Raw genomic sequence first — 141,468 nt, 5'->3', positions numbered from 1 at the left:
CAGCCAGGAGCGGGATCTTTGCTACGGATGATAGCTGCTGGGCTGTGACCTGTAGTAACCACGGCACCTTTGATTTTTATTTTGTTATTTTTTTGAGACATGATCTCACTACGAAGCTCTGACTGCTCTGGAACTCTCTCTGTAGACCAGGCTGACCTCAGACTCACAGAGATCTGTCTGCTTCTACCTCCCAAGTGTTGGGATTGAAGGTATACACCAATGAGCACAGCTGTCATGGCATCTTTTAAAAGGCGATATTATTTTAAGGTACAAACCTGGGGTGGTTTGAATGAGGATGCCTGACCCCTAGGCTCATATATTTAAATAGTTTTTCACTGGTTGGTTGAACTGTTTGGGAAGGATTGAGAGGTGTGGCCTTTTCCAGGAGGTGTGTCACAGGCAGGGCCTTGTGGTTTCAAACGATTTCTATAATTCTCAGTTCTCTCTCTGCCTGGGAGCTGTGGATCAAGATGTCAGCTCTCAACTGGTCCTTCAATCTGCCATCATGGATTCTAGCCCTCTGATACCATAAGCACATTACACATTTTCTTTTATAAGCTGCCGTGGTTGTGGTGTTTTATCACAGCAATAGAAAAGTAACTAAGACAAAACCCATCCTTAAAAACAAAAACCAAAAAAAGTCACCTTGTGTAAATGAGTCAATGTGACACACATATTCAGCGCACTGGATAGTCAATAGAATTAAATAGAGTCCAACTTTTGCAATCCCCCCTTCTGTTTAAAACAATATAAAATTATTCTATTATACTATTTTAAATGTGTAAACGGTATTGCCCCATGTAGAGTATGGTTTTAAAAGTAAAAATAAGCATATAAAATTAAAGGGTGATGTCAGGAGTGTTGGCACGAACTGTAACCCCAGCACTGAATCACTGAAGCAGAAGAATCGAATTTGAGTCCAGCCTGGACTATACAACAAGACTGTTTCAAAACATTTAAAAGCCATGTGATTGACAATTATGATTTCATATATTGAATCCATTGATACTATAATGGGTATTTCAGGAGAATCTTTACTACTTAATTTAAAACGATTTTTAAGTTGTGTCCTTTATAAACCGGGTGGAGTGGTGGCCATACAGCCAGTAGATTCACATATGAATAGGACCAAAGGCATGCACGCGTGAGCACCACACACACACACACACACACACACACACACACACACACACACACACACAATGAAACTTACAGAGACATCAAGTTCACGTGTTGTATCAAAAATGAAAACAGAATAAAACATGTATCAGATAATTCACTTCTGTTTAGATAGTAGATACAAGGCTAGGCACTGAAAAATCCACTTTCTGGCTTGGAGATGATTTTTCTTTTTTATAGAGAATGAAGGGTAGGTTCGGGGAACTCTTTGAATAACATCATTGTCTTCCTTCCTTCATCCTTTCTTTCCTTCCTTCCTTTCATTTGTTTGTTTTGTTTTTTCAAGTCAGGGTTTCCCTGTGTAGCCCTAGCTGTCCTGGATCTCACTCTGTAGACCAGGTTGACCTCGAACTCACAGAGATCTGCCTGCCTCTGTCTCCAGTTCTGGGATAAAAGGCACACACTGTCGTGCCTGGCTCATTAACACCATTTTCAACTGGTCTTCAGAAAGTCTCGCTGCATTAGTCCTGACAGCAAGTAACAGAGAAATGTGGAGAAGCAGTGTCTCAAGCACACCATGCGGCTGCTTCCTCCTCTGCGCAGGGAGTTTGGAAGCGATCTGCTCAAGGCTGGTGCAGCTGCCCGCTGGCCAGAAGCCACAACTATCTTGTTACACTGTGGTTTCCATTTCTGAGGTTCAAAACAGCTACTGATGCTCCATCCATCGTGTCTGTGGTCTAGGAAGCAGAAAGGACAAACACAGAGAGAGAGCCTGTCTCTTGGTGAGGCCTCCTAGATGGAACAGTCATTTCTATCCACCCATGTGTGTCGGAAGGGCCTGGGAACTCTGATCTCCATTTGACACCGATGTCCCCAGCTTCCCTTTCTCAAGAGTAAAGTTCTGAAATGAATAAAGTGTACAAGACTGCAAGGCAACCAAATTGTATTGAAATATTGCCAGTCTGGTTGTGCTGGCAAAGCAAGGCCTTGAGGTTTGTATACCCAAAGCTAAGAATTCCTTGGATTGTCTAGAAGCTTGGCATAGCAAAACCTCTCAGGAGCTAGGGAGAGGGTTCATCAGAAAATCACATGCCATACCAGCAGGGAGACCTGAGTTTGGGTTCCCAGGACCCACATAAAAAATTGGGCAGGGGAATTCATGGAGCACTTTGGTCATCTCTAACTAAAACAATGACCTCCAGATTCAGCAAGAGACCCTGCCTTAGAATATAAGGTGGAAAGAGGCTGAGGAAGACATCCAATGTTGACCTTTGACCTGTGTGCACAAGCATACAAACACAAACAGGAACACACACACACACACACACACACACACACACACACACACGAGAATGGTTTTATTCACTCAGTAAACTGAAAGCCTGTTTGAGCCTGTGGTATAGGTTATGGCAGATACAGGAAGATACAATTCTGCCTCTTTTTTTGAACAAGTCTCTAGTTTGTCTGATAAAACAGGGCCTTAACGCCCACCACTTAAAATAGAGGCTATTCAGCTCAAGGAGTGAGCAGCTGCCATGGCCTATGATGTTCCCCAAAGCACATGTGTTGAAGGCTAGACTTCCACCATGACACTCCTGGAAGGTGGCAGGATCTGTTGGAGGTCAGGTCCCCGAAGGAGGAAGCTGGGCTGTTGGAAAAGGAGCCTCTGTGGAGTTGTTAGTGTGCCTCCCCATTAGTATTCTCCTTGGATGTGAATGCACATTTTTAAAACCCACAATATATTTTTAATATAAAAGGTTGCTCTTTGTATCACCAACACCCTGGAGGGGGGCGCTTCCTGGCCACCAGGAGGTAAGCAGTTTCCTCCGTCACATTCTGTCACAATCGTATGCTACCTCACCACAGGCCCGCCCTAAACCAATAGGACTGACTAACCGTGAACTGAAAGGTCCTAAACAATGACCTCAATACACCTTTCTTCTTTTTAATTTGACAATCTCAGGCATCCTGTTACTGCACCACAGAGCAGACTAACAGCAATCACACAGGCCTGGTCCAACATGCCAGAACTTGGAGGAGTTCAAAATAAGAGCAATAACTTGAAGGAAGAAAAAAAAAAACTGGGGATGGGGGAGAGGAGAAGCATAAGATTACTCTGAAAGAAAGGAGACAGGGTGACTTTGGTGAGGAAGGTGGGGGGCTCGTGGGTGTGTGGTGAGTAGGGGGCATCCCAAGGGCCTGGAAAGAAGGTGGCTGACGTGGCAAGTGAGGAGATGTTATGGGTTTGAGCTCTGGAAAATGAAGAAATAAAAAACAGCCCAAAAGTGTCTCTGTATACCCAGGTTGGCAGGCGACAACACTGAACATGAACTTGGAGGATAAACTTCAAACATCTGGCGGTATTTATTCCTGAGGAAAGAATCAGAGTGTTGTCTACAGGGACTCAATGCTATCAACCATGTTTGTTTCTTTGAAAGCAAGGAGGGCCAGCATGGAGGTGACTGGGGCTCTGGATTTATTGGTAGAGTGCCTGCCTAGCCTGCGATCCCAGCACTTAGGGTGAAACTCAAGGTCCATAGTCCCACCGCAGGCAGCCAGGGTCTGTGTTGATGTCCATGACCATGTTACCACCAAAGGCCATGAGGATATCCGTGGTCTGGGCTGCCACATGAGACCACGGTGATGTACAGGCCTGAGCTGTGTCTAGGGGCCATGTCTGGGTCCATGGCCTGTGTTACCACCAAAGGTCACACTGATGACCATGATCTGGACTGCTGCCTAAAGCCAAGTGGATGTCCTAGGGCCTTGCTGGGCTAATCCTGCCCATTGATGTCCCTGGGAGAACAGGCTCCACCCCTCATGGGAAAACTGGCCCCAATGGCATGAATGCAACAGAGCTCACCCTGGTGGTGTGGGCATGTGCCAGCTGGTCCTGCCTTTCGCCTGAGGTGGGGGTTCCTGGTAGAGGCCCAGGCTGACCAACTCAGCTACCACCCACATTCAGGGTTTGAGGTGGCCTACCCCAGCTATGACCAGAGAAAGGACCAGTCCTGCAGAACCACAGAACTTATAGTTAATTGTGAAATCTCTGTTGATAGCTTAGGCTCTTATAACTTAAATTAACCCATTTCTATAAATGTATATGTAACCACATGCAGCAGGCCCTGTGCATAGATGATAGATAGATAGATAGATAGATAGATAGATAGATAGATAGATAGATAGATAGAGTTGTATACACAAAGCCAATGTAGGGTCTCCCATTTTTTTTTAACCTCAGCATTCAGGAGGAGGGAGGTCTGTCATAAGCAAACTGCCTGTCAGTTTACATAGTGAGTTCCTGGACACCAGAGCTACATAATGAGATTTTGTCTCAAAAACCACAAAATAAATAGATCTACCTAAAGAGCTTGTTCACAGAATATGTGCTGTGCATGCATGAGGCCTTGGGTTCATCATCAAAATTAAAATCATATGAAAATCACATTTATTGTGGAATGGTTTTAAAACACCAGACAAACATTTACAAAGAAAGTAAGTCATCATCACCAATGCCAGAATCCAAAAGTCCCAACATTTCAGTCTGTGACTTCATAGTGACACATATAAGTGCTGTGCTTCTGAGTCTTGAAAACCTGTATTTAAAGTTGGTTATGGTGGCACATGCCTTAATCCAGTGGTTCTCGACCTGTGGGTCACAGCCCCATTGGGGATCGAATGACTCTTTCATAGGAGTCATTTAAGACCATAGAAAAACACATATATCTACATAACAATTCATAACAGTAGCAAAATTTATAGCTATGAAGTAGTAGTGAAAATAATTTTATGGTTGGGGTCACCACAACATGAGGAGGAACTCTATTAAAGGGTTCAACATTGGGAAGGTTGAGGGCCATGGCTTTAATCCCAGCACTTGGGAGGCAGAGGAAGGTAGATCTCTGTGAGTTCAAAGCCAGCCTGGTCTACAGAGTGAGTTCCGGGACAGTCAGGGCTACACCGAGAAACCCTGTTTTAAAAGTAGGAGGCAGTGTGTGTGTGTGTGTGTGTGTGTAATATACATGCATGTAAGTGTACATACACACACCTGTATTTCATTGTTGGGACTTGGAAGCTGAGGCAGGCACCTGTGGGTAACATTGGCGGAGTCCTGTATGGATAGCAGTGATGACGGCCACAAGAGCAGTTAGTACTTCACGTGGAGTTGTCGAGTCCTGAGAGGGAGAGGGAGATGGCTTCCCGGCAGCCACACCTGAAGGGTACTTAAGACCACAGTGTTTAGTTGACTCCCTTTATTTTTATCTAGTCACATTGTATCCCTTGTGTGTGTGGCAGACAGAGACAACGTGGGGATGAAAGTCAGATAGCAACCCTCAGGAATCTGTTCTCTTTTCCACAGTGGTCCTGGGCATGGAACTCAGGTCATCAGCTTGGCAGCGAGTGACTTTGTGCGCTGAGTCGTCTTGAGCATCCCAGCTTTCTTTATTTTAAAGAAGAACAATTGAGGTGAAATTCACCTAACATAAAATTATTATTTTCATTTCACCTTATTTTTACTTTATTTCATTCTGTGGGGTTGAGGACCAGGCCCTTGCACATAGGCAAGCAAGCCCTTCCCCTTGGTCTACATGCACAGCCCCAAACGACCATTTTGGAGTGAACGACTCAGTGGTGTCTAGTAGCTGTGCAAACATCAGCTATACCTAGTTCCTGAATTCATTGACCATTTCACAGCAGCCCTCGGTCCCTATTAATGAGAGTCTTAACTCCCTGAGTCGGCAGCCTCTGGCATCCCCCACCCCATCTGAGCTATGCCTCGACGAATTTAATCTCTAAATATTCCATGTAAATGCTCTCAAAACAAGATCTGGCCTTTGTGTCTGACTTCATTTCTATGCTCGTTTTCAAGATCATTCCATGTTATAGCATGCACCATCTTCCGTTTTAAGACTAGTATGTGAAGCAGACTCCTGGTGTGTCTGCGACATCAGATCTGCGGAGCTAATCAATGGTCTCAGCTACTGACAGGTTCAGAATTTGATAGACGGTTGGTAGGAGCTAGAACTGTGAAGGTAGGGAGTGGGCCACAGGGTCTTTGAAGAGCATTAATTTGCCTGGCCCCGTCCTCTTCGCTCACCTGGAGGACAGCAGCTCTACTCTGGGATACTTGTTTCCCATGATCCTCTGTTTTACGCAGGTCCCCCAATAATGGTGGCAGCTGCCACAGACTGAGGCTTATATGTTTGGTCCCTTGTTAGTGGGACTGTTTGTGAAGAATTAGGAGGTGTGTCCTTGTTGGAGGAGGTGTGTCACTGGTTATAGGTTTTGAGGTTTCAAAGACCTATGCCCAGTCTCTCTCTCTCTCTCTCTCTCTCTCTCTCTCTCTCTCTCTCTCTCTCTCTCTCTCTCACACACATCCATCATGCCCAGTGGATGTTTGGGCTGGCCTCTGTCCTTCTAGTAAGATCTCTGTAAAGGAAATATGTGAAGATCTAGAATTTCATGGACCAAGTCTCATGGTTAGAGGCAGAGGTTTCCCTGAGCTTACACTCTTAGGCTACATAGACCTCAGTTAGGTAATCTAGTACCTTCCAGTGCCCTACATTATAAAAGTTGTAACCAGGAAAGGCTGGTTATAATTACACCCCAGAGAGTCAGGCATAGGGGTGCAACCTATGATCTCAGCACTTAGGAGGCAGAGGCAGGAAGATCACCCACAAGCTCAAGGTCAGCCTGGACTATACAGTGAGTTCCAAGTCAGCCAGAACTACATAGTAAGACCCTGTTTCAAAAACAAAACAATCACACCCCACCTCTGCTTCCCAGTGTTCCTATGTAAGACAGAGTTGGGCTGCAGCTCAGTGGGAGAGCATGCGCCTTGTGTGTATCACACCCTAAGTTCAATTCTTGGGCAGGGAAAAAACAAAAATAAACAAATTATATAGACAGTTAGGAAAGGAGACATGCACTTGTTTCTGAATTGTTCTGAATGCCACTGACCAGAAGTCACATACTCCAGGCAGGAGGACAGACGAGTCTGGAAACACACCCCACACATTACAAATCTAGCAATACCTCTTTTAGACTGCTGTCACTGACAAGACCTCAGGGAAAGATGGGCTGTGGTAAACAGCTGGAAATCTGTGTCCACGGGAATGAGCCTGGTCGGAGGGGCGTGGGGCACTGCTTTACCCCCAAACTCCGCTGTTACTGTTCTCAGCCACTGCCTACACTACAAAGCGTTTGACTAACCACCACCATGTCTTCTTTGGGGATCCTGTGTCCTGCAACGTGGCTTCCCTGGCCGTGGTGGGCATGGAATGGGCAGGGAATGTTTGATGGTGGCGACAGGCAGCATAGACTTCTGCTCCATAGAGATGCTTTGGCAAGAAATAAATGAGAATGTAACAAGAACACTTCTACTCACACCCAAAGCCCAGCAAAGGCTCCCTGCTGTGCATTCTCTTTGCAATGGAAACAGTAGGAAAACTGTCTAACAGTGGCCATCCAGAGCTGCGTGTCTTTGCTGTCCCTGCTCCAGGGGAGGAAGAGGAGGCTTACTTCCTGCCTTCCTCACACCCAGAAGTCAGACAACCACATCTCTCAGCCATGCCCATAGCTCCAGTAACTCTAAAGACCAACCCTAGAGATCAGAGCCCCTTCCAGACTTTGAAGTCTCACAAAGGTGACTCCTGACTTCTCCATTTCACCCCAGCAGCTCAGCAGCCCAGCCAGCAGGGATTTTGACAGTGTTCCCTGAAGTTACCTGTTCATCTCATCCCTAAGAAGGTGGTGGCTTATCTCAACATCGATGAGATGGGAAATATGCTTTGTTTTTTTGTTTTGTTTTTTTGTGAAAGCCAAGACCAAGAGCTCAGGGGCTGGGGCTGGGGCTGGGGCTGGGGCTAAGGAGAGGAGGGGGAAACAGGAAGTCCAAAGCTGACACACTGCAGGCCGGAGAAACAGCGTTTGCTCTTTTCCGGCCCTAAGAATAAAAACTCCCTGATAGGGCTGCGTTCTTCTTCCCTATTATGGACATGTGGTTTGGACCCAGAGAACAATTGTTCCCTATAAACAGAGGTGGGCAGCCCAGCTTTCCCTTCCTTTTCCTTTGAGAGTCATACAGGCCGACGTGGCCCTAGACACCCTCCAACTGCAGATTACACTTTGTTTGAATTAATAAAACCTTGTTGGGTTTATTGCTGGTTTTAGGGCTCAGCCCCTTATTTGGCTTTGGTAAAGGACTTGTCTCTGCTGATTCATAGCTCCCTTATTGTACTGGACACATGGAGGAGATAAGGACACCCGGAGGCTGGGAACAAGGGGACAAAAGACTCAAACAGCAAAGTGAAGAGCCGCTTGGCACTGCCCTACCCCTGTCCCTGTGTGCCTAAGCACAGATGCCTGTTGGTTGACACTTTCTTTGACAAGTAGGGGCTCCCGGGGATGAGCTTATCCAGGCAGATATTGCTAACATACAGAGAGGTCGGGAATGTGGGACTTTGTGGTCACACAAGGCTCAGCAGCTGGCTCTGTACCCCAGGGCATGACTGTCCCCTCTGAAGCTCAGTTTTGTCACTTGCGAAGCCAGGTGAAGAACACAGAGGAAGGGGACAGCCAGTGGAACGCAGCAGTGCAAAGAGGGGACCCAGAGGGAGGGTGGCTGGCCAACCAGCAAGGGGTCCTTCAGGGTCACAGTTGACCTGGCAGACACCACGGGTTCGATTCGGTCGTACAGGCTTTGTAATCTGATTTCACACTCTACCAGGACACCTAGTTTTTTGAAAGGTCAATTCACATTAAACCAACTCACAGATATGAGCGTGTCCTGTCACTGATGCAAAATGAGAAGTCCCAGCCACTTGAGGACCACGGGCTTCGAACACTCTTAGTTGAAGGGTGAGCGTGTGTACAATGGGGATAGATGGCACTAATTCAATTAAACAATCTAGAGCTGCTTACCTCCTCCGTTCTCTTCGATCATACCAAAGAGCTTTGCTTTCCTGTTGCTTACACTTGTAGAGTCCCCACTCACTCCTCCCTTCTAACCAAGCTTCTTAACAATGCTCTCTTTTTCTCCAAGAATCTTGGAGTGCCTGTGAGGCTGATCCTGCTTGCAAGTTCTGTTCTACTCCAATCATAATTGACCACACACACACACACACACACACACACACACACACACACACACACACACACACACTCCAGTCATAATTGACCACACACACACACACACACACACACACACACTCAGTCATAATTGACCACACACACATACACACAATAATTATAAGGGCAGATATGTGACTTCATCTGGCCCAGTTGGATCTCAGAGATATTGTTGGAAGTATACAGGCAGCATCTTCTCCTTTTGTCAGGCCTCTATCTGAACCTGATATATAGTTAGCAGTCAACTTGCCTCACTGAGGATGGAGTTGATACTCTGAAGAAGGCAGAACTCAGAAAACCATGGGCAATGGGTCTGGAGTCCTGATCAAAGTGTCTCTGAAAGCCAGCTTCCTCTAGCCCAGTGGTTCTCAACCTTCCTAATGCTTCAACAATACAGTTCTTCATGCTGTGTTGGCCCCCAACCATAAGATTGTTTTCTCTGCTACATCGTAACTGCAATTGCCGTTATGAATCATAATGTAAATATCTGATGTGTAGGATATTGCCTCCAAAGATGTCGCAACCCACAGGTTGAAAAGCACTGACAAATGGCTCCCAAAGGGGGAGGGGAGGGAGAACTTGCCACCTACCCCTGTCTTCAAGTCTGTGACTAAGGCTGGGGTAGAGCTCAAACCCTGCTTCTTCAATTGATTGAATTTACCTGCTCTTTTCTCCCAGGACTCTAGGTGGTTCACTTCAGGTCTTAGGACTTCTTAACCTTTGTGGTCATGGGAGCTAACCCCTGATAATAAGTCTGTATCTTCCTGAAGGTCTGCCGTCTGTTCACTGAGCTTATATGCAGTCATCCTTTGAAGAACTCTGACCCACACAGGATGGGGCAGGGAAGGAGAAAGGCTGCTAGCTGTTGGGACTCTGTCCCCTGGAGATAAGAGGCAGTGACATTTCTCCATAGCTCCGGTGGGCTGTGTGTGTGCTGGTCAGTGAGCACCATGGACTTCTAGACTAGGAGAAGCCCAGGACTAGTAACCAAGGTACCTGGGCTGTGCTTGGAAGGGCAGAGGGAGTTGGAATCACTTTGCATCAAGAGCTGGACAGTAGAGTCTAGTAGACAGAAAAGTATAGCCTGGAGGGTATCCATGACCTTGTCCCCAGCCTCCAGGGTATCCATGGCATTATCCCCAGTTTCCAGGGTATCCATGACCTTGTCCCCAGCCTCCAGGGCATCCATGGCCTTGTCCCCAGCCTCCAGGGGCATCCATGGCCTTGTTCCCAGCCTCCAGGGCATCCATGACCTTGTCCCCAGCCTCCAGGGCATCCATGGCCTTGTCCCCAGAGCCTGGCTGTCTTTGTCAGCTTTCTGTTGCTGTGACAAAATACCTGAGAAGATCAATTTAGAGGAATATGTGTAGGCTGACTTTTCTGCAGTCAAATGCTCTACCCCTGAGCTATACCCCCAAGGCTGACTTTTCTGTATCAGCTCTGATCTGCCAGCCTGCTCCCAAATAACCACACAAAGACTTATTACTAATTATAAATGCTCAGTCAATAGTTTAAGCTTATTACTAACTAGCTTTTACAACTTCAATTAACCAACATTTCTTATCTATGCTCTGCCACGTGGCAGTACCATTTTTCAGCATGACATGTTCATCTCCTGCTTCCTCTGCCTCTTGCTGTCCACTCCTTGTGACGTTGCCCTTCTTCCCAGCATGCTCTTAGTTTGGCTCTCCACCTAATGTCTTCCTGTCTAGCTACTGGACAGTTGGCCTTTTATTAAACCAATCAGAAGGTGCCTTGGCAAAGACACATCTTCACAGTGCATAGAAAGATCATCCCATCACAAAGAAGGGATTATTTAGACTCGTGGTTTCAAAGGTTTTAGTTCATGGTCTCTGAACCTCTTTGCTTTGGGTCTATTGTGAGGGAGAATATTACAGAAAAATCCAGCAATTGAAGTACCCTGCTCACCTCAGGATAGCCAAGGAGAACCAAAGAGTGTCATTTTATACTAAAAACATACTTTAGGCCTAAAAAAAAAAGTACACTAGGCAACTGAGGAGATCTGTCTTTGGTGAAAGGGGACAAGTACCTCAAGAGATGCTCCTTGTAGTGGCCCAACTTCTTCCCACTGAGTACTAGTTTTCACTACTTCCCCAGAGCGTTATAGGCTAAACACAAAACCCTCACCAAGAGAGCTTGGTGAGATCCAAACCACAGCAACAGCAGGAGGGACTTTGCAGACATACTTAAGGGGTTCGAGACCCAGCTGGTCCCAGATTATTTACGTGGGCCAGATAGAATCACGAGTCTTATAAAAGGGACCAGAGTCAGGGTCAGGGAAGAAGACAGTAAGATGGAAGTGGGGGAGCACAGAAGAGGCCACAGGTCAAGGGTCACTGAGGTTGCTGGAAGCTGACCGAAGTCAGGAAGTGGATCGTCCCCTCCCAGCCTGTGTAAAGAGTCTGCCTTGAAACCACTAGGCATAGAATCAGAGCGCTCAGAAACATGCTTGCATTGTCTTAAGCTGCTCGATGTGTGGAAATCTGTAAGGAATTCGAGGCAGCTGAGACACAGGACCTTCGTTAATTGGGGCTGGACCCTAACCCCATCACACATACAGGCCCACAGCATTTTCCCCTAAGAAATCATGCTTTCCAGGAAACCTGGGCCTCCTTAGAAGTCCTTCCCACTTTGCTCTCCCAGACTGTGGCAGAACTTAATGAACCTCGAGTCTCCATCAACATGTCTGTGCTAGCCTGTGCTTGTCACCGCCATGTTTTGAAGGGATTCTTCATATGGATGGCACTGTTCACTGGTTAAGACGTCTCCTAGGGCAGTCATGCCCAGGGATTACATAGTGGTCAGTCAGCTCTCACAAAGCACTTAGGATGGTCAGCCTAAGGGAGGGAACATTTGTTTGGGCTCCTGGTTCCAAGGGTCTGAGCCCAGGGTCACTTGGCCCTGTTACCCCGGTCTATGACAGCATGGGGACATCTTGGCAGGAACACCTGTTGGGAAGCTGGACTACTCACTTCATGTAAGCCAGGAAGTGAAAGAAAGAGAGACGGGCAGGTGTTTCACAAGCCCCTTCAAGGACACCCTTCCAGTCCCCTAATTGCCACTAGGTTCTGCTACCTCTCCTAATGTACAGGCTGGCCACATGAGGCCTCTATCTGACCTCTATCAACTTAGTTAGCCCTTTATATTGCTCTTCTGGGGGTGAGATCTATGTGCATATGGGTTATATTATGCACTAAGTTGCAGGAAACAAACCATTTGTTAGAGAAAGGAACCTTAGATCCACAGCTCTGAGCACTGTCCTCATGAGTCAGTGTTATCTAACCATGGGGCTGCATCTTCCCTGAAGATCATCACTCCTGCCTCTAGGATGGGCATGGTGGGCAGACACAGCCTAACCAACCATCCCACCCCTCTCCTATTACAGACATTGTGAGTTCCGTGTGGTTCAGTTGCAGTCTGTGCCATGACTCAGTTTAAAAAGTCCTCTGCGGAGTACGATAGCCACAGACTGGAATCGGTGTGTCGAGCCAGAGGGCCAGGTCTTTATCTGCAGCGTCCTCGTCCTCCCCAGGCCAGGAGGCACCTTAGACTTCTCCTTGTGCGTCGCAAGGGTAGCAGATTCCCACACCCTTTTTCTGCAGCAGCCGCCCCAGCCTCTGTCTAATTTTATTTGTGGTTTGTTTTGCTTTTGTTGAGACAGGGCCTCTCTCTATGTAGTCCTGGCTGTCCTGGAGTTCAATATGTAGACCAGGTTGGCCATGAACTCAGAGATCTGCTGGCTTCTGCCTCCTGAGTGCTGGGATTGAAGGCATGGGCCGCCACCAGCATCTGGTTAGTTTTTCAATGCCTGTTTGCTTCTCCCCCTGCGATGCTTCTCTGTGAGCATAGAAACAGAAGCTGGTGAGGCTCCGGGGCTCCACATGGAGTCTAGAAGGTGGTGGGAGCACAGCCAATCTTTTATAGAAGTCAGCAGGCAGAGAGACACCACTGATACTTGCCTCCTTCACCGTTCAGGTGTGTTAACGAGGGTGTCCATCTGCAGTGGTGGAGTCTGGCAGTGAACATACATTCCTTTGGCAGCCATACTGCCGGAGGAGTCCTAGGACGGAGGGAGGAGGGAAAAGATACACTAGGCCTCTAAGAACCTAGGGAAAGCTCTCATCCAGGATTTTGGATCTAGAGGAAAAGACCCACAAATATCCTAAGAACATAAGAAGGTGTCAGAGGACAGTGTGGCAGTCATGAATGTGCAGGGTGACCTCACAGATATCCCCAGAGAAGTCCAACGTCTTCTCTGGGCTAGTCTGAGTCTGGTTCTTCAGTTCCCAGTCACCTGAGAACCCACGCCCCTTTCCAAGTACTCTCACCCTGCCAACTACCTCAATTCTGCCCCTTGCTGGGCTCTCACAGCCTCCTGCTTTGTTCTTTCCTAATCGTGCCCTCCCTACCCAGCATCCTCCTCCTCCCTGGCACTTTACAGACCTCCTCCATTACAGTCCCTGGCTCCCCACACAACCTTTAGACTTCCGAGCCCCCGCTGTGACCCTGCACCTTCACTCCACTGACAACAGTGCTCAGACCCCAGAGAACTGTTGATCCACTTCTCTTATGTTGTCAAAACAAAAAGGGACTGCATCTGATTATCATGAAATTTGCAAGTGGTATCAATGCCAGCATTGGGAACTACATGGTTTTTGGAGTGTTGGAAGATTTGCTCAGTGGAAGAACAAAGATTAAAACAAGAAAACCCAAGGGAGGCCTGGGTCGCAGAGTGAGTTCAAGGCTAGTCTGGATGGTTTAGTGACATTGTGTCTCAAAGTCAAAAAGAAAGAAAAGGCTTAGATGTACAGCTCGGTGCTAGAGTGCTTGCCTTTGGTGCAGAAGGCCCTGAGTTTCAGACCCATTATGGTGTGAGAACAAGTACATTAACTTGCTAAGTCCCACTTAGCACAGATGTAGCAGACAGTAGCAGAACAAATCACTGTTCCCATTTCTCTCTGGACTCCCACCGGCATCCTGGAAGCCCTCACCAGCACAGCCACAGTGCCAACCTTGGACTAGCTTGCAATATTACAATTAAGTTCTTATATACAGCAACTCTCATTCTTTCCAATAGTTAGGTTCTATAGAAGCTGCCAGAGGCCATGCATGAGTGACTACTGAACTGTTGTTCCCTGGGTGTGTGTGTGTGTGTGTGTGTGTGTGTGTGTGTGTGTGGTATGGGCCTTCCTGTGAACCACAGCTCACATTCCATCAGCTGTGTGGATCTGCTTAGTCACCTTTAAAATATGTGTTATTGGTTTCTCACTATAACCCAGGTCTGAATGAAGTTGACCAAAAGCTCATCATTTCTCTAGGAAACATCTCTAGGAAATATTAGCTTCAGCTGTGGACCTTTTAAATAAGAAAAAGGAGGAAAGCAAGAGAAAACATGCCACTAAATATGTTGCCAATAGAGGAAAGGACTCTGTGTGGGGCATGAGTTGAGACAGGAAAGCCAGTTTCCTCCCAGCTGGGCACGGTGAGGATGACGGCCCACAGTTTTCACTGCATCAGATACCCTGAGGTTGCAAAGAAAGAGCAGTGAGCAGCCAGACTCTCCGCTGTCTCTGAATAATGAAGTTCAGTGGCACACGGATCTGGACGCAGCCTGTGCGAGGTGTAATACTTATTTTTTATGTGATATTAACTATTGTGAGTGAAATGCTGAAATTGCCAGTGGTTTGATATTTTTGGAGATGCAATAAGTTTCAACTATCTCTTCAATAAAGTAGACAATTTTGATCTAAAATGTTCACATTCTTTAAATGTATGTAACTTATATAGTTGAGCTTTTAGGTTTTTGTTTTTGTTTTTTTTTTGGTTTTTCGAGACAGGGTTTCTCTGTGGCTTTGGAGGCTGTCCTGGAACTCGCTCGGTAGACCAGGCTGGTCTCAAACTCACAGTGATCCGCCTCTGCCTCTGCCTCCCGAGTGCTGGGATTAAAGGCGTGCGCCACCAACCCCTGGCTGAGCTTTTAGTTTTGACACACAGATCTAGGAGCTGGGAGCAGAATTTTGCTAGCTTCCACGTTCAATTCCTCAGTACCACAGCAACTGAATAACGAATTTGTTAGAAGAAATTATTTTTTTAAAAATATGATTTAAAATTTTACCATTTTATTTATCAGTTCCATAAAAACATATTATTAGGTTCTTTGCATATTGCAGCTTTGGGTATTTAATTACTTAGATTATTACTATTAATGGGAAACGTGACCGTTTTTACTATAATCACATAATAGGTAAAGTTGCTAAAGTGAAGTCAGAAAAATTAGCTTTAATGATATGACAATGCATGAATTATTAATGCCTGTTTAACATTTGTATCTGTTTGAATTAATATTTAACTGGTAAGTAAAATGTAGAAATTGTACATACCAGTGGGATACTACACAAATATTTCAAAACATATGTAAATTCTAAATCTGAGTATGGAAGCACATGCCTGTCAGGCCAGTATTTGGGAGGCAGAGGAAGGAGGATCTCTGTGAGTTCAAGGCCAGCCTGGTCTACATAGCGAGCTCCAGGTCATCCACGAACACATAGCAAGATTCTGCCTCAAAAATAATGTAAAGCAAAACAAACCCAGAACGTATAGGTTGCATAATGTTTGAAGCCATTAAATATATTTGCTTCCTCACTTTCAAAGACCTGTTCATGAGCCAGTGAGATGGTTCAGCAGGTTTAGGCCCTTGGCACCAAGATGAACACTTGAATTTGGTCCCCAGTGTTGTCCACGGTAGAAGAAGAGGGTGGACTACTGTAAACTGTTCTCTGACCTCCACTGGCACTAACAGTAAATAAGTAAATAAATAAATGGAGTTTAACATGTAAAAAATCCTTCCCTCTCATTGCTTCCATGCACATCTATTCGTTACTGATTCACACACCTGTGCCCATCAACAGAAGACCAGCTGTGCCTCTAAGATTAAAACTCATGTCTTTGATAGCTTATTGACTCAAAGTCATATAAAAGCCACTTTCTTACACCACATATTGACGTTTTCTTAGTCACAGAGATGTTTCTCAAGATGGAGAACAAAACATATGTTATTTAACAAAGGGGCTTGGCTGATTATTTTTGGGGGGGTGGTATAGGGAGAGATCTTAGGCATCTGTACCGCTGACCACACCCAAACAGCGGTACAGGTGCCTAAGATCTCTCCCTACAATGGTGAGGTTGGGAGAGTTCCTGTTGAGACTGAACTCGTGGTGCACAGTTCCAGCAGGCCTCAGGCTTAGGATTCTCCAGCCTCAAGTGCATGTATTATAGATGCGGTCCACCCCATTCAGCATCCCTTAGCCCATCTTAATGCGTATCGAACGCCATACACATCACTACAGGCCTGTCACTGTAGGGATAGAGGACAGGGCACTAAGAGACTGTATTCCAGCTCCTCTGCAGCTTAGTTCTGCAGATACTCTGATATCCTGATCAGGTCTAGCCCCATCTGGTTGGTAAGTAACACTCCAGTAATAGGGCTAACTGTTATCCCAGGGCTGACAGGCTGACAGCAGAGTGGTGTCGCCAAGCTGATAAGGTCAAGTCATTTGCTCGCTGAACAGAACTCACTCTCAGAATGCTTTACTCCCCACTCTGGGGGAAATGCAAGGAGCCTCTCTAACCAGAACCCATCCGGACCAGGGTGCTACACTCTACGGTCACCATTTTGAGCATGGAACGTTTTAGAAAAGACAGCACATGTCCACTCTGAAGCTCTTACCTTTGACTGACCACAAACCAAGGCTTATAATCAAGAAGCTAAAGGCAAACTTTGGACCTCACCTGCTAGAGTCAAGCACTCCCACCTTCAGAGGCTGGAGAGGGAAACTGTGCTAAGCAGATGGGAAGCCTCGGGGATGCGAGCAGGGACCCGGGTGTGCGTCTGTAGGATTTGTCGGCCTGTGTACCATCAGCTAGCCACCCTGTGACCTTGCTGGCCTGTGTCACCTCCAAGGCCTCTGTTTCCTCCTGCCGGAGACAAAGGCCATCTCAGGTGATGCTTTCAGGTCCCTCTTGCTCTGCAACTCTGTGACGATTCATCAACCAGAGGGATTCCTTCTGTGTGTTTTGGAAGACATCCAGTTCAGGATTACTTACTCTGAAAGGCAGCCATTCCTTTGTTTGCTGGCCTGGAGGAACCCAGACGTTTTATGATGTTATGGGAGGGGGTGGCAGGGAGTGCCTAGCAGGGGTGTCCTCTGCCTCTGGCTGCATCACTGGCACTAGTTCAGCCTCTTCAGTGGAGGTCAACCCACCCTTGCTGTGTGGCCAGATCTGCTACCGTCAGGGAAGTACACACAATACAAAAGCTCCCTCTGACAGGGAAAGGGCCTTTCTGTCGTGATAGGCAGCCCCCCCCCAGCTCTGTAATGGGGTTCTACTGCTGGTTGCTTTAAACCACAGCTTATTTCCACTAACTCAATCCACACATGTTTAAGTGGAGGGTGTGTTAGCCTTTTTGTTACTGTAACAAATACCCAAAGTAGTCAGTTTATGAAGAGAGAAAGCTTATTGTTTTAGAGATTCCAGTTTACCATCCAGCACATCCATGCCTCTTAGATTTTTGTGAGAGAGTCAGGTAACAACAGCAGAGGGTCACAGTTTAGCAAAACTGCACACTTCATGGTTGGGAAGTGACACAAAGAGGAAAGGGGTCCCACAGTCTCCTCCTAGGGCTACTTCCAATGACACAAAAGCCTCTCACTTAGCCCCGCCTCTTAAAGATTCCACAGCCTCCCAGTCCTTGAGAACACAGGTCTTTGTGGGGTATTCCAGATCCAAACGACAGCAGGAACACTACCAACCTCATTGTGTCGCTGTGAAGAATAAACTAGTTCAGCTGGTCATGGTGATATGTGCCTATAAGCCCAGCACCAGGAAGGAGGTACAGGCAGGAAGGTTAGGTGTTCATGGCTAGGCTAGGCTGCATGTGAGTTTCAGGCTAGCCTGAGCTACAGGAGACCCTACTTAAAAAAAAAAAAAAAGGAAAGTAGCTCATATAGAATTTTGAAAGATGTCTGATATTAAACAAGTCCTGAGAAATGCCTTCTCTCAAGCACTATACTGGTTGCTTTTTTCATTGCTATAGCAACACCTTACAGCAGAACCAAAGGCAGGCAGGGTCTATCTCGGTGCAGTTTGAGGGTACGGCTCATCGTGATGGGGACGTCATGGCAGCAGGAGCTTGAGGTGGCTGGTCACACTCTACCCACAACCAGGAAGCTGAGCGGTGGACGCGGGCACTCCCCTCGCTGTGTTGTAGTCTTGGACCCCAGGCGGTGGGGTGGCATTGCCTAATCCATCCAGGGTGAGTCTTCCCTGCTCTCTCCCTTCCTTCCTGGGAACACCCAGAGGTGATTCACGGTGATACTAAACCTCAAGTTGACAATGTAGAGTCGCCACCCCAAGACAAGTGCAGTGAGCCCCAATGGCTCCTTCTACCTGACATCTCCCCCTTCCTTCTCCAGCCAGGCCCCGTCTGTCCCTGAGCTGAAGGGTTAAGGTCTTAGAAAGTGAGTCAAACCTATTTCATTCATTAGTTATCAGCTGCTCAGACAGGCTGGTGTGGAGAAATCCCACCACCTGGTTTTCCCCAGACAATTATTGTTACACTGGGGCAAATTCATATCGCATCTGTTGTGACGGTAATTCTATTCCCCCCAAAAGAATAATTCTCTATAAAAATGAATGTCACATTCTCTGAAAATTGTATAATGTGTTCTCTCCACCCTTGAGTTACTCCTTGATTACTTCCTTTGATTGACTCTCCTGTAGGGTAAGGTTTTGTAATGAGCAGGATATTTATTTATTGCAATGTTTTCTGAGAAGGGTGCACGGGCCTTAGAGTCTTAGCAGTTTCTAATTTGAGACTGTTTCTGCTAATGAGGCAGTCACTCTGTGGCAGAGTGCTTGCCTAGCATGAACAAGACTGCAGGTGCCACAGAGAGAGAGAGGGAGAGAGGGGGGGGGGAACAGAGAGAGAGACTTGTCTGGTTATCATTTGCGAAGTCACATTTGTCTTTATTATAGACCATACTCTGTTGTCTCCTTAATTATTTTCCTAGCGGCAGAAATATTTTAGAGATGTTTAGAACCATTTATTTCTTATCAAGCATCAGTACCTACAAAAGAACACACAGACTTACACTCATGAGTTGTCATAATAAGATGGCTGGATGCAGGGACGCATGCCTGCAATGCCAGGACTTGGGAGCTGGAGGCCAGCCTGGGATAATGAACAAAGCAAACAGGAAGTGGACTGCAAGCCACCATCCTTCTCAAGAACTAGCCCTGGGTGCTATGTGACCGTCTCTGAGCTCCAGTCTCAACCAAGCGCCCAGCTGAATTCTTCCCAGGAACCACCATCCTAACTGCCCTTCATTGATTCTGCATGCCCCTCCCCTTGAATAATATACTTAGGTTTTTAGGGAGCGGGGCATGTTTACTTTCCTTTTTTGAGACAAGATCTCACTTCATAGGCCAGGCAGGTCACAAACATGGTATCCACCTGCTTCAACCTTCCAGGTACTGGGCTTATAGGGGTGTACCACCTTACCTTGGCTATGTTTCGTTTGGTTTGTTTGTCTACCATGTGATGTTTCCCCTTGGTTCAGTCACACTGGGGACCAGAGTGCTCATGACCACTGCCATCAAGGACTCAGTCTCCTTGTGTACCTATCACTCAGCCCTTCAAGTGATTCTTTTTCTATAAACAGAAGTGAGGCTGTCTCACAAGCACATTCTTGTGTTGTCTGCTGGTTGTGTTACAAGACTGGAATTGGTGGCATTGTAGGGTGCGTGCATAATTAGCTTGATGGACTAATGCCAAGTATTTTTTTTTGAGTGGTTGGATGCCTGTAGCCAGGTTCCTGGGCTCTGCTTGGTCCTGACTGTGAAGAAAGCTGGGCCCTGTCTGCTCTGGCTCCCCTGGTATGGTGTGCCTTTTCGGTTAGGATGCTTGAAGAACTTCTCTTTGAAAGATTTGTCTTCATTCATTTCAATTATGTCTAGGCATTTGTGTCTGCATGTGGGTATGGGCAGATGAGTACAGGTACTTGTGGGAGTCAGAAGCATCAGATCCCCTGGAGCTGGAATTATAGATGGATGTGAGCCACCTGCCATGCATGCAGGGAGGAGAACCCAGGTCCTCTGGAAGAACAGGTAGAGCTCTTAACCACTGAGCCGTCGTCATTCCACTATAAAGAATCTCTTCATCATCAAAGCTTGCATTAATTTTTACTCTGAACTACAACATACTTCTTTCAACACTTAACATTCTGCAGTACAATTTCTTATGCCACCATAATCTAGTTCTATAATTCAGTCCCGCACCTCAGGGAAATACACTTAATCACACTTCACAATATTTTTTAAAAAATTATACTTATTTGTGTGTGCATGTGCGCCATGATGTACAGGAGGAGGCCAGAGGACAAACACCGGAGTTGGTTCTGTCCTTCTGCCATGTGAGCCTCTGGCTGTCGGGCTTGGTGGCAGGTGGCTTTAACTGCTGAGCCATCTCCGAAGCCCTGATTGTGCTTCTGAATGCATCTTTTATTCCCTGTGCTGGGCTGCCTCGCCGCAGGGCATCTGGCTGTCCTTGTATTAATTTCTCCTTTTCTTGCCCATGCCTTTGCTGTCTGTACTCACCGACTCTCTTTGGCCTCTCTTGGAAGGTTGTAGCTCAGATTCCAATAGTATTGTTCCTTCCTGCTTCTATTTTATATTTTAATTCTATAATGATGGGACTTCGTGTTTTCTTAAATCCAAAATCACTTTTTTCCCTTTTGGTTTCCATTGTTTTACCACCTGTATTTTTTTTTTAATGGCTTTCGCAAAATACCTGACAGAAACAACCTAAGGAAGGAAGGGCTTATTCCTGTTTACGTTGGGGGGTACAGTACGTCAGAGAACAGGACTGCAGAAGAAGAACCAGCCTGCATGGCAGAGGGAGCCTGGGATGTGGAGCAGGAGGTGGGGAGCCCAGGCAGGGAAGGAGGGGCCCACTACAGCCCAAAGCCTCTCCTCGGGGCTCATTTCCCCACCTAGGTCCTCCCTCTTAAGGGTTCCTCAGCCTCCTCAGACAGCACCACCATCTATCGGGGAATCAAGAATCCAAACACACAGGCCTATGGGGACGCCTTGCTTTCAACTCTGACTGACAACACCGTCTACACCTCCGGGTTCTCATTTGTCTGACCGGCTCAAGCTCTATTGAGCTGTGCAGCACTGAGAACCGGAGCCGAGTTCCAGGTCCCTCCCACGCGGCCCCAACCGTTTCTCGGCAGGCTGCATTCATTCCCCCTTTCTCCTCACGCTCTGGGTTCACGCGTGCCATGCTTTATCTTCTCATTTTGCTCATGTTTGGGCAACTTTTACCCGCTCTAAGTGTTCGAGTCTTCCTTCCTCTTGTACTCAGCTCCCTCCTTTGGTTTCCTGAGGAGAATGGCGAGGCAGGGGAGGCTGCAGGGCAGAGCAACAGCGCTCTGTGTGCCGTGACTCTGGAGTCAGGCCTCCAGCTTGGACAGCACACACAGTTCCTGTGGGGAGGCAGAACCTTCACATCGTTGACCAAATTTAGCTTGTTGCCCTGGAGCCTCCACTTTGGCCAAAATCATCCAGTTATTCACTTCCCCCATTTTAGCCCTTTTCTCTACAATAGCTGTTTCTATGACTTTTCAGTCACGGTGGGAAACGCTCAAAAACAAAACAAGACAAAACCCACAGCAAGACTCAAAAACAAAACCACCTGCATTTAGGCCGGGGAGAGATCAGACACAGAGTCTGACTCCATTAAACTCCAAGTTTCAGAAAACGTCTCTAGGAATAAGGAAAGCAATGCAGATGTATATCACATCTGTCACATGGCTTTCTCCATGTCCCAGCACCTCAACTCTCATCAAGCGTTTCCAGGGTGCAAAAGGAAAATCAAGATCTACAGACAGTTGCCTCTTAAAGTGCAGCAGCTGCTACCTTTAGCCAAGGGAATGGTATGGTTCTTTTTGCATCCGCTCAAGCGCACAGTGTGAGTCATCTGAAGTTCAAAAGCCCAGCAGGACCCAGGTACATTCATGCCCCAACTAGTGCTGCGAAGCGGGGTAGGGCGCAGACATGCCCCAGTGTGCGAGTCAGACAGAACGGCTGGGGGGAAGCCTGCGAAGGTTTACCTTGGGCGGTGACTCAGAGTCTGGAAACGGTGACTTCAGCACAAACCGTGACCTGGGAATCAATCTAGTCAGCTGTCTGGCTTGGAACAGGGATCCCGATCCGGGAAGCGGCCCAGGAGCCCCCGTCCCGCCCCTCCTCCAACACACTGGGACTCGGGTTGAGGGCTGGAGTGATGATTCCATTCCGAGGCCGAGTTCAGTCTCAGGGGCCGCTGCGGTGCCCACATCTCTGGGTGAATAATGGGGAAACCAAGCCGACATGGAGTCGACTTGGACCTCAAGGGACTTTAATGAGTAAATCGACACGCAAGTCTGAGGCAGAACAGATTGTCTCCAAGGGGCAGTCTGTGTTTTATGAGTTTCCTTTCTTCATTTAACTAGCAGAGAAGTCAAAGTAAGGTCCATTGCCAATTGTCACAAGCATACAATTGTAATTATTAGTGACGCAAGTGGCTCTCTATTGCTAAATAAGCACTAATGTTACTATAGCTAATCTGTCTCATTCACCCTCACTATCTCATTCACTCTTCCTAATGGCCCCCGAGGTACATATTACCATTTTCATTTTGTCACTGAGTAAATGTGTCTGTCCGAGGTGGGGTATGTCACGTGAACTTGTGGAGTCTCCTTATGTCCTCCAGCTCAGATCCCCTCATGAGGTAGGTGACCTCATCTCCCAGTGGCTATGATCTTGGCTGCCAATGCTTTGTACCTAGCCCTCTTCAGAAGTGCTCCCAGCTAAATGGGAATGCCTTTGCCCTGGAGGTAATCCTCTCTCCTCCCTGAAATGCACAGAGGCAGAAGAATCTAAACCCATGAGGCTGAGGAGATGGTTGTGGAGTAAAGTGCCTGCTGCAGTTGGTGTTTGAGTTCCTAGAACCCACGAGAAGTCAGTGTGCTAATGAACAGGTCTGTAATCCCGTGCTCCAATAGAAAGATGAGAAGCAGAGACTGGAGAATCCCTGGAAGCTGATTGGCCAGCTACCTTGGCATCTACAACAGAGAACCAGAGACACACAAGAATGAGGCTCCTTCCTGCCTCCAGGTCGTATAGACAGGTAGAGAAATTCACACTCCAGATAGCCCTCTTCACACCTTCTCTAGTTTCATCTGCGCCCTCACATCGTCGTCGTATCTCTCAGAAGTCCTTGTTTACAAGTTCTACTTCCTGTGAACTCTGCCCACAACCCTCGAGGAGTGGCGTGAACCCAGGCTTTAATTCCAGGCCAATTAAACAATTCTCCATAGCTGTGTGTCAGTTAATCGCTCTGAGTCTAACCGTTCTCACCCATTCAAAACACTGAAATAATATTACCCAATAATTTCCATCCCTTCTTTTCAATAAACTTTAGCATTTGACTCTGTTGGGACTAGAGACTATGAAAACAACGTGTTTGCTTTCAGAGTATCACATTTCTCAGGCCAAGGTCAGAAGGTGGCAAGATGGGAGGATTGGGGTTGCCTTTGGGGGAAGGATGAATTACAGAGGAATGGCAAGGCACTATTGTTGGAGTGCATCACACTTAATACTTGTCACTTGAGTGTTGTGTCGACATCTGACGGAAACAACATAAGAGGAGAGCCTTACTTTGGCTCAGGGTTTCAGTTGTGGAGGAAGATATGGGAAACCGCTCAGGGTATGATAACAGCATGTCTGCTGCAATCTATTTATGTCAAGGCAGACCAGGATTGGAGAGGGGGAGGATCTGGACCAAGCATCACCTTCAAGTGACCCTCATCCACCAGATAGACCCTACCTCCAAAAAGCTTCCAGAACCTCTCAGAATAGTACCATCAGCTGAGGGCCAGTCATCCAAACATGAACCTGTGATGGACATTTCAGATTTTCCCTTCCCTCCCTCCCTCCCTCCCACCTTCCTTCCTCCCCTCCTTCCATATTAGAAATGAAGCCCAGGGCCCCATGCATGATAGACCAGAGTTCTCCCACTGAACTATACCTCAGCCCCAAGCCTTCATTTCTGTACAGAGAACCTGCTTCATGTCTGTCTTTGCAGAGACTTGATAGGAAATGCTGAGTGATGGTGTAAAAATATCCCTTGGACTAGCTGCCAATTAAAAAGGGTTAGGGTATTTATTTGTCTGTGGGAGTGGAGGGGGTCTTCTTTTCTAATTTATTTTGTTTTTACTTGCAGAAGACTTCTGACAATACGGAATTTATCTAGAATTCTGTTTGTATTCATTTAAGAAACTTTATAATAAAAGTGAGTTTATTAGTGCTAGGACACCCTTAAGAATAATAAAAGTGAGTTTGTTAGTGCTAGGATGCCTTGAGAATACTTTTCCTTTAAAGGTGGGATAAGGAGTTGGTGAACCTTGTGTTCTAGTTATAAAACTACCTCAAGATTCAGAATTAAATCTCAGAAAAGTTAAAAAGCTTTGCCCCAAATTATACACCAGCTGTATTTCGCTGCCAGGATTTACAGCCTGGGATACCTGACTCTTAAGGCCAAGATCAAGGACATTGCTATCTTGTAACATCTTAACTTGCCATGAGTAAGTCAGCCATGGTAGGAAGGTAAGTCCTGTATGAACGGGTAGATGAAAAGATGGCTGAATGGGTGGGTGTTGGGCAAATGGACAGTTAGGTGGATGGGTGTGTAGATGGGTAGGTGTTGGGTAGGTGGATGGGGATGTAGATGGGTGGGTGTTGGGTAGGTGGACAGATAGGTGGATGGGTGTGTAAATGGGTAGGTGTTGGGTAGGTGGACAGATAGGTGGGTGTGTAGATGGGTGGGTGTTGGGTAGGTGGATGGGGATGTAGATGGGTGGGTGTTGGGTAGGTGGATGGGGGTGTAGATGGGTGGGTGTTGGGTAGGTGGGTGGGTGTGTAGATGGGTGGGTGTTGGGTAGGTGGACGGATAGGTGGGTGGGTGTGTAGGGTCATTTGGGGGCCGCCAGCATCTGTTCATTGGTCTACAACATTCTGCTGACATTTTTATCCCTGTTAGGGGAACTTGGCTCTGTATATGTGAAAGAGGGCTCTCCTTTTCTAAATGAAAGAATCAAACTTCTCTTTGCTGGCAATGAAGGATGCACAGACATTTATAGCTGTCAGACTTCAGCAATCATCTCTTCTAATGCCCTTTTACGGTTAGTGTTTAGATGACTATTTAACGATTATTTTTTTAAACAACAGGCCAAACTTCACATTTATTATTTATGTGTGTATGTTTTACTCTGCTGAGGATGGAACCCACAGCATTAGGCACTTTAGGCAAACTTTTTACCATGAAGATGCACCCATCCCTGTAAACCAGCCCCATCTAGCTTGCTTAACCTTTTCATCCTTACAGTTTCATGGCCTATAAAATGGAGATTGGTGGTATTGCCTACCTCTTGGGTTAGCATTATAACTAAATCTTAATACATGACATAAAGTGTTGAGAATAGCAATTGGCATTTTGTACACATTTAAATAACTATCAATGAGATTATGACTACTTAATGAAAGAATTGGAATTGAGTTGCAAATAAATTTCTTAAAATGGAGCAAAATCTCCTTTCTTCCTTATCTTCATTTTGCTGTGAGCATTAGTTTAAATTGCTCTCTGCCTAGAATTAGTTCTCTTTTTCTTCCTTCCCCGCCTCTTTCTTTCTGACACAAGCCATCAGGTAGCCCAGGTTACCCTTGTATTTGCAATGTAGGCAAGGTTAATCTTAACTCTTTATCTTCCTGCCTCGTCTTCCCAAGTGAGGACTACAGTTTTCTTGATTTTGCCTAAAGGAGGGCTCTACTCTGATCTACCCCAGAATCCACAGGATGGAGCCATATAGTGGTTGCTGACACAGGAGGGGTCCCTGGAGAAATGGCCCCCAGGCCTCCCTCCCCTTACCATCTGTCATGAATGGTCCATTCATCCTACGCTGTTTATTGGTCTGCTTTCATTGGAAGAAATGTTTGTTTCTAAGGTCAGTGTGTGGGTGTCCAGGTGTCCTTGGGATGGGTTTCCATTCTCCGTGACACATGAGCAGCTTGGGTTTGTGGTGGTATCACCTCTCACCCCACCCCCCAAGTGATGAAAGGATTTGGGTGGGTAGGGGGCTTTAGGCAGAGTCTGGGTGTTCCTGGAGGGAATGCTGTTCTAAAGCTGCATCCTCAGGATGCTTTCCTGGGGTCTTGTAAAAAGTCACCGGGCCCTGGACCAGGCGAAGAGGAACACCAGCATCAGGCTCCATCTTCTGAATTCTTCCTTAGCAGGGGCATGTGGCCTCTCAGCAGCAGGGGAGGCCACGCTGGGAGGAGCTCTGTCCCTCCTCCCTGGCTCTCTCATACATGTTTTAGCTTAACATACCATAGTGCACAACATAGATACTTTAAAGTTTATTTACTTTGTTTTCTCTCCTCTCTTTCTCTCTGGGACAGGGTCTGATAACCCAAACAAGTCTCCCACTCACAGTTCTCCTGCCTCCTCCTTGTAAGTTCTGGGATTCCAGGCCTGTGCCACTAAACCAGACACAGAAAAGATAGCTTAAGCAGCAACCCAAGACCTTCTCTCCTGATGCCTGAGGAAAGAGGTCTGGGTAGGTAATAAGTAAGCCAGTTCACCTCAGTACTCAAAAGGCAGGGGCAGGTGGATTTCTGTGAGTTCTGGGCCAGTCAGGGCTACATAGTGAGTGAGATCCTGATGAAAAAGGAGGAGCAGGAGGAGGAGGAAGAGGAGGAAAGGGGGAGGAAGAAGAGGATGAGGAGGGAGAGGAAGAGGAGGAGGAGGACATCTATATAGAAGTCAGGCCCAGTTGGCTTTGGTTGTGGCAACAAAAAGCAAACTGGAACACAAAGTAATCAGTGAACTTCCCCACATGCAGGAGAATGTTGTTGTACTCTCTCCTCCCTACCTTCTGAGCCCCTCAGATCTGCTCTTCCCTGTGTAAATACCCGTGCACGAAATGCACCCTCGCTTGGAAGACTTCCTTTGTTGCCTGCCAAATATCTATTCATGCTTTATGGCCCAGCGAAACACTACCCTCCCATGATGGATTTTTTTGTTTTGTTTTGTTTTATGAGACAGGGTTTCTCTATATTATTTTGGAGGCTGTCGGTCCAGCCTAGCCTCGAACTCACAGAGATCGCCTGCCTCTGCCTCCTGAGTGCTGCGATTAAAGGCGTGTGCCACCAATGCCCGGCTCCATGATGTATTTTTTACCCCTTATCTTAGTCCAAGGTCAGCCCACACCTGTGATTCCCTGGCACTTAGACAGCTATGAGACCACGCGGCACACTGAATGGTAATTCTTTTTAAGCTCAACTCCCTTTTGAGTCTGTGAGTTCTCTGAGGACAAATACCATCCCTCTCCATTGCCTTCCCTTTTCTTTCTTTTCTGCCTGGAAAATCCAGTAATGGTTTGATGGATAAGTGAACGACATCAATAAATAATGCCCAGAGCAAAAAATAAGACATTCATAAATTGGGAAGCAGCTACTTAGGCTGTGTTGGTGGAAGCCCTGTGGGCACCTGCAGCATTGTTGGAGGACAGTTTGCAAGCAATAGAGATATAATCTCTGCCTTCCTTCACGTATGGGAAAGGAGAAATGGCAGCGTAAGAAACTTCCTCTTTCTGTCAGAGCTAGCTTCTGTATTGTGTTAGAATGTTGCAAGGTGACATACTTCAAACTTCTGTCCTTAAACACCACCCCCCATTCCTAAAGCCTTAAAGGACCTGGGTGAAGTGGCGCCCACTGCTAACCCCAACACTTGGGAGGTAGAAGCCAGGAGGATGTGGAGCTGAAGATCTGCAGCTGTCTTGGAGCACATGAAAGCCTGCCTCAAACAACACCAACAAAACCCTGAAATGAGCCAGGCATTGGTGGCACACGCCTTTAATCCCAGCACTTAGAAGGCAGAGGCAGGAGGATCTCTGTGAGTTCGAGGCCAGCCTGGTCTACAAAGTGAGGCCTGCTATATCAAAACCTCAAGGAAAACGCTGAGCAGAAACTTCATAGAAATCACACACTCAGGATCTTGTTCTCACCATTTTTGTTCCCCAGGGTTCCCAGATGTCACACACACACAGCTATGCAGAGAAAGATGCCAAGGCTGTTTCTCGCACCACCACCGTTTAAGATTTCTGTCAATGGCAGGTGTCTTAGGGTTTCTACTGCAGTGACCAAAGCAGCTTAGGGAGGAGAGGGTTTACTCAGCTCACATGCCACAGCACTGCTCATCAGTGAAGGAAGTCAGGGAAGGAACTCACACAGGGCAGGAACCTGGAAGCAGGAGCTGATACAGAGGCCATGGAGGAGAGCTGCTTACTGGCTTGTTCCTCACAGCCTGCTTTCATAAAGAAACCAGGACCAGCACACCCACAATAGCCTGGGCCCTCCCCGATAATCACTGATTAGAAAATTCCCTATAGGCTTGCCTACAGCCTGATTTTATAGAGGCATTTTTTTTTCAATTGCAGCTCCTCCTCTCTGATGACTCTAACCTGGGTCCAGTTGACATAAAGCCAGTCAGTGAACAGAGGATGGGGGCTATCAGTGGAAGGATGCCTGCCTATCTTGTGTGCACAAAGTACTGGGTTTAATCTCTAGCTGCCCTCCCCAACCCCCTCACCCCACAAAAAACAAAAACACAACAGAAAAAACAAAAACAAAGACAATCCTTTCAGTCACAGATCCTATTACGGTTTTAACCTCAAATGTCTTCCACAGGCTTGTGTCTTGAATCTGTGTTCTCTAGCTGGTGCTGCTATGGAGGGAGGCTGGCGATCCTTGGAGAAGTTGGCACTTGCTGGAGGAAGTGGGTTACTGGGGGAGTTACCCTAGTCTGACCTGTTTGATTCCAGGTCTGACATAAGAACAGCCTCAGCCACAGGCTCCTGCTGTCCTGAGTCGGGCTGTTCCACCACGCCTCACTATGGAGGACCGAATGCTCGGCGGCAGATCCCAGGCAGATCTTTCTTCTCATAGGTTGTTTTTGTTAGGTCTTGTCCTAGTGATGTAAAAGTAATATATGGATCGAGAGGTCAGGAGCTGCACATGACAGCAGATGATGTGGATTTAACTAAAATACACACACTCTGTGTGTGTGTGTGTGTGTGTGTGCGCACATCTTTATGTGTGTTCAGCTATGGAAGTCAGGGGATAGTTTTGGATTTCAGGTGCTTTCCACCTTTTTTTAAATTTGTTTTGAGCCAGAGAAAGTCTCTCTCTGGCCTGGAGCTCACAAAGTCAGTTGGCTAGCCAACAAGCCTGGGAGATCTGCCTGTCCCTGCCTTCCCAGTGCTGGGATCACAAGTGAGAACCATTGTGTCTGTCAGTTTTGTTTTACATGATTTTTGGGATCAAACTGGCATCCTCACCCCTGTGGGGTGAGCATCTAATGGACTGTGATATCTCTCTAGGTCTACAGTGCAGTCCTGACTCGACCTTCCAGTGGTGTTTACATGGACAAGTTCACGTTTGGATCTACAGAGTGGGATCTCATTGTCTCAGTCCATCCATCTCTGCATAGCTGTTTTCTAGACAATGAAGAAGTATTATATTCATTACCACTGATTCGAGGATGGTTGTCCCCAGGCTTTAGATCTCTGTCAACCCGCCTATGTAATCTGCTGTTCAGTTGTTTGAGAAAGACAGTTGGAAATGAGATAATTATCAATGTCTACATAGAAATGGAGCATTCCTATAGTCACCCTCGGCCTCACTGCAAAAACATTTCCAATCGGCTTGAGTTTCTCTTTTCAGCGCCACAGACCCCTCCTTGATTCCCAGGTCATTCTACATAGTGCCAAGTCCACAGTCAAAATTACCATCACACTTGGGTACCAGCTGCTGTTACTGGGACACAGTTGAACTTTTAGGGGGAAGGGTGGAGTCTGAGGAAGTTAGGTCCTTGGAATCCTAGCCCCTTCCTTAATCCTTTGCTCCCTGGCTACCATGGGTGAGCAGCCTGTCTCACATCCATGTAACCTGTCACAATGAGCTGCATCACATTTGACTCAGAGCCACGGGGCCAAGAGACCACAGACTGAAACTTTGAACCAAACAAACCTTCCTTTTTATATGTTGATTAATTTAGGTATCTTGTCACAGTGAAGGGAACCTGACAATACGACCATAAAATACCCTTTGAAGAAGGAGTTCATAGGAAACCCATTTGCTATGGCCCTTTAGTTGGTAAGGCAGACATTGGTCCTTCAGCAGGTACTGTAGCACCTTCTCTAGCAAAGGCATTGCAGATGCAAATGGCATAGGCATCAAAAAGGAGGAGACAAAGGGCCACAGCATGCCAGGGATGTGTTTAGTAAATATTGAATGAGTGAATGAATAAAGAATGAGCTATTATAATGTAGGGTGTGCTCAGAAAGGCATCTAACTAGGAATGGGAGCAGGGCAGGACATTTACTGTTTGCATTTGCTCTCCTGTGTTCTGTCTCCTGCACAGCAAAGGGCAGCAAGACTGTTTGCATAGCATGTTTGGTTAAATAAATGTTTTTCTGTGTTTGTATGCATGTGTGTGTGTGTGTGTGTGTGTGTCTGTGCATGTGTGGGAGTATGTGTGTGTACATGTGGCATTGCATGCACATGTGTACATGTACACGTGGAGGCCAAAGTAGACCCTTTTTATAGGAATCCTCCTTGGACTGGAAGGAACAGAACTGTTTTCAGCCAGCACAAATAGGTGCAGGTGTGTGGGTGGGAATCCCTGAACTCATGTACCTAAGGATGGACACAGACCTATGCGAGGCCTCACAGGTCCAGGATCTAGGATGACACCAGTTTGTGGGTGACTTCGTTTTTCTTTCTCCATAGTTTGCACCAGGCATGTTTTTTCCACTCAACACATCTGTCCCACATTCTCTTCTCCTGCTGTAGAATATTATTTTAACTGACAAAGATGTGTTGCATTTGTTTATGCTACAGAATATTGCTTTAACTGTGTGAAGGTCTGTTACTTTTGTTAATGTTGCAGAATATGACTTTAACTGTGTGAAGGTCTGTTATTTTAGTTTCTGTTGCAGAATATGACTTTAACTGTGTAAAGGTGTGTTACTTTTGTTTCTGTTGCAGAATATGACTTTAACTGTGTGAAGGTGTGTTACTTTCATTTATGCTACACTTGTTTAGTTATGTATAGATGTGTTGCATTTGTTTCACTTTGCCTGCCTAAGGCACCGAATTGGTCTAATACAGAGCTGAGCGGTCAATAGCCAGACAAAGGATAGGTGGAACTGGCAGGCAGAGAGAATTAATAGGAGAGATCTAGGTTCCAGAGAAGAGAAGAACAAGAAAAGGAGAGAAGAGAACGAGGAGAAAGAAGGGGACGCACCCTGGGGCAAGAAGCCAGACAGCTGCCAGCCAAACTTGAGAAGCAGGGAAAGTAAGATATACAGAAGGAGATCCAGCACTCATCTGCGGCCATCAGAGCCTTGGCCCTGCCCCCACCAGGAGAGGCAAGTGGATGGAACAAAAAGAAACCATCCTGAGTGAGGCAACCCAGACACAGAAAGACAAACATGGTGTGTACTCACTCATAAGTGGATATTAGACATAGAGCAAAGGATAACCAGGCTACAATTCGCAACCCCAGAGAAGCTAGAAAACAAGGAGGACTCTAAGAGAGACATGCATCGTCCCCCAGAGAAGAGGAAAGGGACAAGATCTCCTGAGTAAATTGGGATCATAGGAGGAGGGGTGAGTGAGGTAGAGGGGAGAAGGGGAGGGGGGAGGAGAACATGAGGGATCAGGAAGGTTGAGTTGGGAGTAGGACAGAGAAGGAGAGTGAGGAAAGAGACACCTTGATAGAGGGAGCCATTATGGGGTTAATGAGGAACCTGTAACTAAGGAAATTCCCAGGAATCTGCAAAGATGACCCCAATGAAGAATCTAAGCAATAGTGGAGAAGCTACCTTAAATGCCCTTCCCCTATAATGAGATTGATGGCTACCTTAAATGCCACCCTAGAGCCTTTATCTAGTAGCTGATGGAAGCAGAAACAGAGACGTATAACTAAGCACTGAGCTGAACTCCTGGAACCCAGTAGTAGAGAGGGAGGAGTGATGAGCAAAGGGGTCAAGACCATGCTGGGGAAACTCACACAAACAGCTGATCTAAGCAAGTGGGAGCTCACCGACTCCAGACTGACAGCAGGGGTACCTGCATAAGACTCCCTGAATGTGGGTGTCAGTTGGGGGGCTTGGGCAACCTATGGGCCACTGGCAGTGGAACCAGTTTTTATCCCTAGTGCATGAACTAGCTTTTTGGAGCCCATTCCCTATGGAGAGATAATCTCTCAGTCTAGATAAATCGGGGAGGGCCTAGGTACTGCCCCAAATGATGTGACAGACTTTGATGATCCCCCATGGGAGGACTCACCCTCTCTGAGGAGTAGGATGGGGAGATGGTGGGAAGAGTGGGAGGACAGGAGGAAGAGGGAACTGGGATTGGTATGTAAAACAAGATTGTTTTTAATTAAAATCAAATTTTAATTTAAAAAAGATATACAGAAGGAAAGAAAAATAAAAAGCCCTGACGCAAAAGGCATAGAGAAACACATGTATTTAAATTAAAAGAACTAGTCAGAAATGAGCCTCAGCTAGGCTGAGCATTCATAACTATTAAGAAGTCTCCCTGTCATGATTTGGGAGCTGGTTGGTACCCCCAAAAATAAAGCCTGATATGTCTCTCTCCATGTATCCTTGGTTCATTCTTGGCTTCTCAATTAGAGTTCTCAGGCCTCTTGGGCCACACGTTTTCCTTACTAGGTTTCTATGACAAAGATTCTGAAGTCCCAGTGGTAGAATCCAAGTGTCCTCCTTGTGTGTTCATGTTGGGGCGCCACCACGGTCTGGTTAACTATGGTCTCAGCATCCCCATGCCAGGAGCCTGGCCCACAGATTCCCGTGGCAGGGCTTGGGGGCTGCTGACTAGCATCTATGGTGTATCTGTGTGCACCTGCATATGTGTACAACCGTGTGGGGCTGTTATGCTTTGGAGTTTCTGAAGATAAAACAGAGAGGAATGGCTGGAAGGTCACCTCCCTCAACTAGTGTTGACCACCTGGAGGTAAAGCAGCTGCAGCCTGTGTCGAGTTCTCATGAGCACCAGAAGTTTATCCCGGAAGCAACCTCAAACTGAGTGCTATAGGCAGGTCTCGTGCCAGCAATACTTCTTAAATCTTTTCTGGAGCTAGGTGATGGGGGGGGGCGACTTCTTAAGAAAGCACAACCTTTGGAGTGTTTAACATGCCCTGTCTAACAGCTCCTCATAAGAATGCCCGGAAGCAGGGTTTTAATGTGTGTGGTCTGACAGACCTAACGCTGAATTCCAGTTACTTGCTCAGGGATACACATCTAGACCAAGTAGGAGAACCCATGGCATCCTGTGTGTAAGTTATGTCCCCTTCTACCTGCTCCACGCTCGCTCAAAAGTGGGACCCGAGGTTCTGGATGTGCTGGTGTCCCCATTAGGCGGGAGGGCAGAGACTGCCCTGTCACGGTCACCATCATCGTCATGGCTTATCTCTGTATCAGCCATGGGCCAGACACACGGTTCACACTCGACAGCGTGTCACTCAGATGAATGCTTTCTTCACACGGTTCACATGCGACAGCGTGTCACCAAAATGAATGTTTTCATACAATCACCAGATCAAGGGGGGGAAGGTGAGTCAAAACAAGAGAAGGGACCTGGGAGCAGGACCAAGACAATGCTTTTCTGGTCTAGGCCTGGGAGATGATAGGTGACCTCTCTTAGAGACAAAACTTGGTTTCAGTCATGCCAGGGCCCATTGGGTTTTGGAAAGTGACGAGTGTGGAGTGAGGGAAAAGACTGAGGAGACCTTTGCCCCAGTGAAGCTCGATAGTGGAACATTCTTCCTGTTCTCCCTGGAGGCAGCTCCTTTCCTGGTGCGATGGTTCCTTGGTTCTTTTGCATAGCCACTGATGGCCTGATTCAGTTCTTAAGTATCTCAATTCAACCAGTGAGTGTCAGTCTAGACAGTGTGAAGCTAAAAGTCTAAGGGTAGGAAGGTGATTAACCCAGGGTCCTAGCCTTTGAAAAGCCCCTGCAGAGATGCAGCCACTAAGAGCACCCTCTGTGCACACATCCCTTTTAGAAGGGCCCTGCCCACCTCCCATCTCTCTCTCCCTGCTTTTCTACCTTTCTGCATCTCCTCTCTCCCTCCCTCTCTCTCTCTCTTCCTCTCTCTTCTGCTGCTCCTGTCCCCAGAGGCCGGCTCCCCTCTCCCCTCCCCCATTTTCCCATTTACTTCCCCCAGTAAAAAAAAAAACCCTCCCCCCAAGCTCTGTCGTATGGGGTCTTTCCCTCTCTGCTTTTTAAAATCACAACACATGCAAGATGGAATAGTGACATGGTGCTAATCCATGGAGTGCACTGTGACTGTATCAGAAAATGGTTCAACATCTGTGATGGCTGATCTTGACTGTATCAGAAAATGGTTCAACATCTGTGATGGCTGACCTTGATTGCCAACTTGATCCAACACTGGGAAGAAAAACTTTGCCTCTATCAGATAGGCCCGTGGGCCTGTATGTGAGGCATTTTCTTGATTGCTAATCAATATGGGAGGATCCAACCCACTATGGGTCTGCTCTGTGTAAGAAAGGTCGTAGACTGGGAGCCTGAGAGCGAACCAGTAATCTGAGTTCCTCTGTGGTTTCCACTCCTGCCTTGAGTTCCTACCTTGCCTTCCCTGGATGATGAACTGTTACCTTGCAAGGAAAATAAATAGTTTCCTCCCACAGCAACAGAAAGCAAACTAACATGACATTTTACCAAGAAGGTCAACAAAAATGTCAGGTGTGGAGCCAATAGCAACCTCTTAAATGCTGTGTGAGGGTTTGGTTGTTTTTTAGTTTTTCCAGTCAGGGTTTCTCCAAGTAACAGCCCTGACTGTCCTGGAACTCTGTAGACCAGGCTGGCCTCGAACTCACAGAGATCTGCTTGCCTTTGCCTCCTAAGTGCAAGGATTAAAGGTGTGTGCCACCACTACCCAGTTTGCTCTGTGTGATTTTTAACTGCTTGTTTTGGGGGTTGTTTTTTAGACAGGGTCTTGCTATATTGCTCCAGCTGGTTTTGAACCCATTCTTCCTGCCTCAGTTTCCCGAGTGCCAGGATTATAGGTATGTATCACCATGCCTAGTTTTTCTAAAGGATCTCTTGTTATGATTGATATTAAGTAAGTGTTCACATTTAGCAGCTTATTCACTAAATGAACTCATTAAATAGAATGAAATTATTGCTCATTTTCCATTCGGTAAGTTTTCACATGTGTAGATCCTCATGCAGCTATCTCTGTAACAGGAGAGTGGACTTGAGGTTGAAGAGATGGCCGTTGAAGTCGCTCTACTCTCCCAGAGGACGTGGGTCCCAGCATCTGTGCCAGGGGCTCACGACCACGTGTACCGTCAGCAGTACGGTATCTGACACACTCTTCTGGCCTTCCCATGTACCCACACACGTGTGGTATACATTCACACAGCGCATAGACATAAAATAGAAGTAAATACTTTTGTCAAGATAGTGAAGTGTGGTCCCGGCGTTGGTGGCACACACCTTTAATGCCAGCACTCAAGAGGCAGAGAGAGGCAGGCAGATCTCTGAGTTCGAGGCCAGCCTGGTCTATAGAGCGAGTTCCAGGACAGCCAGGACTGTTACACAGAGAACCCCTGTCTGGAAAAACAAAAGCAGACAGTGAAGGGCTCATCACTTTAGAAACGTCCCTGTGTCTCCTTTCTTTCCCAGTCCCTGCTACCACAGACAGATATTTCCCGACAATTACCCATCTGCCTTCTGTCGCTATCGTTTGTGGGTTTCAAAAAGGATCTTCTATCAATAAAACCACACAGGGAATTCTCTTAGTCTTCTTTCTGTCACTCAGCTTAGTTCTTTGCAACGTGTCCCATGCTGTGATGGACAAGAGCCCACTCTTCTTCCTCCATGGGCAGTGTGTAGCCAGCATCACCTGGCACTTACACATTCGCTTCTATGTGGAAGGGTTTTGTTTTATTTTCCCTCAATTCAAATAAAGCTGCTAAGCATATTTTTGCATTTTTTTACCAGTCCTGGCTAGTGAGCCCAGATCCTTTCATGTGCTAAGCAAGCACTCTTACACTGAGTTATATTCCCCAGACACTTTTCATTTTTTTCAGTAACACTTAAAAATTGTTGTTCTTTTTTGTGTGTGTTTTATTTTGTTTAAGACAGTGGCTTGCTATGTAGCCCAGGTTGGCCTTGAACTTGAGATCCTCTTGCCTCTGCCTTCTGAGTACTGAGATGATACCTATGCAACACCGTGGCTACTTCTGTGTTTTGAACTTTGATAGTCTGGTGTAGTGCAATTTGTATGTAGTTAAGAAGCATTTGTTTGGGCTGGGGAGACGGCTTAGTTGTCAAGGTGCTTGCCACACGAGCTAGACTGAGGACCTGAGTTCAGATCCCCGGCACTCACAGAAAAACCAGGAGTGGTGGCATGAACCTGCAGTCCTAGTCCTGGAGGTAGGGGCAACGGAGATAGTTAGATCCAGCCAGCCTAGCCATACTGGCTTATCGAGAGAGAGCATATCAGAAAAAATAGAGTGGACTATATTGACCTTTGACCTCTACATGCACATTTGTACATGCACACATCCACAAAAGACATGCACATACTACATACACATACACACACACACACACACTCACACACTCACACTATTTGTTTATCCCTAAGTTTCAGAGATTGAGATAAGGCCTCATATATAAGAGGCTGGCCTTAAACTTGCTGTGTAGTAGAGTGTGACCTTGAACTTCCAATCCTACTCCTCCATGTCCAGTACACTGGGATCACAGCCAGATGCCACCACACCTAGTTGATATGGTGTTAGGGCTCGAACCCAGGCCTTTGTGCATGGGAGGCAAGCACTTTACCAACTGAACAACACCCCAGGCCTCCCACGTGTTCTTATAAAAGTTTTGATTTTACATGTAAAAATGTTTCCTTTTCATCTTATTCCATGTATGTGTATGTGTGCATTCGGTGCCCATGGAGGCCAGAAGAGGGTTCAGATACCTTGGGATTGGAGTTATAGGCAGTTGTGAACTGCCATGTGGGGGCGGGGAATTGAACTCGGATCCTCTGGAAGAGCAATGAGTGTTCTTAACCCCTGAGCCACAGCTCTAGCTGAGTTTTATGGTCACTCTGGACAACAGGTGATGTTAGTTTTTCTATTTTCTTCTTTGTCAAACCTGTTTTGTCTTCTAAACCCCCTTTTTAGAAGATGCTTATGAAATAAAGACAAAACAAAAATCTAACGAGATATTGTGCTTGCAGTATATGTATAGATAAATTCGAGGAGAATTAGCCTCAAGAATATTGAGTCCTCTAGTCTGTGAATATGGTATCTCTCCATTTTTTAGGTCTTATTTTTTTCTTAGCAGTGTTTTGTGGTTGTTTTTCCCCCTATAGGTCTTATATGTGTTTTGTTGGGTTTATCCCTAAGTATTTTACAGTCTTTGACATTATTACAGAGGCATTATAATTTTTAACATTCTAAAATTTCTGAGAGGCATACAATTGGCAAAGTATATTCATCTTACGTCATTCAACCTTGCTGTTATGGGGTAACTAATTACATGGTCAAGTCCCAATCCCAGTGCCTCAGAATGAGATTACAATTGGAAATTTGATCTTTTAAATGGCAATTAGGGTTGCACTAGGCATGGCGGGCTCTAATCCAATATGACAGGGGTCCTTAGAAGGAGAAGAAATTGTAACATTGGCACACACAGAGGAAGATCATGGGAAGAGCCAGGGAGAGAGGCCTCCCAAGAAACCAACCCTGCTAATAACTTAATCTCATACTTCTGGCCTCAGGAACTATGAGAAAATAAATCTCTGTTTAAACTAACCAGGCTGTGGCTCTTTCTTAGTACTAATAGAAATATGACATATTTTCTAAAATATTTCAAGTACCTTCTGACAAATTCTATTGTTTTTATCAGAAGACAAGCATGGAGCCTTTAAAAATAATAATTTTACTTTTTTTGACTTAAATGCCTTTTGTTTCTTTTTCTTGTGTGACTACACTGACTAGGACATCAAGTACAAAGATTATGTGTTTTCAGACATGTTCTTATAGACGGAAGTTTCTGTCCTGAAACTGCTCTCAAATACTCACTCAGAGGCTTAGTTTTAATTACAAATGTTAGGCCAGTAGCTCAGGCTTATTACTAACTAGCTCTTATTTACACTCTGTCACATGGCGGTACTTTATTAGCATGACACAATCATCTCCTGCTCCCCCTGCATCTGGCTGGTGACTCCAGACTCTTGACCTTCTTCTTCCGGCATTCTCCTAGTCTGGCTCTCCTGTTGTGATTAAAAAAAAAAGTGGCTTGAGAAAGAAAGACACCACACGACAGAGTTCAAGTGGAGGAACTTTTTTTTATTAGGGGAAAGGGGGCAGTAGTAGCAATAGCTGAGGGGGAGTCCTGTCAGAACCCCAAAGGCAGGCCAGTACAGATGCCTGAACACTAACATCTCCTGCCTAACCTTATTCTGTCCAGCTACCGGCAGCCATCTTCTTTAGTAAACCAATCACAGAGACATGCATCCACACAGCGTATAAAGGGATTATTCCACATCAGGTTCTCACATGGCTCAAACTGTTGTTGGATTTGCAATGAAGCTGGAGTGCTGGGATTAGAGGCACGTGCCAACTCCCTCAGCCTTTCAAGTGCAATGCTGGAAAGTAGTAAGAGTAGACGCCCTAACCTCCTCAAGATAGTCAAGCACATCCAGTCCTTCGTTGCTGAGTATGATGTGAGCTACGGAGTTTATACAGCTGCTCTCTTTTTTCATATTAAGTTTAGAGCGTTGGTCTTTAAAATTACATCCCAAAGGTGAGCAAATGGGGCCTCTGAAAAGTTAGGCAGTAACTAGTTGTAACTGGTGTAAGAAGTATCCGCAAGCATGGACTCTGTGACCAGTCTGCACTGGCATTGATGGAGCCTTACCAGCTGTGGTACAGGAGGTGGTATCAGAGGTGTTCAAATGTCTTGGCTCTAATTTCTTGTGTAAATGGGCTTGTATCAACACCTACCTGACAGGGTTGTTAAAAGGTTGAAAATATGTAAATTGTGTTTCTCATTTATGTGTATTAGGGACAGGGACGGGCTACTGAGACATGATCTCAGGTAGCCCAAGCCGACTTCAAACTCTATGTATGTTGTCCTAATTGTACTGGAACTTGTTCTGTAGACCAGGCTGGCCTCACCTGCCTCTGTCTCCCAAGTGCTGGGATTAAAGGTATGCACCACTGTCGGGGACTGACTCCTCCCCCCCTCTGGAGCGCTGGGATTATAGGTGTATGTCACTATGCCAACATGCCTGTTCTATGTGGTGCTGAGGCTCAAACAGAACACTGTGCATGCTAGCAAGCACTCTGTCTCCTATATTACATCCCCAGTCCTCTGTAATTCGTAATGTGCCTAAAACGGTGTCTGGCAAATAGCAAATATGACACGTTACATTTTTTAAATTGTGGAAAACAGCAAGATTCTATGGTAGGATGTAAAACCTACCACATTGACTTCCAAATTTGGAACTTTCACCCAACCAAACCTACTCAGTGTCACAGTTTGAATTATCACCTGGTCTTCCTTGCACACAAGCAAGAAGTCTTGTCTACGTATTTGACAGCTGCTGATTGGTGGGAGATTTCTCAGGAAGCCTTCATTTCTCAGCTAGGGAAGGCTGATGGAACCCCTGTGTGAGGTGATAGCAGCTGGGAACAGCTTCTCCGGGTTGGGAAGGTTACTCCTATGATTTGTGTGTGGTTTGCTAGGCACCTCAGTGGCTTCTACTGTGACACTTGTCACGGCTCTTGGCATCCCCTAGGACGATCACCTCTCAGATTAGATTTTAGGGCACGAGTCTTCTGGGTTGGGCAACTCCTCTTCTGGCCACTAGGGACCAAACAAGGAGCATAGAGGTGGCTTCTTTGTCTGAGGAACCACCTAGAGCCTGAGTTAGCAGTTGAATAAACACTGGGCTCTTTTTATTCAGCCCCATGGGGGTGGGAGGTTCAATCCCTTCATGGCATTTTTTTTTTAATTCAGAAAGGATGTGTCTGATTCCAGGAATTCTTGGCTGGAAGAGCTCTTGGTTTCGGATTTGCTTGAGTCTTTTCCTGACCAAGCAGCAGGTTGCTTTGCTCACTTCAACGGTATTGTTACATAAACAAGTAAGCCGTCTGTTTGCTACAGGCAAAGTCAGAGTTTCCATCTGAATTTTGGCTAATCAGGATATAAGGGCGGATTCAAGCTTTGGATTCTTAACCCTCCTAAGCCTCACAGCTGTGTTTCCCCATTTCCACTAAATGCTAGGGTTAAGATTTAGGGAATTATGCAAAACACACTGGCAGTGCCCAGGCTTAAGTGTGTGTGTGTGTGTGTGTGTGTGTGTGTGTGTGTGTGTGTGTGTATGTGTGTAAGGGCTCCCCTGCCTTGTAATGTTGACTGGTGGCCCCCCATTTTTTTGAGGGTGGTGTGAATGCTTGAAAGCACAGGAGAGTAAGTTTACAGGAGATCCAGCAAGTGGTTTCAGGCCTGAGCTCCAGGACTTGCTTTCTCTTAAAATAACTTTAAGGATTGAGTGCAAAAATCTGGGAATGGCACAGTTGTGTGTGCCTTTGCAGATAGATGCACAGCACCAAGCTTCTTCACACATCTAGCAATCACACTGCACACCCTTAAGCAGCTCCCAGCTCAATCAGCCTTCCAGAACGCTACCCTGATGCATTTAAAATCTGCAACTGTGCAAGGAAATGCTCTCCATATAACTTTTAACATTTGCCTATTGTGTACAAGCACACAAGCTGTTTATGCAGAATTTTAGATGCTAAAAGATCCCCCACTAGCGGCTTTGTTTAGCACAAACACTCAAAACTTTATTAAAAAACAGTTTTCAAAAGTAGCTTCATAAAACTAAACACCAGAAAACCTTGGTCGAGGGGTGGAAAATAAATGGTATATCTTTAACCCGCAGAAGTTAAAAGCCTCCTTTTTTTTTCTTTTTTGTTAGCTAACAATGGAAACTTTAAAAAAAAAAAAGTGTTTCCCTCCCTCGGTCTTGCCAAGCAATAGAAAAAAAAAAAAAAAAAAGAAGAAAAGAAAAACTTGTTCCGCTGAGTTCAACCCCAGACAGGCTCACAACTTCCTTCCTGCCTTCCTCCCCCAAGCCCCCGCCTTTCTGCCTCCTCCCCCAACCCCCAACTTTTTTTTTTAATCTTACATTGAACAAACACTGAAGTAGCCGGTAGCAGACGCTGACAGCGGTAGTGTCTCCTACCAAGCAAGGAGCTGCTCAGGGTCGGCCTGGCGTTGCCCCCACCCCCACCCCCTGGATCGCCTGGCCCCTGCGCCGGTACATTCACCCTCTTTGTACCCAAGTTTTTTGTCTTCCATAAGTTGTTGCGGAAATCCTTTAGGGGCGTTTTCTACTTTAAACCACCTGGTCTGTCCAAGACCCGAGTCCACGGGGCATGTCGCCTGCACGGGACCTGGGAGTTTGAGCAAATTGCAGGTAAGCGTGGCGGCTCCTTCCTGGCCCTCGCCTCTGAACCCTCTTTCCGCTCCGTCTGGGCTGGGGCTCCTTCGGGTGTTCCGGGGTCGGAACACAGCGCAGAGGGGAAAGGCTGATTCGGGAGGGTGGCGTGGAGTGGCGCTGGGGATAGCGGAGGCGATTCGGCTTTTCCGCCGCCTCCCCGGCGCGCTGCGGGCGCCTGGGGCTCCGACTATGGGGCGGCTCTGTTGGCGCCGGGAGAGGCTGCCCGCCCGGGATGCGCGAGGCCCTGTCCTCCGCCGCTCCGCTCCGGGTTTAGTATGCCGTCCTCCGGAGGGCTGCAAATTCTCAGGCCTGCACACTTAGAAGGCTTCCGGGCTGCAGCCGTGCAAGCAAGCCAGAGTTCCTGCGATGGATGCATGGGTGCGGGTCCCGGAGCCTACAGGGACACCTGGGTCCTTGCTAACAGGATGAGCTCAGGACTGAGTGACTGCGGACACACAGAACCCCCCCCCACACACACACACGCTGCAGGGTATGAGGGGACAGTAGGGGGCCTCCACTATTGATTCCAGTACTGGATACTGCCGAGTTTTGGTCCCAGGCGCGCACGCGTGCCCACATTCACAAAACACACTAGTGCTGCAAAGTGCTTTGCCTGCTCCCCACCCCCCCCACCCCGCCCCGCACTGTCCCAGGCCTTTCACAGGCGGAGGGAGACAGCCCCATGTCCAGGATCGGGAAAGAAAAAGGCCCAGGTCCCGGTTCAGGCAGCGGTTTGGGGAAGGCAAGTCCGGGTCAGGTTCCCTGTGACTTGGTCTCTGATGTCCTGAGAGGGTGGAGCAGGGCTGCCTGTCATCCTCGACAGCCGGTGTTTGCTCTGGCCAAGGGAAGTTGAGCAGCCTTGCCTAGGGACCCAGCAGCTGTACCTCCTTCCTCGGCCATCCGCGTGGCTACCGAGACTAATCTTAGAATTTGAGATTCTAGGTGTTCTTAGAGCGTGTCGCAAGCTGGGGGGGGGGGGGGGTGGACCACCGCCGGAAACCGGGAACAGAGGCCATCGAGGCAGCCCGGCATGCCTCCGCACGGAGCATCACAGCCCCAGTAGGCCAAGCATCCAGGGGGCACCCTGCCCCCAGCATATTGGGGTCCCGGGACTCCCTCTGGCCTCTGCGGGTGGGCTCTCTCCACCCTCCCTCTACGCCTTCTGGAATTCTGACTTTTCTCCCTGTGTCTCGACAGCCGCGGGATCGTTTATGGAGCTTGGGGCGGGGGCCGAGCCCGCGATCGTGCCCCGTGCCTGCCGCCTAGGCCATGCTGCTCCAACGGCGTGCGGAGCGGTGGCCGCCGGGCCTCCAGGACTAAGCCGGGAGCCGCGGGAGGAGGAGGCGCCGGCGGTGGAGCGGGACCGAGAGCCGCGGCGGCGGGCGGCGCGGCAGACCCAGTACTATGGCTGTGTACTGCTATGCCCTCAATAGCCTGGTGATCATGAACAGCACCAACGAGCTGAAGAGTGGCGGCCCCCGGCCCAGCGGCAGCGAGACACCTCAGCCCTCGGGGAGGGCCGCTCTGAGCCCCGGCAGCGTCTTCAGCCCCGGGAGAGGCGCCTCCTTCCTCTTCCCCCCAGCGGAGTCACTGTCGCTGGAGGAGCCCCCGAGCCCTGGGGGTTGGCGCAGCGGCCGGCGTAGGCTGAATAGTGGCAGCGGCAGCGGTGGCGGCGGCAGCAGCGGCAGCAGCAGCAGCAGCAGTGGCGTGGGAAGTCCGAGTTGGGCTGGTCGCCTGCGAGGGGACGCGCAGCAGGTGGTGGCGGCCCGTACCCTATCACCACCTGGGCCAGAGGAGGCCCAGAGGAAGCTGCGGATTCTGCAGCGCGAACTGCAAAATGTGCAGGTGAACCAGAAAGTGGGCATGTTCGAGGCGCAAATCCAGGCACAGAGTACTGCCATCCAAACGCCCCGAAGCCCGCGTTTGGGCAGGGCTCGTTCGCCCTCCCCATGTCCCTTCCGAAGCAGCAGCCAGCCCCCTGGAAGGGTCTTGACCCAGTGCGCCCCAAGTGAGGAGCGGAGGACAAAGTCCTGGGGAGATCCATGTACAGAGACTCCAGACCCCAACTCCGGGAGGAGAAGCAGGCTCGGCCCACACCCCTCGAAGGACAAGGAGGGAGTGGCCCCTGTGTTACGGCCTGCCAGCCCGATCAGGTTAGGAACTCAGAGTCCATCTGCTTCAGTGAGGTTGGAGGGAGGCACCCCGGCCAGTCCCCGCTGTGGCTCACCCACAGCCATGGAAATTGACAAGAGGGTTGCTCCCTCTCCGGAGCACTTTGGAACTAGATTAGCATTGGCCACTAAAGTGGTAGCTTCGGCCTCATCCGTTGGACCGCACCCTGGACATGATTCTGCCCTCATGGAGGCAGCCTGCAAGCTTGGGGGCGTGCGCCCCTGGGAGGCCCAGATGGAGAGACAGGGGCAGTTTCTGGACAGGGAGACAGGCTCAGCCTCAGAGTCTGGCCGGATCCACATTAGAGAACCTCCTGGGAGGGTGGGAAGAGGTATTCATCCTGCTGGTGGGCAGGGTTCCTGGGCACTTGAAATCATCGAAAGGCCAGAAGAGAGAACTGTGAATGCCCAAAGCTCAGAGGCCTCTGACGACTCGAGATGGTCTAGACTGCCAGGAGACCTGAACTCCGTAGGTCCTGAGGAGGCAGGAAGTAGGACCCCGGGGATCCAAGGGCCCGAGCAGACCCTGGGCATGGGGGAAGGGTCTCCAGCACTGGGCTTGCTTGGGGGCAGCCAGGCAGCACAGGCAGGGACCAGGGATGTGGAGGCAGGAGCTCTTTGTGTCACAATGCTGGGACCTTTACCACCTGGGAAAGTGGCAACAGATTTGAAAGAACCCCAGTGCCTCCCTGGGGACAGGATGGGTGTGAGACCTGAGAGTTCCAGGGCTTGGCAAAGTGCTGTGGAAGGTTCCTTGATCTGGACGTGTGACACAGGGGTGCAGCGGATGGAAACTTGGGGGGGCCAGCTGCATGACAGAGATGCTCATCGTGGCTGCCAAGAGATCCCCCCAGATCAGGAGGGGGAGGCCTCCTTCAAAGAGGCCTGCAGCCCCAGCGGTAGCGTCCCCACCATCCCTGCTGTCATCATCACAGACATGGGTGCTCAGGAGGATGGGGGCTTAGACGAGATCCAAGGAAGCCCTCGGGGTCCCCTGCCTCTGAGGAAGCTGTCATCCTCCTCGGCCTCCTCCACTGGCTTCTCCTCTTCTTACGAGGACTCAGAAGAGGACATCTCCAGTGACCCTGAGCGGACGCTGGACCCCAACTCAGCCTTTTTGCATACCCTCGACCAGCAGAAGCCCAGAGTGGTGAGTGTTACTGTGCATTTACTTAGAATTCATGTTTTCAGCAGGCCTTGGATGCGCTGCGTACTCGCCTGGTTTCCTTACTTTCTGCTGAGCAGTAAGGGCTCCGAGCAGGGCTCTGCTGAAATCACGACCATTATTTTTCTACAGGTGGGTTAGCTGTGGGTCACAGAGGTACTACCCCGAGCACTTTGTAGGCTGACCAGTTGAATTGGAGTCATTCCTACCGTTACACATCTTTAAAAAAAATGGGTTAGAAGGAACATAATATTCATGAATGTCAACAATAACAAGCCTTCCTGATTTCCAAAGATAGTGAACGGAGCTGCTGAATGTGGCTTTCGCTTGATGAAGCGAAACACTTAATGGTCGTGATTCATTCAGGCTGACAAGTTCTGTTGGCTTCATGCAGTCTCTACTCCCAGGCAGAAACGTGAGCGAGGTGATTTGTGACAGGACCCTGACCTCTGCAGATGTGGTTGTGAGGTTGATCTAGGGCAGGAACAACGACTAAGCCTCACTCAGTAAGTCAGGCAGGACGTGGTGATACCAGTGTAGTCCACGTATGGCGTGTGGACTGAACTGTAAACTGTCCTTTGAGACAAGCAGACATTTTCTTAAGTTGTTTGAGTTAGGCACACTGTGTCACTGAAGTTGTGACAGGTCCTTTCCAGGCACATTTGTACTTGTGCGCTTGGGCTCATTATACTGACTCATTTCTACTACATGGTTGATTCCAGCTTGAGGTCAGCCTCTTTTAGAATATGTAAGTGTTAAGGCTACTCTTCTACAGTGGGCTGGCCTTTCTCTTGCCTCTCCAGGAAGGATGGGGGAATTTCCTAACCTGGCATGTAAGAAAGAGGTCGTGGGCTCCGTGTGGGGAAAGCTGCATGGCATTTTAGTGGGTAGCCTTCTGGTTTCATCTTGAATGTGAGATTCCCCCATTTGCACGCCAATAACTTTCTCCATCCCTAGTGGATGCAACATGCTTTATTAAGAAATTTTGGATTCTGAGACACGATGATTCTTTTCAGCTTCTACTTCAGAAATCACGGCCTAGTTTTGAAGATCAGCAATTGCTTTCCCTGAAACCTGTCTGCTGGTGATCTAGAGGCAAATTTGTATGCAAAGTTGAGTCCTGATCAGCCTGGCATTTTGTGGCTGGGACAGGGATCCCGGGCATCTTGTACCTGCTCCCAGGCACCAGCATACCCCCTTAGGGAAGGAGTGGGCAGTCTGCCTGGAGCAGGTAGCCACCACAGGCCAGACTGAAAGTGCTTCTCTTGGCAGGCGAAGCCCAATTCCTCTGCCCTCTGCTCAGCAGTTAGAGGCCCAGTAAGTGAGAGAGGGTCTTCTGCCCACTCCCCGCATTTGTCCCAAAACCCTGAAGTACCCCACACACCCAAATAGCGTCAGCTTGGTACCCAGCTTCCATTTGCTTTCTTGTGGTGGCTGAGCAGCTCTTACCTACTGCTTGTCAAAGAGGTCCACACACCCATGTTTGAAAGGAAGTCTTGTCTGAGAAGGGGTGAAAGGGTATATAAATATTAACAGGTAAACAACAACTTCTTTTTTTCCTTCATTTGTCAGAGTAAAACCAGATGTGTAAGCAGGGAGGGAACTGCTATTTTCCAGTTAGGTAGGAGGCCCAGAGGTGGAAGTGAGCTGCTGTCCTGTCTGCCCACTTCCCAGCTTTGGACAGGTTTTCTTGAACACCCGGAGGGGAGTCAGGAAAAGAAATTCCTGGCTGTCTTTGCTCTCTGAAGCATGAGAGAGAGAGAGAGAGAGAGAGGGAGGGAGGGAGGGAGGGAGAGAGAGAGAGAGAGAGAGAGAGAAAGAGAATGTGTTGGGGTCAGAGACGTGTGAGTAACCAACTGGAAATTATGGGATCCTAGGGACTTTTTCTCTCTGGTTGAAAGCTTGCACTGTGAGCAGAGTTCTCCTCTTAGACTAATGGTGGTGCTAGAGCTTATCTGGAACACCAAACCATCTGCTCATTGGGTCAAGAATCGCTCAATACCCAAGACTGCTATTTTGTCTGCAGGAGGCCAGACATCTTGACTGACCTGGGAGGCCTGTGGGCTGTGCTTTTGATATTTGGCAAATGAAGCTGCTGTGGCCCTGCCTGCGCCTCTTGGACTTGCTTCCGTGTGTACGGCACTACTGTAGTACATCTGGGCACGTTCACGCTTACTCACTGTCGCTCGCACATGCTCATCCTCGCCTTCACATTGCTCACGCACGCTAACACGCGCCCACACGTGTTCACACTCACACCCGTTCACTCATGCACATAGGCTTAAAACGGCATGTTCACATGACCAACCCTGGCTCCCAGACCCAAGTAGACCCTGAGGATTTTTACCACTGCCTCTCTTTCCCACATGCCCTCTGTTGCACCTTGACACATGTGTAGTTGGATGTGCAGGCAGGGTGTTATAGCATATCTGCATCTTAAGGAGCAGACACTTGGGTTTTGCTTGGCAGTAACTATCGTGAATCTGTCTGCAGTGGCTTAAATTCAGGTCCTTTCATGCTTGCTTTTCCCTGAGATCAGAACCAAATGGCATCGAGCAAGGATGGTGCTCTCTTTTTTGTTTCCCATAGTGGGAACCATTAATTTTTTAACCCTCCTATTCAAGAGTGTCTGGGGCATTAAAAGTTCAGGCAGAGAGTGTGACATTATAATACAGAAGCATCTTAGCTTAGAAAATAGATTGAATCCAAAATTCTACTGTCAATAATGTGTACGTACAAAAGCAGAGCAAGGAGCAGGCTCAGCAGGTAAAAGTGCTTACGAACAGGCTGACGACCCGAATGTGAGCCCCAGAACCTGCCCGGCAGCAGGAGATAACTGCCTTCTGTAAGTTGTCCATGGTGGAGCAGGCTCGCGAATGCATGCACACACGCACACGCGCACGCACAAAGGCACACATGCAAACATTCATAACTCAAACTGTAAAAAAGTATTTTAAAAATTTGAAACTATGGCCTAGCACCTGTAGGCTGTGTAAGGAACTAAAACACCTTTGCCTTCTCGGTGTTTACTACTTTTAAGGGTCATTGGAATTTTGTTTCTTTGGTCTTTCTTGGGGGAGGAGTAGGTATTGAGTATTTGTGCTTTTTTTTTTAGTGAAAAATGAACTTGTACACTTTTAACCTGTTTGAGATGGTTGTGTGTGGTTTTAAGAAGCGTGTAGCAATTTTATGTTTGATTATCTAGTGGTGAGCACTTTTGAGTAGAGACTTAAAAGAGGTTTATTTTCTTTCTTTGTGTGTGTGTGTATAAACACAAGTTGTGGAAGTGCTTCTAGAGGTCAGAGGAGTGTGCAGGGTCCCTGGAGCTGGGGTTACAGGCAGTTGTGAGTTGCCTGGTGTGGGTGTTGAGAACAGAACTCCAGTCCTACAGGAGCAGCAAATGTTCACAAGTGCTGAGGCATCTCTCTAGCTCACTGGAAACTTCAGATGAGGGTGTCGAAGGCCCATATTATGGGAATATGAGTTCAGATGGCTCTGTTTTCTGAAGATAGGTGGCCCTTCTCTCTCTCAGGGACCGGGGCCTCTAGATCTAGGGTCCCTGAAGTCATTTATCTGAGATTCCGGGGGTTACTCTGATTAAAAACAAAACAAAGACAAAATTTAAAAGCAACAGGACTGCTGGGCATTGGTGGTGCATGCCTTTAATCCCAGCACTTGGGAGGCAGAGAGGCAGGTGGATCTCTATGAGTTCGAGACCAGCCTGGTCTACAGAGAAAGTTCTAGGACAGTCTCCAAAACAATACAGAGAAACCCTGTCTTGAAAAAAAAAACAAAAACAAAAAGACAAAAAAAAAAAAAAAAAAAAAAAAAGCAACAGGGCCTGGGGCACACACTGAGGGGCCCTGGGTCTCTGGTAGCATTTTCTCTTTCTTCATTGTGCATAATTCAAGGGCAACTCAAGGGAGTCTATCAACTTTCTGCAAATACTTAATTCTAGACATTCAGCTCCAAACTTGGTGGGTATGAAGCATGCGTCAGGATGTCTGGAAGTGTGACAAAGATCCTTTGGCATGGCCCTTGGCACTGAGGTCCAAACCAGGCCCCTTTAAATGTGTGCTTTTATTGGAGCCAGTTGACTGATCAGCCTGCCTGTCTTCTACCTATCCCTTTACCAAAATGTAATTTCCCATTGAAAAATAACAACAACAAAGACACAACAAGAAACCTACAACAGAGCAAAGCATTAGCATTAGTGTCTTAACTGAGGCTTTTCTTTTTGGGGGTGGGGGGTGGTTTTTGAGACAGGGTTTCTCTGTGTAGCCCTGCCTATGCTAGAACTGGCTCTGTAGACCATGCTGGCCTCGAACTCACAGAGGTCTGCCTGCGTCTGCTTCCCAAGTGCTAGGATTAAAGATATGGGCCACCATCTACCTCCCAGAGGTTTTCATTAGTAACCACACATATCTTAGCAAGTGTGCTGATAGGATGCCCATAGCATGCATTCTGGCTGCAGATAAAAAGAAACTTTGCCCCTCAGATGGGAAGTTTCAAAACCGATGCTTTGCTGACACAGAGCCAAGATGTCTCTTCAAAGCACTGTCTTATCAGAGACTGGAAGCATTCAGCTAGTTTTTAAAACATCAGTAAGAAAGGTAGAGACTCAACACTACCTTTGCTGAGAACATTTAAGGCCTGCAAACATGCACCACAAGACATACCTTGCCTTTAGGCTTTAATAAGGAAATAGCAAGCCTGTCAGCCTTTGATTGAAGAGAACTGGATTTCCAGGATGACATAAATCATCGTCAGAGCTCTGCTTGCAAGAGCTGAATTGCTACCAAGTCACTTTTCTGGCTTTGTCAGCACATGCTTGCTGAATGTAGTTACAGATTAGATTCATTTTGTATAGTTTATTTAAATTCCTAGGAGTATTGATAACATTGTTTAGGCTTGTTCTATTTTGTCTGGTTCCAGCTTAGTTACCTAAAGGTAGATTTATTTTTGTTTTTTTCTTTAGAATTTAATGGAAAGAATTTTATCTAGTAGAAAAATCTCTGTAGATTTCAGATAATCAACTCAGGAATTCTTTTAAATTACTTTGTGGTGTGTGCTCATAATCTCAATACACCCCCACCAGGCTAATGCAGAAGGATTTCCAGTGTGAAGCCAGCCTGGACTGTGTGTGTGTGTGTGTGTGTGTGTGTGTGTGTGTGTGTATCAATCCCCTATCTCAAAAACAAGCAAATACACTAATTGTACTGTGGTTACATTATCAGTGTGGAGGATCTATGTGTTTGTATAGGAGAGGTCAGTGTGGCATTGAAGCTATGTGCTCTCTCCAGTTCCATGACAGGTATGGTTTGTTGTGATGTGCATGTGTGCAAGCGTGCATGTGTCCATGCCTGCATGTGTGCATATGTGCATGCATGCATATCTCCTTTATTTTCTCATGAACCAGGAGAAGGCATTGCGTCCTACCAACTGTAAACTCTTTGGTTTTATGAAAAGTTCTCTAGAGTGTCACCTGCCCTTTTGGAATTTTACAGGACCTTAAGAGTATCATATGGTCATATACTCTCAACTCAATGAATCAACTAATGATGGGGCTTCAGGTGGTTTCAACAGATGAGCAGAACACTCAGCCTTTCTTTAAGAACAACAATGGGGCACCCTTTTCACTCTGGACAGCCACCTTGGGGGTGTGGGAGAATCAGCTACCTTGGTCTCATGGTCCCATCCATCAGCTTGACTGGTACCGTTCTGTCACAGGCCTCAAGCTGAGACCCTCCCATTACCTTGTCATTTTCTCTCTGAGCCTCCCTTTTCCATCTTACCTTTGTGCTGGGCACAGTAGCGCCAAACCCGCTTTCCAGGCGAACTGCTAACCTCGACTATTAATGTGACGGCGTAAGTCTCTTTGGCTGGAAGACAAGACACATAAGCATGTGTGAGCTCATTTTATATTATTATATTAAAAGTTTCAAAATGTTTTCTCCTGGTTCCATAGTTCATGGCACGGTTGGAGAGGTTATAGAGTTTATTTTCTTCAGCGGTCACATGGAGAAGCATGGACGGCACAAGTTCAGTATTGTCGTAGGACCCGTGCTCACATTCTTCTCACAGAGCTTCTTGAGTGGGTAGGTTCCTTACTCATCTTCAAAGACCCAGCCTAGCTTTTAAAAGATGTGCTAAGGGCGGTTGAGATGGCTCAGTGGTGAAGACAGTTGCTGTGAGTTCAATCTCTAGAGCCTTCACAAGGGTAGAAGGAAAGAACCCGGATGTACACAGTTGTCATCTGGCCTCTGCATACATGCTGTGCCCCAGACGAATACTCATGCACACCGTGCCCATGCATACAACAATAATGATAAAATAACATGAAAAATAAAACATTTGTTAAATGGGCAAGAGAGGGAGGAAAAAGGTGTCTATCTATCCATAGAAGTGTTGAACTGTCTTAAAAATGCATGAAGGGAGAATAACACAAGTTCATTGCTGATCTCCTTGGCCTTGATGCCTCAGAGATAAGCAAGCTAGACTTGGGTTTAGGAGGCCTGGATCGAAGTCGCAGCCCATCCATGGTCTGTAAACCACTGGAGAACTAGTGAGAGTCAGTGTGCTTCCTGGAGTGGTGAGTCTCACGCTACAGTGTTGATATGAGTGCCCTGTGTGGTGTCACAGAGTAGTGGCTCGGTAAATAAGTGACAGCATTGTTGGAAGGCACCGAGTTCTGTGGAAGAAAATCTCTGCAGCATCTGCAAGTCCACTGTCACCCAACACAGTCCCACAGAATGATTTGCTGATACCCAAAAAGCTGCGATCAAATTTGTTTTCCAAAGACTGGAATTCCCCAACTGCTGTGCAATTGGTGTCCCTATGTGTTGTTTTGCTGACTACTTAGAAAAGGGCTGGTCTTAGCTTCCACTTCAGTCTAGTGTCCGTGAGTAGGCTTGGGAATTTCTTTTAAGGTGTGGATTCAAAGAGAAGAGCCATGTAGGGCTTGGTCCACAGAAGTGCCTGCTCTGCATGGGTGAGGAATGTGACTGGCTTGACACATTTATGCAGAGGACTGTTAGGGGAGATTCCTCTGTCATTTCCTTCATAAAGGCAGAAACTTCCAAGGCCTGCACAGCGAGGACTGGTTTAGGATACACATTTCCTTAGTCAGCAACACTCAGAAACGTTTTCACAGTAATTCTAAGAAGGATTCAGCAGCGGAAACCATATCTTTACCCCCATTGAGATCTGTTGGGACAGTTCATTAATTTGCCATCAAGTGATAGAAACCCACTCTACAAAAGGTATCCCTTCAGGACACTAGCCAACACAGTTTCATTTTTTTCCTTGGAATTTTTATTTCTCTCTCATTTTAGAAAAGCTGTTAAGTTTTCTAAGTAACTGCGGCAGGGGATGTAATTCACTGAGAATGCTTGCCTAACATGCTACAAGTCCTGGGTTCCATTCCCAATATTGCAGGAGAAGAAAGGAAGAAAAGAGGAGCTGGTGAGATGGTTCAGGGGTAAAGGTGTTTGCCTTCCAGCGATGCAAACCTGCCTCCCCAGGTTTAGTCCCTGGGACCTGTGGAAATGTCTGAGAGAGGACTGACTCCACAGAGTTGTCCTCTGACCTCCACATGGGTGCCACGACACATGTGCAGATATATACAAGAGAATGAAAATAAGAAAAGAAAGTTTTATAAATAACCAAAAAGTAGGATTTATGTAGGAGATTAGCAGCAGAAGCAATCCCTGTGACATCCCTACTCGGTGGTCTGGGAAGGGAACTTAGGACTTCAAGCATGCTAACCAAGCACTCAACTGCTGGGCTAGGCAGGCAGACCTTCAAATTATTAAAAAAAAAAAAAAAAAGGAGGCAAAGTCTTACTAAGTTGCTCAGACTGACTTTGGACTCACTGTATAGTCGAGGTAGGTCTTGAATTTGAGATCCCCATAGCTCAGTTTCTGGAGTAGCTGGGATTATAGGCCTGAACCATTATATTATATATGGTCATTGCTGGTGAGACCTGGCTACTATTCATCCCTGTGTGTGATGTCACCGGGGGTGGGAGGAGGATGTGTTTTTATTTCCCCATCTCTGAATGAGCAGCAACTGGTTCAGGCATGCTGGGTGGTAGAGGTTAACTGTCATCACCCTTCTCATGAAGCTCGCTGTTAGCCTGTTAATCTTTCATTTTACTTTTGTGGTAAGATCTGGATAGAAAGGGAAAATGACATGATACAGAATGACAAGCACAGGCGTGGAGATTATTTCCGCTGACCTCTGACCAAGATCAGGGCTGGCCTAACCCAGAGACGATACGTGTTGGTGCAGTGCAGGGAGCTGGTCCTCCTCTGAAGGGTATTTGCCCTGCTTCCTTTATAAAGTTGGTCCTGAGGCATCATGGAGGGCATACATGGGTGCCTTTGCCCTTGGCTTTGGGCTTTCAGTGTAATGCCTTCTCATTCTCTATTTTAAAGGTTCCCTGTTCCCTCTTCCTCCACCCCTTTGATCAGAATAAGTAAATGACTGTGCCGCTTCCCAACAAGCCACGCTACGTTATATACGGCTAGTGCTTAACATTTTCCTGCACCAGTGGGGAGTGTTCAGCCTGCTTCAGTGGGGGGGGGGGATGTTGTGGGGGTGTGGCTGCGTGGGTGTGGGTATGGAGGGGTGTGAGCGACTCTCTGGTGCCTGGCCATCTGCCCAACTGCATTTACAGTCCTTCTTGGTATACTGTGAGCTAGTTAGTGGGACGAGAGCATTTACAAGGGAGGTCCTGCACCCCCAGGAGGTTCTCAGCAAAGGTTTTTTCAATTTCTGCTCACATACTTTCCAAGCTCAGTTCAATTTGTTTTCCTCCTCGCTATGGCAATTGATGACAGGGGTTGTGAAATGTGTAATTGGGCAGGATCGCCTCTAAGGGTTTCTTACCCGGTTCTGTGGGAGCTGGTGTTTGTCTAATCCCCTGCTGATGCACGCGTGGGCACTCTCTCCTCATGAGCTAGACGTCCAAGTGGCTGATTTAGTAACACAGGCCTCCCCAGCGCCTCCCCAGCTGTGGAGACAGGGTGCTGGCCCACTGGGGAGGGACATGGGAGGATCACTTTTGTAACCCTTATCTCACCTGAATCTGGCAGCAGGAAGCTGGAGAAAGGCCCGTATGCAACTGTGACTTACACAGCTTAATCTCCTAACAATGCCCAATGGAAAATCCAACTGCCTGCCAGCGGTTTAAGAAATGGTCCGGAGATTGTGTCAGGGCCAAATAACCATGAGCCGCAGATCACCGAGGGTAGGGAAAGCACACTGGGCTTGTGTGTGACTGGACTGGAGGGCACTGTTGAGGTTTGAAAAGCTACCCCAAGTCCTTTATAGGTAGTGGTTCAGTGTGACTATGAGAAATGGAAACATTTCCCCTCTTGTTTTTTTTTTTTTTTCTTTTGTAGATCAGGGCTGGTCTCGAACTCCCAGAGAGCCACCTGTCTCTGTCTCTGTTTCCCAAGTGCTGGGATTAAAGGCGCGCACCACCACCGCCCCGGCTCCCCTCTTGTTGTTTTTGTTTGGTTGTTTTTGAGATGTTGTTATATAGCCCAGGCTGTCCTCCTTCCTCCACCTCCTAAATCCTGGGATTACAGGTGTGAACCATGGTGCTCCTCCTCCTCCTCCTCCTCCTCCTCCTCCTCCTCCTCTTCTCCCTTTTCATTTGTCACCTTAGTCATCACAGCAGGAACCACTTCCTAGTGTCTTGCTGATTCCAAGCAATTTGGAGGAGCCCTGTCAGTGGTCTTCTGAGACCTCTTCTGAGCATGCCCCGGGACTGGTTTGGTAAACTGGAAACATTAGTGACTCCTGGCTTCAAGGAGAGTATTTTCTTTCCTTCCTAAATTAATTTTAGTTTTGAGTACTATGACACTACTTTTAAAGTGGTCTCAAAAGAGGGATGGACCAAATTGAGTGTGGTTGTGGTGCATGCCTTTAATGCCAGCGTTTGGGAAGCAGAGGCAGGTGGATCTTTGTGAGTTCCAGGACAGCCAGGACTGTTACACAGAGAAACCCTGTCTCAAATACAAAACAAACAAACAAACAAAAGAGGGCTGGACCAGGGCAAGCACTAAGCCAGTGTGATCCACGCTTGCCTCTGTGCTGCTTAATAAGAATTTGCAAGACTGTGACAGAGACAGTCCTGTCCACAGCAGGGCTGATTCTGACATGGGCATAGTAGGGACCGAGGAATATGGAATGAGCAGATGTTTGGGTGATGCCCTGTCTCCTCTTCAGCCTTCTGTCTGAGTGGCCATCTGGCCAGAATCACCAGGCTGCACTGCCTCCTCGGGCTAGGGTTTGCTCATCAGTGGGCCATGAACACCGCAGACACGGCAGAAGGCTGTAGCAAGTGAGGCGTCCCAAAGCCAGGGGTCTACCATTCCCAGGACGGGACTGAATGGATGAGGTGGGACTGCACTCTGTTTAGGGTTGGAGGGTGCTTAAGGTAGCACCAGAGTTTCAGCCTTGCCCTGGTTGGCTTGGTGGTGGTCTGAAAACTGAAAGAGAGAAATCCAGGCTTGAGTTTTAATTTTGGTTTTTCAAGACAAGCTTTCTCGGTGTAACAGCCCTGGCTGTCCTGGAACTCGCTTCGTAGACCAGGCTGGCCTCCATCTCAGAGAGATCTGCTTGCTCCTGCCTTCCAAGTGCTGGAATTTAAAGTGTGGTTTGGGTTTTCACAGTGGTTATTTGGTGCTGTGCTGGGTGCCTCTTCTGTATGGCCCAGTCTTAGGATGTATCTGGCAACTCCTGCCTCTCTTCTCATGGAACTGGGCCTCCTGTCCAGTGGCTGCCCAAACGGTTGGCATTTCTGTGGTGTTCCCGCCTACCAGTGCCCATGCTGAAGAGAATGGCTTGATTGATGCTGCCTCTGTCCTTGGGGATCTGCCCTCTGATACACAGTGATGCCAACACACATGCCTGCGATTTGCAAAACTCAAGAACAAGTTGTATTGCCATTGGCCAAGCACGTTCATTAAGTATGAGTTAACAAATAATGAATTGGTGTGGGCGTGTGAAACTCAGGAAGTTTGGTATGTGGTGTGGAACGGGAGTCAAGGAGCTGGATTTGGGCAGCTGCCATTGGATAGAGCGTGGGGTAAAGGGCTGATGAATTTGCTGCCTCTGTTGGAAGTCTCAAGTAGATACTGTCTAGGATTCAGGCTCTGTGAGGCCCGAGTGAAAGATAGCCACCATCCCCAGGCCAGGACCGGCTGAGTGTGTCACTCCACAGAAATTGGCCCTCAGTGGATGGAATATGAGAACTTGGACAATTATCTTATACCCTGGGAGGTTAAGGTGGGGTCCTGGACTTTCCACACCTTATCTCAGTTGATCAGAGGGACACAGTCTGCAAGGGTAGAGGGGACTTCAGCTCCACAAATACTACAAAGCTTCAATCTATGAAGAAACCTGAAGGAGGTGGCCGGGGCTGAGTGACACCACGTAGGAAGCCTGCGTATGGAGACAGGCTGTTCTCTGGGTTGAGGTTAACTAAACTCTGTCACTTCCTTATTGTGTGATCTCGGAGAAATGGCTTAACTTTTCAATATCTGTTTCATCATCCGTAAAATGGGATGGACAATTCCCAAGTAATGTTCTTGAGTCTTCTGTGAGGGTCTGTTTGAAGTGCCTCACAGACCATCGGGACACGGAATGCTCAGCAGATGGTGACTGCATGCCTTAGTGGCAGCCTCTTACCCTGGTCTTGCAACCTCCACTGTCCTCTTTCCTTTGAAAGTGAAGCAGGATGCCCAGTGATTATTTCTAATTTGGGTGCCTTCTCCCCCTCCAAAAAATAAAGGGGTTCGGGAGCTCTGATGCTGAGATTTTTCAAATGTCTGAGCTGGAGCAGGCAGGCTCTGTGACCCAGAGAAGTAGACTGGTCTCTTGGAGAGTGCACAGCTTGAGCCAGCCAGACCTGAATTTACACTTGCTCTGTCTTAGCCTTTGCTGAGACTTTGGGGGTCTGATTGTTTCCTTAACGCTAACGTGAGGGGAATGGCCTTCTTGTGGGTTATAAAGTGAGATAATGTGACTCAGTCTGGATGCAGAATGGAGAGAGAGGGACTCGCCTGTCACCCCCACCACTAAACAGTGCCGTCTCCAAGTGTCCTGCACCACAGCCACTCATCTCAAGTGCAGGACAAAATAGACAACAGGATTTATGTTGTCAAGGAGGTCCCTGACTCCTGGGAGAGGCCTCGTGTTGTTACTAGGACTGGGAAGGTGGAGTTTCACAAACAATCGTCTGTATTCAGCTGCTGGCACAGGGGATCTGGTTACCGGCCCTGGGAACTAACCTCTTTATTCTGTCTTGGAGAAGCCACCCTGCCACAGAAAGCCCAGCGTTTGGGGGTGTGGGAGGCCCCCCTTATTTCCTTTCCCTTCAGTCCTCTGTTTTCTTCCATGTCTTTTAGAGTCTCCATAGCCCATGAACACAAGTGACTGGGATATGTGAGTGGTGGTGGTGGTGTGTGTGTGTGTGTGTTTGTGTGTGTGTGTGTGTCTGCACAAACATCTCTGTGTGTTACAGATTGACTGGCTTTCTCACATATGTGTTAAAAAAGGCCCTTCTGAGTTCTGATGCTTTCTTTGATTAACCAGTGATGCCCAGTGCCTACGCATTCACAAGGACTTGGGACCAGAAAGCTACGGTCTGTGTAGCCTGCTTTGCACTCCTCTGGCCTCTTGCCTTTCCCAGGACTCCCTAAATTCCAGGGCTTCTCTTTTCCATCAGCTACAGACTGGGATGGTGGAGTGGGATCAAAACCTAGCTGGGTGAGTTCACAGGTAGGTCTTCGGGGACTCTTGAAGACACTACAGGAGCCTGGGTTGTGTGGTGGCAAGCTCTATTAGCACAGGATAATGACGCACAGTTGTGGGTGCCTCTGCTACATTCCTGCTCTACCTGTGATGCACTGCATGGAGTGGTAGTTCCCTTTCCTCTTGGCTGTGACGTGGGACAGACACTTGTGATGTTAACTCTTAGGAGGTCAATAGAACCTTGTAAAGGCTTACTGAACCCTGTCTTCTCAGAAGGCACTGAATTCATCGTGTGGGCACAGCGTGTCTCAGACCTACCTTGCACACACGTCTCTGCAGTCTCCATGCTCCTTCTGTCATGGGCAGGATGGACGGACTGACGTCCTGGAGGAAGGGGACCATGAAAGAGCTGGCTAGCATTACAGGAAGATAATCAGTTTTAATTTCAAGTGAAAGCCTTGTGGAGCAGCATCTGGGATACTGTTTACCTTGCGGTATTACACAGTAACGTTAACAGTCAGCTCTCTGCCTCCTGCAGGTTGGCTGGTTTCTATGAGGACTGGGGTTGGAATGTGTCTCAGTAGCAAAGGGCTTGCTTCTTGCTGATGTGTCCTAGCCCGATCTGCGTTTGCTGGTCTGTAACTGTTAACCTCAAATGCCAAGGTGCTTTGGAATGACAGGAGGGTCTTCTGAAAGTTTAGGTGATGATGAACCTTAAGGACCCACAGGTTAGCTTGAAGGGGCAGGTTCAGGTGGTGGATTGCTGGAGACACGCTGACTGTAATTTGGGAACATGTGACACTGATTTTGGAAAGATTTTAGGAACCTTAGAAAATAGTCACTGTGACCTTGGAATGTGAGCCCTGAATAAAGGTTTAAAAAGCCGACTGTGGGCTGGGGAAATGGCTGCAATGCTCGGATGCCTTCCTCATGAGTGTAAGTACAATCATTTGATCCCTAGCACTCAGTCAAGAAGCCAGGCATGATGATGCGTGCCTGGACTCCCAGTGCTAGGGAGGAAGACAGGTAGATCTCTGGGGATTGTTGGCCAGCCAGTCTAGTAAATGGATGAGCACCAAGCCAAGTGGCAGACCCTGCCTCAAGCAACAAGGTGTGTGGCATCTGGGTATGACACCCAAGGTTTTCTGCTGGCCTTCACATGTGTGTATGCCGTGCAGGCACACGCACACACGCACGCACGCACGCACGCACACTGACACAGAGATGGGATGGGGGTAACTTGGATTTGTAGTATTTCTTGTGAGAGTAATCGGGAGTCATAATTTTTCTGCAAATTTAATGTGAAATCACCATGCCATGGGCTACTGAAAGTGCTGAGCAGCCCTAATTAGTATGCACACTGACAATAAAGATGACAGCAACTGTGGTTTTAGGAAAGGTTTTGTATGCTGGCCCATTGCATAAATTGCTTTGCATGATTTTTTTGCAAGATATGTTTTCCCATTCCTCCTTTTGGGTGAGGAGACTGAGGAACAGACAGATGCAACTGTCAGTTCCAAGCTCATAGCTAGGGTTTGAACTCACCTGTATCTCCTGAATATTTTCTGTCTTCTCTGTTGTCTGCAGGCAGTCACCTGGAGATTGGGGGGAGGGGGCAGGGCTCTGTGCAGGAGAGCTTTGGGGGGACCCAGTCTCAAGTGTATGGGTACAGGGGGAGATGAGCCAAGTGCTGGGAGCCGGTTGCTTAGGTAATACTACATCTAAGGAAAGAAACTGTTTTCATGGCTGTTCCCAGCAGTGTTTGAGTCTGGTTCAGGATCAGTTTTCTATTCCTGGAGGTGGAACTGAGGAGGACTTTTCCTTCCAAATGAATGTGTCTTTGTTTAATAAGAAGACCTTAGTGGATGCAATGTATCAAAGGTGAACTAGTGAGGCCGCCTTGCAGCCCCCAGGTGATGGGTGGCAGGAACAGGTCTTAGCTCCTGGCTGCTCAGACAAAGCCAGACTAGAGTGGTTTACAGTGGCACCCCAGGTACTCACTCTGTAACTCCATCTCCAGGGACTCTGCCCGTTGCAAAGAGAGAGCACAGAGGATGGCAGATTTGTCTTCAGGATGTACGTGTGTGTGTGTGTGTGTGTGTGTGTGTGTGTGTGTGTGTGTGATGGAGTTTCCCCGCATCCTCACCAGCATTTGGCATTGCTACTCTTTTAAATATTAGCCACTCCAACAGGAGGCATAAAGGCCACCCTTTTGTGTGTAAATATTTATTCATGGGTGTTGGGGATGGAACTTGGGATCCATGCATGGTAGGTAGCTGCTCTAACCATTGAACTACCACACCCATAGCCCTTTATTGTTCTTGTTAACCCTAATGGCTCATGGTGGTAAAATATCCTTTTAAGCATCCTTTAATGCATCCTTCTATTAAAGGATCTGGCTTTCTAAAAAATTGCTCAGTGGTCGAGCACTGGGAAAAAATGGCCAGGAGTGAGTGCTGTGGAAACGGGGCAATGTGTCCAAAGTCTCCAGCCCCAGTGTGAGCTCTGCCTTTTGGAGATGTAGCTGAGAGTGCCTTGCCGCTCTTACCATCTTCTAACTCCAAAATAGAGCAGTGCTGATTGGTGGGCACCCTTGGCGGTAGCTGGATGCGTGGGCAGCCAGGGTGGCAGTCCAGCCCTCGAATCCATCCTGCCCCACCCTGTCTCCACAGGACCCCTCCCAGGCTGACTCAGGTACCCTATTTAAGGAAAGCTGTGGATTGTTGGTTCTGAAAACAAAGAAGCAGATGCCGGATTGTCTCCTCACAGCAGCCACCATTGTCTTGGGCTCCTTCTGGGTCTCTCTGGAAAAACAAAGCCCCTATCCCCCTGCCTCCCACCCCTGCCTACTCCCCCTGCAGGAAAACAGCAAAGGAAAGGGAAACGCAGGACCTAGAACAGAACCCTGGTGTGTGTTCCCCAACCATCCGGGTCCGCGTGCCTTCATGTTGCGTATATGAGCCCTTCTTTTCTACAACTCTTTCCTTCGCTCTGACAGGGCTAGCACCTTCCAAGCCCGGCTCACATGTGTGGAGGAGCAGGCCCCACTCTGGGTGAAGCCCATTTCTGCCATCGGCTCTTCCCTTTGGGTCTCTACAGCCTAGGCCTGCTCTTTGGATTCAGTTTGGTGACTTAACTGTGCTAAAGGCTCTAGAAATGCTTTTCCTCTGTTTTAATGTCATGAAGAAAAATATGGGTGTGTAATTTGGAAGTATTAATTCTGAGTGTTTTTCTGATTTGATACATTTGGAGAAGCTGGAGATGGTTTGAAGTTGACCAACAGACCTTTTTCTTTAATTAAAAATTTTTTCTTGATTTATTTGTGATTCAAATTAAAATTCGATGTTTGTGCTGTCGCAATCCTAAGGCTGCAGCACAGTAATCTTGCAAGCCCTCTAACTCAAATCCCCTCTTCTGGATGGCCTTGGTATTTGCACAACTTGAATTCTTCTAGATGGATGAGTGTGTTTATCTTCTACTGTCCCCAGGGATCCAACCCAGGATCCCATGAGTGCCAGATGGGCACTCTACCGACTGAGCTGTACCTGCCTTATATGCTGGGTCTTAAAACCTCTGGCTCAGAGGTTCAGTGCTCTGCTTTGTACCAGTAAGAAATGTATCAAAAGCAGAGATTATGTTAACTACAATGTGCTCTCTGTCTCTCTCTCTCTCTCTCTGTCTCTCTCTCTCTCTGTCTCTCTTTCTCTCTCTCTCTCTCTCTCTCTCTCTCTCCCCATCTCTGAGTGTGTGTGTCTGTCTGTCTGTCTCTCATATCTGTGTCTGTCTCCCTCTCCTTCTCTGTCTCCCTCTCCCTCTCTGTCTCTCTCTCCTGACGGCGTTGTCTACGTGTTACAGTGAACTAGCTGTCACAAGGTGGTGAAGTAGTTGAAGTAACGCTTGATCTGCACAAGCCCAGACCTAAGATGTACTGGGAGTTAGGACTAGTTACACGGGAATGTGCATGTCGGCGGCAGAGGACACTCTACAGTACTTGACACCTATTATGCATCCTCGTGTGGTGCATGAGAAGTTAAGTGACATACCTAAAGTTACAGCGATACGAGAGTCAAGACAAGACTTCAAACACTATTGTTCTAGAACTGAGTTTCTCATCCTTGCCACTATTGGCGTTTGGGGCCAGTTAATTTGTTGTTGTTTTTGTTGTTGTGGGAGACACCTTAGGTTATTTAGCAGCATTCTTGGCAGAGAACATTTTTGTCAACCAAAAAGATCCCTATGGCTGGGTGCTGTGGCACTCACCTGTCATCCAAGCAACTCAGGAGGCTGAAGCAGGAGGGCCCACGAGTTCGGTGTGGATGGTGCAGTGAGACCTTGTCTCTACAGCCTAAGGCTCAGATATTTCTAGGTATCTCTGAAGGGATGGTACCCTTGTCCAGAGACACAATTATACAGCTTCCTCATACGGACATCACTTTGTCCAGTTTTCCCAGCGAAAGGGAGCATTCATTCCTTAAGTGTGTTTGTAGAGATATGACCAGATTTTGGATGTTAACAGAGGACGGTTGCCAGTACTCTCTAAGGCCATGAGAAGGAGAAATATTCTCAGAGATGGTGCTGATTGATTTAAATTTTGAAGGCACCAACCTGGTCATCGACAAGGGGGTGGTGGTCAGAATAGAAGAACTCGCATGCATGAAAACATCACAGACATGAGAAGGCGAGGCAGGCTTGTGTGTGGGTTCTCGTGTGTGATGGGGAATTTTCTCTATTGCTGCTCTCTTGTTTTCTCTTCTCAGCAACGTGGTTCCTACTTAAGACCAGCATGGACTAAGTATGCAGTAACAGAGGACTCCCCATTAAGCTGCAGGAAGCAGGAAAGCCTTCTTCCTTGCTGGTGTTACAGACCCAATCCATGTATGGTTTCTGCTGCCTTCTTCCTTGCCTAGGCTTGGGTTGGCAATGCTGATCACTGTGGCAAAGGGACAGAGAATGGCAGATGAACCATCGAGGTGTGACGCTGCAGCCCAGAGATGTGACACAACACTTCTGCTCACATTCAGTTGGCCAGACAGGTCTCATGTCGTCACCAAACTGAGGAGCCAGGGAATAGAGCCCTATTGTGTGCCCAGAAGAACTGGAAATGTCTGAGAGTTAAAGTGAATGCCCAGAGCTTTGGAGGCGGTGTGTGTTTGTTTTTGTAAATACAGCCTATCTGTGGTGGATTAGTGGATGAGGTAGGTGGTTGTTCAGGATGTTAGCAGTTAGCACATCTTTTGACTAGTCATGTGGTAGGAAGGCAGCTGGAAAGCCGAACCCAGTGTCATGGGAATGACTCCCCCCTAAAGTGTGGCTTTATGGTGCTGTGTCTCAGAAGACATGCCCCAGCAGTCACTGAGATGAGTCTGGAAAAGCCAGGCACACTCCTCTCTCCTTGCTAGAAGCTCCTCCAGGCCACAACTTTGCCCCAAGCCCCGGGGTGGGGAGAGAGGAAACTGGCTGCCATAGATCTAAAATGGATGGGACCGGAAACCTATGACCAGGGCAAAGTCCTTGTCGCGCCTGACAGAGGGCATGGAGGTCTTGAAAAAACAGATAAAAATAGCGGTTGATTGCCACTTCCTTCCCCTGAAGCATTTTCTCCAAACCCGATTCCTCTGTTTCTGAACCGTGAAGTGGACATTAAGTGTGCGGTTGGGGTGGGCACTGGCGTCCACAAACCAGACAAAAGCAGTCTGAAGATGGGGCAGGGGCAAGACAGAGGTGGGAAGACGGCTCCAGAGAGCTGGCTGGGTCAGGACCCGCTCGCTTCGCTTGTCCAAGCCTCTGCGTATGAGTTGTTGTGTGTGTGCACACGCAGCTTATAAATATATGAGGCACATATGAATATATGTTCCTGTATGCATACATGTGCTATATATGTTCTCGGGTGTGTGTATATATGAATGTGGGCATATGTATGTATGTCCACATACGTATAGTATGTCGTTTGTATGTGTCTATGTGAGGGTATACATGTCTGTATACATACGTGGATATATATATGTATATATATATAGTGGGTATGTTGTATGTACGAAGTAACTTTTTTCTTTGGGTATGGCGTGATGAGCATGCAGTTTACAAATATATGCAGCAATACAATATGAATGTATCAAACGTAGGCGGTGCTGCGGCGAAACACAAACTGCTTGGTCTGTGACCCGTGGCCATGGCAGTGGACATTGATAGTGGGGCTGTCAGCTTTCACTAGTGAAAGGAGGGGAGAGAGCGCCCCCAGACTCACTGCGGATGTTAGTCCTCCCTCCCTCCTGTCACACTGCCACACACGTCTCGGGAGGAGGTGTGAGATTAACAGTGAAGTTGTCGCCTACCTATGCTGAGATGAGACTTTTCTGTGAGGTGGCTCCTTTAGTCACCCGTGATCCCGTAAGTAACCTCTCATCTATGCCCCTGAAAAGAAGCCTGGGAAGCTCACTAGTTCACAGCAGCTTGGATGGCCTTGTTACTTTGGTCTGTTGTTGGTTCCATGTCTGGGGTAATGCTCACTTTCACCCCGGTGTGTACGGTGGCATGCCAGTGTGTACCATGTTATAGCTGTGTCGACATTTACGTGTGTGTGCCGCTTCGTATGTGTGTGTGCCTGTGCTTGTGTGCATATGTTGGTGTGTGTGAGTGTGTGTGTACATTTAGCTGTGTGGAGGTGTGCGGTATGTTCACTGCTGGGTGCTGAGCTAGGTGAGCATCACTGTCCTGAGTGACAGCTGCCTGGCATGGGTCACCTGCAGCTTCCTCTTCCTCTGGCAGATGCTCCTGGGCACTCAGTGACAGCTCTGGCACCCTGACATTTTCATACTTTGACCCAAATTGCTCTTTTCTCACTCCTGAGCAGGCACCCATGGCCTCGTTATTCCAGGGCTGGCAGGAGCCCAAGAGCTCAGAGCCCACAAGGGACAGGTGGGCTTGAGTAAGGCACAGTCTGAGGAGTATAGGGCCAGGCCAAGCCCGGCTCCCCTCCTCCTGCTGGGTGCTCCCCGCCCCATGACCGCCATGCCTTCTGCGCTTCGGTTTTCTCAGTGTGAGGTGTGCGCGCTGCTCAGCAGTGTTTGCAAATGTCTGGGCTCTGGAGAATTGAGCATCGGCAGCCCGGCAGGAAGACGCATGCAGCCTGGGCTTTCTTTGCCTTTTTCGGTTGCCTGCCTTTGGGAGTGGTTGCCAACACCTGCTCCCCCTTCCCTCTGCTTCAGACGAAGGTTGAATATGACGAGAAAGGCACGAGCCAGGAGGCTGTGGGCCTCGATGCGGCCTGGAAGCCCCGGAGAAGGCTCTAGCTGGCTGGGGGCTGTGGCAGCAGGTTTTAAGAAGGGCTTGTCTTCTGAACAGAGTCTTCCTGTGATGGGAGGGAGCTGGTTAAGCCTGTTGCCCATGCCCTGAGGTTTCCGGAAGACACAGGTGCTATGTATAAAACCACACAGTTACCTCTGCCTTGCGAAGTTTCCATTTCCACCCTCTGGCCTGCTGCACAGTACCGGGGAGGAGACTTCCTGAGTGTCTCCTAGAGCTTGGGGGCCAGACCGGGGATGCATTCTGTGGGGAGAAAACCTTTCCCCACGGGGACCCCTGTGGCTGCTGGAGAAGAGGAAGAACACAGGGTGCAAGAAAATCACACCTCTCTCCTGCCACACAGCTCAGGGCTGGAGCAGTAGACCCCGAAAAGGGTGTGGGCAGCACTCCTAAGGAATTCAGCCCAGCCTTTGGCATCTCCGTGACAAAATGATGGGAGGGCCAGATGGGTAGGTTAATAGTTAAGCTTCCTTTACCTCAGGTTTCCTTGGGTGGTTTTGCTAAAAGGAGCTTGACTGACATTTTGGGTGGGCTAAGGTCTCATTGTATGGTCACTTAGTGTCTTTGACCCTTAAGTTACCCTTTCAAGTCATTCGATTCTCCCCCCCCCATATACACCTACACATCTCTCTCTCACACACACCCCAAGGCTAAGGACTGGTTAGTATCCATTGACAGGAAAAACTCAAGCGGGTAGAAGCTGGGGTGGCGGGACCTGGGGAAGGACACGGGCAGACGATGAATTGTCTTGAGCAGGCATCGGGCAGGCCTTCGGCCTCATGTTTTGCAGTGATAAAGCTGTTGTTTTATCCTCACTGAATTGGAGAACCTCCATGTTTGTTTCATTTTCTTCTGTTCTTCCCTCATCCTAACAGGCACTATTCCCCCGGTAGGGCTCTCCTGGCTGTGCGATGATGGAGTGGTCCAGGCCCCATACTCTCAGGAGCCTCACTCACCTTTAGGGCTGAGTGCACTGTGTTCGTCATCTTCTTAATAATATCAATAAGTGGTCTTTAAATTTGTGCTTCATCAATGAAGCATGAGCCCCTTCAGATGGGAACCTGTCTTCCCTCCCACTTCTGCTGGTAATTGCTGGCACCTTGAATTCAAAAGGGGCCTGGGCAAGGGGTCAAGGAGGGACATGACCAGCGCCCCTGGCATACCATGGTAGGGTTTAGTGGCCATCTCCACCCTGGGAGAGCCACAAAGAAGGCAATGCAATGGGGTCGAGCCTCCAGATACCAAGTGTGTGAAGGTACAGTGGCTTTGGGTAGCAAGGCCCTGGCCCTGGCTGGTGCTTGGTGAGAAAGGAATTGTGTGGAGGCTTTGCGTTGGGGGGCTTTCTCTGCTTGGGGTGCAGTGAGGATCTGCACTGTTGGAGAACATCTCATGGTGATGATTAGCAAATAAGAAACTGTATGCTAACTAGATAGAGCCCATGAGAGAAAGGAGACACTTGACATTTTGGAACATCTTGTAGCACTTTCTCCTGCTTCTGAGTTAAGAGGTACTTTCTCTTTGCACAGGGCCCTGAAAATTATATAGACACCCAGCTTGAGTCCTGGCCAGCAGCTTCCGTCTAGACTCCCCTCCCATTTCTAGAAAGAAAACAAGAAGTCCTTTAAAGACATTGCTGAGATCAAGGACACTCCATTTCTTGTCTCTTTTCTCTCCTTCTCAAGGTCCCTGGGACCAGATCCACCCCAAACTTTAGAAGTTATCCAATCTGAGGAGAGGACACAGATTCATCTGTCACTGGGTTGTGAGTCAGTTTTGTGACTCGTTGGTCATGAATCCCCCTGTCAGGGAGCTCTTTCTTTGCAGACACTTACATCCCCAGTTCTGAGCTAGTGTTGGCTCTGGGCAGGACCAATTAGAGATGCAAGACAGGAACCATAAAGCCAAGTTCCAGGAAATGAGGCTCCAGGCTCATGGTTAGCTTTATTTAAGAGCTTGTTTGCAAGCACAGGGACAGGGCTGCCCCAGGCAAGTTAAACATTGTCCCTGGCCCCAAGGGGATCATGCTGTAGGCCATGGCCCTGTGTAGAAAGACTCTGAGGACAACATGACCACAGATAAGGTAAGTCTATAGTCAGTTGTCACAATCATGACACCCTGTTCACTGCTGCTTTCCACCCTTGGTCTGGAATCATGGGTGTTTCCCACTAGACGCTCAGGCTAGTGGGGGTATTACATTGTATCTTGTTCATTGCAAGCTCTCACTGAAGGAGAATGAAGTCGGGAGCCACTGTGCCCTTCCCCCACCCCACCCTCAGGTCTCTTCCAGAGCCTACCTCATAGTTTCCAAACCTCTCAAAACCATGGTAACGCTTTCCCTACCCATACATTTTAAACCCTGCCACTTTTTGTTTGTTCCTATAAAATTCAAATCAGACATTCCCAGACCGATGAGAGACCCCAAGAGGCCAGACAGACTCCTACAGCTCAGGCTCAACAAACCCAGAACAACCCAGACAGTCACTGGACCAGGGAGACCATTTCTGTGTCTGATGTGTGGCAGAGGTCTTTGTCCCAGCCTGGCAGATGGAGGAAGTATCCTGTATGGGACATATCTGTTTTTCATCAGTTACCTGAAACTCAAGTGTAGCTGGACATCCTGTGCGTTCTTGGCAGTGAATCCAGAAAGGACAGTGCTGGTGGCCCAGAGGCCCCTGGGAAAGGGTCAGCTGTGGGGACTCTGTTACTGGGGCTGCTAACTGCTAGCTGCAGTGTCTGGTGATATACCCTGGCCTGGGCGTAGCTCCTGTGCACACTGGGACGGATATGCCATGGCCTTTTCCTCCTCTCCTACACTTGGCTCGCCCCAGGATGGGACATAGTGAGGGTCCTGTCATAACCTGGCCCAAGGCTGAATAGGCCTATCAGGCCTCCATCAGAAGACCTTTTCCTGTTTCCTGACTGACTAGTGGCAAATTCTAACTCTCTTGGCTCAAACAATACAGAAAATGTCTCACCTCATCTTAGTCAGTCCCAACATAGGCAGCTCTGGTATCGGCTAATTCATTATTGAAGTTCATTATTCAGACCTGTATCCTTTGCAACTTTTTCTTGTACCCATGGTGTGTTGTCCTATGCCCTTCTGTGGTCACAGGGTGGCTGCTGCTAGCCTAGATGTCTGATTGGGGACATGGTAGCATCCCACCGAGAAAGAAGAAAGGGTGGCTCACGCTGATGTTTGCCCAGGATGTCGTTATCAGGAACTCCGGCAGATAGGTCCTGTGTGTGCCCTTGAGCTGAACATGTCGCATGCTGTGTGTAAGTCAGCCTGTGTCATGGTGGTGGCCTACAACAGTCAGTGTTTATTGCTACAGTGTTTCTCGGACGCTGAGGAGACATACACACCTGAACTGCACCAGCCCCTCCCACACTCCCTACCTCATTCTACAAAGATTTAGAGATGGTTGTTGTTATCAAATTAAAAACTAAACATTACAGAGAGCCACGTCTAAAACAATTTAACTCATCCTAACCATACTGGAGTCTATGATAAACTGCCTAATTTTGTTTTTAAAATTTCTATTTTCCTTATTTGGGGATTTTGAGATGGGGGGGGTCTCATGATGTAGCCCTGTCTGGTCTGGAACTCAACACATAGACCAGGCTGGACTCAAACTGTTGTGACCTTCCTGTCTCTGCCTTCTGAATATTGAGGTTACATATGGACAGCTTATCTCTTATTTCATCATTTTAATACCATTTCACACTTTCCTTTTCACATACTGGCATAGGCCATCTGCTTGCCATTTTGAATGCATATGTAACAGCAAGCTTGTATAACTTTGGTCAACTTGTTGGGTGGCAGGTAGCAACCTAAATGTCTTCCATGGATGTGTCATTTAACCCTCAAGGCGACTCATTTTCTCAAGAGAACTGCACATTCCTATGTTTATCAAACTGCAGTGAGTATATGGTGATGTACCACAAACTGGTGTGTGTGTGTTGTGCATGTGTGTGCACATATATAAGCACGCACATGCCATGGTGTACACATGCAGCTCAGAGGACAACTTTGGGGAGCTGCTTCTCATCTTTGAGGTGGGGTCTCTGGTTGCTTCTGTTGCTAAACTGTGTCCATCAGGCTAGCTGGCTCATGAGCTTCTGGTTGATTCCTTTGTCCATGACTCTCACCTTGCAATTGCAGACATGGAAGTTGGATTACAGATGCAAGCTACTGCCATCAGGCTTTTCATGTAACATCTGGGGATCTCAAGGTGTCATGCTGTGTAGAAATCGCTTTTCCCTAGTGAGCCAACTCCCGCTCCAAGTCACAGCTTGAACCCCTGACATCATCTTTCTTTTCCTAAGGAAAGCTGCCATTCATGGTGGCAGTGCTCGCCACATGTGTAGGAGCATATTCATGAAGTGTGTCCTTTCCCCTCTCACTTTCGTTACTTCATTGGGCAGTGTTCCTCTGGGAATAACATTGGGTCAAAGGGCAAGAGAAAGTACAGCTTTTCCCAAACTTCTATCTGGAACAACTGAAAATGAATCAATTATAGCATTACCTGCAAGGTCTAAATACTGCCTTTTCCCCATCACAAGTTTTTGTTGTTGTTGTTGGTTTGGTTTGGTTTTTTGAGACAGGGTTTCTCTGTGGCTTTGGAGTCTGTCCTGGAACTAGCTCTGTAGACCAGGCTTGTCTCAAACTCACAGAGATCCGCCTGCCTCTGCCTCCCGAGTGCTGGGATTAAAGGCGTGGGCCACCATCACCCGGCTTTGTTGTTGTTTTTAAGACAGTCTTATACCACAGCCTCCTTGAATGCTGGGATTATAGATAAATTCCTTTACATTTGTTTCTGACGGTTATTTTTTAGATTTATTTTATTTTAAATTATGTGTATTAGGGAGAGGTATGTGCACGTGGGTACAGGAGGCCTCAGAGGCCAGAGGGCATTGGATCCCCTGGACCTGAAGTTATTGCTGCTTATAAGCTACCTGACATGGGTGCTGGGAGCCAAATTCTAGTCCCTACAAGAGCAGTCAACGCTCCTGACAGCTGAGTCTTCTCCCCAGTCCCTCTGCTGCTGAGTTTTACTTGTAGTTTGAATTATCTGCTTGTCTCATATATTTTTAATTCAAAATCCTTTGGTTTTCAAGAGGGACTCTGTGTTTCCTTGTCCTGGTGGCCTTTAGTTCCCCACATATACACATTATTTATGACTGTGAAGCAGCCACTGACCACAGTTCAGTGTGCTTATGTCTTGCACATTTACAAATGGTTTCTATCCAATGGCAGTCTCTGAAAATTGTACTTCATTTGGCAACATGGTTTTTATTCTGAATTAGACTGCTCTCTCTCTCTCTCTCTCTCTCTTTCTCTCTCTCTCTCTCGAAATTGTTGTTAAATAGTCTGGAAATGGAGACCCTCTTACTGATTCTTTTTTCATATGTATCCAGCTTTTGTGCCCGTCTTTGGAGCCTGAAGATGCGCCTAACCCTGTAAAGACTAGGTTTTGGGTATCCTTTTCTAAGCCAATGGTGTTAGTTTAGTTGAGAGCTGGTGCCCGGGTGTGCTAGTTGGCTGTTCGTGACCGTATCCAGTCACCCTAGTCCTCTGGCCATCTGTCCACCTCAGCAACAAAGTGGAAACTGACACGCCCAGATCCAGAAAGCCAGACAGAGTGGCGGCTGGAGACTTCACAGAACCCTTGTAATTTGAAATGGAAAAGGTCTGTTGGCTTGTGTGGCATCTTCCTCCCACAGGGCCCCAACCAGCTTTAGAAGGTGATATATAATTTGCCCTGTCACCCAAAGCACTCAATTGACTTTTCTGGACCTTACCCATACACTCAAGAGCTGGTCCAGCTTGGAGAGTTCACTGTGGGTCTAGCACCATTTTGGGATGTCACTGAAGGCCAGACAACGCTCTTTTGGAGAAAGGTGCTCTTCATAGGTCATTCTGCCTTCCAGGATGTCTACAACCAAAAATTGCCTCCAGGCTAGTCTGTTAGTTTGAAATCCAAAGGCTTCATGGTCTGTGACAACCCTCCAGACTTTCTAAAAGGTTTCTTGTCAGAAAACCCAGGGATGGACGTGTGTAAAAGGGCATCTCTTGCACTGAAGTTGGAGGGAACCATTACCCAGTCCAACTCATTTCACTGTGTTTTTAATCTATTGTTGTCTTTATTATTTTTATTACAGTTTTATGTTTATCTTGTGTGTTGAGTTCAGCTCTATGATGCTGTGCTCTTTTGCTTAAAGTTACTCCTTTAAAATGTTGTTCTGTTTTTTGACGTGAAACCCTGAAATCTGCTACTTTTTTGGGAATGGGATGGACCTGGTGAGCTCTCTGACCTTCGCTGCATGGAAGGGAGAACCACTTCCAAAAAGCCAGAGACAGGCTCTGCCTGATAACTGTTAGCCTTCTCCTCAAAGCCCCCCAGCAGCTTGGGACAGAGGGAACAGGCTGGAGGAGTGGATGTGTTGTGTGCAGATGAGCACTTGGGAGTTGGAGGGCAGGAGAGGAATTGATCCATCATTGTGCTCCCAGCGCTCTGGGGGAGCGGCTTAAAACGCTTCAGTGCTCCAATATGTGGAGATGTCATCCCCCAAGTGACCTGTCTGGCAGGTGACAGAGGGATGTCCTCATATGTGACTCCAGTGGCAGAGATTTGCCCTCAGAGATGGGGAAGAAACCCCCAGTATTCATACCTAAAACAATAAATTGGCAGTCACAAACAGGAATCTGTCTCATGGGAAGTTGAGGGAACGTGTGCCTGGAAGTGTAAACTGGTGTTTTGCATATCTGGGGTTGACTCAGGAAGTTGGTTGGTGTGGGCCAAAGAGAATCAGAATTTAACTCCAATTTTGTGTTTCTGGACTCTCTTCCCTCCCTCTACCCACCAGAAGGTTTCTGGAAAATGTGAGCTTTGTGATAAGGGAAATTAGCTCCTAAATATTTAACAAAATTCTAGGATGTGTTGGCCATATCAGAGAGTAGCCTCAAGGATGAATCGTTCAGCTACGAACCTTAATTTTTTTTAGGTTCTCTGGTTGACCATGGTTTCCAAATGTTGCCCTTATTTGCTACCTATTTGGGAATTCATCTCCAAACAACACCTTGGCCAAGCAACAGTGCAATTGTTTTTTAATTACTGAAGTACTTGTTTGGGAACTCTCGAAGTCTGAGGTTGGAGAGGAAACTCCACAATGGGAAAAAAAAAACGTCTCTAAGAAAGGTCACTCTAGTTCAAGATTTAGATTAACCTGAAGCCAGGTGACATTTACATAAAAGGTTCTTAGTAGTACCCTGGGTACAGCTGTGTGGAGTGCCCGTCACTTACCGTGTAAGTAGTTGGTGATCTCGGAAAGGGCCTGGCTGTCAGCCTGCCAAAATGGTGTGCTGCTTATTCTCAAGCCACATAAACCTCCTTTCCCTGCCGTTTTTATCTCCAGAGCTTTTGTCACGTCAGTTTGCTCATTTCCCTAGTGAGAAAATGTGACGCTCTCCAGAAAGGCAATGTCCACTGTTGCTCTTCCTTTTTTCATAGTGATCCAGGAAATGAAGGTGAGTTGAGTTCTTGCCTAGTCCTGCTCATCTTCACCAGCAGCATTCAAAGTACAGCATATACAAGAAACTGTCAGTGACCAGCTGTATTGGTAGTGGCTGGCCTAGATTATATAATGTTTTCAAAGATAAGTCACGTTAGTACTTTTGTGGTCCTGTATAATGACACTGGAGACCTAATTTAATAAGTTAATGATTTGTAATAGGATTTTATGGCATGCTAACATTCTGAAGGGCTTGTATGGTTAACATTTATAACTAATTAGTATGGTGGCCCCATTTTTGTGCTGAGAAGGAAAACTGATTTTAGTTTAAGACTTATTAAATTATCAAAATGCAATCAAACAATACTTAGACACAGGCCCTGTGATATCTGGGAGTTTCAGGGCTGAGATGCAGAACCCCATATCCTTTGCAAGCTGCCAGTGGTGTTGGACATTAAGAACTTACCGTGTCCCCTGCAGTTCTCCCAGAAGCCTATGGTGATGCACATCTGTAATGCAGTCCAGCCCTTGGGTAAAAGCAGAAGGCTGGCTAGTTTGAGACTAGCCTGGATTACACAGTAGAACCACACTGTTTCCTAAAATCCAAGGAGTGGGTGTAGCTCAGTGACAGAACACTTGCCTAATACATATGCACAAGGCCCCCTGGTTCAATCCCCAGCCCCTCAAAAGCAATACAAAGTACAGTACCTATTCTTTAAATAGGGACATCCAAACATAACATAAGCACACCCATTCTCCCAACACCAACGGAAGTGGCAGCGATGGGACAGTTGGTTCCCACAACATGGTGCAAGGGCTATGCTCTGTTCCTCCTACAGATACACCCAGAGTGCCTTGGAGCGGGTCAGGCCCCTGTTGCCTAGGTAACAGGCCATCTCCGCGTCACGTGACCGCTTCCAACTGTTGCGCATGCGAAGCGGCGACACTTCTCCTCTCCCTCCCTTCCCCTCCCCTCCCGGGCTGGCTAGTTTGCCACCGCTCTGATGGCAGATGGCGTCTGCGGCGTCAAACCTGGAGGAGGATATCTCGGGCTTGACTGTTTTGGCCCGAGCTCTGCAGCTCAAACCGGCCTGGGCTGGGGTGGAAGGACCGCGGTAGATCGGTTAAAGTACCGATGGCTGTAAATATGGAGAGAGAAATGTGGGCTGGGCTCGAGGGCCCGTGTGCAGAGCGCCTTTGGTTTTGCAAAGCTCTGCACTTCACCCCAGGATGCTGGCACTCCGCCCTTCTCGTGAGTGGGCACCAGGACTATGAGTGCCGTCAGATTTTCTAGCAGTATCTCTACTTTTTTTTTTTTTTTTTTGGTCCACCCACTCAGACGTTCCCGCTTTCCGTCGCAATCACTTTCTCTCACTTAAACATAGACACTTAGCCTTTGGCAAGCAAAGGAATCTGTAGTCCCTGTTAGACCTCAGTGTTTAAGCTGTTGAAACGGGGCACATTTGGTGTAGATATTTTACTGTTGCATAAATAAATCACCACCTGCAGTTATACCAGCTCAGAGTTTTCCCCCATAGGTCAGTGTAGGTTATCTTTTGCAGGGAAGATGTAGTATTAGGAAGGAATAAAATCCTAACTTCTAGTTCCTTGGGGTTGGGTGCAAGAAACAGAGGAAAGTACCAGAAAGGGAGGGGAGAGGCAGAGAAATTACTGATGGGATGTAGCCTCAGCTGGGGGACATTCTTTAATTTTTTGAGTCTTGGCACACACCCATCAGGTTTTCTAGTTCCATCTAGTGGTGGAGGGGGTGTTCTAGACTGTTGTATCGAGGCAGGCACATGTGAATGGGCCCTTGTTGCTCACCTGTCAATGGTTCCTGGCGCTGAACGATTGAATTGTGTGATTAAGTGACTGAGTTAAGTCTAGGTTTTTACTATGCTGGTGTGGTCAACCCCAGTCCTCTCTGAAGGCATAGTGCCAGCGCTTTGTGACAGCCATAGTGAGGTCCCTTAAGGAGTGTGGACAGCCCGGTAGAAAGGTATTTTCTGTGCCTTGCAGCCATGCAGGAGCAGCCATCAAGCTGACCCTTCTCTTCAGAGAGAGGTACACTGCTCAACGTGGAGCAAATGTTGCCTCCCCGTCTCTGTCCCCTTCCAGCCCAGCATTTCCTGCCTTTGCCTTCCGCTCTCCACGGGAGCATGGGGCTTAGAAGCAGAAGGGAAGAGGACTTGTCCTTCCGATCAGGGAGCCACTGGTGAGCAGGAGATGGCTGTTGCTTCTGACTTCTGCAGAATTAGGGTACCCTGATGTGTGAGGAGGCAGGAGGTTTCAGCCGTGACTTTTTTAAAGCCTGCTCAGTGGTGGGCTTTAGGCACACGTTCGCTGAGTGCTATGGATCTTCAGAGTGTAGTTGTTGAGGAGGTCCTCGGAGAAAAGGACAGTCAAGTTTTGAATTAGGTCTGTTAGCAAGAAGCTTAAACACTCAGAGCCTGGCAGGTGTTGTCCTGTTGGGGTTTGGGAGATGTGATGACACACCTCCTAGGAGGATCTGACCTTACACGGCAGGGAGTCTCCCTGGAGGTGCACAGCCCAGCTAGCTTTTGATGGTGGTACCCAAAGCATTTGACATTCCTGGGCGTGGAGTAACGTGAGCATTCATCATCGTGAGATGACATCTGGGACACAGGGAGTTTTGTCTGTGCTTAGATCCACATGGACCATTTTGAACTCCCTGCTGTCTGTTTTTCTCATTGCAGGGTTGCTTGTAGTGCCTTTAGTTAGAGTCCGAAGGAAAGCTACAAGGACCAGAAGCCCACAGGCAAGCCCCCCCCCTCTCTCTCTCTCGCATTATCTGTCTCTCTCATTTTGGTTCTGGGTTACTGCTCCGTCTTGCAGGAGCCCAAGCTGGTGTTCCTCAGGCAACAATGCATTTATGGGAAAAAGGAGGCTGAGGTCACAGGCCAAGTTTCCATCCCAGCCTAGGCAGTCAGCAATAGCATTTTTAGGCAAGAGAATTATCTTCCGTGAAAGTTCCTCCCATGAGGACTGGGTGATACATGTGGCCTTGCATTTGCAGTCCAAGTCTCTAGAGATTTTCCCAGGAAGGCCTATAAGCAAAAGGCTGGCAGGAAACATAATGATGACTAACAAATATGGTGGTGTTTTAAATGCCGTGGATAGTTTAGTTTATTTAAGTCTCAAAATGGTCCCATGACGTAAGTGCTTATTAACATATCTCTCTTGCTTGCAGACAAGGAAAGGGAGACACAGAGAGGCTGTCAGAGAAAACTCTGGTTTGAACACAGGCTGCCTGGAGGCAAGCCCATCTCTTAGCCATTCCACATGCTTTTGGTATAGGTGATTGGGTAAAGGTGTCAATGTTCCCAGCAACCTGGGGTTGAGAGAGTGTGCCGCAGCAAACACCCCCAGAGATGATCTCTGAGCCACACGCCTGAGCAGTCCCTGCCCTAGCTCGTACCCTTCCTTTCTCTGTCACAGTGCTGTGGCAGGGGGCTGCTGCTTCTGCCGTCCTGCCAACTAAGCAAATGGCCACTAAGTACTTTCCTCTTGGCTGACACCGTCTCCTCCTCCTTGGCCTAACAGGCACTTATTATCAGCTTGTTAAAAAGCCAGCCCTGTTTCCTTATGGGAGGTGGTGGGGGTAGGAGGAGGCCAGAGGGCCACAGAGAGTTCAAGGCACCGGGAGAAAAGCTTATAGCATTGTGCTTCCCTGGCAGCTCATTTCTGGGCCTTCCCAGCAGTCCCCAGTGTCCAAGGAAACTCATTTGATTCTCTGTCCTGAGATGCCAAGCTCAGCTCTCTTCGTTTTCAGTGTATAGAAACAGAGGGTTGGAGAAGGTCCAGCCTGGGAGATGAGCAGAGTGACACCATGACCCTGCCTGGGGCCCTTCCCGGATCCCCAACACACCTGTGAGTATGCCAGGTGGGAGCAGGTCAGGTGGGAGGAGCAGCCAATGGAGGGCGGGCAGAGACCTCTCTAGGGTCATCTTGGAGGCCAGGGCCTATCCTCTTCAGACTTTGAGTCCAGGCAGCAGGCTTCCTTTGCAACCCCATACTGCTCCCTAAACACAACTTCCACTTTCCTCCAGCCTCCCTGGACTTGGTACTGAGCCGCTCATGTGTGAGAGAGCCTGACACCTGGCCTCTGTCTAGAGAAGGGTTAATGGAACCTGGGATACGAAATGAAGTGAAATGTGGGTCCCATTCCCTCCTCCTTCTGGGATAGTACAGGTTCCCAGAGGTATGTATCCGTCTTAGTCAGCATCCTGCCCCGCCCCCTAACTCCAGAGGGCAGCCCTGCTCCATCTGGGAACGAGCTGTGGGCTTAGGGATTTTCAGGAGTCAGGGAGCACATTCTCATCTTTCACAGCAACAGAAATTTCCCCAGCAGCCGATCCATGCCAGGCATTGTGCTGAGCGATGTAGAAACAGATTAAACCAGGCAGATCTTGTGCCCCTAAGGAACCATCCAGTTTGGGTGATTCCTCTTGGCCTCTTGACAAGCTAAACCCATGACATTTAGGGAACAAAAAACAAGACTGAACGGGTTGAGTTGATGCAGGCCGAGCTGTCCTTGCACCCGACAATGCTGTTCATCTCTGGCACAGTGTCCCTCTAGCTGTCTGGACAGCAGCACAGCTGGGGAGCCCTTAATTCTGGCTGATGACTCTGGGCCTGAAGGAAGCCAGTTGTGACTGTGACCAAGACCGTGCTAGGAGGGCGTGACTTCTCTTAGGGACTCTTGTGAAGTCAGAGAACTGTGGTGTTCAGGGCAATCCTTACAAACACCCTTTTGAATTCTGGCCCAAAATACTGGAAGCTCTCTCTCCTGCATTGGTGCTGTGTGGAGCAGGTAGTGCCTTGTCCCCTGACATCTGCCTTCTCTGGCTCCTGCAGTTGAGGGGTGGGAAGTGGCCTCAGAGTTTCATCTGAGGGCCGGGAAAAGCATACAACCCAGGTCACATGTGAGGAGGCCTCAGATTCAGATGGTTCGTGAGTGGAAGTCGTCGGTCATCACTGGTGGTTAGAACACCAGGGCCAGAGAGACACCTCTCCTGACTCCCAGGCACTCCCTCATGGCTCCAGGAGCGGTAGTAAGAGGCCCAGGTCATTGGTTGAGGATGCAGAGCCACGCCCACTCCAGAGTGTCCCTCCCCCTGGAGGGGAGTTTTGGAACATAGAACCCCTGTGGTTGCAAGCCTCCAAAATACTAGAACTAACTGGGCAGTGGTGCCACACACCTTTAATCCCAGCACTTGGGAGGCAGAGGCAGGTGGATCTCTGATGCCAGGCTGATTTACAGAGTGAGTTCCAGGACATCCAGGGCTATGTAGAGAGACCCTGTCTCAGGGGGGAAAAAGGATTTTGGGGGAAGTGATAGGAAATTAGGAGACATTAAGAACTCTTGAGTGAATGAAAAGGGGACATACTTTTTCCCCATCACAAATGTCAGGTCTGAATTCTCTCGGGGCTGGGGGATGTCAGACATCCTTAGTGGTCACTTTGTCCCTAAATGGACCCTGGGAAATGGCGCCAACTAATAACTGGTAAGTGGTGTTTCAGGCAGAAAACTTAAGAGACTGGTGTGGTCAGGCCTGATACATCCTCTCTAAACCTGGCATTTTTTGTTTTGTTTTGTTTTTTTGAGACAGGGTTTCTCTGCGTAGCTCTGGCTTCCTGGAACTCAACTCTGTAGACCAGGCTGACCTCAGACTCACAGATCCAACTGCCTCTACCTCCTGAATGCCAGGATTTAAAGGTGTGCATCACCACTGCCCCCTTGAACCTTGGCTTTATATGAGGTGGAAACCTGTATTCTACATAGTAAATTATGATCACTGTCTGCCTGCCAAGACTATATGTCATAACCAATATTAGACACCAGTGAGCACATTCCACGTGACAAGTCCTGCTGGTTCCTTTTTATGTGTATGTCACAGCCCAGTAATTATGTATATACTTGCAATTTAACTTTAATTCAATCGCAGGCTCAAAACACAAAGCATCATTACCCCAGTCTTCCAGATGTGGAAACAAAGGCCTAGAAAGATTAGAACACGGATCCAAAGTTACACCGCTAGCAATTGGTCAGGTCGGGGTTTTAACCCAGGGTATTGAATCCCCGAGACTGGCAGGTAAGGGCGTCAGTGACTAGGCAAGGAACAGGAAGGGCATGATAGAGAAAGGAAAGAGAGGAGAATTCTGGGAAGCTGAATGCGATTAACCTTTCCCTCCTGCTCCGCCTGTATCTCTGCCTGCCTCTCTTGCCCCTGTGTCCCATCTTCTCTTCTCCCCTCTTCCTGACCTCCATCTCCTGCTGTTTTGAAGAGGACCTCATAGTGGTAGGTGGCCCTGCTGTGTCCTTTCATTTCCTGTCCCTTTCCCATGCCCTCTATCACCTCCTCTGTCTTTTCTCTTTGTGCTATCCATGACTGCTGCCACCGCTGCCTCCACCACCACGGCCACCCACCACCACTGCCACCACCGCCTCCAGCACCAGCAGGGCTAGAGCTTGCATGAAGGAGGTGGAGGTTCCTGGTGAAAGGGACCTGCCTCAGGGGCAAGATGCCTGGACACCTCCTGCATCAGGCTGGCTCAGGGACATACGGGCATCTTCTGAGTCTCACAAGACTGTTCTTCACGGGGTGGGCTCCTCCCCACCCCTGGTAATTGGTACGCTGACTACCGTCAACCCAATGCCAGCCTCACTTTGCGCCGTCACATTTCCAGAATATGGACCTTGATATCCTTTTGCTATCGGCATTGGCCTAGCATTTCATCTGATACAAGTTTGACTCTGTCCTCTGTGATTTATTGCATCTACTGTTCCTCCCAGCTGTTTGAAAGGGTAGGAAGCATAAAGGAATCTATAGTGAAATATTGCACTGGCAGCCTCTTAACCCTGACCTTGAATAAACCAGATCAAAGGCTAGATTAACTCAGTGGCCTCACTCGATTAAAGCGATGATTAGCCCTAGTGGTTTTCCACATGCGCGCGCGTGCGTGCGTGTATGTCTAGAGACGTTTTTTTGTTGTCATACTGTCAAGGTGGTACTGCTGGCCTTTAGCAGGTAAAGGCCAGGAGGAATACCACTCACTACCCACCACACAGGACAGCAGAGATGACCGATTCCTAAGTGTAAAGATGGCTCACATTCACATGCTGGTGGCCGAGCCCGAGTGTCCTCAGTCGTGACATAAGTGTAGTGACACTCGTCTTCTTGGCTCTGGAGGGTTAAATGGCCCAGGATGTAAAAGACTGGAGAGGGCTGTGTGGTCACCTACTGTTGGCTGTTGCCCCTCACAGATGAGAGGAGCTGTAAGGAGTGTGCTACGATTGAACTTGGGAGGGGTCCCCGTGAGGCACCAGGAGGGACAGTCCTTCAGGCCCCACCCCAGCACTCTGTCACGTGATCATCTGAGCCCCAGACTACCCAGCCCTTCGTCAGTGCGGGGATATTCCCTGTGCTTTCTGCGTCTGAACACCTTTCCCACAACGTCCTTCCTGCAACGTCTGGTGGTTGCATTAGAAGAGGAAGGACTTTAGCGCTCGGACTTCATCTTAGCGAGGGCATGCCACCTTTTCCCTGCAAATGTCACAGGTCGCTTGTGTGACCTTGCCCTCACTTTGACTGCTTCCCTACCTTAGTTCATGTTCTCTGGGGTGTCCAAACCTGAAGACTGGGAGCAGTGATTCCCTAAGCACACAGTAGGTTCTTTAGGGCTCTCCTTGGTGGGTCCCACTCTGCCTAGGGCCATTGGATAATTTGAATTTTCCTAAGAGCACTGGCATGGGGCATTTTGGGTGTACTAGAGCTATCCAGGTTGGGAAAATGGAAGTTAGTGTTCCGTCTGGACTTTAACTCAGAAAGGCGGGACTGGCTCCTGTTAACCACAGACATCCCAGTTATGACCTTCAGATGGAGCTGACTAGGGTGGTTACCTTAGTCCATTTTCTGTTGCTGTAACAGGGTACCTGAGGCTGGGTAACTAAGAAAGAAGAGTATGTCATTTGCTTTGTGCTTCTGGAGAGCAGGGAACTCTAGAGCATTCTGTTGAGGATTTCTTGCCTCATCAGGCAATGGATTCCATAGACCCACACATGAAGTGATGCTCAAGTCTAGAGAGCATCCCATGGTGCAAAGACCAGAGACACTAGCGACGGTGTCCTCCGGGCACCATCACTGGGACCATACCTTCCTCATACAATCCTAACTCCTCCCATCTGTGAGCTTATCAACTTAAGGATTCTCTCTCCAACTCGTTAACTTCGGAGGGGCACATTCAGACCGTAGCGCCACTGACATGTTTTCAGGAGAGAAGATGGACAAGGATGGGCCAGAGAACAACAGAGTCCAGCGCACAAAGCAATCGTTCGTGCACTCTGCTTTGGGTTGCATGTCTGTGGAGGAGAAGGGTGTGCTGGAAGCGCTGGGATTAGACGCGTACAAAGGAGCAGAGCTTAAAACTATCAGAGAGGGGCAGGTCAGTGTCTCCTCAGACCACACAGGAAGCAGTTCTAAAGTCTGGAAGTCAGATATTAGAACATCACTGTTTTATCTAATGCCCATGTAGGAAGGGGGTACTCGGCACAGCTCAACAGTCGGTCAAATGAGGGAGGCAGCAGCGATGGAGGATCTGACTACTTCCAGGAGGCTGAGGTGGCCTTGGACCAGTCATGAGTTCTGTCCTGACTCCTGGCCTTCCCCTTGTCCACAGGAGCCACAACTCTGCTTTTGAGAAAGCAGCGCTCTGCCCTGTCTGTTCATAAGAGGTGACCAGAAGTGACTCTTGTGTTGGTGCTTGTAACGGCTGGTTTATGTCAGCTTGACACAAGCTGGAGTCATCAGAGAGGAGGAAGCCTCAATTGAGAAAATGCCTCCATATGACCAGGCTGTAGACAAGCCTATAGAGCATTTTCTTAATTAGTGATTGATGGGGGAGGGTCCAGCCCATTGTGGGTGGTGCCATCCTTGGGCTGCTGGCCCTGGGTTATATATGAAAGCAGGCTGAGCAAGCCAGGAGGAGCAAGCCAGTAAGCAGCACCCCTCCATGGCCTCTGTGTCAGCTTCTGCCTCCAGGTTCCTGCCCTGACTCCCTTCAGTGATGGACTATGATGTGGACATGTGAGCCAAACAATCTCTCTCCTCCCCAGCGTGCTTTTGGTCTTGGTGTTTGATCACAGCAGTAGAAACCTTGACTAGGGCAGTGCTGCCTCTGGAACCTCTGGATCCCTGGAGGAAAGCAGCTCCCTAACCAGGGCTCATGCCTGCTAATTCCTTGGTCAACACAACCCTCAGCATGAGGCTTATTGCACTGTGTCTGGGATTTCAGCTGAAGCCAGAACCCTGTCCCAGGAGACTGACAGCCACCGACTTAGCTGCCAGGTGAGAGTCTGTGGCTGCCCTTAGGGCTTGTTACATGTATCAGATACTTGCACAAAGCAGCGTCATTATATGGGACAGCTCTCCTCTCCTTCTCCCCTCTGCTCCACAATCCTGAGCACATTTCTGAAATTAAGGATTCTACATTTGGAGATTGAATCCCTTGAATGACATGATACCGAAAGCATTCGCTCCTGGGAGTGAGCAGGCAGGGGTGGCTTGTGTGACTCTAACTTGCAGAAATAGCCAGCACACTTGCTGCCTAGGCCATGAGGCTGTGAGGAGTGGGGCAGGGTCGCTGGAGCCCAAGCGCAGCTCCTCAGTGGCAGTACAGGGTAAGGACAGGAAGTGACTTACGGGAAGGTGCCCAGGGCCACAGCTTGGGAGGCCTTTCTTTCAAAGCTCCTCCATGACAGAGGATCCACTTTTCCATCTATTAAAGAGGCTTTGGGACTCGTGTTTACAGGTCTCTTCCCGCCACTTCGTGGGACTTGGGTCACAGCTGCTGGGCTGGAGTTCTTTTTACTCAAATGGAAAATTGGGCTGGGCTGAAGCCTGTGGAAAACTTGGGGAAGTTGAGAAACCAGGCAAACAGGATTTAAAAAAAAAGCATTCTAATGTAATGGAAAGAGTGCAAACTTTGAATCTTAGCCCTGCTCCTTGAGCGTATTGCCAAGTTCTTCCAGTTTCTCATTTAAAATGACATCTAAACTTTACTGGGGTTTGAAGGCCCATTGATAAGTAGAGGCACAGCATGCACATAGTAGCCCCTCACTAAATACTGATTTAAAAAATACTTAAAATATTAGTTTTCATTACTAGTCCCAATTAAGTCTCAGCATGTATCTGGAAGCTCAGAGCCAAAAAGAATACATTGTAGACTACTGGGGAGTATGTAGGGGGGCCTGGGGATCCCTGAAACCTGCCTTCACATTCATGTTGCTTCCTGGGCTCTTACTGCTTTATTGTTGATTTGGGACAGTTTAAAACCCTGTGCATCGGGCTGGTGAGATGGCACAGTGTGGACAAGGTATTTGCCACCAAACCTGACAGCCTGAGTTCAATTCCTGTCTCTTACCTTATGGAAGAAGAGAACTGACCCTGTAAATTCTCCTATGACCTCCATACCCTTGCTACGACACAAACATGCCCACATATAAATAAATAAATAAATACATAAAATACATATTTTTAAAAAACATGATAGTGTGGAGAGTTGGATGGTGACACCAACAGCATTTGTAGAGCGAGCTCAGTCATGGAGATGGCATTAACCAGCTGTGTGGCATCGTGATGTTACTTTTTATTAGGAAAAGTTGAAATTTGTGAGAGAACAAAGTTATCCTGAAGACTTTTAGCCGTAGGACTCACAGTCTCTCTTAAATATTCCCCTATAAAAGTTTTGTCACCCCCCCACACACACTCCCTGTGCTATATTGAGCCAACTGAACTAACCAAAAGTGGTATTTTGCAAATTTCAGGGTATACGGGGTGTGCTAATTCTAGAGCCTCTCCTTCCTGCCTCTGATCCAGGCTCGGGCTAAGGTGTTCACAGGTAGTGGAGGGACTTTCTGAGTCTGATTTTAGAATAGCTGCTTACTCACTGGGCGAGCTGGCAGAACCTGCCCTGGTCCGCCTCCACCCAGCCTGGCTCTGAGTTTTCTCATCAGCAGCCTTCTGACCTGAGGCTGGGGTGAGAATAGGAGAAGTTGACCACACAGACTTGCCCAGAGTTCCCTGGAGGAAGATACTCTGTATCTTACCTCCAAAGAAAAGAAGCCCAAGTTCCTTAACTGTGAAAAAAAAATAAGCATAGGTTTTTAACTGTATAGCTCTGTAGCATCAAATACACCTACATTGTTGTGCAGCCATGACCACCATCAATTTCCAAACTAAACCTTGCAGGACGAACTCTAGGGGCTGGAGGTGTAGCTCGGTGGCAAGAGTACTCATCTAACATGTGCAAGGCCCTGGTTCTACCACTAGCACTGCATCAAATTAATAATGAAATTATGTCCTTAGATAATAACTTCCCAATTCTTTTTCTTGAGCCCCAGCCAGCTACACCCTACTTTCTGTCTATAAATTTTATGCTCAAGACAGGAGTAGTACACCACATTATTTTCCCCTTTGCCTCCGGCTTTTTTCACTTAGCGTTATATCCTCAAGGTTCATCCTCTCTCCTTCCCTCCGCTCCCCTCCCTCCTTTAATTTATTTTCAGTCCTAGCCATTGGACCTAGAGCCTTGTGGACAGTAAGAAAGCCCCCTACCCCTGAGCTAGCCACTCCCTTGGGTCTCTTTTCCTTCCTATTTGAGACAGTCATGATAATTTTTCCAGGCTGGCCTTGAACTCACTCCATAGTGAGTTGTAATCTTTGTAATCTTTCTTCCTAAACCTCTGAAGTAGTTGGGATTACAGGCTTGAGCCACCAGGTCTGGCTCCAAATCCTTCCTTTTTAGGAGGGCTAAATCGTATTTCCTTTTCTGTATGCACCTTTTCATTTACCCAGTCACGTCAGCACACTCTAGGTCTGGTTCATGTTTGAACTATTGTCAGAAGCAAGCCTGGTCGTGTTGAGGTGAAGACCCGACATCCCTGCCTCCTATGAGGTGGACACCTTGAACAGACAGATGGCCCTCTGTGTGAGTGAGAGCCTTGGTGTGTGAGCGTGCCTGAGCATCTGTCTTCCTCTGTTGACGTAAATAGTTGGAGTGTGAAAGCCCTGTTTTATATCTGAAGAAATGCTCCTTACCCACTGTGCTGTCAGAGACTTGATGCAAAGGTAAACAGGAGGCGCATGCTTGACGTAGGATGGGACGCGGCCAGCTCCGGGTCAGGTTTCCCACCGGGACCTCTTCTGAGTCAGTGGACCGTTGTCAGCTTGCCTCAGGATGCTGCCCTGGTGTGGTGGACACCAGTGTGGGCACTTCTTATCCCCAGCCCAGGAAGATCACCACAATCTCCTGCTTGTGTGATTTTGGCCAAGACACTTTAACTTCTTTCAGTCCTCAGGCTTTGCTTTTTAAGAAGGTCTGAGGGGTGTGTATTAAATGTAACACACCAAAACATATCGAGTAGTACCTGGCTTGTGGTGTGTCTCCTCTTTTCCCTCCCTCACCTTGCCAGAAAGACCTTGTTCAATTACCCCAGAGCCCTCCGCCCAGCCTACCACAGCGCCTGGCACGCAGAGACAGCTGCCAGCCAGATGCTTGTTAACTTTATCCTTCAGAGCACCGAACGGGGCAAAGACTGTTCTGTGGCAGCACTTTCCAAAGAGCCTTCAAGCAAACACAACACCCCTGGAATAAGTGCAGAGCTGGGGGCGGGGGGGGGGTACTTAGAAGACAGTCTTGTTTGGATGGGTAAATTCTGGCTTCTTTTGAAAAGCAAAACCCTAATGTTGGCCTCATTGCCTTTTTGGCCATTCATTGCCTCTGTCTGCGTGTAGAGTACTTCTAAGAGGTTATTGGATGGGACTTTGAAAATAGGCCAGTTGTCAGATGTCTTGGCAAGAGAATGTATCTCGGTGGCGTTAGGATTTTTTGTGAAGTTAAACACCTCTCCTTGGAGAAATTGTTTTTATCACCAGCTGCTAAAAATTCTGAGGAGGCCATAGAACAAACTCAGTTCCAAGCAAGGGACGTGGAATCTACTAGATTTAAGTAAAGTGTCTGGCCGCGGTGAGAGCTGAATGGTTGCGGATGGAGTAAGGAGATGTTGGAGCCATTCTTTTGGGGCCCTCACCGTCGTCCTCCCGTATTTGGGTTGAGCAAGGAAAGTCATACAGGCCCCTGTAGGTAGCTTGCGGCTCTGTGGACAGAGGTTGTTAACGGACGCCAACGGGCAGGTGGCGGGTGAAGAGCATTCCAGCTGCCTCAGACTAGCAAGCAACTGAAGCACATCTGAGGGTCTCAGCAGCCCTGTGGCCATCACTGCCCCCCGAGCAGTCTTGTGATGCCAGAGGAAGACACCAGACATTGACCCCGGCCCGAGTTTGATCCCCTAAATCCATGTGGCAGAAGGAGAGAAACAGCTCCGACATGTTGCCCTCTGGCTTCCCCACATGCTAACACCCATATACGTATATACAATACAAAATAAACACTAAGAAATTATCCATTAAGAGCTCATAGAGACCTATTCTCTGTGAATGTCTCCTGTGTGTTACATATGTCTCATAAAATGTGAATGGATAATACATACCAAAAATGAGTTTGGGGAAAAGCTGTTGAAAAGCTTGCTTGATTGAGAACGTAAGATTGGGTTTCTTGTTCTGGGATGTCTGTGGAGGTCATGAACACCCTAGAGCTCGGGGACATCTTTTAAACCTATGTCCCCCTTGCCTTGGGCAGCAAGCCACACAGAAATGGGTTCTTGCAAGTAAAGAGCGGTTGTAGTGTGGCTCAGGCAAGGACGCTGCCCGCGTTTGGCATCTGTATGGTCCCTCTGTAGCAGGTGAGTCCCCGGGGAGGGCGGGAGGGCATGGGTCTCCTCTCGTGAGCCCTGGCACACTGGAGCAGCTGGCCCTGAGCTCTCTCCGACCTCCTCAGCTTTCCTGCTTCAGGCTGGCAAAGGCAGTGCCAGATTTCGTTACAAGACTTGCTTGGGCTCTTTTCTGATGGATGGCGTCGTGGTCTCCGTGGATAGAGGGCAGAGTCTAACTCTTCTCTGGCATCAAAGTTGGGGGTCCAGCACAAGGGATTTGAGTGTGCTGTGGTCCGCGGTAGAGGGCAAGTCCACTCCCAGGCCTGTGTGCCACCCTCTAGGGCATGAGTGTGCCTGGCGGAGAGTCTTCGCATCACATGGGAGCCATGGGGCCTGACCATGAACGCCTTTGCTTGCTTTTACGGTTCCTATCCCCCGTGTGGCCACACTCAGCACTTCTATTGCTGACTTCTCTTCTGGGCCAGAGCTTATTTTGGTTCACGCTGAACTTATTTGGGCCAAAGTGTTGATGGCACTATAGAAAGTTTTCTTTCTTCGGTATTCTTTATTGCCCACTGTCTACAATACACTAGAAACCCAAGAAAACAAATGACTTGCCTCCTCCGTGAGTCGGGGAACTGGTCCAAGCTTACTTCAGTGCCTCGAGTTTTCACACTGTGGGTTCCCGTGGGTTCCCTACCCCAGCAGGCTTTGATTGGAATCTTTGAGAATTGCCCCTCACCACGTGACTCTGGGCACCTTGTACATTGATTGCCCTCCGCCATTTCCATCTAAGCCAGCTATGAGGAGTCCTCCTGTGTTTGTTGCTTTTGCTCACTGCTGTGATGTGACAAAATACGTGAAGGGCGCAATGCCTTAAAGAGGAAGGACTTACCTCACTCAGGGTTGGGGAGGACATGGCCCATGACAGGGAAGTCATATAGGAGCTCTCAGCATTAGGACTATATGACTGCGACTCCTCGTATCTCAGTATTAGGACATGGAAGCAGAGAGGGACTCAGGTAGGAACCAGGCCAGGCTATGCAACCCATAAACCCAGTCCGACAGGCTTATAGCCCTTGTGTCTGCCAGCTGGGCCCTGTGTCCAAATGGTTCTGCAGCCTTCCAGAAATGGCACCACCAACTGAAGACCAAATATTCCAACACACAAACCTGTCGGGTTTTTACATCTGACTCTCAACACCAACACAAGACGACTCTCAGGAGAAACAGACACATACTCAGGTTGTGGGATATCTTTTTGCAGATGTTATGCAAAGCTACCCATTGTATTTTACAAAAGCCTCCTAGTTGGGCAGGAGGCTCATGTGTAGGTGTGCTTAGGGCTCTGAATAGTGTGGGGCCTACAGTTTTACTGTCTGTACTGGGGCCCAGGTTGCACTATGTTTGGACTGCATGGAGGATGTATTACTTGTGGTTGGAGGAGGGCTGGGCCCCAGAGGATGGGAGGATCAATGCAGGACCTTTGGGGTTTCCCACTGAGCTTAAAAACACTTACGTGGTCTGGTCCTCTTGAATTTCCCTCATTTCCTTGAAAACCAAGGTGGAACCTAGCTCTTTTACCACCACAAAACTTGCAAGAGGACCTGAGTCCTCTAAGAGTATCTCCCTGAACTCCATGATGTTTCCCCACACTTGATACTCACCGGGACCCCTTTTCTAATCAATACCAGGTATGTCTAGAAATGGCAGTAGTTCTGATACGTAGTTATGGTGCCGGAGCCATTGTGTGTGTGTGTGTGTGTGTGTGTGTGTGTGTGTGTGTGTGTGTGTGTGTCGGGTGGGGTCTGTGAATTTATCTGCCATGCTGAGTGGGTCAGACTCTTTCTTGCAGCAGGAACTTGCCTTATGGGTCTGGGCTTGGTTTCTGCCGTCTCCTGTCACTATCTCTGTGCTCGCCCTGCTCTTCTCTCTCCTCCCTCCCTCCCTCCTTGTGTTGCTCTTCCCTATGCAGCTGAAGCACGACCTTCCACGCTGCTGAAGCCACAGCCCTTAGCCTTCCACTTTCCACTTCCAGCTCTAGAGTTTCATGACCAAGAAAGTGGAATGCTCTCTCTTGCATGGGTGCAGGGTCCCAAGTCTCCAAACACTCAAAATCCGTAACTTGGGCACTGACGATACCAATGCCACAAGTGGAAAATTCCACACCTGACCTCATATGATGGATGGTAGTCCAAACATGGTCTCACTGAAAAATGCTGTGTAAAATTACCTGCAGGCTGTGTGCATAAGGCATGCATAAAACAAAAATTAATTTTGTGTTAAGACTTAAGTTCTGTTTCTGGGATACACCATTATGTATACGCAAATATTCAAAAATCAGAAAACAAAGAGAAAGAAATGCAACATACTTCTGGGCCCACACATTTTACATAAGGGATAATCAGTCTTGTGTGGTGTCTTCAGGCTTTTAATCAGTTAACCTGTGTGTTCATTTTATAAACATTGAGCTAAACACCTGTTACATGCTAAACATTCCTGCTGGGCGAGATCCATGCCTGTTGGAGGTGGAGTGGAGGTGTCGTTGGTCAGATCACAGAGCAGGCTGCAGGAGGCCCTGAAGGGCAGGGCCATGGTGTCGTGGGTAGACAGGGAGGGGTATGCCTGCTCCAGGACTTCCTGGCCAAGGCTTGTCTGTGAAGAGGGGAGCTTTGGGCGGGATCTTCAACGTTGAGTTGAGCTTCAGTAACTGGCCGCCGAAGGAACAAAAATTGAAATTTGTGTTAGCAATGGCCAAGAGACCTGAGAGGACTCGGCATGACTGGGAAATGGTGAGTGGGCCTGCGTTGGCAGCACCTGGGGGCAGGGGTGGGGCCTAGCCAGCTGGCAGTGTGCTTTAGAGCATGCGTTGAACATTCAGGCCAGCACAGGCCAAATTTTGTGGTGAGACATTCCAAGGCTATTAAAATAGCCTGTGGATGACAAGAGCACATGTCAGATTTTGAAGGGAGCATTAACAGGTCTAGGTATAAAGACATAACCCTCATGACAAGGACCCATTGTGCCTCTTTGTCTCCTCGTTTTCAACTTCTACACAGGCTTTGTTTGTTTGTTTGTTTGTTTGAGACATGGTCTCACTCTGTAGCTTCAGTTGGACTCGAACTCAGAGACCCACCTGCCTTTGCCTCCCAAGGGCTGGGATTAAAGGTATGCGCCCTGCTGCGATCGGCATAGGCTTTAAAGGGGAAATGAAGGTGTTCACAAGGTACCCTTGTGGCCCTGGTAACTCAGAAGCTCCACACCATAGTAAGATCTGGTCTCTACAGAAGTATTTAAAAAAATGAAGTGGAGGAAGAAACCTGACCAGCTTCTACCCTTCCCCATGGAGGACCCGAAAGCCAGCTGGCTGTAAGTTCTCTACTCTGCACCCGGGGAAGCGCTGGCCTGAGGGTGCGAATAGTGGAGCTTGGGATGTGGGATGTGCCAGGATCGGTCGGACAGCACACGGTGCCGGCAGATCTAGACTTGGCTCCTACCTCTGGGCCTCCAGGAAGTCTTAGGGAATCAGTGCTCGAATGTCTACCTATAAAGTATGTCCTGATGACTGACTACATCTCCAGGAAAACAAGTTTAAACCATTGGCCAGGATTTCATTTCCCAAGAGTCAGACCTGAGACCTTTCCTGCGATGTGGCCACTTTTCCCAAGGGCTTGTTCCCATGTTCCTCCACTGTGGAAGGAGCTCTGCCCAAGGAGGGGGTTTCCGTATCCCAGGCCGTGTCTGTGACACAGAGCAGCTGCAGGTGCCCCTCCCTGGGAGCCCAGCCGCAGGTCCCCTTCCCCAACACTGAGCGGAGGCAGAGTGCTTTTTGAACAGGAATGTAGGCAAGTCAGTGGAGCCTGCTGGCTGACTGCTGTGTATAGACTGGTATTTCTCTCCTGGAGCCTCATGCCAGGCAAGCTGGCTGGCAAGGGCTTGGCAAAAGATGAGTCACGGTGGTGAGGAGCATTTGTTTCCCTTGAGGAGGTCCCACATTCAATGCCCAGCACCCACTTGGTGACTCACAACCACTTATGGCTCCAGCCAGGGGGTCTGACGCCCTCTCCTGACTTCTGTGTAAAACAAAGGAGTTCAGGGAGATGAAGGCTATGTTGGGAACGGCGTGTAGCATGGTGGAGCACATGGGTTGCACAGACATGGGTCTAAATCTTAGTTCCGCCCCTGATGAGTCTGTGCCCTCCTTGGGCTTTTGCTCAAGATGGAGAGATGAGAGGGTAGTGATGGGGTTAGCAGTAGGTTGTTTATTCTGGGTTACTCAGGAACCATTGCTGCAGGGATGGGCTCCCCCACCCCCTGCCTCTCATACCTGTCAGAGTCCCAGGGTCTGTCTCCTCCACCCAGCTTTCCACAGTTTGTAAAGAACACATGACAGGTTGCAGGCTAGCTGCGCCTCTGGGGCCTGGCTTCCTTCAGAGTCTCACAGGGTGGGAAGAAGGTAGGCGTGAGGGCTTGGGCAGACAGACCTGTCTTCTGCAGAACTGTGTGCGATAGCACAGTGTGTCAGCCACCTACTGTGGGAGTGGAAGTGAGGTCAGAGACAGTCAGGCTGTCCTTGTAAACACACACCCTCTCTCCAGGCGGAATTTACAAGTGACCTGAGGTGGGGAACAAAAGTGAGAGGCGTCCTGAATGCTTGGGTCCTGCCCTGCCCGATTCCCACACCACTTTTAGTTTTAGTTTCCACAGCCGCTCCCAAGCAAGCAGGGCCCTATGAAGGGGACCCGTCTGGAGGGGATGGCTACCTACAGCATCTTCTCCTTACGTACGAAACGTACTGAATCCCGTGCTTGGCTTATGCGCCAACAAAGCAACGACTACCACAGCTAATCCTTCCACCCTGCAAAGGAAGTATTATTATTGCCATGCCCACTGTGCTCGTGGCATAACTAAGACTCACAGTAATTAAGTGGCTTGGCCCAAGTCGCACAGAGGGCCAAAGTGCAGGGGCTTAGATGGGAATTTCTGTCTGCGTGGTTCCCCACCCTCTCCTGGCCTTGCCATCATATGTCTCACCGTGAACGCACACAAGTGCCTTTGAGTTGTCCCTATTTCCAAGAACCAGACCTGCTCGCTGACTGATACTTATGCCTTCCTAGCCCTCTTGGACCACTTTGATTAAACACTAGCCAGGTGGATCCGGTCTAAGCTACATTTTGGAAAAACTTTGGAAGCGTTAATGACTCTCTGTGCCAGACTTCTCTCTGAGCTGCTTAGGTCAGAAACCCTGGGAGAGGGACTCAGGCCACAAGCCCCAGGTGACGCTGATGTGTGGCCAGGGTTAAGAGCTGCCTCACTGCCAATCTCATCGGTGCTTGCTCATGGAGATGGGCGCTGCCTGGGGTCCTTAAGGATGCTGAGATAGTTTTTCAGCCCACTGTTTCCAGAGAACACTGCACCTGACTTTTCACTTACTGACGTCATTTTTTCTACATGTAACATGGAGCCCTAGCATGGATGTTTAAGGTGGACTCCTGAACTCAGACATTTATTTGTCTGAGACGATCCTCTGAAGCCCCAAGGACAGGCTCTGCTGTGTCCAGAGGGTCTCAAGGCAATGGAGCAGCCTGGCCTCAAACTTACTATGTAATTGAGGATAATCTTGAGTTGCTGGCCCTGTGGCCTCCATTTCCTGAAGGCTAAGATTGTAGGTGTGTGCTACCATGCCCTGCTACCATGCCCTGCTATCATGTGCTTGTTTAGAAGGAGGAGACGGGACGACTGCCCGGGAGTTGCACATCACGTCCTTCGGGTTGCTAAGATGACCAGCAAGTGGACCTGTTTTGCTCACTTTTCAGTGCTCGGGCTAAGGCACGTAAATGTGGTAGATGCAAAAGGAGAAAGTCCGACTCCCAAATCTGCACCGTGCAAGAGTACGTGAATTGGTTTTTTTCTTGGCTTATATTTAATATTGGAATCAAATCTTTTTGATGAAGGTGTTCTTCTAGATGCTCTAGACAGTTGCAGAAAACAGCCTGACATCTGGCTAGCCTGGGCTGGATCTGGGGTATGGTGCTAGAGAGATAAGACATCCCCACCTCTGTCCCAGCTCAGGGGATGGATGGAAGCTGTCAGTGTAATGGCAGGTATGGAGAATATACACCCAGAGCATATTACTAATTCCTTTCTCTTCCTTCTCCCAACTTTCTGAAGGATGGTAATGTCCATAGTAGGTGACCAGCTGGCAAGAAAGGAGTCCATCCCTTAGGGCAGAAGGCTGTGTCAGGTGGAGATGCCGTTCCCAGGCTAAGAAAAGGGGGCGATGGGGCTCTCTCCAGGAGCCTTCAGCAGCGCCTTGGGCTGGGTGCTGGGGCCCCAGTACAGTTTCTGATAAATCAGGGTTTGACATGATGCGAGGAGGTAAAATGAGCCAAGTCTCAACTGAATGTCCACACGGTGACATACTTTTTTTTCTTTTTTCTTTTTTTCTTTACTAAGTGGAGATTTCAGCGATTCTCAAGGATGTCTGGCAAGCACAGGGACTTGATCTCAGAGGCTGACCTCTTGGCTATCTGGGGTCCTTTTTTGGCAATATGAAAGAATGTGAATTATTCTCAAGGTCTGGGCACCCTGCGGCGTGGGGGGGCGTGGGGGGGTCGGGGTGGGTGGATATGTCTTGTGTTCACAGTTAGCTTTTTCCCTTGCTTGACCCCAGGGCCAGGCTCTCTGCTCTGTCTAGAAGCTTCAAGGCAAGGAAGCAGATTAAATTGTGTCCGGGACAGCAGGAATACCTGGGCTTGGTTCCGCAGTCCGGACTTTGCCTTGGCTTCACTTCAGCTAAACTGAGTCGCGACTTTTGGCATATTCCTGCGACAGACGCTCACTCTGTGTCCCTGCCCTTGCTGGGAAAGTGGGTAGTCTACTCCTTCCTCTCTGCTGTGGTGTCATGGCTGTCCTTTTCCCTAAGCGCCCCGATTGTTTGGCATTCACTCTCCTGGTCATAAAAGGGATGGATTTCTTCCTGTTCCTTCCAGTCGTGGCCACAGACATTCCTACCTCCTCCTCTCCCTCCAAACCGAGTTAGGCTCGGTGCTGCCTTTCAGGAAGGCAAACTGGTTTCATTCAGGAAGCCAGCCTAGCGCTTTTTCACGCTCTTAGGCACCTAATTCTGCCCCGCCCCTCCGTCCTCTGCGATGCCCTCCCTCCTTCCTGCCCACGCCTTAGTCGGCTCCGCCCTTCTCTCAGGGGCTGTGCCCCGCCTTCCGCCCCGCCTCTCACGCACTAGGCTCTTCCCGCGGAGCATGGCGCATGGCGTCATGAAAAGGCAGGGTGGAGCCATGTCCTGGGCACACTATGCCCGCAGGCCCCACCCTCCGTGAGGACGGGATGTGCCTCCCTGGAGCGGTCCCTAGCGGCCTGAGGGCTCTGCTGACTCTAGCTAGGGTGATGGCCTCTGAGAACAGGTCCGAGGGGTAGGCATCAGTTAAGAGACAACAGAGGCGGTCCCCTCTTCTCCCCTGGAGGGCCCTCTCTGCAGCCTTCCCGTACTGTCTCTCTGGCTGAGGCCTTTTACACTGGTTAAGAGGGGCTTTCAGAAGTCAGCCACTTTATTGGCTCTTCCCTGTGAAATGCAATTTAAAACAGTAACCTTGTAACTTCTATTTTTTTAAACATTCACATTTGCTGTGGATTAATTCAGAAAATGAAATAAAAATTCCTTGTAGCTACTGTATTAGACTTTTTCCTATCACTTGCCTTTATTACTGTTCCAATGCAGTTTTGAATATAACCTTGAGTTACCCTAATAGATATGTCCATCTCTTAGCGCCCCCCCAAAAAAAACCCCACACCAATTGAAAGGGGAAATAGAGCATTAAGTTATTCCTCACAAACCATCCCAACCACGGCATCCCAGAGACCCCCGGTGCCTTTGCTTTTGTGTGGTTAATCTTTACTCTTTCCGGGTTCTGCTCTGAGACTGAGAACTGACATATTTTGGCTTGGTGTTGTCAGATCCAGGACACTGTGAGACCAGATTAGCTCCCCTCCAAACTCCAAGAGCATAAACCACCAGGCCTAAAGGAAGCCAAAGGCAACAAGGGCGGGCATGAGGCACCCAGGAGATGACTGGCACCTTGGAAAAATGCAGCCTTCTTTGGAGTTTGCATACATTGTAACTTTCACAAGTGGCGAGATTGCCATTGGAGCAAACACCGTGAAGATAAGATGTCAAGAGGAGTGAGCACTGCTTTGGAAAGGGACCAACTTACCAATCCCTGGGGAAGTGGCTAGGGACTCCCACAGACAGCCTTTCCCACGAAGGCTTACCCTCAGAGTAAGGCTTGCCTAGGTCTTGGCCCTGCGATGCCCTCTTCCTGTATCCTGGCCACCTGCCGGTTTCTCCAGCTGAGAGTATTGATTGACACCTGTGGATGCTTCTGGGGAGACCTCACTCCACACACAGGAAACGCCCTTCCTGGTAACACGGTGGCTTAAAATGAGTGTCCTATGAACAAACCCCACCAAAACCTTAGCTCAACCCTGTTTGGTTTTTTTTTTTTTTTTTTTTTTTTTTTTACAAATAGGCAAAGAATGGAGCTAAGCTGATGGCTCATATCTGTAAACCCAACACTTGGGACACAAAAGCAGGAGGATTGCCATGCAACTGTGCTACATAGTTTTGGGCCAGCCTGGGCTACAGAGTGAGACGGTTTCAAAACCATAATACCAAACAGCAACAGCAAAGCTATGAGTAACCGGAGCTGGCGCTGGGCGCTGGGTCTCAGTGCTTGCCCAGCATGCAGCAGTCCTTGGGTTGGAGCTCCAGCACCACCAAGTACTGAATCCACTCTTTCTATCCCAGACCAAGAGTGGTGATAACAACAGCAGTGAACATTCCGGCATCATTGACTGCTAGACATGTTTCCTATTCACTGTCAATGTCCCAAGCTCATGTTTCAGACATAGAAACTGGTGGGTTCACACATAGGTCGGCTCGAAGTTGCACAGGAAGGCACGGCCAGGATGAACCCCAAACTGTGGTGGAGTCCAGTTCCTAACCTTTCCTCCACTTTAGACTACCTGGCTTCCTGCTAGGACTCAGCCCTTGCTCTCCCTGGCTTGGGCAGTGTACTGTAAGAGGTCTGCAGCTCTCTGCGATGGCTTTGCTTCTCTTCCCTACGGAGCCAGGGCCAGTGTCTCCAAACACTGAAAAGAATGGTATCCTCTGTCTTACCTGTGCCCCGTAGCTGACTTTTGTGAAATTTTATTTGACTTTCCCTAGGCCACTCTGTCGTGGTAAATAAATGTCACTTACTTGTTGGTGCCTTTGCAGAACTCTTTCATACCATAGTTGGCATTTAGATGTGTGACCTGCGGGCATGTTCTGGAGTTGAACCTAAATCTAGACGCATGTGAGCTGGAGGTGAGAGTCCTCTGGCTGTGGTCCTAGGCCACTGAGTCAGCATATGCCATGCTCTTCTCTTGGACAAATTCCCTGGGCTCTCCAAGACTGCTTCCCAGCTGTGACACAGAGATGTCCCCTCCCTTTCACGGGAGTGAAAGTGGTGCCTGGAGCAGGACTACACTAGGGGTAGCCGTCCTTTGGAGGGAGTCTGAGTGCATTGGGGCTGCAGTATAGGGCTCCAGTAAATTGCAGCTTTGTCACAGAAGGAAGGAGTAGGGAGGGGGAGGGGCTTCTCCAATTTTCTACTCACTCTGTTTCTCTAGGCCTCTCCAGGTTTGCTGCTGCAGTTCCACGCCCAGAGGTCTCGGGGGACTGAACTGGGCCTAGCCGTGCAGGGGTACACCTCAAGCCACTTCCAGGGTGAACTTTGAAGTTTGGGTGTGTCTGAGGTTAGCCAGCTAAGGGGAAAGGCTGTTGGGACCCTCCCCTTTCCTCTGGAGGAGGCCTCAGGCAGTCCACCTGCTTCTCCTGTACATGCTCCTCCTCCTGCCTCCTCTCTCTTGACACAAAGGGTGTCCCCAGCCCGGTGGCATCTTGCCTGTGTTGCTAATAATAGAGGAGGGTGCATCTGCCAGGAGGTGAAGCAGAAGCCGTCCTGGCTCTGCTCTCTCGAGCCAACCCTGGCACAGTTTAGTAGGCTGGGTTGGTAAATACCCTTGTGAGCAGAGAAAGCCTTTGTGTGTCCTGGAAGCTCTTTCGGTCTCCTTCCTGGGGGGTCACACCGCTAGGGGGAAGGTTGATGGGGATGTCTTTGTCCTTGAGATCTTGACTAAACAGCATCTCACATAACTCTCTGTAGCCTTTCAACCCAGTACCGAGCTAGGGTGGGCGTGTTGCTGACTGCAGAGCCCATTGCCAGGGTGGGAAGAGGATTCTAGGAGACAACCTTTCATTCTCATTTAAAGGCAACATGGTACGGTTGTCTGTGTTCTTTTCAGAGCTCAAAGTAAGCAAAAGGAGACAAGGAAGGAGTTACGTCTTGTGCCCGAATCAACAGGCTATTTGTGTAACTTGCTTGGAGATGCTGATTTAGAAATCAAGGACACTCCTGGGCGCCTACACTGGCTTCTCCACCCCACCCCCCTCTGACTTTTTAGACATGGACTCTCAGTGTAGAGCAAACTGGCCTCTATTCACCCTCTTCCTGTATCAGCCTTACGAACGCTAATGTTACAAATGTGTGTCACTACGCCCCGCACCCCAAATTCCTCTTAAGTCAAAGTATGCCGTAAGTTCCTTAACAAATCAGGATAAAATATTCCCAGTTTCTGGCCTCTTCTCAGGTGATTTTCTAGATCTCGGTGACTTGGACTTGTGGTTTGTAGAACACTTTCAAATCTGTTTTCTCACTCCGTTGTCATAATAACCTGGGATTGGGGCAGGTCTCATTATCCCTGTTTTGCAGGCGAGGAAGCAAAGGTTGTCAGAAAGTTGAGTTGTTTCTCAAGGTCACCACAGCAGGGGGAGCATGTGGGAAGGGCAGTGGCACCCCACCTCCAACTGAAGCAGGGTGGTGCCCCAGACCCAAGATCCCTTTGAACCGTTGTATGAAAAGAACTTAGAAGCATCCTATGGGAACCAGGACCTGCCGGTAGTGGTTTATACCAAACTGCCACTCTTTGTTTCCTTGGAATTTTTCAGTAATACTGAAACCAAGATGACTGACCTCTGTGCCAGAGCTAGCCTGTGCAGTGCTAAAGAGAAATGAGGAAAGATGGGGTGCCCATGGTTACGCTTTCTGGATTGCTTCAAACATTGGAATATCCTGCAGGGAATTCTGAGTTAGACGGTTCTTGCCTAAGGCACCGCACTGCAACCAGATGTTCATTTTACTACATGGAAAATTGGGGCCACGCTGACCCTTTGAGCAGGCAAATTAGTCGTTGAGGACGAGAGCAGCCTGTGGATGCAGAGAATGTGGGAGTGCTGGGACTCTGGTGCTTCAGTTAGGCCCCTCCCGCCTCTGCTACCTGGACTTGCTGTTCTGTCTTGACACTATAGGATATACTCTCGCAAACTCTGCAGAAATGTGGGTACAGCTGCAGGGGGCCCCGGGTTGACTGAGGCTGGAGTGGAGAGGAGCTGCGAGGAAGAGTTCGGGAGTCAGGGCTTGGACAGATTTTAAGGTGTGAGAGTTGACACCCGGTAGGTGCAGGCCAGAAGGGCTCCATCTGTTTGCCACCCTGTATGATTGGCACGGCAACATGGGCATGTAAAGCCCGCCAGTGGTGATTCTGCTTGGTACAGAAGAAGAGGGTTCCAGGAAGAACAACTAGTTTTCCCAGAGTTCCATAGTCAGGGATGGCCAGGCAGGCACTGGAGCTCTGGTTGATCAGCTGACCTACCTCTTGTTCAATATTCCCTCTAGGATGCCACCTAGCTTCCTCCCTTCTTCCTCCCCACAGCTCCCCAGAGGCCCCTGGTCATTCCTTGCCCATGGTAAGGGAAGCTGCAATAAGAGCTCTCCCAGAGCTGGTGTTTCTGAAAGAGAGAGAGAGAAAAGTGAACGTGTGTGTGTGTGTGTGTGTGTGTGTGTGTGTGTGTGTAATCCAGTCCGCCTGGGGTGGCTGTGGTGATGGTGGAGTGAGCTCTGGTGCAAGTCTTTCCAGGTGTGTGTGTGTGGTGTGTGTGTGTGAGTGTGTGTTTGTGTGTGTGTGTGGTGTGTGTGTGGTGTATGTATGTGTGTGTGGTGTGTGTGTATGTGTGTGTGTGTGTGTGTGTGGTGTGTGTGTGTGTGTGTGTGTGTGTGTATGTAATCCAGTCCGCCTGGGGTGGCTGTGGTGGTGGAGTGAGCTCTGGTGCAAGTCTTTCCAGGTGTGGCCCCTACCCTCAGGCTGCTGATGGAAAGTGCTAAGCGTTCCATTTTCCTGTGTCAAGCAAGTATTTCCCCTTGGGGTTACAGCAGCCACTTCCTCTCAGCACCCAGGGGGCGGGGGAGCATGAGCTGCTGCAGAGAGCTCCCCGGCTGGCTTCCTTCCTTCCTTTATTTATTTATTTTTTTGGCTTGTGCATTAAGCGTATACTACTAGGTTCTCTAAAGGACAAGGCTCCTTCCCTCTGGCATAGAGTTTGGAGTCCCCACCAGTGGCCTGGGAAACAACAAGCCCAAAATGCAGTTCTCCTGAGCTGCCTTGTCCTCTGCTCTGTAGAGAGGGCACAAGCAAGTGTCACCATAGCGGGGACGCAGAGTCCTTAGCTGTTGAGGGACATTGCCGCCAAGCGCATGTGGGTAGATGGGAAGGTCACAGACTTGGCGCAGCATCAAGAATGAACCGGAACAGACACTACGATAGCCGTTCTGGATGTGGGCTGGGAGCAGAGCGGCGCTTGGTGGGCAGGTCCTGAGCAAAAGGAGACACCGATGGAGGCAGGGAGTGGGAAGCCGGTGAGGGAAGGCAAGGAGAGGGCCGCTGAGAGGCCGAAGGAGTCAGCCGGTTTTAGGTATTTGAAAAACACATTCCTACTCTCAGAGTCACTTGTTGCTGTGAGACACAGAGAGCCTCTTTGAAACACACCCTAGTCTCTTAGAGCCTTCAAGCCTGAGGCATTCTGCCATCTGAAAACAACTGTAGGGTGAAGCTAGTCACTCCTGGGCAACTGACATCAAGTGGAAAATGGAGGAGCTGGGGCATATATGGCTGAAAAACATCCCCAGCCCCTAAACATGCTGTCAGTGAGCCAAAAAAGAGGAAACACGTCAAGACACCCTTTGTCTTTCGCTTAACCTTTATTCACTGTCCAGGAGAACAATGAACGCAAGGGACAAGAAGCCTTGCTGGCCAAGATCTCTCCGAGGAATAGGTGGGAGTTTCCTATAGCTCTCTGACAGATTTGCAAGACATCCAGATACAGGCATCCATGCTCGTCATGCTTCCTACTCTGTGTGGGTAGATAAAGCAGAAAGATAAAAAAATGTAAAATTGAGTGTGTGTGTGTGTGTGTGAGCGCGTGCGTGCCTGTGTGTGTGTGTGTGTGTGTGTGTGTATCAGGACAGTATTTTATGCACCTGCACTATAGATGCATGTACACACTATGTGTGATACCTGTTTCTACAGCACAGTCTGTACTGATATTGGATACCAGTAGTGTACAGGCTTCCTTCTCATTGATTGACGCAATGTCTGACTAAAGCACTTAAGGAAGAGAAGGTTTGCTTTGGCTCACGGTTCGAGGGTGGGGAGGTCATGGCAGCAATAGAAGGAGACAGCTGGTCACATTGCACGCACAGTCACAACGCAGGGAGATGAATTCATCTGTCTTTTTACTCAGTGTGGAACCCCAGCCAATGGAATGGTGCACTCCCCACGTTTGGGGTGGGTCTTCTCACTTCAGTTAACCCGATTTATGAGCTTCCTCATAGACACGCCCACAGGTTTGTGTCTTAGGTCGATCATCAATATTCACCATCACAAAGAGATGCTATGTCTGACCCCATATCATTCTTACATGGAAGTCTGTAGTTTACGTTAGTTCTGCTCTGTCTTCAGAGTGCATTGACACTATGCATGCTTTATATACTCTATTGTGTACCCAGAGGTTTCCACACATCTACAGAATTTCCAAGGATCTCATTATAGATAAGAACACAAATAGTTGTGTACAAGTCTACTTTTTTTTTTCCAGAAACTTCTCAGCATTGCCTAATTTCTCAATATCACTTTGACCCCAGGTTGGTACTTGGCTAGATAGGTTTTGGTACCACCACCTGGTTGCTGTGATTGTCTTTAGCCCAACAGGTCCCTTGCACTAGCCTTCCTCAAATGTCTCCACTCTTAAGCAGGGTCGAACTTTTGAGCCACGATTCAGTTCACCTGTTTTGAACTGGACTGTCTAAGGAATGCCCTTGTATGCTTGGGACAATGTAAAACATGCTAGCAAGGTGACAGCTTTGAAGGGTCACAATTCTGGGTATGGTAGGTTTTTTATTTTGTTTCTGATGACTAGAATTGGGGTATAGGAGTCAAGTGTAGGACCTTTCCGTCCAGGTGCTCCAGATCTGCCCAGTTGCACAGCTGTCCTGGAAGCAATGAGGTTGTCACACCAGCCAGGTGAGCCTAGGACCCATCATCAAGGTCTCTCCCCTCTCCTAAGGCAAGACCCAGACTCATCCCTGTACACCTGGCATGCTATTCCCATGCAAAGAGTCATGTCCCTTTCCCTGTGGATGATGGGAACCTTGACTCAACAGAGATGGAACTTTCTGGTTGGAGTGGAACCTCAAAGGAGCTGTGGCCCCGCACACTGAAGGACGTTCTTAGCTTAAGTGGAGAAATGGAGGTCTCAAAAAATGTGCGTGTGCGAGTGTGTGCAAGTGTGTGTGTGTGTGTGTGTGTGTGTGTGTGTGTGTGTGTGTGTCTGTGTTCCCCTCTCACGTGGACAACTACAACCCTCTCGGGTTTGATCTTTGTTGCTTCACCCCTTCTTATCCTTTCTCCAGGTCCACTTGACACAAAGCAGTGTCATTTAGAACACCCCTTGCTTACAATGTATCGAGGCTCCCCACCCTGTATAAAGCCCCAGGTCTTAAGAGCAGCCTGGGAGTCTCTGTGGGGACCTACCTAGTTTCATCTGCTCCACACACCGTCCCTGCGTGCCCAGCCTCAGGACCTCTGCTCATACCATCTGCCTTTACCCGCGTTGTCTTTCCTTCCACCCATGGCCCAGCCCCACAACCCCAGTAGAAAAGATGCTGCAGAGACCACACACGCCTCCTCCCTGCCCTCTGGCCAGCCCTGCCCCCACACTTGCCTTTAGCGATCTCCCGAATGCCGGCCACCACCCAGTGCAACATTTATTTCTGTGGTCTCCTTCTAACTAGAATGCAAGCTGCTTAAAGATAGGGACTTTGTTGTCCTCTGCTGTTTGTGTTCAGGCATCTGTACTGGCCTGTCCATGGGGTTCTGGCAGGACACGCCCTCAGCTGCAGCCACTAAGAGCACCTGTGCACACTCACTATGCTCCCTTTTAAAAGGATCCTGTCACCTCCCATCCTTTTCTCCCTCCCTTTCCCTCCCTTCCTCTCCCTCCCTCCTTCTCCTTTCCTCTCCCTCCCTCCCTCCCTCCCTCTGCTTCTCTGCCTGTCTCTCTGTCTCTCCTTCTCCCATCCCCACTCTCTGCCTCTCTTCTCTTCTGCTGCCCTGTCCCCAGAGGCCACTCTCCCCTCTCCCTCCCCCCCCTTTCCCATTCACTTTCCCCCAATAAAAAACCCTCCACCCAAGTTCTGTTGCATAGAGTCTTTCTCTCGAGCACCACTTTTTAAAATTACAACACGCACACCTAGAACATTATCATACCCTAGGTATCTTTTCAACAATAAATGAATGAATCTGTTAGCAATGACTTGTATTCAGGACTGCTATGAAACATCGTATTTGTAGCATGTTTGAGACCATGGTCGCTGCTTCCAGTGGTGCATCTGCTCTTTGTGGAAGGTTTCCTCCGTGTGTGTCATCTCCACTGCTATTCTTCTGATTTTGTTTTATTTATTTATTTGTTTGTTTGTTTATTTTTGTTTTTTCGAGACAGGGTTTCTCTGTGTTGTTTTGGAGGCTGTCCTGGAACTCGCTTGGTAGACCAGGCTGGCCTGGAACTCACAGAGATCCACCTGTCTCTGCCTCCCAAGTGCTGGGATTAAAGGCGTGCACCACCAATGCCTGGCCTTGCTTTTATTTTTTTAAGATTTATTTTATTTCTTTAATGTCTTTGAGGGTTTTGCCTACATATATATCTGTATGCCATGTCTGTGTGTCTGGTGACCTCAGAGGTGGAAAGGGGACATTGGAGTCCCTGGAACTGGAATTACAGGTGGTGTGAGTCTCCATATGGGTTCTGGGAACTGAGCCCAAGTCCTCTGCAAGAGCAATAAGTTCTCTTAACTGCTCGGCCATTTCTCCATCTTCCTGGCCTGGCCTTTAACACTAGAAAGTCCACTACCCACAAACTGTTGTATCTATCCATCATCAAAGTGGCCCCTCGCGAATGTTCCTAGTCTTCCGCAGTTCCCTGTAGCTTTCACAGAACAGTCATCCTATGCAGGGAACAGGGTTGGTTTTGACCTTGTGGGACCAATGCAGAGGGAAAGGAAGTCTTGTGTCTCTCAGAGGGAGGGCCCTGGTGGAGGGGAGTGTGTACTCAGACCAGACACAGGGAGAGGCACGGAAGGACTGGGTAAGCTGCAGCTTCTCCTGTGATCATCCCCCCCCCCCCCCGTGTGTGTATGTATATGTGTATATGTTTGTTTATATACATACATATGTAATTACAAAAAAGTAAGCTGTATAGAAGCTTTGAATAAGTAAAAAGAGAGTAGGCACAGAGGATGGCTCAGTGGTTAAGAGCACTTGCTGTTTTTCTAGGACCCAGGCTCAGTTCTCAGCACCAACGTGACAGCTCATAACCATAGGTAACTCCAGTTCCAAGAGACCCAGTGCCTCCTGGCTTCCAAGGACACCAGGCATGCACACAGTGAGCATGCCTACATACAGGAAAAACATCCATATACATAAATAAAAATAAAGTATCATTGCAATGCTGCGATCATAAGTAAACACAGACTGTTGATCGTGCTGATAATTATTATTATTTGAGGCAGGGTCTCACTATGGCACCCTGGCTGGCCTACAACTCGCTGTCTAGACCAGGCTGACCTTGAACTTACAGTGTCATTGCCCCCAGCTTCTGTTGCTGATTAATCTGTTGGCTTATGATCCATTTTACTCAGAGGAAAACTGAAAGCTTATCTTCTACGTGCACTACAGTAGAATGTAAAAACTAGAAATCAGTGCAAAGGGCCAGAGTTTACTGAGGTCAGTTGTAAGACCACAGTGCAGGAATGTGTACTGACTATAATCCCACTTACCAATGGCTGTATTTCTTTGCAGCCTTCTAGAGTAGGTCCATTTGGTGGTGCGTGTAGTTCAGTGGTAGTACATGCCTCTAACATAGGGCCCTAGATGTGAATGCCAGCACTATAAAAAGAAACAAATTAAGCACATTTTTATGGCTTTGTCTCCCACCAGTTTAATGTTATTGAGACAACTTTCATGAGTTTATTAGTCTTTATAGTTGAGGAGCAAATGATCAGTTAGGTCAGTGATCAATGAAATCCTGTGCGGATGTCCTTCCAGTTATTTAATCATTCCTCCATTGTTAGATGCTGGCTTATTTTCAATACTATTGTTACTAGAAACAATGGCTTCATTAACATTTTTGTGCGTGTAACTTTTTCCATATTTTAGAGTGTTTCCTTAAGTAGGTTTCCAGAGGTAAAAATAAGTGAATGAAAGGTTGAGACATTTTTAGAGCCCTAGAAACATCCTCCTGGTCTGTTTTTCCAGAAGATCTGATGCATTTTGGGAGCATGTCTCACAGGTGTTCCTCAGTAGTCTCCTTCTCAGAGTTCTATATTATTTTTAACCTTTTCACAACTGGTAGACAAACGGTATATTATTTTCATCATATATGTGTGCATGCATGCATGAGTGTGGTCATGCCTTTGTGTGTGTGTGTGTTGGATTATACAAATGTTGCTAGGTTGTTGGGACCTTACAGTTTTGTTTGAGTCCTTTATATACAAAATCTGTTGTCTTCAACCATAATGTATTTTATGAAAGTTTTTCTCTGACTTATTTGACTTTTCCTTTTAGCACTTGGGCAGGGTTTTTTTTTTGTTGTTGTTGTTTTTTTTTGTTTGTTTGTTTTTTTGGTTTTTCGAGACAGGGTTTCTCTGTATTGTTTTGGAGGCTGTCGGTCCAGCCTGGCCTCGAACTCACAGAGATCCGCCTGCCTCTGCCTCCCGAGTGCTGGGATTAAAGGTGTGTGCCACCACCGCCCGGCTGCACTTGGGCAGTTTTACATTTTGTATAGTCAGAGTTCTTGGCCTTTTTCTGTGTCATTTGCTTATAGACAGATGTCCCATTCCTTGGCATGGTGGCAGGGCCTTAGATGATTTTTCGCTTAGCTGTTCCAGGTGACTTGCCTCTGTCCCTGACTGTCCCATCAGAAGTGACCAGCGGTGTTTCTGGCATATCTGACTCCAGAAGCAGATTTTAAAAAAAAACAACATAGCCAGGCAGTGGTGATGCAGGTCTTTAATCCCAGCACTCAGGAGGCAGAGGCAGAGGCAGGTGGATCTCTGTGAGTTCAAGGCTAACCTAGTCTACAGAGAGAGTTCCAGGACAGCCAGGGCTACACAGAGAAGCCCTGTCTTAAAAATAAAAGAATAGCCATATTCAAAAATTCCTTATTTCTGTAATGACAAAAATTATCTTCAGCAGTTGAAGAACAAATAAATTGTAAGAGGAAAGAATGCAGAAAGTGAAGCTTCTGCCAATGAATTTTATGTATATGATCATGCACATCTCTAAAAGGCAGGGGTAATACTGGATTAAACACTTGCTAATTACATCATCCCTATTGTGAAAAGTGGGGAAAATTCTTACATACTGGTTTGTAGCAGTAACAAAAGGGGCATTATCGTTTCTTTTTCTGAGACTTCTGTAAATGTATCGGATCTTATGAAAAATGGGTCTCCTTTGCATATTGTTGGCCTTGCTTTTCTCTGAGTTAGTCAATAGACTTAATTCATGATGACTTCAGAAAGGTTTTTTTTCCACTTGCGTTTAGTTCATGAGATTATCACATGTCTGTGCTATTGACACGGTTTTTATTTGTGCCTTGTGAGTGTGGGTGTGGGGTGTGTATGCCAGTGTGTGCATGTTGAAAGCAAGAAGTTGAAGTTGGGGTGTCTTCTCCGTTTGCTTTTTCCCACTTTAGTCTTTGAGACACGCTCTCGCTGACTCTGGGCCGTGCTGTTTTGCCTGGACTGACCACTGAGCTCTGGGTAACCACTGCTGTCCCTCTGCCCATGCTTCTGCCCTTGACTTTGACAAGGGGCCCAGGGATCCAAACTCAGATTCTCATGCTGCCATTGTAAACACTTTACCCACTCAGACCTATCCCTAACCCCGTTACCATGCTTTACACAAACCAAAGCCTTAGGGTTCCCTCAGATCGCAGGATGGAGGCAACGGGGCTCTATTTCCATGCCTTTACAATTGTGCTTCCAGACTTAACTTCTGGACTAGGCTCAGGAACATGCAGTCACACAGGGTTGGGGGACAAGCCGGCCCACAGTGAGTTCTGCTGACAGGAGAATGCTGGAAAGTCACTGGTGAAACCTGGGGAACTCCCTCCTTTGTGTCTGGGGATGGCTTTACAACCAGAGTTCTCTGAAGGAGCTTCGGTGGAGAATATGATACTTGTGGGTAACAGGCATCAAATACACTTGTGTGACAGCACTGGGTTTGATCCCTGGTGTTGGGAAGAAACAAAAAGTTTAGATTGACACAGTGTTTGAGAGTTGAACCAAGGCTTGGGATGTGAGTTGGAATCTGGTGACTCACGATTGCCCACCAGCTGCATGTGACAGCACCTGCGGTTTAACCCTGTCTGTCCTGTGGCGCTGTGCCATTTGCCATTCTGTGGGTGCCCTCCTGTCTCTGTGCTTTGGGGCATGTTTCCCCAAGCCTGAACCCCACCTCCCTTCCACCTTCCCTCTGGCCCATGTTCTGCTCTCCTGTCACGGCTCTTAAAGGCGCAGCAGAAATGCCACCTTTCCCAGAAACTTCCTTGTTTTATTCCCCCTATCTCCCAAAGTGCTGCCTCCCTTATCTGTGGCCTGTGACTGTGCCTTCCTCTATAAAGCTGCTTAGCATCCTCCGGTTGCCAGGCCCATGCTCATCCCCTCTGGGCTTCATACTCCCTGGGTTAAGCCTGAAGCCAGAACACAGCAGGGCACCCATAGTGGATATGGTTGTGCTGGGTAAAAAGAAAAAAAAAAAAAGAGCAAACAGGGGAATGGCAAACCAGGGCCATGGGACTCTTGGGACAGAAGGGAGGTAGCAAGGCTGTCACCACCAGAAAGAGACTAACTGGGCATGAGGAAAGCCCGGTAGTATCAGCTGATTCTCACTCAGCACCGGTCTTCCTAAGACCTCATAAAGGAAGGTAGTGCAGGCCAAGAGTAGATGTCCTGGGGGATGAGTGTCTACACAGGAGCTGTGACTCTGGAAAAAAAGCCCCTTCCCGGCCTGGGATGCTTTTCTGTACAGCAGCTCTTCCTGCCCTAATGATCATCTTACAGCCAGCAGAGCTCTGTGGATCTGACTTTCTCATTTGCCTGGTCCTGGCCCTGGCCTGGGTCTATAGGAGAACGTAGCCCCAGCCTTGATGCCTGCAGCCAGGGACAGCACTGGGGTCAGAAAATGCAGATGGGGCTTGGGACTTCCAGATTAGTCCTGGGGTGTCCTTGACTTTTGTCCACCACTGACCTGAGGGGCCAGGCTAGTGTCTTAATCTCTGTGCCCACGTGGCCACCTCGTGCCACATGAGGGGAGATGGAAGCCCTTCCTCTGTCTTGGCTCCCAGGAGTGCTGGAGGCATCTTTCTGGTCTAGAAATCTCAGTTTGCATCCAGCCAGTCACCCTCAATCATGGCTGTAGATGCTGAGCAAGATTCCCTTTCTATCTTCTCAGCCAGGAGACCATGGCAGCTTCAGCATGCATCGTTAGCTCCCAGCTCTAGGAAAGAAGTGTGCTGCTAAGGCCAGGGGTCCTGCCCTCAGGAATGGTTACTGTACGCAGTGATGCTTCTATAACCAGACCATCTGAATGAGCTCCAAGCAAGAGAAAAAAGGATGTGGACTCTGTGAGGAGTAATAACCCTGCAAAGGAGAAGCCGTTCAGGGGCACAGTGGGAAAAATGTACAGGACCTGGGAAGATACAAAGAGAAGGACTGAGGAGTACCATTTAAACGAGAAGCCATTGTCCTCTAGGTGAGGCAGGTGATAGCCAGCAGACAGGCTGCGCGCAGGCCCAGCAGCATGGCCCAGCTAGGCAAACACAAACAGGTCAGTTTTGCAGGAAAGGAGGGGATGGAGGCTAGGACCCCAGGAGAGTCCCCAGGCAGCTTGATCTCTGTCTGCCAGTGTTTGGCCAGGCTGGGCTTCATGTAAGATACAGACACACATGGATGAGTGGGATACGGTGTCATGGCCTCAGGCCGTGGAACCGGGTCCCTAATCCAGGTGCCAGGTACACCTGGCAAGCTCCAAAACCGCAGCTTCACTTTCTGCCCTCCGAAGTGACCTCTGAGGCTTCCAGTGTGTTTGTTCCCCTGTCCCCTCCCTGGCTCTGTATGTGTCTTAGTCTCTATACCCATGTGGCCACATGTCACCCAGCTCACGGCCGGTTCCTCAAACCTGTCTCTCGATCTCCCTTCCTCATCTTCCCTATAGAACAAGAGTCGCCACGTGTGAGCCGTCATTTTCAGCGGTCTGCAGATGGAGAAAGAGCCCGTGGCCACGTTTGAGGCCTGGAGCTTTGTGCTTTCTTTGGAGCATTCATGCTTGGTTGTTTCTTAACACAGATGCTGCCAGGGGTCGGGCTGGTGATTGACAGGTTAAAAGTAGGATCTCATTCCAAGCAACCACTATTCAGTCCCAGGCTGCCAGGACTGCAGACTCGGTGTGCCAAGGAGTCATTCGACTTTCATATGAAACCTGATTTTCAAGTTTTGGCAGCTAATTTAAGAAACAGGGAAAATTAGAGCTGAGAAAAATTAAATCTGATGGCCACTGGTGGGGAAGCTCTGCCGCATATCACTTGGTCAGTTGTCACTGATAGACTCTCCTCCTGGGTCTTTGAGCATCAGGAAGAGTTTCTGGCCGGCCTCTGTGTTAGGGAAAAAGAGGAGCTATGCTTGGGAAAGGGAAGCAGAGGCAGCCTGTGCATATAGCTCAGCTCAGCGGTCCCCAGAGTACAGACTTTCCATTTTCCTCTTCGGTCACCCTGAATTCTGGAACCCTCTGGTAGTTTATCCGCTTGCTTCCTTTTCCTAAGATCGAAGTGACCTACTGCTTGAAAATATTTTCCTCTGCTTGGGTTTTTCCTTGGTGACTTCACTCAGAGACAGATGTACCTAATAATAACATCAAAAGTCAAGGGGGAATAAATCAGCCAGCTGGCCTGTTCCCTAGAAGAGATGCTACGGCTCCTAAATATGGACTGTCCCCAGGGACCGTGAGAGGGCCCAGCTTACCAGACAGGGCTCCGGTCACTACGAGAGGATGGAGGTCCTGGGACAGTTTGTTCACCCCAGGCCGTTCTCAGGCTCCATCCAGACTAAAGGTCGTGAGCTGTGGCACATACCACCCCCACTCTGGGACAAGCACGGGACGGCAACAGGTAGGCATTGGCAAGGGCAGGCCTCTCTTCCTGATCCACAAAGGCAGTGTGCGTTTCAACCCTGACTCGGGCTGGGCGCAAAGGACAGTGAGAGCTTTGTTTTCAGATCCTTGGCTAGGAGGGTGCTGAGGTCCACTATCATTCCTTGTCCTCTGCCATTCCTCATGTTTCTAATGCCTCCTCATGCCCCGCAGCGTTTCAGTCCCCTGCCCGGGGAGGGAGGGGTGACGCACTGCAGTAGTCTGAGAGGACCAGGAGCCTTCCGTACGCTGTGCAGACAAGAAGGGGCCTCCTGTGAGAGCCAAGTGCAAAGGTCCTTGGGGAGAAACATGCAGTGACACGTACGGATGTTGCTGCTGTGTAATCGGGTTTGTTCTCTGTCAATGTAATTAATGCTTTGAGGTTCCTCATGGTGTCTCCACAAGTAAATGTTAAGTCAGTAGCCTGAGGGAAAAAGAGAGGGGAAGATTGTGGGTGTCACTGCTCTGCCAACTGGTACCCCCTATTTCAGTGTGCAGACAGGCTACCAGGGTAATGGTTTGAGCATGATCCCCAGTTATGTCCCCTTGGGGACACTATCAGAGGCAGACTGTGTCCCTGTTTGCCCCTCTGAAAGAGGGCGGAAAGTGTGTTGTCTCCGAGATGGCCCTGTGGGATCCTCACGCCACAGGCGAGAAAGGCTAAGTAAGCACCCAGTGCCACCAGCAGGGCCCCAAGTTGACAGATGCAGGAGGAACGGCAATGAGTCAGACTGTGAAAGTCACACATCCCCACAGACGTCAGGGTGACCCGGGCCTCCTGCTCTGAGGGTGACGCATCTTGTTCATGCTTGGGGGTTCACTGGTGTGCCTTTGGCAACCCATTTCCTGTGCCTGCAGCGGTCTACACGTGAGCAAAAGCATGGCTGCTGATCTGAGACCGGGAACAGCCAGTCAGGAGAGGGAAACTGGGTGACTCACGGCCCAGTTGGGAGCTGCAAGCCAGCTTCTGCCGGGACAGGCTGCTGAAGCGTCTCCCGAAGGCTCTGGGAAGCTCTGGTTCTCAGCAAGTCTGCACTGTGTTACAGAGTGCCGTTAGCCACAGGCAACTCGCACTCTGTCTCAGAAATATGAATTCCTCCAGTGTGTCTTGCTTGGAAATAATTTTCTAAATATAGCTGAGTGATCCGCCTGTAAGCCCTTCCTCAAAAGTTTCCTTGTTAGAAATTCTTTAGGGGGGCGTTCCCAACGCTCAGCCCTTGAGTTAGAATTCCTGTCCCTTCTGCGCGTGTACCTATGTCTTTGGGCTTTTGCACTGGTAACCCGAGGGTCTCTCTCTGTCTCTCTGTCTCTCTCTGTCTCCCTCCCTCCCCGCCCCTCTCTCCCCGGCTCTGAGTGGTGCAGGAGTCTAAAAGGCCGTGGTTCAGAACCAGATTTACTTCTGCAAGCTGCTTGTGAAAGGGGGGCGGAGGTGACATTTCACCTCCTTCCATGGCTGACTTCCTTAGATGCCTGGCTTTCTAAATGTCATCTTCCAGTCAGGGTAAAGCAGTCTGTGCGCACGCAAATGTGTCCATCCAAAGAACCTGTGCCCTGCCACAGAGGTGATCACAATAGCCCAGGGACCCCCTGGCTTGCGGTGGCGCTGATGGCCCATTTGTGGCCTCTGCCAGGCTCCTGGATCTGAATACCCTGTGAATACTCACCCGTGCTCAGCTGTGGTGGCGTAGGTGTCTGGAGCAGGCCATTCCTCTGGCGGGGAGGCCTTTCCCTTCCCCAACACCCCCAGAGGTGGCACCAGGCTGGGAGCCGGGTGGAGGATGACCCCTTGCTGCTAACACCTTGCGCTACCTCTCCTGGGTTTCATCTCTTGCAGGCCTGCGCTGTTGGGAGCTCAGAGAACAAACGGGACTTTAGAGACACCCAAGTGTTCCTGTCTGTCGCAGGCCCCCACAGGCAAAGTTCTAGTTTAACTCTGAGAGCAACCTATTGCTGGCGGATGGCATAGGCCACGTGGTATTTCCATTTTACAAAGATGGGAAAACCGAAGCTCAGAAAGGTTTGGTAACTTGCCCAGGACCATCAGCCAGGACTAACAGGAGCTGAGCCCACGTTCATCTGGCTATAAAGTGACATGTTACAAATGACAAAGGAAGCAGTCTAGCAGAATGATGCAGCCCTGAGACGGAATAGGGCCTGTCACTTACCATCTCTAGAACCTTGAACAAATTAAGTAATCTGTTTGCCTCAGTGTTCACATCTGTAAAATGGGATCATGAGAGCATATCCATGAGAAGAAGAAATAACCTTAGCATACGTGCATTGTACATATCAAATACTTATTGCTGCCTGTCAAAGGCTCTTATACAAATGAGCGGTTGTTACTGTTTCCATGTGCTGTGGCTCTGCCACACCTCTTCAGAGCCTTAGGCAGAAGAGGAAGAATTGAGCTCTCTGGCCCCTGAGCCTGTGAAATTCTTCTAAGGAGGTATGTTGGGAGTGTACCCCACTCACCCCTCTTGGATGAGATCAGTCTCTAAGACAGAGGACCCTCAGTAAATTTCCACCCTCCACAGTTTAGCCTTGTTTTTCTGCATTTACCAAAGTAAAAATGAAGTCCCTGGGGAGACACAGAGGGAGGGATCCTGGGGAGGGTTTGGGGACAGCCACAGTGCCTGACTCCCTTTCCCAGACGAAAGCTACAGGCCTCTGCCTTTGTCCACGAGGAAGTGTCCGGGAGAGGGCTGAGCACCCCCTTTGCTCTTCCTGTTTCCGACTATTGTTACTTCCCCCAGCCCTGCTGCAGCCTTCAGAGAGGAGGCCTGGCCGAGGCCGGCGGCCGCTGGGGCAGGCATGGCCTCCGTGTGGTCAGGCATTTCTCCATCTGCTGCCGCCTCTGCTTCCCTGCCATTATTTTTAGTTCGGGGAGGAGGAGGGAAAAAGGCAAGCGATGACCTTCACACCAGGGGCAGCAATTGCCGGCCCGCCTGGCAAGGAGGCCCAGGACCGTGAAGCGCGCCTCGGCTCTTGGGCCACCGAGACACAGACTGGTTTGAGGGGCTCGCAGGTCCCTTGGGCAGCGGGTCAGGGAAAGGCAGGAGAAAAGAGAAGAGTGACTCAGAGCAAGGTCTCTAGCGGGAGAGCTCTCTCTGCTGCCGTCCGTCCCTAGTGTCCTGGCTGCACGGGATGACGACATCCCAGAGCCCCAGAGCAGGATGGGAAGGCAAGAAAATAACCTGAAATCCAAAACCTTTCTGGCCTCAAGCATTTCAGATAAGGGGGCTGCAAAGCCTGGAGGTAGACAGGTTGGAGACAGGGAGATGGGATGGGCCCCAGAGTCTCAGGCACACAAGAAAGAGTGTGTGTGTGTGCGCGCGCGCGCGTGTGCGTGGTAGTGTGTGCATGAGTGTGTGTGCGTGTGTGTGAGTGTGTGTTGAGTGTGTGCGTGTGTGCATGATAGTGTGTGCGTGTGCATGATAGTGTATGTGAGTGTGTGCATGTGTGTGACTGCGTGCGTATGTACGCGCATGTGCGTGATAGTGTGTGCGTGATAGTGTGTGAGTGTGAGTGTGTGCATGTGCAAGTGTGTGTGTGAGAGAGTGTGTGTGTGTGTGTGTGTGTGTGTGTGTGTGTGTGTGTGTGTGTGTGTGTGTGTACCCACAGTGGCCCTATGTCTATGGCGGGACCCTGTCCCTCTGTGGGTAGTTAAGGAGCCATCATGGCACTCTCCAGGGGCAGCCTTGTCCTTGCCAGCTGTGTCTGAGGCCTTTTCTCAGGGTTCTAGATGATAATGAGGGAGGGAGAGTGTGGTAGAGCATCCCGGGCAACAGTCTGGTTGCTGCCTTTGGTCTGGAGACTGAGCCTTGAGTTGCAACAGAAAAAGACAGCTAAGCGGGAGGGGCCCAACAGAGAACCACACAAAGGTTTCCTGTCTCTGCCCCAAATGCACTGCTGGGAGTGTGCACTGACCAAGTAGCCGCTCCTCAGCAGAGTGATGGCTCCCACAGCTGCAGCAGCTGGGGCTCGGCACAAGTGGAGACCAACCATCCTTGTTTCCTGTCCCAGGAAATACAGGATGGGTATCCTCAATCCAAAATGCTGTGTCCCTGTTGATGTTGAGAATGTTCCAGAATTTGTACGCCTGAGTCACAGTCAAAATGCAGGTACACTAAAAATGTTGAATAAGACCTTTGGGCTATGTGATTGGGGTGTGTATGAAACCAGAGGAGTTTGTGTTTAGACTTGGGTCCCACCTTCAAGATACAGCATGATGAACGTGCACGTACTCTAAGACCTGAAAAGGGTCAGAGGCATTTCAGCACCCAGAGATTTCACACGAGGCATGCTGTGTGAAATCTCCCCTCAGCCTGAAGTCTGCAAAGACAGAATAGTTCTAAAAACGGCGACAAGCTGCCCCCTTGTGGGGACAATACAAGGGCTGGGCTGGGTGGGCAGGCAGGGCAAGGCCACTGAGGCTTCCTCAGTTGGCTTGAAAGTATTGTTTGTTAAAGGGGAAGGCAATCAGTTGCACACACAGACTTAATTTTAGCCGGAGCTACCTGCCTCACCCACACCTGTGGCTTCCTTTTCCAAACCTCCTGTCCTCTCGGAGCACGGGGCACTGGCCTTTGTGACACAGTTTCTAAGCAGGCTCCAGAAGGGCCATTGGGTGCCCTACCTGCCTGGTCCTGCACCCCACCACCCTCCTGGGGCCTCTGCCAGGAGATCACAATGAACAAAGTTGGCCACGAGGCCTAGGAGAAGCACCAGGCTTTTCCCCAGAGAGGGCGGGTACCAGTCACCAGGGAAACCCTCGCTGCTTTTATGGAAAGGCCAAAAGAAAGTCAAGGGGGGAAAAGGCATTTTTCCCAAACATGGGGAACTCAATGAGTGTGTTTCTGACTTCTGCAAGAGCGGAGCAGAAGGTCTAACACAGAATGAGCCCTTCCCCGTCCGCTTTTTGTCAAATGTGTCTTCCCCAAGTGCGGGTCAGCCAGGACATTCTGGGAAAAGCCTCCGTCTCAGAGGGAGGGGAGGGCAGGTCTCTTCGGGCCTCCCCCATCGAAAAGGTCAGTCTTGTGACAAAGTGACAAAGTGCTCGCTGTCTATGTGAGGCTGTTTTATAACCAGGAGAGAGACAAGGGGGGCCCGGGCATCCTGTTGGCTGAAACAAAACCTTCAGAATTAAATGGCAAAGAACTGGAAGATCCAATGCCCCCGGGCAGAATGGAAATAACCGTGTCAGTGCTTTGAGGCCTCCACTGATGTCAGTGCTGTGCCTAGCAGCGCCACAGACCCTGAACACGTGATTTCCCTGCATGCACACACCTTTCCTCATGCATGCACTGCCAAGCTTTAGTCTGACAGGGTTTTAGGAGAGTCAAGATGCAGTGACGTTTTAGATATTTCTCCCTCATCTCTTTTACCCTAAAACAGGGGAGCAGGGAAAGTAATCTCCTTTAAAAGTGTCTAAAAATAAAGACAGGCGGTGGTGCCGCACGCCTTTAATCCCAGCACTCGGGAGGCAGAGGCAGGATGATCTCTGTGAGTTCGAGATCAGCCTGATCTACAAGAGCAAGTTCCAGGACAGCCTCCAAAGCCACAGAGAAACCCTGTCTCGAAAAACAAACAAACAAACAAACAAAAGTGTCTAAAAATAAAAGCCGGGTTGTCCAACTATAGAAATAAAAAGAGGGCTTCCGGGAGGGAAAGCAGCAGGTCAGAGGAATGGGTCAGGTGGGAAGGGGCTTTCCCAAAGAGTCTAACCTCGTTATGGACGCACAAAATCCAGACCTCCCCCTTAGGTGATGTCGGGCATTTGGGGATCCAGCTTCATAGAGCCTCTAGACCAGTGGTTCTTAGCCTGTAAGTCACGACATCTTGGGGGGCGGCATTAAACAACCCTTTCACAGGGGTTGCCTAAGACCATCCTGCATATCAAATATTTATGATTCATAAAAGTAGCAGAGTTACAGTTATGAAGTAGCAATGAAAATAATTTTATGGCTGGGGTGGGGGGGGGGTCACCACAACATGAGAGACTGAATTAAAGTGTTAGGAAGATAGAGAACCACTGCTCTAGACAGAAGCAGGATGGAGACGCTGCGTGGTTTGGGTCTAGCGCTGTGGCCTGGGTGTGGGGACCTATAAATGATGACTCTCACATCGACTCACTCGTGGCCACCCCACTTGCCCTCTGGCCCTTTGGAGGCTCCCGGTGGGTTACTGCCAGCACACTGTGTCTTGGAGGAAAAACAAAACAAACAAAAAGGATCAGAAGTCAGGACAAAGTGAAGCCTTGCCTGTTCTTGGCCATGGTCAGAGCCGAGCACGTGGTAGGCGGGGGTCTGTATCACCAGGGTCTCCATGGGACCACAGGGGTGCCCAGTTACAGATGGGGACACTGAGGTCTCCACGTGTCCGTCCAAGAGCATGGGACCCGGAACGATAGAGGGTCCTTCCCACTCCAAGGCTTGATGGCTCTCAGCTCCGCCGCCCGCCCCGCCTCTCTGAACAATCGAATGCGGTGTTTAGGCAGTGTCTGGTGGTGTTTAGGCAGGGAATGCGGTGTTTAGGCAGTATCTGGTGGTGTTTAGGCAGGGAATGCGGTGTTTAGGCAGTGTCTGGTGGTGTTTAGGCAGGGAATGCGGTGTTTAGGCAGTATCAGGTGGTGTTTAGGCAGTGTCTGGTGGTGTTTAGGCAGTATCTGGTGGTGTTTAGGCAGGGAATGCGGTGTTTAGTCAGTGTCTGGTGGTGTTCAGGCAGTATCTGGTGGTGTTTAGGCTGTATCATCTGATGGAGGGGGACCGCTTGTCACTTCAGCTCTTCCTGAACCTGGCAGAGGACTCGTCAAGCAGGTACTGGAAGGAGTGTGACGGCAGTGACCGATCCAGGTGGGACAGCAGTGGCTGTGTCCTGGAGGTCTGCGTCTCCGCAACAGCCTGGCCGTGGTTAAGAGGCCGAGGCTCCTGACAGCCGTGGGGAGCCATGCAGCAGAGCCCACCCCTCCCTGGCCTTGGAAAGGTCACATTCCACCGTCTCTCTGCCTGGACATTCCTACCTCATGCTGGACAAGGGGCCCTTGCTGATGGCTAATTCGAAGGAAATAGACCAGAGGTCCCACATCCCCACAGCCAGTTCTGGGAGCTCCGTGCCTCCTCTCACCCCTGACCCTACCATTCATTTTCTGACTGATTTTCAAAAGTCACTGGCCATGCTGAGAGACGGTTCCTTCCTTTTCGTATAAGGCATTACATCCCCACAGCATATCTGCAGATGCCGGAAGAGAGAGGCAGTCAGAGGGTGGCATGCCCAGGAACTGTCCGCCTCCCCTGAAGCCCACACAAGCGTATAGAGCCAGACCCTGCCCAGGCTTTCTCCTGTGGGCCCAGCCAAGGTGTGGAACTGCCCTGCTGGTAGCATTTGCTGCTGAAACACTTGCTATGCTCTGGCGGGCTCTCTCTCTCTCTCTCTCTCTCTCTCTCCCTACCCCCCCATCCCCCCCATGACATCCCCACACCTCAGGTATGAAGAGGGCTGAGGTTTGTGGGCCTCCTGTGTTTTTGTTGTGTTTGTTTTGTTTTGGGGGGTGTTTATTTGTTTATTTTTCTTCCCACTACAAATCCCTCTTTACATTCTCTGGATGTTTTCACAGCTTCAGGTTAGGCGCAAGCTGCGCAGCTGCCCAGAGTAACTTCCGTTTATTCAGCTATTTCAAGTCTCAGAGGCTTCCAGCAGCTCTCATGCATCTCCCCTCTAATCCCAGCCCCCAGGAGGCAGAGGCAGGCGGATCTCTGAGAGTTCGAGGCCAGCCTGGTCTACAAAGAGAAACTCTGTCTCGAAAAAGCCAAAATTAAATAAATAAATAAATAAAAAACCATATTCCTCAACCTGGCATGTGGATACAGAGCAAGGCCCAGCCAGGGCTGGTCTGATCAAGAGGACAACAATCCAAGGATTGGTTCAGTGCGAGTCACTTAAGGAATTACCCGAAGGCTTCGTGCCTGTGATTTAGATACCGTGAAGTAAGAGTAGAGGCCCTGGGTCTCCAGAAGTCCCTGTGTCCTCTCCCTTCTGGCGCTCTCCTCCCTGTCCCTGGGTCTCCAGAAGTCCCTGTGTCCTCTCCCTTCTGGCGCTCTCCTCCCTGTCCCTGGGTCTCCAGAAGTCCCTGTGTCCTCTCCCTTCTGGCGCTCTCCTCCCTGTCCCTGGGTCTCCAGAAGTCCCTGTGTCCTCTCCTTTCTGGCGCTCTCCTCCCTGTCCCTGGGTCTCCAGAAGTCCCTGTGTCCTCTCCCTTGTGACGCTGTCCCCATTGTCCACAGCGAGTGCCCGTGCTCATTGTCCGTCCACAAGCCCGTCCGTAGCCGGCAAGCACACATCAGCCCTAGTCCCGCCCGGCAGACTGCAAACTTCATGTCACTTGGTGACTGCGCTGGAAGTGTACCAGCCCCAGAACAGTGTGTCACCAAGGTTTGGTGGCAACTAGAGGCATGGTACAAAGGTTCTGGGCTCATCCTCTAAGGGGCAGCCAGAGTCTCTGCCTTTGTGCTTGTCTTCTGTCTCCAATGCTAGCCATTAAAAGCCTAGACAAGAGCGCCGTGGAAGGGGCCCTCACTGAGGACAGGTGCAGAAGATGGGCGGCAGGTTCTCATTGTGACCTGATTCTTACCAGCAAGGCGGAGAATGGACTCTAGTCAGCGGTTCTCAACCTTCCTAACACTGTGACCCTTAACACAGTTCCTCGTGTTGTGGTGACCCCAGCCATCAAATTATTTTCATTACTACTTCATAGCTGTAGCGTTGCTGTTGTTATGAATCATAATGTAAATATCTGACATACAGGATGGTCTTAAGCCACCCTTGTGAAAGGGTCATTTGACCCCCCCAAAGGGGTCACGACCTACAGGTTGAGAACCAACGGACTAGGGGAAATGACTTGCTGAACTGGGGTGTTTCGTCTGTAAGACAGATAAAAATGTCCCTGCCACCACCAGGCTTTGTGAAGGTCAGCACAGGGCCACAGGACCCCAGCCTGTCCCAAGACCCACACAGCAAGTGCTGTGCTTGCTGGGGCTGGTCCTGTGTTTGCGTGCCTACTGACATGAGTTCTGCTGTCTGTCACTGCGTGGGTGGCGGAGTGAGTGTGTGTGACAGAAGTCGTGCTAGCTGGCAGCGGGTCTCCTTTCCTGTCACACTCGGACCCCTGTGATACCCTCAGGCTCATCATCTAGGAGGCTGACTCAGGCCAGTGAGTGAGGCAGTGGCATGTCACTGTAGAGCCGACCAGTCAGCCAGCTTCCTCCTAGTCACTGCACATAGAGGCCAGAAGGACGTATCATGCATTGGAACTTTTAGAGACACCCAGGGAGGGTCCGCTGAGGCTCTGCAGGTGCTGTGGTGATTAGGAGGTGACAAAGGAATGGATCTGGGAAACGCTCTCCCACTCAGGTCAGGAAGAGGTATCTGAGGCCACTTGGGAAGGTCAAAGCCTGGGCTGGCGGTCTGAGTTCAACTAGACTCTCTGCTGGAAGTCCCCGCCCTTGATGGAATTCATCCGGGTTGTATGTGCTTTCCTTTCTTCCCGTGTCACCTGTCCCAGCTGGGAGAAGAGGCCTGGAACCTTTCTCCTGGTTCACCAGCTTCCTACACTAAAGTGCTTGGAGGGAAGGCTGCCCCACCCCCAGGCCTGGCAAGCTGCTTCTCCTGGGAGTGGGCCAGGCTGCCCAGGGGTGCTGTGCTTCCCAGATGGTCCCGAGTCTCAGTGTCCTGCCCTGTCATCTGCCCCTACCCCTACAAGCAAGAAGGGTGGCGCAGACTTCCTGCAGCCTCTTCCCCTGCCTGGCCCCAGTCATGGAGATGGCCTTTTCTGATGCTGCCGGGCACGGCTGATGCTTAAAAACACAAGGGAAACCCTGTGTCCTCTGCCAGCAGAGCACTAGGGTCTCTGGGGCAAATGCACAACACTCCTTCCGTCCAAGTGGAATATTCCACCAGCCTGCATCTGGTCTCACAATGCCAGGACCCCCTGGCCTTGGCCATGGGGCCCTTTTTCATGGTGCTCCCTATTGGAGGCGATTTGGGAAAGGCAAAACCGGCGGAAGTCTGCTGGCCTCCTCAGATCAGATGTGGAAACTCTGGAACCCCCGGAACTTGGGGGTTTGCTTTTCTGTTCACATGTACCTGCTCATGCTCGCCCTGCTCATGCTCGCCCTGCTCATGCTCGCCCTGCTCATGCTCGCCCTGCTCATGCTCGCCCTGCTCATGCTTGCCCTGCTCATGCTCACCCTGCTCCTCATGCTCGCCCTGCTCATGCTCGCCCTGCTCCTCATGCTCGCCCTGCTCATGCTCGCCCTGCTCCTCATGCTCGCCTTGCTCATGCTCGCCCTGCTCATGGCCACCTCCTGCACACACTGACCTCCCACTGTCTCCAGGCTCCATGCCAGCCAGATGGTTCCAGGTGTGACACATCTGGCTGTCATCGTCTTCTCTAGAATCTGTCCTCCAGGCCCTTGCTTCCTTAGAAGGTGATTTGGGGTGTGTGTGTGTGTGTGTGTGTGTGTGTGTGTGTGTGTGTGTGTGTGTGTGTGTGTGTGTGTACCTGCATTGAGTTGGGGGAGTCTCATGGTATCATCTAGTCTAGACTCAAGCTTTTGGGTTTGTGTGACCCTTCTGGCTCAGCCTCCTGAACAGATGGGACATCGAGTGTGTACCACCCCACCTGGTACTCAGCGGTCATCTATGAACGGCCCCTCTGTGGCGTGCTTCTCCATAAGTGCTCTTTACCATAGCATCTACAAATAAGATACGCAGCAACACCTTGCTGTTGAATGACAGGGACCCCTCTGGTCTGAGAGCACTGCTTTTGGTACAAGGTCATCTCCCAGAGCTCTAGTACCCATGAGCCTGATGGAGCAGCTGTCTGCCCCTCACTGGACAGGTGAAGAAGCCAAGGCCCAGGGCAATGGGTGTGTGAAAAGGAGCGACATGAGTTCAGTTGTTCCCCGCTGAGAAAGAGTCTGGGTTGAAGAGCCCAGGACTGAGCTTGGCTTGCCTCCTTCACCTACGCCTGAACATCCCCTGAGAAATCCCCTGAGCTCCTTGCTCAGTCTGCTTATAAACTGTGACAAAGCTATCTGTGCCTGCTAGTAGCCCACGAGGTGTTTGGGACCCACCTACGGGCACCCGAGGTATGAGTGTGGCCCTCAGGTCCGGTGGCCCTGAGCATCGAGTCACCTTGCTTTAAATCCATTCTGGTCAGAACACAGTGGTTGAGCCTGTCACTCTGCTTGTGACTTTTCCAGAGCAAGTCATGGAGGAAGATAAAGAACATGGTGCAGTGGTCGCCCTTTGTCATGTCCTTCAAGAAGAAGTACCCGTGGATCCAGCTGGCGGGACATGCAGGTGGTGGACTCGGCTCTCTAGGGAGGTAGTGGGGGGACGTGGGAGGGGAGGCTGGTGTCTGGTGCCCCAGGAGACAACCCTAGAACAGACCCTGGCAGAAGGTGTGGCCTTTACATTGCCTTGTAAGTGTCTGTAGACAGCTGATCTCTCTCCTCCCCAAGAATATATCCATCCCATCCACCCTGCCCCCTAATTCTCCCACTCCTTCTTTGCTTCCCAACTCTGCTTCTAGTTTCACTCACTAACAGTTCCAGATAAATTCTTTATAACCGTTAACCCTTTGTAACCCTGGATACTGTGTACGCCTGCACGACCACGTTCTAGGGGCCACAGTGCCAGTGGAGATATAGCCTCTACCTGGATGGAACTCTGCAATGACCCAGGCATGGCTAAGAGGCCATGGGAGAATTGGTGGGAGATGCAGTCAAGTCACCCCATAGCCACCAAGGTGCTGGCAGTCAGCTGGGCCCGTATGAAGCCCTTTATCGTGTTTTTTTTTTCTTGTCCTCTGGGGACACCTCATAGGCATCCATGTGCTTGGCCTTCATGATTTCATGGCCCTGAAGGTTCTTCTCAGGCCAACACAAGCTTAGACCAAGACATAGACGGACACCCTTTGTAAATACTCTCTGAGGGTGTGGCTCTGAAGGGCCACTGCCCAGAAGGCCGGTGCCCACCCTGTCTCCTCTGTGGGCACTGAGCTTCTTCTCCTAAGACTCATGGACACCTGCTTGGTTAAGAAGTAGGGCTGAGGTGGGGGTGAGTTCCTTGTGGTAATACGGAGGCGTGGAGAGTAGAACTATGCACTTCAGAGGTGAGGAGCTTGGAGTCAGAGGAGGCAGAGAGCAGCCAGCGTTGCAGTCAGTGAATGGGTGACCAGGACCCGAAGCCGTTTGCCTTAAGACACTTGTCTACAAAAGGCCACACCTTCAACCCTCAGCTCAGCCGGGTTGTGTCTTACAGCAAGAGGGAGACAGTCCTGATGAAACTTCCAGGGGTGAGGCTGGGGAGGGGTCCCAGATATCTCCAGCTTCTGCTGAGGCTAGAGGTCCTCCTCACCCTTACTCTGCAGGGAGCTTCAAGGCAGCTGCCAATGGCCGCATCCTAAAGAAGCACTGTGAGTCTGAGCAGCGCTGCCTGGACCGGCTCATGGTTGACGTGCTGAGACCCTTCGTGCCAGCGTACCACGGGGATGTGGTGAAGGATGGGGAACGCTACAACCAGATGGACGACTTGCTGGCCGACTTCGATTCGCCCTGCGTGATGGACTGCAAGATGGGCATCAGGTGAGCCCTTGCTGCGTATGGCCCTCCCTGTCGGGCCTGGCTATGCAGAGGACATGGGAGGCATGCTGGCTCTGCCCTGTGATCTAGAGGAGACAAGGCAGGGGCCCTGGCTGGGTGCTGAGCCTCTTGGGGAGCAGGCAGTGGAGCTGCACACTAGTCGGGGGGGGGGTGTCCTCCTCGAGGTGAGTCGCCAGCAGGGAGGAAGCAAGACAATGGTCTCCTGGTAAGTGAGATGCAGTGGAGACAGGAATGGAGACAGGGGCCACAGAGCAAGCGTGTAATACATGCTGGTTTCTAAAAAAAAAAGAAGAAAAAAGACCTGCCGCTAGGGTGCAGCCTGGGAGCTGCAGAGGCCCCTGTGGCAGGTGCCAGGTGGGCCTGAGGTGCCTTGCAGAGAGCTCCAGAGCCTGGAGGCCATAAGGCGGAAGTGGACTCTACCCCTGCCTCCAGGCGGTCAGCCTCTGAGGTTTCCAGTACTGCATGTCCACCCCAGAGAGCCTGATTTTGGCTGTAGATACCCATGCTGGACAGTGGACTGAGCTCAGAGCTGAAGCCTGTATCTGATTTGAATAGTGCAACTGACCTGGGGTGGCTGCGTTTGGGTGTATGTTTTTGTCTACACATGGGCCTGTGGAGGCTAGAGGTCAACCCTGGGTCTTGCTCCCCAGGAACTGGCCAGCCTCTTTTCGAAGACATGTCTCCCGGCCTCAGCTTCTCTGATCAGGCGGCCTGGGTGGCCATCCAACCCCAGGGCTCCCCCGTCTCCATCTGCCTAGCACTAGGATAAGTGCGTGCCACCATGCTTTACTTTTTACGTGGGGTCTGGGGATCGAACTCAGGTCCTCGTGTTTGTGTGGCAAGCACTTTACCCACTGATCTGTCTCCCAGCCCAGCAGATAATGTTTCTACATGAAGACATTGAGAAAGAGGGAGAGTTCGGTGTGCTCGGGTTAAGGCAATCACAGCTCCTTTCTTCTCGTTCCTCCTGGGAGTTCTGTCCTAAAATCAGCCCCTGCCAGCTGACAAAGACATGTCCCTTTCCTTTGTCCCCAGGGCAGGGATGGGGTCATGGAGAAATATGGGCCCTGCTGTTAGTTCTTCTCTGCCACTAGCTACCTCCTCCTCCTACATTCCAAAGCCCTGGATGTCTTGGCTCACAGGGAGCTAGGGCGGGTGAGGGAGAAAGCAGAATGTCCTTGAAGCCACCACACAGCCTCAGCTCTCTGGCTGTCTTATTTCTATCTCCAGAAAATTCTTTCCAGCATGCCCCACAGCCAACCACACTGGGAGAGTAGGCTATGCTATCATTTGATCAGGGGTCTCCAGGGATACATTTCCAGGCAGCAACTGTGCAGATGTGCCCAGGTCTATGGACTGCACACCAGGACTCCAACCATGGTCTGCCTTCCATGGAGATCCAGGGGTCTAGTTTCCACAGGGCTCCCTGGAGTGGCAGGCTAGTCCTCTCCCAAATGCAGTAGCACAGAAACATAGCTCTCTGTGCATGCACTCAGATAAGCAGTCCGTGGTGTCACCAGAGCATGGTCTGCCCTTGCTGCAGGAAGAGGCTGGGACACAGGTCCTTGTCAAACACCAGGTTTCAGGGCGTGAGGCAGAGGCTTACAAAATAGTGGGAAGGCCCATCAGCAGAGCCAGGTTTAGTCGTGGTGGGTTACAGATGGTGGTACTGAGGAAAGCCATGTGGACCCTGGAGGCATCTTAAACCAGGGACCTGGCTCACACTGCTCGTAGGCATCCTTGAATTGATAACTTTCCAGTCACATCTTCTGTCATTTGGACCTAGGGCTGGGTTCAGCCCCTGGGCCCTGGAGAAGCTGCTCTCACCTTGTCCCTGACATCTGTTGGTCTCCCGTGGTCTGGCCACCTCCCTTTCTTTATCTGGAGTCAGCTCTTCCCAGATTCTGGCCATCGGGGAACAGGTCTCTGTGGCCCTGGATCTATTCCCTGGGCTCCAGACGTTGATGAGCAGTCTCCGCTCTCCATGCTCAGGCGTTCCCTCTGTGGCGGGCAGTGAGAGGCACTGATGGGTCCTCTAACAGACCTATTACCCAGCTAGTAGCCATTGGGAACATCCCTTCCAGCCCCCGTCTATGCTTGAGGAACTGTTGACTCTGCCTAAATGGAGCTGGGGGCGTCCCTTTGAAGAAAGGTCCATGTGCCTACTTCCTGTTTAAGGAGATACTGAGAACTCTTGGCAGAAGTGTGGCTACTGCCTGCCCAGCAGGCCTGCATTGCACCCTCAGGAGTGTTAGGCATGAGTTCCTTCCCACGGTACAGGGGTTCACTGATAACTTGGTATCTGCATGCACGATGATGTGTGTGTGAGTGTGCACGAGCATGAGTGTATGTGTGTGTATGAGTGTGAGTATGCATGAGTATGAGTGTGCATGAGCACATGGGATGTGTATGCATGCAAGAACCCAACCCAAGCTAATGCACTCCCCTTACAGTCTTCCCAAATAACCAGGACCCGTTGACATACGTATATCCCAGGGAATTGGGAGTTTTCTCTTTCTGTGTAAATACCAATGGGTGCAGGGGTTTCTGAAATCATCTCCTTTGTAAGGTATAGATATTTATTCTGTCTGTTCTGGGACCCAGATGGACATTGTGGGAAAGATGTGGAGAGGCAGATTGGGACAGTGCCTGAGGAGGGGCAGGGAAGAATAGTAGTCAGGGGGGAAGGGAGGGTGCCTCCGAGGGCAGCTCACACCCACGCAGGGCGCAAGGGGCCCACTTCCCCATCCTGCAGCTAACTGCTGACCGCTGCCTCTTGAGAGCCTGGGGCAGCATGCACACAGCTGGGAGGGCTTTGCAGGGAAGAGGGCTGGAGTGAGTCATCTCTCCATTTGGAGGTGATGGTGGGAGTTGTGAGGGTAGTGCTGGGATCTGGATTGGTCCCCAGAGTTCTGGACTAAGGACTCCACTCCAGGCTGCTCTGAAACTGGCCTGTCTCTGCCTGTCACATCCCCCAGGAGCTAGTGTCCTCGCCCATTTAGCCTGCAGACTCCTCTATGGCAAAGGGAAACACATAAGACAATTCATGTCTTCCTAGTCTTCCTGGGATCAGAGGTTCAGTGACCTGGTGTGGGTGTTTTATCTCTGAGACACAACTGGCTACAGAGCCCTGAGCAGCCCTCTCTAGCATAGGTCATCGAATCTCTCTCTGCAGCAATGGTCACTGCAGAGAGCTCACTCCAGCAGTGGTCACTGCAGAGAGCTCACTCCAGCATGGTCACTGCAGATCTCACTCCAGCAATGGTCACTGCAGATCTCACTCCAGCAATGGTCACTGCAGATCTCACTCCAGCATGGTCACTGCAGATCTCACTCCAGCAGTGGTCACTGCAGCTCTCACTCCAGCAATGGTCACTGCAGCTCTCACTCCAGCAATGGTCACTGTAGATCTCACTGCAGCAATGGTCACTGCAGATCTCACTCCAGCAATGGTCACTGCAGATCTCACTCCAGCAATGGTCACTGCAGATCTCACTGCAGCAATGGTCACTGCAGATCTCACTGCAGCAGTGGTCACTGCAGATCTCACTCCAGCAATGGTCACTGCAGATCTCACTGCAGCAATGGCCACTGCAGATCTCACTCCAGCAATGGTCACTGCAGCTCTCACTCCAGCATAGGTCACTGCAGATCTCACTGCAGCAATGGTCACTGCAGCTCTCTCTCCAGCAATGGTCACTGCATATCTCACTCCAGCAATGGTCACTGCAGCTCTGACTCCAGCAATGGTCACTGCAGATCTCACTGCAGCAATGGTCACTGCAGATCTCACTGCAGCAGTGGTCACTGCAGATCTCACTGCAGCAGTGGTCACTGCAGATCTCACTGCAGCAGTGGTCACTGCAGATCTCACTGCAGCAGTGGTCACTGCAGATCTCACTGCAGCAGTGGTCACTGCAGATCTCACTGCAGCAGTGGTCACTGCAGATCTCACTGCAGCAATGGTCACTGCAGCTCTGACTCCAGCAATGGTCACTGCAGATCTCACTCCAGCATAGGCCATCGCAGCTCCCACTTACGCTGCCCTTGGTGTTTAGATGAACCCTACTGCAAAGAGCCAGAGATGCTGCCCAGCGTCAGCCTGCATGAGATTGAAAGGACAGAATATGCTTTCCAGGTTGCCAGGGTACAACAGAGTTCCAAGGGGAACCCGCCTTCTGTCTCTTTTCCACAAACTGAGCTCTATCCTTACACCTTCCTTCTGCTGACCCTAGAGAAGGTCCTTGGAGGGGGCCTTCACAGTGCCAGCATCAAGGTGCTCTGTGAGCACTGAGGACACACTCTCTCAAATCAGCTCAAACAGTGCATGGCTGTCCCATTGAAGATGCCTCATCCTAGATGTTGCTATGTTGACCATTGTCCTGGGACCAGACACAGCCCGCTCAGGGTCTTCATTCACCAGACAGTTCCTGGCTACAGGGAGCTATGACCCAACCCTAGTACTCATGTCCTTCATCTCCCATGCAGGACATACCTGGAGGAAGAACTCACCAAGGCCCGGAAGAAGCCTAGCTTGAGGAAGGACATGTACCAGAAGATGGTTGAGGTGGACCCTGAGGCCCCAACTGAGGAGGAGAAAGCCCAGAGAGCTGTGACCAAGCCACGTTACATGCAGTGGCGAGAAACCATCAGTTCCACGGCTACCCTGGGTTTCAGGATCGAGGGCATTAAGGTAAGACCTGTGAGGTGTGGCCTGAGGATGCTGAGGCCTCACGGTTGTCAGTGGTGACCGGGGCGTTGGGATGCTGGAGTCTGTAAGTCTCACCTATGCAGACCTAAGATGGACAGCCAGCCTCAGGGGTGTTGGCCCATTCTGCAGCCAGAGAGGCAGGTGGGCAGACCTTGGGGTGCAGGCAGCTTATTTGTAGGGCGGTACAGAGGACCCCATATAGGAGCCAGGCTAGATACCTGCCACAGGAAAGATGTTAGCTCACTGCCAGTGAGGTACCTACCAATAAGGAGAGGTGTGTGGCTACCTGGGATTGCCTTGGAAACCTCATCCTCCATCCTTTCCTCTTGGATGCCCTGAAAAGGATCTCAGAAGACTGTCCTTGTCCCTGTGTTCCATTCCATGTCCCTAACTTCTAGACGTGCAAGGCCTAGCTAGGAGCAGGGAGAAGGAACAGAGGCTCCTTGTGTCTCAGGTGGCCATGCTTTCGGGGCAGGTGTCAGTCCCTCCAAAGCCCTGGCCCTCCTTTCTCTGCCCAGGCTAGGTCTGCCTGGCCCCCTCTCCAGCATGAAGTCAGAGTTGGGTAGCTGAAATGAGGGAGGCTGCTGCAGCCGCCTCTCACGTAATGTGGAGAAGTGCATCCCTGTGGTCACCAGAGCCTCACTGGCTTCTAGAGCAGGGGACTGAGAAAGCCGTTTGTCCTTCCTTCTCTTCTGAAACCAGCCTTCTTTCCTAGTAGTATCCAGCGCCCAGACTGGATGCAAATGATATGCACACATCCTCTCCATCTGTGGTCCATCTGCACAGCACGCCCTGGCTGTTCCTGCCAAGGCTTTCGTACAGCCAACAAGATCCACTGGCCGAGAGGGGCTAACTGCACACACCGCCGTCTGCCCTTCCTCGTCTCAGTTAGCAAGGAGACCCTGTAGGGAAGGATCCTGAGGCTGCAGCCCTCCGCTGCTCCCTCAGACCCTTGCTGTTTTCCTGAAGTTATAGCTGTCACCTGTTTCAAACTGGAGGTGAATGGGTGCAAGGGTCAGGGCTCCTTAATGGACCCACCCTTCCTCCCCCTGTGTCTCAAGAGAACAGAGCTGTGTGTGCTTGCCCAGGCCAGCCTGAACAGGAGTGCTGAGCTCAGAGCATGGAGATGGGGATGAGGGAGTGGGGATGCAGCGACCCTGGCTTAAACCACAGGCTTTGGGGGAGTCCGCATATTATCCCCTTGATCTGCAGTGCACTATGAGACATGTACAAGTATGTGTACATATGCACGCACACACACACACACACACACACACACACACACACACTTCTTTTATACCTTTTCCCTTAGAGACACTTTACAGCCTCTGTTTGCCATATCATAAAAACTGCCAGCATTGGGGTTAGAAAGATGACTCACAGGCTAAGAGCACCGGCTGCTCCTCCAGAAGTCCCAGGTTCAATCCCCAGCAACCACATGGTAGCTCACAACCATCTGTAATGAGATCTGGTGCCCTCTTCTGGCCTGCAGGCAGACATAAGGCAGGCAGAACACTGTATACACAATAAACAAATCCATCTTCAAAAAAAAAAATAAGTACCAGCATCGTGGCTTTCATGCTTTGGGTGGTTGTTAAATGAGGGTCACTTGAACACAAACCTGTGATAGGGTGACAATTAGCCTGACCGTCAGATGGCTGCCGGCACACTAATGGGACATGCTGTGCGGCACTGGTCCAGAGACTGAGCTTCTGACCAGGAAGTGAAGCTGTTGGTTACCCTGGGCCCCTGCTGCCCTTGCTCGGAACAGGGTGCTTCTCCATCGCTGTCTCAGACACCCTCGTGCCACCAAGACCTCCTAAAGCGGTGTGTGGCTGGGGACCTAGGGCCACTCTGTGAACTCCCCTGTTGGGGCGCCAGGTGACAATTGCTTTGTTTCACCTGCCTTGCTGTACCATCCCTGGGCACCTCCACAGAGAAGCACCAGGGTCATGAGCAGCCCGTCCCATGGGCCCTCTGCTGACTCCTCTGGGTGACTCCCTCCTCAGAAGGAAGATGGCTCTGTGAACCGTGACTTCAAGAAGACCAAAACAAGGGAGCAGGTCACCGAGGCCTTCAGAGAATTCACTAAAGGAAACCAGAACATCCTGGTGAGTCAGGGCTTCGGGGGGAGGCTCCCTTCTCCAACCTAACTGAGTCAGGATTGGTGCGAAACCCTAGCCTCAGACTTCTGTATGAAGGTGGCGTGGCTGTCCCCAGTATCCATGGGTGCTTGGAGAAACTTGGGAACACTGGCTCATTCTCCTGAACTGTCCAGCACGCTGCCCTTCCCTGTCAGGGCACGCTATGGCAGGAGGCTTGTGTAAAGCGCCGTCGCTGGCTGAGGGTGTAGCGAGTGTTCGTCACATCCCCTCAGAAGCCCTCTGGTGAGGACAAGCAAGCAGACGTTCTCGTCTCCGTTTGACAGACAAGGAGGCTTGGGAGGTCAAGAACACACATAGAGAAAGACGGAGCTAGGGGCCACACCTAAGCTGGCCTGACACGGAAGGTCCCTGTACTTCCTGCTGTCTCCGGGTTCAGACCTGTAAGGCTGGGATGCACACAGTAGGTCTGCAGAACTAGTCCTCTGGGCGCCTCTGGATCATCTCAGACCCTCAGAGTCATGCCACCAACGGCATTTCCAAGAAGGGTTGATGGCTGTTGCTAGGGACTCTGGGACGATGCTGACTAGTCCTACCTGGCTGTGTCACTGCTGGAACCCTGTGATGTGGGCTTCCCTGGTGACCCCATACTCATGGGTGATGAGACTCACAGAGCTGGTCCTTGGGAATGATCAGGTACCCCGTTGCTAACACAGGAATATCTCTAAGATTCTGTGGAGGGAACTCATGTAGAGATACTATAGTTTTCCCCTTTACCCTGTCTTTAGTCAGGGACACAGCACTTTGTGGTCAGGAAGTTACCATGGCAGCCAGTTCTGGCCTCTGACTTTGATGGCTGGTGTGCTGGGATGGGCTGCCCCCTCATGGGGGAGGTTGAGGGGACACATAGTCCTCTGGGAAAGGTGTGACTCTGAGCTCAACTGGGGTAAGTGAGGTTGGAATAATTGATGAGTACACGGTGAATGTTGCTTGTAATTCAGTGACTCTAATGAACTACATAGATCTGACACCATGGCCGCATCCCAACACACAGAGTGTATGAAACCCTGACCATCTCTGTCCTCAGATCGCCTACCGGGACCGACTGAAGGCCATTCGAGAGACCCTGGAAGTCTCTCCCTTCTTCAAGTGCCACGAGGTAGGGTACCGAGCCTTCAGACTGACAGGCACGCCCCGCCTGCTTGACACCCCTCACCATCACCTCCAGCTCCAGTCGGAAGTGAAATTGCTGATCCAAGCCCCCCTCGGGATCAAGGCTTTTCCAAGCCTCTCAGATACCTAAGCACCCTAGCTGTGTCTCCTGCCCCACTCCCCGCCAAGCCCTACTCCTCCTCCAGGCTCTGCCCTCCTCCTGGCCCTGCCGTGTCCATCCACCTCCTCTCCTGCCGCCCCTGCCCCAGCCTGGCCCTGGCCCTGCTTCCCCACTCCCCGTCTCATAGTCCTACTTCCTGCAGGTCATCGGCAGCTCACTCCTTTTCATCCACGACAAGAAGGAGCAAGCCAAGGTGTGGATGATCGACTTCGGGAAAACCACGCCCCTGCCGGAAGGCCAGACCCTCCGACACGACGTCCCTTGGCAGGAGGGGAACCGGGAGGACGGCTATCTCTCGGGGCTGAATAACCTCATCGACATCCTGACAGAAATGTCCCAGGGCAGCCCTCTCACCTGAGGCCACCTCCACCTGGCCTCCCCATGCCGCTCTGCCTCTCCCATCCCCGCGCTTCCCCCAACTCTTCCTTCATTTCTCTCTGAGGGCCCACCTAGAACAGAGCCTCCATCCGCACTACAGGACACTTCGGAGAAGAAGAGAGATTTTCTAAGTCTCCTTTTCCTTCCTACACAAGGGCCTGGAGGTGGCGTTTCTAATTCTCTCTAAATAGAACTACCTTCTGGAAGAGAATTACCCAAAGCTAGGCCCTGCATCCTGTGCGGTCAGTTGCACTTAGATCTGGCCTGGGTCTAAGAGGCCGTGGCATCTCCTGAGGGTCTTGAGAAATTGAGCCTCCCTCTGGGAGACCCCACCCCCACCCCAGAAAGTTCAGGCCCAGACTGGCTACCTGTGGAGCCCTGCTGCCCCCTGGTGGCTGGTGCCATCGTATACACTGCCCCATTGGTGTCTCCCACCATGGACCCTGAAGCCAAGCCAGGGTCCTGATTTCTGGAAGTTGGGAACACAACCTCTGAGGAATCTGCATGTGGTTGGTGAGCAATGAATTCTCCAGTGAGTGGGCCCAGCTTTCCAGGAGCACTGTGTGGCCTTTCTAGAGATGCTAAATCAGGACCCTCCCTCGTTGGTGTTAAACGCTTGGGATTCAGGCCAGGCTAGGAGCCGGGAGTATGGGGAGCAGCTCGACTTTTTCTAAAGAACTTTGCTCTTCCATCTGGGACCACTGCCCATGAATTCAGAGGGGTCGTTTGCAAAGCCAAGCTTTCAAGGATAATGTTACATCCTAGAACCCTAGGTCTGCCCTGCTATGGAAAGGTCCAGAGCTGGTTAGAATACTGAAGGTCCACACAACCTCCAGGGATCTGCAGCAGCTCCAAGAGCCTGCCACACCTAGGAGACGAGACTACTCTCTTGTCCCTTCAAATCCTTAGTAACCAGGCACCCCTGCCTCCAGGCTCAGAGTCCCTCCATGGGGAACCTCTAACAATTCAGGCTGTACCAGGCCTTAGGAAAGCAGGATCTGAGCTTCCTGGAATAATTTCTAAATTTCCCTTGAAGTCTCTTGCCCTTCTAGCTTGAAGGGCTTAGACGGATGCTTCTGGGTGCCGTGAGTAGTTCCCAGGGTTTATAGGGGTGCCCAGAGCTGTCCAAGCCTCCTCCTTCCTGGCGCCCCGAGCTGCTTGAAGGGCCACGGGGGACCATTGTTAATCACTATCTCAATTGTGAGGCCAGTGACCTGTCTGATTGAAAAGAGTGGCAATTCCTGTGACAGCTAAAAGACAAAACTCCCGGCTTTGCTGCCATTTGGTGCTATCCTCTGGATTTCACGCCCTCTATTTCTGAGACACTCTGGGTCACACGTACAGATGCTCTTCTGGGCACCAGACCAGCAGACACAGCTTGGGAACACCAAGGGAAATGGGGTAGACCAATGCGTACACACCTGGCTAGGATGGCTTTGGGCAAGGGGTGGCCGCCTACCCTAGATCCCTGGGGTTTCTAGAAGAACTGTTGGCCCATGTGACACATGTGTTTCCCCTTTCATGCTGGTGGGTGAGTGACAGTTGGTGGGGGCGGGAGGTGGGACCTGCGAGGATGTATAAGTACAGATTTTAAAAAAGGAACTCATTTAAACTTCCTGGCTCCTGTTCAGATGGTGGTGAGCTCCTGTGTGGGCTGACTTTCTAAAGGTCACGCCGCACCCCCCCACGCCGCACCCCCCCCCCCATCTGTGAGTCCAGATCTTGTGACAGCACATGATTGGGAAGACAGGCAGGCTGGAGTGGGGGAGGGCAGTAGCAACCAGGCAGCAAGCTCTGGGACTTTCCAGCTGTAGTTGCTGGAGGGCTTGAGGGGACCCTGTGGTCTGTACACCAGCCGTAGGCTGGGAAGGGGCATCATGAATTCCAAGGGTCTATAGCTATGACCTGGCCCAATCTCCTATACGGCTATCTCAGTAAAAATGTCTGCTAAAGCAAACTATGCCATGAACAAAACTGCCAGGGACCAGTTTGATGTATGCAAGAAAACGTAACTCACCAAGCACTTTAAGAAGGAATCACCTGTCACAGAAATGTGCTCAGGTGCTGTGACACCGGTCAGCCAGAGCTTAGGATAGTGCTGGACAGTGCTTTGCGCTGGGATCGCTTTGCTAGGTGGTGTGTAGAGGTATCTCTCTAGGGTTATTCTGTTACGAAGGGTGTTTCACTTCATCGGGTTTTTGTATTTACCGTGTCAGCACCCACACTGTATCCCCCAGTCCATTCTCCCCCTTCCATCCTGCCAGAGCCCCCTCCTCCCTGCCCTGATGGGTTGGATAGAGCTCAGATGGAGTTTCCCAGAGACGCCCAAGGTCCTGCCTATGGGACATGGGGCAGGCTACTGGGCACCAGATTTCTTGGTGGTCAGCCCTGCTTTGCACACTCCTGAAGGCTGCTGTAGCCGCTTTCCCCAGACTAGACTTTAGTGCCCTTTAAGAAGTGTGTAAGTTATATTTATTTTTTTGTTGTTTAAATTGCACAAAACACTAAGAAGAAAGGTTGAACATCTCCCCCTAAGCTCTGTCTGCCTTCTGGGGGCCTTTCCTTCGTGTCCAGAGGAGCCCTGGGCAGCTGTGGCCTCAAGGATGCTGTTCACCTAGGCTGGCTGTATTTAGCTTCGAGACCACCTGTGTTCTGCTAATCCTGTGTGTATAGGCCCCACCCCCTGCTCCAGGGTGCTCACTCATCAGTGCCTTCTGGGGAGGAGAGAACCCTTCCCGCACCCTAACTGGCTCTCCTCCTCTGTATTCCTCTCCCCTTGGAACTGTTACATCCCTTGCCCAGTGCCCATCGGTCAATTGTAGGCACTCTCCCCTTCCCAATAAAGGCTTGGAGACCATTAATAGTGCGATGTGATCCTTCTGCCTCCTACACACACACACACACACACACACACACACACACACACACACACACGCACGCACGCACGCACATACACACGCACGCATGCACACGCACACACGCTCCAACTACTACAGAAGAGCTGTGGTGGCCTGCAGTGGTTGTAAGATGGGGTAACACTAACCTGCAAACAATGTGAAACACTCTTAAGAGTCTCTTCTGCATATTCTACACCTTTAAACAGTGGCGTAAGGATATCAGTCAGTGACAGAAAAGGTTCTCCTGCCCATGGTGGGCTCTGTGCTAGGGACATTCCACCACTCACAGTATGTCACCTGTCATAACAAGACTGTATAGTCTCCCACTGGTCAGATGGGAAATCTGAGGCTTAGAAAGCCAAACAACTTGGGTTGGGTGTAGGGAGAAGAGATTCGAACCCAGAACTTGCCACCCTTACTGGAGGAGTGCTGGGAGCAGAGCACTGGGCTCCAGAGCCAGCAGTGGCTCATTTAGGAACCTTGGCTGGGTCTCAGGGAAACCCTTGACAGCAAAACCCTAGTCTCATGGTCATGGCTCTTCACAGCTTCTCCAGCCCTGCCATAAGCCACAGCCACCAAAGGACAGTGGTGTTTACATTTTAGAAGGCTGTCCAGCTTGGACCCAGAAGACTGATGTGAGCCACTGTTGTGTGAAGCTGCAGATCCTCCCAATCAAAGTCAACCCATAGCCCCGCAGCACTTGCTAAAGGAAAGCCAAGCCCCTGGGAGAAGCCTTTGAGCTATCTGCCAGGATGTCAAATCGGTGCCCTCCTGGCTAGCCCCAGGGGACCTGTGGCCATGGCCAGAACCCAGGCCCTGGAGAAGGTGATGTTCCCTCAAGAACCCTCAGTAGCAACTTAGGTTGGCTGAGCGGCCCTGAACCAGCCACATTCTTTACATGCTGTCCTGAGCTGTATGACCGCACTAGATCCCTGTCCTGAGGCATGCCATTGCTCCTTGTCACATGGGGCCCAGTACCTCACCTGCCACCTGTCCTCCAGACCACCCACAGGGCCCGTGCTCACCCAACCACAGAGCCCTCAAAACCTTCACCCGAAGTCTTTCTAGCAGACCTGGACGCAAACAGGAAGTGGCTGCCCTTTCCACTGGGCAGGGAACCGGGGTGGTGAAAGTGTGGCTGAGCCTACAGGGAGAAGGATTGCTGAAAACGAGGAAGCTCCAGAGGCCACACAGGAAGCAGCCTGGAGAGCTCTGTGTGGTCTGAGTGGCAGGAAGGAGCCAGAGGGCTACTCTGAATCTGACTATACAGGAGCCTGGAGACTGGGACATAGCTCAGTATCTGCCAGCTTTGTTAGCCTGCTGCATCTCATCCGTGTCTGTGCAGGCCCCTTGGTTGCCTCGTCTTCCCTGAGTGCCCGTATACTCACACGGCGATGCTGTGTCGTGTGAGGAACACAGGGTATCTGGTCCCGGAACCCCTGAACCTGACTTAAGAGGCTGTAGCAACCCGTCCGAATCCTGCACGGGAACGCCTGTCTCCTTCCCTCCACGCACTACACAGCCGACTGAGTTCTCTGTCCCCCGCCCACCCCTCAGCTATGCAGCCCCCAGAGCAGACATCGTCTTAGAAATTAGACCTTGTGAGTAAAGTTTTGTTAGAAACAACTGGGTCACTGCTTTATGTAGCATCTGGGACCTCTTCTGCACCACAACCACAGATGAGACAAGTACCCCACCCCTTTCATGGACCGCAGAACTGAAAAGGTTTCCTGTCCAGCTCCTTAGAATGACGGCAGAATCCTGCTTGAAAGTAGCTGTGGCCCGTGGTTATGACTTGCTAAGTGTCAGGTGATTGAAAACGAAGTGTTTTAATACTCACAGAAACTTGCTGAGATGAACCTTGTCAGCCCCACGTTCTATATGAGAAAGTAGAAGCAAGGGGGAGAAAGGTAGGTTACTGAGACCACATGACTAGGAAACAGCAGACCCTGGCATTGGACCACACTGGAGACCCGCCTGGGATTCTGCATGTCTGCACCGCTGGCCAGCCCAGGGACCGTGTCCTGGTACCTGACTGTGCCACAGGACTGCTAAGACAGCCCCCGAATGCTGGATCCTGGGGTGTATGGGGCAGAGCTACCAAAGTCCAGGCAGGGTCAAGGCACCGCTGGGCTCTGCAGGTCTGGAGATGGGGCTGGGGGACCTGGGACTGTTTGTTCTAGGCTTGGAGTGACCCTCCGAGAATCTCAATGTTAGTTCGCATCTGTGACATCCAGTGCCCTTTCCCTGCAGGCTGAGGGTGCAGATCCGAGTCTGCTTGCCATTCACAGGCTGGCTCACACACCCTACCACAGAAATGCAGAGAGCACATCCAGTTCCCAAGAATGCCAAGAAACAGTGTGCGTGTCATTTTTTTCAATTTCATTTTTCACTGTGACAGCTGTGGCCCGGCTCCTGGCATTTGGCAAACCATGCACGGGGCCAGAGATGACACATTCAACAGAGAAGTGAGACAGAGAAGGGGACAGAGCTCAGAAAAGAGGCGTTTCTGCACCTTGCAGAGATGTGGGGAGGCTTTGTAAAACCAGAAGGCGCCTTAGGCGACAGTCACAACCCATGATAGACCCCAATAAAAAGTTCACAAGAGAAAAAATCTCCACCAGCCATTGGGGTCCTAACCTGTGGTCCACTGAGAACCCTGGCTAGAGTGGACATTTAGAGGTCACAGAGCTCAGGTCACAGAGGTGGACGGACCCCTTGGTAACTAGCATCGTTGTTTGTCCTGGTCTGTCTTCCCTGTACCTTTCCAAACTTGTGAATGAGCAAAGTAGGATTTAAAGTGGGGGCTGGGGGGAACATCCCCCGTGAACGTCTGCATTTCTGTGTGGCAGCACATCATGTCGTTTTAAAAATAGTTTCTGCATATTATGGACAAACAGGATCTGCGACAGCCCCGACAGCAGCAGCCCTGCTCTATTTCAATGAGAAAAATCCCCATTTTAGTCACGCTTCTTTCTGAGAATTCATGCTGGAGTGAATTCAAGACAGCTGAGAAACAGCAAGGCCCCACTAGGGAGGGAGCCTGCCCCCTCGAGGACGTCAAAGTGCATTGCAAGACTGCCTAGGACAAGGAGGCGGCCAAGGAATGCATTTAATTTACAAATGATAGACTGCTCTGGTCAGTGACAGCACCCAGGAGGCAGTGGACAAATAACAGGTATGTGTGCTACCTGTAAAGAGCAGAGGAAACCAGGGGCCCCACGGGGGAAAGAAGAGGCCTGGCCTGAGGCAGGGGCATGAAGGAAACTTGAGAACCGCTTCGTAAAAGAAGAGCCACCAAAACGACTTTAGAAGCTGAGTGTGCATTATCCGGAGGGTCGAAGGATGGGGGAAGCAGCACCAGCCTCAGAGACACGTGGAAGGACACATATGTGGAGTACCTCCAAGGGACAAAGGATCAGAGCCGAGAATCCGTGTGGAGCCCCACCGGGGGCATAGCCAGATCTCAGGCTTGGGGAAAGGCTGGAGGAAGAGAATGTGCCCGGCATGTCGGGAGTTTCTCCCAGTGACAAACAGGTGTCCACCAGAGACTCCTAAGCTATGGCATGACGAGGGCATTCCAGCACAGAGGGAATGACGCTAAGCCAGTGGGGAGATGCCAGGCCCCACTGTGAGGTCAAGGCCACAGCTAGAGGGAAATCGACAAGGCAGTGTGGATGCCATCGCCCTGGTGAAGAGTGTCTCTGGAGCCCACAACACGGAGAGAGCCAAGCTCAGCCATTCTCACGACCGTCAAACCAGAAAACCCCGCCACCCTCTCCCAAGGCTTGGCTTCTCATCGTCTTCCAAGTGTTTGTCCTCTTCTTGCCCAGATTCTTTCAAGTTCAAATGAAATTCTTGGAGGCTCTACTGCAGGCTGGTGGTTCATTGCAGGGCTAAATAGCCAGCACTTCAAAGAGGCAGCAAAGGCAGGGAAAACAAATCCCACTTCGACGCTGGGGGAGGAGATGGGAGCGGATGTGTACAGTGCGCTTCACGTCAGTCAGCAGCCAGGCATTTTTAATCCCACCACCAGTCAAGTTTACCTGGCTCAGGGATGTGGCTGGTGGGAGAAAAACAGACATGTTCCGAAGTCAGTGCTGTTTTAGTCTTCTGTTTGTGTCTGGGACACCCATCCCTCTCTACAAAGTGATGTTGCGGGTGACCCTGCTGGGACACCCCTTGGGGGAGGGGGTGAGATGACAGCAGCACCAACGACTCAGGCACTGGGAGTCAGTGAGTGGCTGAGTGTGCTGCAGACTCCTTTATTACGGGAGTTAGACCTGCCTTGATACCCTCCCCAGGTCCTGTAGGCTCAGGCGCTGACTCTGCTGCATGTCCTTTCCTCATTGGTGTCTCTGGGTCAGGTGTCTTCCTCAGCAGTCTCTGGGCATAGAGGCAGGCTTGGCTCAGGGAGGAAGCGCCTGCATGCATGTGCATGCGAGCTGGCCAGGACACCTGCAGCTTGAGTAGGCTGACGAGCAGTTTCTCCTACGTGCACCCCAGGCTCTGCTTTGGGGAGAACCCTCTGGGAATGGCTGAAAGACTAGGGTCTTAGGGAACACCCGAGGCCCAGCTGCTGCCTCTACATTCATTTCCTAAGGGATCAAAAGGCAAAGGCTTAGACAAAGCAACTTGGATTCCAACTCACCAGCCCTCACTCCCTAGTCAGTGACTCCCAGTGTACCCGAGATGCCTCTCGGGTGCTAAGAGCATGCATTGTGTTGGTTTGAACACGGCAGTAATAAACTCAGAATCGCCAATAATGCACCGATGTCACACTAAGGAAAAAAATCAGGAGCACTGTCCCTTGCAGTAATTTGCCCAAGTGAGCCCCGATTTGAATTCTTAGCTTCTCTTTGCCTGTGTCTTCCATCATTCTCTAGCTGTTGAATGAGTCTGGTGTGTGTCTGCCTGAATGTCGTTTTAGGAATCTGTCCCTGTGTCTGTGTGCCCCTAACAAAGTGCTTTTCCTCTGTGTTTATTGAAAAGTACAGAAGGAATTACATGGGGCAGGAATGAGAAATGCTTTACAGATGTCTTCAACAGAGTTGCACAAGAGGTAAAATCTTACTGACTCCCAACTCACCCCATCTGGCCCAGAAAACACATACATACATACTATCAAACAACTTGTGTATGTTGCTTTTACCATTTGCAGCAAATATTTATTTTATAAGGTTGCTTTCAGCCTATTTCCTGTTTCCAGCATTTAGCACAGCCATGCTAAGTTACCTTAGGTTGTGAATGTTGGTTACATGGGAAATCCAAGGCAAGTAAGGTTGTTGTTACATTGTTCCCTTGAGGGCAGGTAGAAGAAACTGGCTGAGCCCACAGCAGGACAGCAGCCTTAAATCTTAATGACCTCAAGTTATTAACTTTGTCAGTGAGGTGCAGCAGAAGTTCCAGCATCTTAGAATGTGAGAGATATTTTTGTAATATTGTATTACTGTAGTACACCATGGGATGTGGTGACCCACAAAAGGGCTCTCCACAGGCCGTCAGGTTGATGGAAACGCAGCGTCACTCGTGTGAGTGAGTGTGTGTGTGAGTGTGCGTGTGCGCATGTGTGTGAGTGTGTGTGTGACACCCGTTAAGACTCAGTGCTATACTGTGCATCTTGAATGCACCCTCCAAGAATCGTGTGTTGAAGGTTGGTCCCTGGTCTGTGGTTGTGCTAGAGGGCAGAGGATGGAACCTTTAGGTGTGGAGCCTCGTGTAAGGAGTCTGCTCATTGTGGGGATGGCTCTGAGGGGAGATCAGGACCTGTCCCTTCTTTCTCTCTCTCTTACTCCTGTCATGAGGTGGGCAGCTCCCTCTGTCACACACTTCCACCGTGGCAAGCTGCTCGTCACAGGCTCAAAAGCAATGTGGCTAATTGACCACGGACTGAAACATCTGGAACAATGAACTTAAATATTTCTGAGTTATAAGTTGATTGACCTCAGCTATTATAAGGTATAATAACTTATAACCTCAGTTATAAGTTATTGGCCTTAGCTATGGTATCATGCCTCATCTGTGTCAGGCACGTTATAGCCACTCACACATTATAACTCTTGTTCTTAGGCAAGAAGAGGAACAGGGAAGACAGTGAGCCAAAGGAGGATGTTTTACATATACACATACACACTTACATACACATACATATACACACATATACACACACACACATACACACATACGCATACACACACATGCACACACACACACATACACACATACACACACATACACACATACACACACATACACACATACACACACATACACACACACACACACACACACTGGAGAGAAAGAACTTGAATAAGCTTATGGGAAAGAGAAAGGAGTAAGGGAAAGAGGGGGATGAAGAAAGAAGCTAAGGAGATGGAGGTAGGGGTGCAACAACATCGCCCCTCCTCCTTCTGGCCTGCTTTCCATGCTGGCATCTTGCTCCAAGGAGTAGGAACTTTAGCTACAAATAGCTTCAGGCTTACAAACTACAGCCTAAGGACCAATGCGGGAAACTTGTTCAGGTAGAGAGACTCAGGGAAGACCTTAGGCTATCCAGGTAAGTGCGGTAAGAGGAGATTGCATGACCTGCTCTTGCTCAGAAGTAGGTGGCTTCTGGGGCAGACAGTCTTGCCAGCATCGCATGGGTGTGAGTAAGGCGGGAGTTTGCCCCCTGGCAGAGCAAAGATCAGCTTGTGTCACAATGTGACTCCCAGGCTAAGGGTAGCCAAGAGGGACATGGGTGTCAACAGCAAGGAGAGCGTGTCTATTCAGGGAACAGCAGGTGCAGATTATGGGCACTGTCATGTTGGAAGAGACCCTTATATTTCTTCCCCTGCTTTTCCAAAGGACTTTGGATATGCACCCAGCTTCTCTAGAAGCCAACGGCAGAGGTGGCCCCTCTGTCCCCTGGCTTCCAGACTCCCCTGCTGGCCTGGAGACTCAGAAGCCCAGGATGAAACTTACTTCCTCCACAGTATAGAAGTTTCTTTGCCATACAGCAGTTTTCCTTCCAGGCATTGCTATATCTGATGAGAATGTCACACCCACCCCTGCCTAGGAAGCTGAGGGCCTCTGCTGAGCACGGGCCTCCTCTCATTGTTCTCTCCAGATCAGGGACCCTTTGGGGGGTTGGGGGGTCGAACTCAGTGCAATCAAAGAAGTTAGTAGCTCATAGTATCTAAGTCCCTAGAAGGAATGTAGCCTCAAACTAATATTTGCATTGCTAGGTTTGACCCAGGGGGTACCCAAGGCCCAGCTGAGCCCCACAGACACTGGGGAAGAGTGGATACTAGGACTACCCAACGTCTCCTGGGCCAGAGTTGTCCCTGACCACCCACCACTGACAGTAACACGGCAGGCATGTCTCTCTCAGTCCTCCAGCCTGCTGCTCCTGAAGCAACACGGTAGTAGTTGTACTTTGTCAGCCCACCTGGATGCTCACGAATCCTGAGATCCTAGGACATCCCATAGGAACAGGAAAGCATTGATCTTTCAATAACCCAAATGGGTTCCATCTTTTTTTTTCCTGCCTGTCCAGAACTTTCTAGATTCTTCTGGAATCTCTATGTGTTCTGGAGTTTCTCTTGCTGTTGATTTGTAAGTCTTATTGCTATCAGTCAGGATAGAGAAATTATTTTAATTTTTCTTGTATTTGTTGAGAGTGGCTTTGTGTCCTACATAGAAGGGTGTTCCATGGACTGTTGAGAAGAGAGTATACTCCGCAGTATTTGAATGGAATGTTCTATAAGTCCAGTTGATGTACAATGTCATTTAATTTTTATATTTTTTGAGGGGATGACTTATTGGTAGGAGTGTGGTTTTGAAATCATGCAGTATTATCACACTAAGGCTAATCTGTGGCTTTCCATCCAATAGTATGTTTTATGAGACTGTGTGCACCTGTATTCAGAGCAGATACATTGAGAATCATGTCTTGTTGGTGATGGACTGTTGCTTTAGTTTGAAGTCTGTTT

General features: G+C 49.5%; 1 protein-coding gene and 1 long non-coding RNA gene across 3 annotated transcripts; one reads left to right on the top strand and one right to left on the bottom strand.

Annotated features, from left to right (window-relative positions):
* The first annotated feature begins 41,697 nt into the window (after positions 1–41,697).
* Itpkb (inositol-trisphosphate 3-kinase B) lies at positions 41,698–133,459 on the top strand. Its single transcript, XM_005078140.4, has 8 exons — positions 41,698–41,992; positions 43,214–45,337; positions 120,671–120,770; positions 121,843–122,056; positions 126,563–126,767; positions 128,795–128,896; positions 129,975–130,046; positions 130,363–133,459. The coding sequence occupies exons 2-8, from the start codon at positions 43,421–43,423 to the stop codon at positions 130,576–130,578; spliced, it is 2,826 nt and encodes a 941-aa protein (XP_005078197.1). The 5' UTR covers positions 41,698–41,992; positions 43,214–43,420; the 3' UTR covers positions 130,579–133,459.
* Positions 89,142–96,698, bottom strand: LOC110342439. 2 transcript variants are annotated; one of them, XR_002384501.2, is made up of 4 exons: positions 96,401–96,698; positions 94,955–95,160; positions 91,054–91,342; positions 89,142–89,436 (listed from the first exon to the last, which is right to left on the bottom strand). It is a non-coding gene; the product is annotated as an uncharacterized LOC110342439 (long non-coding RNA). The 2 variants fall into 2 exon arrangements; XR_002384500.2 differs by having other exon boundaries at positions 91,054–91,258; positions 96,401–96,690.
* Positions 133,460–141,468: the final 8,009 nt, after the last annotated feature.

This window comes from Mesocricetus auratus, unplaced genomic scaffold, assembly GCF_017639785.1.
Source record: "Mesocricetus auratus isolate SY011 unplaced genomic scaffold, BCM_Maur_2.0 Super-Scaffold_100676, whole genome shotgun sequence".
In the NCBI taxonomy this organism is placed as follows: Eukaryota; Metazoa; Chordata; class Mammalia; order Rodentia; family Cricetidae; genus Mesocricetus; species Mesocricetus auratus.
Note: the sequence above shows the minus strand (reverse complement) of the source record. Positions and strands in the feature narration are given on the sequence as shown.

Bases quoted from the DNA above. Each gene is read 5' to 3' on its own strand.
- Itpkb (XM_005078140.4), top strand. From the start codon at position 43,421: ATGGCTGTGTACTGCTATGCCCTCAATAGCCTGGTGATCATGAACAGC. The intron at 120,771-121,842 runs GTGGTGGACTCG...CTTACTCTGCAG, and splicing joins CCAGCTGGCGGGACATGCAG to GGAGCTTCAAGGCAGCTGCC. The intron at 126,768-128,794 runs GTAAGACCTGTG...CTCCCTCCTCAG, and splicing joins TCAGGATCGAGGGCATTAAG to AAGGAAGATGGCTCTGTGAA.